Genomic DNA, 144,179 nt, shown 5'->3' on the forward strand with positions numbered 1-144,179 from the left:
ACTTGCTTGGCCTATTTCCTGACATATAGTGAATGCCCAATGTGCTTAGGGACTGAGAACCATCATTATAGGAAAATGTGTGTTCAGAACTTTGCGGGATGTTTCAGGAGGTTGCAACTAACCATCCACAGGAGCCCTTGAAGTCCCCCTTCTAAGTGAATTGAGTAAAAAACTCAATTCCATTGATTGCGAGGGAAAGTCATGCCTAACATAACCTCTAGCTTCTGTTTTCCTAAATAAATGTATTTCTTTCCTAAGACTCGAGAATTAAATGACTTGTCCAAGGTCAACCCAAGTAACAGAATACTGCTACTACAAACTGTCCACCAGGATTGTGCAGATTAATTTCTTATGCAGAGCTCTGCATATTTTGATGGAATTTTTACTAGTCACAGTAAGATTTACTGAGTCTATTGGATTCTAACCCTTAAAAGAGACTACTTCTGAAAGCAAAAACAAAAAGCAGTGCAAACAGAAGAGGGAAAACTATATGCTGGTGATAGAAAGGGTACTGAAGGAGGGTAAGAGCTGTTGATGTGCATAAAAGGGGACAGACAGGTGAATTCTTTTGCCAACATGAACCTTTGGCTAATATAAACTGTCAGCTTTATTGTGGCCGAAACAAATTACCCCACCACAATTCAAGCTCCCACGGGGAGAGGAACTAAAGCAGCTTAGCAACAAAAGCAGTGGTAAGAGGTGGGTTTTTTTTTTAATGTTAACAGTGTCATTCATGACCACTGTTAAAATGTCACTAGCAAAATGATTACAAACCCCGTTACCAAAGGCCCAGTGTGGCTGGGGAATAGTTCAAGCAGAAATAAATGACACGCATGAGTATGACAATTTTTTAGACATTTTGTAAGGTTAATCCTACCTTAGCATAGCTAGACCTTAGGTTTGTGATTGACCCAACTTTTGGAAACAAGTACACGTGAAAAAAATGAACCTTGATAAAGATATTTCGGAACCAAAAAAGTATGTGTGTATACATATATGGCCACCTTTTATAAAAAGATAAAACTGTAATCCCCAAATAATTTTCTAATAACCAGTATTTTAAAATGTCTTAACAGTTGCATAGTATGTTGCTTATTTCATTTCGCCCAAGAGACAAGAATGTTAATGAGAAATTTGATTAGACCTCAGGTCTAGATTGTAAGAGAACAAAGATCTCAGAGCCAAATAACCTTTTGCTTAAAGTGTTTTATAGTTTTTATTACTGAAAAATTTTAAAGATTAAAGACTTACCTATGACTGATATTCAAACTATGATTGATATTCAAAATCATTGACATCTTAATATTTTTTAAATAACTTACACTGAAAAGCATATGTTGATATTGAAAAATAGGGTAAAATGTACAGTCTAGAACTAGTAATTAGTTTACAATATTTAATTTGAATTGGTATATAAAGAGATCATAAGATGAATAACAATTTCCTTCTTATTTCTTTTTGGCCATGCTGCACGGCATGCAGGATCTCAGTTCCCCGACCAGGGATGGAACCCATGCCCCCTACAGTGGAAGCGTGGAGTCTTAACCACTGGACCACCAGGGAAGTCCCTAATTTCCTTCTTAGATGCATATAATTTCGGATCTGAAAAGGACTGTAGAAAAAAATCTAGTATCACACGTACATTTGGTAATTATGGAAATGGAAGCCAAGGAGAATGAGTAAATGAGGGACAGATCCTGTGATTTGAACCAGCCCTTCCGACTCCTGGTTCAGTGACATCTCAAAGCCTGAAACTCAGCTCCAACATTTATTAAAGATTTGCAGAGTATCTGCTGTGTGTGAATACAATATTAAGTATTAGGACTACAAAGAGAAATACATATAGGAAAAGTATCTCAGCAGATGCAAAAAAAAATTGTGTTTACTTCTAGGTAGTTCAACTAGTCTGAGGCATAGCATAAAGAAAAGGATTGTACACCTCTATCATTTGAGCATTTGAAGGCTTTTACGATAAGAATATATTGCTTCTATAATTTTTAAAAACATTGTTTAAATGAAAAATAGCAAGACATTTAAGTTGATGAAAACTAAAAATAGGATGCAAAATTGTATGCATACTACATGTGGTTGGCAGCCTCTAACATGGCCCCAATGATCCCTGCCTCCTGGGATTCACACCCTTTTGTCATCTTCGCTCCTTGCATGTGGGCTGGACTTCCTGATTCACTGCTAGTGAATAGGGATGTCTCTGCTGAGATGAAGTTTTAAACAGTCTGTGGTTTCTGTCTTGGGCTCTCTGATTCTCTCCCTCTCAGATCACTGCCTGCCATGTTGTGAGGATACTTAGGCAGCCTATGGAGAGGCCTCATGTGCTAAGGAAGAGGCCTTCCAGTAACCGTATCAGTGAGCTGAATTCTGGCTGCCAATTGAGTGGAGGTGACTGTAGCCCCAGCCAACAGCCTAATTGCAACCACATACATTTCTGGATTCCTAACACAGAAATTGTGAGCTAATATTTGTTGTTTTTAACCACGAAATTTTGGGTTATTTTGTTATGCAGTAATAGATAATACACTATGATTACAACCAGGCAAAGGCATATACCAGGGGACCCACATCCAATGACTGACTCACGTGGGATTATAAAGGCCTGGCCATCTAGACCCAATGGAGGACGCTTCTCAAAGGCTGTTTAGCTCTCAAGCGTTGTGGGGCTGGCTGAGGCTGTCATTGGACCTGCATTGCAGCTCAACTTTTCCCTCCGCCCACTCCTGCCTTCTTCCCCTCCCTTACAGGTGTTGACCCCCATGGAACTCCTTCATAAATATTTTGCACGTTGAATTCTGCTCAGAGTGTGCTACCTGGAGAATCCAAACCGTGACAGCCATCTAGAATATCTATGGATCCTGTGTAGCTGCTCCAATTATCACTATGTCTCAGCCAACAAGGAAGAGTGAGGGAGAAGAAGTGGAGGACAAACACTGATGTTTTATTGACATGACTTGGAAATTGCATCACTTCCATTCACATACCATAGGCAAGACTTAGAGCCACACTCACCTGCATGAGAGGATGCTGGGAAATGCAGCCTCCAGCTGGACAGCCATCTACTCAACTAAAACAGAAATTCTAAGAGGTGTTCTAGTTTGATCTTTTTTTTTTTTTTTTTTTTTTTGTGGTATGCGGGCCTCTCACTGTTGTGGCCTCTCCCGTTGCGGAGCACAGGCTCCGGATGCGCAGGCTCAGCAGCCATGGCTCACGGGCCCAGCCGCTCCGCGGCATATGGGATCCTCCCAGACCGGGGCACAAACCCGTATCCCCTGCATCGGCAGGCGGACTCTCAACCACTGCGCCACCAGGGAGGCCCTGATCTTTTGCTATGTAACAAACCACCCCAAAACTTAGTGGTGTAAAACAACAGCCATTTTATTGTGCTCATGAGATTCCGTGGATCCAAAATATAGAAAGGGCACAGGGAGGTGGCGTCACAGCTGGATGACTAGAGTATTTGGGGATGACTCAAATAGCTGGGGACTGGAGCAGCTGTGGCTGGAGGACCTTCAATCCCCAGATGGCATTTTCGCTTACCTGTTTGTCTCCTGGGCGGGAATGGTGGAAGGACAGGTTCAGATGGGATTGTCTTACAGAGCATCTACCTGTGGCCTATTCAGCATGACAGTCTCAGGACAGTTGTACTCACAGGGTGGTTCAGGGCTCCAAGAGCAAGAATGTTCCTAGAGACCAAGGAGGAAGCTGCAAGGCTTTTTGTGACAACCTCAGAAGTTACATAGTATCACTTCACTGTACGTTATTGGTCAAGCCAGTCTCAGAGCCCACCCAGATTCAAAGGGAGGAAGCATACATCCCACCTCTTGATGGAAGGGGGTCAAATAATTAAAACCACCACAAAGGGAGAATAGATATTGGGGGACAGTTAGTTCCTGCCATCAGCCCTGTGATACATACTGCAGTAATGAAGAGGGAGATACACAGGAAAAAATGACTATAATAAACTATAAAGTGAAGTTTCTATAATATACCAATTAATCTATAGCTATTTTCTCATTACTTACCACAACTCGACTGCTTTTGTATTCAGTATAGAGTTGGTAAGTCCCCTCTCATATATAGGATAGAGTTAAGGCCCTTCTCTTTGGCTCTAATTCTTTAAGCTTTTAAATATAACTCAAGAACCTTGGCACCTATAACTGAAATGCTTTTGGGGGGATTAAGGCTATTTAGAGGAGGAAATGAGCCTTTGTTAGGTTGCCTACAGATTGTCCGGCCTGGGTTAATACAGATTGGGTAAGTACTAGGCCAAATGGAGTAATGTTCCTCAGGTAATATATTTAGTATCACAGTTTGAGTACAGTAGTGGAACCCAAAGTATACTTTTTCAGTATCTTCTATTCCATTTCCACTTCACAGGATTTACTATATTCTTCAGCAGGGTAAGCAACCCCCCTGCCAGACAATGTACTATATGTTATTAATGTAAATTATTTTCTGAATTAAAAAAAGGTGGCAAGTCATGGGCAAACTAGGACAGGAACTGAGTCTGTTGAGGTCTTTAAACTCTTCCAAGACTTGGGGATTTTCCTTATGTGCCTAGGGTTAGGGTGACCTTGTCCCATTGTTCTAGAACAGAAGCATCTACTTTGCTGCTGGAAAGCCCTGGGATAATGTTGGAAAGCTACAAGGAGCAGTAAAGCATGACTAAATTTCATTAATCTCAATTTCCCCTACCAAGAAAAATAAAGGCCAAAATTTTTTTTGCCTGTTTCTGCTTTTTTTCTTTTAAGACTGAAAGTAACCTGGTCTTTATCTGAGATGTGTTGTTATGTGGATAAAGTTAAATCATAATAGAGCCTTCAGATAGCTTCTCAAACCCCAAACTACAATTCCCATAAAGCATAAAGTGGAAATTTATGGTTTGCTTAGTAGCAGGAACTAAACAGCTGCAGCCCGTCATGGGATGGAGCTTTTGTATCTGCAAACACAGAGGGAATGAGGGGTGAGGGGCAGCAGCATTCCCTTGGGAACCTGGGGTTGTTCCTCAGTAACTTGTGTACGTCTTTACTCTGTGACCGGTGCCCTCCCCTTGTTCACCCTTCACTTTCTAGTCAAATGCATGTGTCCATCTCTCTTAGAACCTTTTGTTCCATAAGAGGTGGGATTTGCTCCTCACTCCTTTCACTCTATATCTCTAGTGGTTTGTCTCTAATGTTCTTACCTAATACTTTTCCTCTCACGTCGTTCCCAGTCATATATGAGGCTCATTTTCTACAGGTTCACATTTGTCATTGTCATCTCCTGTAATCTGTACCTTTCCTTCATTGTGACTCAGCATACAAAATATATTGCCTTTTGGTTAAACCAGAACGATTCTCATCCAAAACTGGAATGTTAGGATAAATATTTTGTAAGGGAGTGGTTTCAGGAAAGTGTGGTACCCTGTATAAATCTATTGGTTGCCAGAAAAGAGATACCTAATCTTTTTAAATAACTTGTTTGATTCTTTGAGAGTCTACATCTTATTCCACTAAGATCTTTTTGATTGGAATTGGTTCTTCCATTTCATGTTTTGTGAGTTAATTCATTAAGTCCCTGTGCAAGAAAAGCAGTTTTCAGAAGGAAAACAAAAACCACCCTAAAAGGGGGCAGAGACATTTCTGCTAGGCAAACTACCAAAGGGATTATTAGGAGCTTCTATGCTCCTAATACACCAACCTGCTATTATCTTTAATAGCTTTACAACTAAGGCTACTAGACAAGGACTGTGCCTGCTCAGTTTTCAAATTTGAACATTGTGATGTTAACTCGAATTATAATGCCTAATCCTCAAGCTTGAGTGGAGCAAGTCAACTGCTCACCCCTGGGAATAAGTTAATTTTTTTCCAGGCACCAAGGTACTGATTAGGGCGCTGGGCAAGGAATTTTCCTAAATCGGCCCTGTAGCCCAGGAAGTCATTCCTTTTCCCTGGCAAGCACCTCCCTCCCAGAGAGCAGGGTTGACTCACTTCTGACTTAGCGTGCTTACCACACAATAAACGGTTGAGAAATTATTGTCTCTGCTAGAGTTCTTATTGCAGTAGAACATATGTATGCATTTAATGGCCAAAAAGACCACCAGATCTGTTTCCTATGGGGCCCATAATTCTTTCCCTGGTCCATTTTCTCCCCTGAACCCACGCACCAAACTAATACATCAAAAGTGTTAGCTGGTCATTTGCAGCAACATGGATGGACCTAGAGATTATCATACTAAGTGAAATGAGACAGAGAAAGACAAATATCATATGATATCACTGATATGTGGAATCTAAAAAACAGTACAAATGAACTTATTTACGAAACAGAAACAGACTCACAGACAAAGAAAACAAACTTATAGTTACCAAAGGGGAGTGGGGAGGGAACGGATAAATTGGGAGTAGGGGATTAACAGATGCACACTACCATATATACAACAGATAAACCGCAAAGACTTACTGGATAGCACAGGGAACTATATTCAATATCTTGTAATAAACTATAATGGAAAAGAATAAAAAAAGAATGTAGATATATACATAACATATATGTATAACCAAATCACTTTGTTGTACACCTGAAACTAACACAATATTGTAAATCAACTATACGTCAAAAAAAAAAAAAAGCTGAAGAAGAATGATAACTAGGGATAATATCCATCCCCAGTTCCTGTATGTTAATTGAGCAACTATTATGGGTTGAGGACTGTGCAGGTGCTGGAGATAGACCCGGTCATCAGTGGCAAAGACAGACAAGTCACTGATGATTGCATCTGTGTGCAAGTGCTGTGACAGGACAAGAACAAGTTGCTCTGGGAACAGCAGAGAAGGCACCTTCATGACAGCCCTGACAGGGAGGGTGTCAAGAGCTATCAGGGAAGGCTTCCAAGAGGAAGTGCTTACTGTGAGGAGTCTTGTGGGTTGAGTAGGAGTAAGCCCAGTGGACAGAAGGAGCACAGCGAGCAAGGACGCCGAGATCTGAGAAAACAGCGGCTCTGACAAAATGGTGCCATAAAGGTTTGTAGATGCCAGACAATGTGGTTTGCTTCATGAAAGAACTTATGCTTTATTTGGAGGCACTGATGGATGTGCCTCCTCACCTAGAGAGGACATTTAAGCATCGGGTTGAGAAAAGTATCTCGAAGTCATGAACTAATACAGGTTTGGAGTTTCACAGATCCTGGTCAAGCCCCACGTGTGACTTAACCAACGCACTTCACCTCTATGATTTTGTGGTCAACCAGCAAGAACACCCACCCCTTAGGGTTACTCTGAGGACTAAATGGAATTATTTACTCGTGACAAATTGGCAGCAAAGTGTGTGTCACCTAACAAACATTTTAATAAACATAAGTTTTCTTTGCTTTAAAAAAAGAAAAGTTGGCTGGTCTTTTCTCTCCTCACCCTCCATGTTGCCCCAAAGCCTCTCACCTTCCTTCCCCCAGCAAACCCTCGAAATTTACTCTTTTCCACCAGAGCCCCCCAAAATTTACTCTCTGTTCTTCAACATATATGCACCAAAGTTAGCCCCTCTCTAGCTACATATTTTTGGGGTCATTGGAGGGAGGGAGACAATGAGTCAGCAACAGACAGCCTTCTGGTTAAGTAGTGCATAAAGCTGTCTTTTCTAAAAAGCTGCCTAGTATTCCATCGTGTGCCTCTACAAAAATGTATCCCAATTCCCTATCAATAATGATAACTAAAATGTATTGAGCATATACTATGGATTAGGCACTGTTCTAAATACTGTCACAACCCAGTGGAGTAAATTTTGTTACTAGCTTCACTTTACAGATGGGTAAAATAACAGCACAGTGAGATAAGTTGTCCACGATCACATAGTAAATTATGGAGATGGGATTTGAATCCAGGTGATTCTTAACCACTATGCTATACTGCTTCCCTATTGATGGGATATTTAGGGCTTTCCTAGATATTTTTTTCTATTACAGATAATGTAGTAATAAATATCCTTATACCTAAACATTTGCATACTTTTCTAAATACATCCATTACGACACATTCCTTGAAATGACATCATGGGATCAAAGAGCAGCACGTTCTTATTTGAAGAGAAAAAGCTTCCCCTCCAAAGTTATCATTTGTTTGGAGGAGGGAGAATTTTACTAGAGCAGTAAGCCATCCTCTTTATACATTTAAAATTTTGCTTGCAAAAGTACTAGAAAGTCATCTTAGTGCTTTACCATCTAGGTGGTTCTTTTCTCATATCATTTCTGTTATTTAACTAGGAGTAGAAACAGGGAAACTAAAGCAAATAGGCCCTGGGTCATAGCAGTTCAGTTACTGATTTAAATGACTGGGTCTTTGATATATATTTTTTCATCTGTAAAATGGGGATATTAGGTACCACCTACTTTATCTACCACCTATGGATTTAGAGGCACAAATATGAATGTATACATTTTTCATATGTATCATTGAAAACACATAATGGAGGGTTACCCATCCAGGGACCAGGGAAAGAACTATGGGCCCAATAGGAAATTGAGATCTGGTATCTTTTTGGTCACTAAAAGCATACATGTGCTTTATTGCACCAGAAACTATCAGAGACAATAATTTCTCAACCCCTTATAGTATGTGACCATCTGTATAGGTCCTAGTACAGTTTCCTTAAGTAGGCTCACTGTAAATATTTTATGAATAAATTAATAAAGTTTTCAAGGCCATGCATAAATTTTCCAAAGCTAAAACTACGGTCCTCTCTTAAAAACACAAAACTTTGTCTTACCCCTAAATAATAAATATCTGTATCTTCTTTAGGAGAACCTGTTCATGATATAGTTTAAGGGAGTTGAAATTTGATCTCAGGCAAACTAATAAATCAAAAGATCCAGAGCAAAAAGTCTGAAATCAGCTAGTTTGTCAAATGTTGAGTAACTGCCTCTCTATAAATTTGGAAAATACAGAGATGTAGAAAAATAATCCATTTATTGACTAGTAGCCCTTTCTTCATGCTGTGTAATTTTTATTGGTCCTTTAGGACACTATCTTCTATTTCTTTAAAGTTATTGATAGACAATAACTAATAATAATAATAATAATAATAACCAGGGTTCGAGCTCTGGTCTGGGAAGATCCCACATGCCGCGGAGCAACTAGGCCCATGAGCCACAACTACTGAGCCTGCGCGTCTGGAGTCTGTGCTCCGCAACAAGAGAGGCCGCGACAGTAAGAGGCCCGCGCACCGCGATGAAGAGTGGCCCCCTCTTGCCGCAACTAGAGAAAGCCCTCGCACAGAAACAAAGACCCAACACAGCCAAAAATTAATTAATTAATTAATTTAAAAAAAAAAACTAGGTTGGGAAATATCTACAAACTTCAACATGAAAATATTTTTGATTCAGGTGTTCTGGAATAGAAAAATTTACACGTTTCTATGAATGAAATATGTAAGTACTCAAATGTATAAAGTAAACATGAAAAGCATTCTTTCTGACTAGATGTAAACAGAATATATTGTTAAGAATCTATACAAGGGCTTCCCTGGTGGCACAGTGGTTAAGAGTCCACCTGCCAATGCAGGGGACACGGGTTCGAGCCCTGGTCTGCGAAGATCCCACATGCCCCAAAGCAACTAAGCCCGTGTGCAAAAAAAAAAAAAAAAAAAAAATCTATCATGAGGCAGCAAAAATTTCTTTGCCCAAGTTTCCGTCCAGGATTTTTCCAAGAACTGGAGAAATAATACTGTTTTAATCTGTTTGGGCTGCTATAACAAAATACAACAGACTGGGTAGCTTATAAACAACAGAAATTTATTTCTCACAGTTCCGGAGGCTGGGGTCAAGTTCTGGTGAAAACCCTCTTCCAGGGTCTGGAACAGATGGTAGCAGACTACCATCTCTCGCTGTGTCCTCAACATGGAAGAGACTAATCCCATTCATGAAAGTTCCATCCTCATGACTTAAGCACCTCCAAAAGGCACCACCTCCTAATACCATCACCTTAGGCATTTAGGATTTCAGCATATGAATTTTAAAGAGACACAAACATTCAAATCATAGCAAATATCTAAATTGATAGCAGTCCAACTTAAATATGGGAAAGTAACTGCCAATGGCAAAATAGATACTAGTGTATAGTTCTACCTTATTCTGAATAACTGTGCTAGGAGCTACATTCTCCCTGAGTAATGCCATCAAATTAAAGAGATGATTTCAACAGTGGTAATGATGAACTTGAGTCTGAAATGTCCTGGACTCTAGTTATTGTATGTGCATTCAATAGGACTTAGACTTACTAAGTCTGTGCAGCATTTAGGCTGTTTCTAAAGTTTCTGTTTACTGTATGTATCACAGTCTATTGAGATTATAGTTTTTCAGCTATATGCCAAAGTTGGGGAAAATGATCCAGTTACGAGCAGGATTTGTAACAATCATTATATCCAAAATTTTTTTTTTTAAGTGGGTGGCAACACTATGTGATACTGTGCACACTGATTTGTGTGTTAGAGGAGAAAGCTCTGGAATTGGTTCCCTAGATTTAAGTCCTGGTTCTACTGCTTAGCAGCCATGTCATCTCTATTACTGTTACCTATTGATATGGGGGTGATGATGATAGTAACACCTGCCTCATAGAGTTGACTAAATAACGTATTATGTGTAAAGCACTGGGCAGGAATAAGTGCTTAATAAGTTGTTGATATTTCATCTTTTAAAAAGAAAGAATGAAAAAGTATACCTAGAAGCCTGTGATTTAGTATGCAACCAATCTACAGTTTAGTACTAGAATAGAAAGCATTAAATGGCTTTCCTTTTTTTCGTTGGTTTTTAAAAAATTAATTAATTAATTTGTTTTTATTTTTGGCTGTGTTGGGTCTTTGTTGCTGCATGGGCTTTCTCTAGTTGCAGCGAGCGGGGACTACTCTTTGTTGCGGTGCATGCGCTTCTCACTGCGGTGGCTTCTCTTGTTGTGGAGCATGGGCTCAAGGCGCACGGGCTTCAGTAGTTGTGGTGCGTGGGCTCAGTAGTTGTGGCACATGGGTTTAGTTGCTCCGCGGCATGTGGGATCTTCCCGGGCCAGGGCTCGAACTCGTGTCCCTTGCATTGGCAGGCGGATTCTTAACCACTGTGCCACCAGGGAAGCCCAGAACATTTAATTTTTAAAATTTATCTCTGGCAATGTAATTTCCAGACAATAATGTGCACACAGGTTATAGAAACCGAGCTCTTTGGACAGCAGAGTAATGTATCACGGTAAATTATAATAATTGCTTTTACAACTGGGTGTGATCCTGTAAAATCTGTGCTGTTGGTGACAAACAGTGAAGGAGGAGGAGAGACATGATGAACAGGAGTTATTCACTGCTTCTGGAGGACAAATCAAAACCAATGTCCTACCAATGGAGGATTAATGATATTACTTTTACAAAGGATTTAGACAAATGTGCAAATATATTGCAATTTTTAAAAAAGGGACCTACTGGGCTAAGAAGAAAAAGTAAAAAGGGACCTGTTATTAAAGGGATATTTTCCTTTTGCCTGATTTATGTGGACTGATGGTCCCATTAGTCCAAATATATTTATGTGGTAGGCCGAATAATGGCCCCCAAATATGTCCATGTTCTAATCCCCTAAGCTGTGAATGTTACCTTACTTGCAAAAGGGATTTTGTAGATGTGACTGAATTAAGGGTCTTGAGATAGGGAGATTATTCTGGATTATCTGGGTGGGCACAATGTAAGCAGAAAGATCCTAATAAGAGCAAGGCAGGACAAGAGTCAGAGGAGGTTGAAAGACACTATGTTGCTGGCTTTAAAGACATAGGAAGGGGAATTCCCTGGTGGTCCACTGGTTAGGGCTCCACACTCTTGCTGCCTAGGACCGGGGTTCAGTCCCTGATCGGGGAGCTAAGATCCCACAAGCCACGAGGTGCAGCCAAAAAATAAATAAATAAAGACATAAGAAGGAATCAGGAGTCAACGAAAGCAGGTAGAAGCTTCTAGAAGCTGGAAAAGGCAAGGAAACAGATTCTCCCCTAGAGCCTCCAGAAGGAACGTAGCCCTGCTGACACCTTGATATTAGCCCAGTAAAACCGTTTCAGATTTCTGACCTGCAGGACTGTAAGATAATAAACCTATGTTGTTTTAAGCCACTAAATTTGTGGTACTTTGTTAGGACAGCAAGTCGAAACGAATACATTCATTAATCTGCACCTAACCTGTGGAGACACCAATTTGTAGCCAGTACAAACTGAAATGTACTTCTAGTTCTCTTGGATTAAAACTGGAGTTATCCGTGGAAAAGTGATTTATTCTGGAGCTGGAGCAGGAAAAAATACAAGGTGAATCTAGAGTGTCTTATGTTGTTAGAAAGTAAAGAAGTGCTGAAAATGGATGAGAGCATGTGGAAAGGGCACAGGAGCTAACCTGAAAGAGCTTCCAATGGCCAAAGCTGGAACAATTAGAACAACAAAATAATGATAGTGTTGGATTCTAATTCCCCAAATAAAAAATATATCCACACATCCACAATGAAATAAATAAATAAATAAATGGAGGAGAATGGACAGTTCCACTGATGAATGTTAAAATTAGTGTAGGAGGGCTTCCCTGGTGGCGCAGTGGTTGAGAGTCCGCCTGCCGATGCAGGGGACACGGGTTCGTGCCCCGGACCAGGAAGATCCCACATGCCGCGGAGTGGCTGGGCCCGTGAGCCATGGCCGCTGAGTCTGTGCGTCTGGAGCCTGTGCTCCGCAACGGGAGGGGCCACAACAGTGAGAGGCCCGCGTACAGAAAAAAAAAAAAAAAAAAAAAAAAATTAGTGTAGGAAGGTTTGAGGCGAAATAAAATGTTCGCATAGTTCAAAGTATCTCCCCCAAGGTATCTTTTAATTAATTACAAATGGCAAAATAGTAACGTTACAGCGGAGAAACCGGAAGGCACCAGCCAAACCAAGTAATCGGGCTAATAGCACTAGCGTGGTAGGCATAATTCTAAGATGTCCACTCCCTCCCTTTCATAACCATCCAGGCTGTGAATACGATGGATTTTAATCCGTGACTAGGTTATATTATGTGACACAGTTGACTTTAAAAAAGGGAGTATGGGGGCTTCCCTGGTGGCGCAGTGGTTGAGAGTCCGCCTGCCAATGCAGGGGACACGGGTTCATGCCCCGGTCCGGGAAGATCCCACATGCCGCGGAGCGGGTGGGTCCGTGAGCCATGGCCGCTGAGCCTGCGCGTCCGGAGCCTGTGCTCCACAACGGGAGAGGCCACAATAGTGAGAGGCCCGCGTACCGCAGTAAAAAAAAAAAAAAAAAAAAAAAGGGGGAGTATGGGTTTGGGCCTGACCTAATCATATGAGCCTTTTAAATCTGGGTCTAGAAGTCAGAGATTCAAAGCGTGAGAGGGACTGTAGGGAAGGGAAATTCTCCTGCTGCCCTTGTAAATGGAGAAGCCACCAGTGAGAATTTGAGAATGGCTTCTAGGAACTGAGAGTGATTCCTGCTGCCAACCCGCAAGAAAACAGTCCATACTGAATTCTGCCAACAACATGAATGAGCTGGAAGAGGACCACAAGCTCCAGCTGAGAACACAGCCCAGCTGACACCTCGATGTTGGCCTTGGGAGACCCTGAGCGGGGAGCCCAGCCACACTCAGCTTGGCCCTCTAAGCTGCAGAAACTGTGAGATAAGAAGCTGGGTGTTGTTCTATGGTGCCAGGTCTGTGGGGACGTGTCACAGCAGCAGCACAAAACTATACAACCAGTCGTAACACAGGTCAACATCATGTGCTCCCTGATAGGATGCTCTGAAAAGGACATATGATGTCTGAGATTTTCTTGCCAAAAATACATTCCCTCATCTAATCATGAGGAAATATCAGAGAAACCCAGACTGAGAGACATTCTACAAAATAACTGACTGCCACACCATTGTAAAGCAGTTATACTCTAATAAAGATGTTTAAAAAATAATAATAACTGACTGGTACTCTTCAAAACGGTAGAGGTCATGAAAGACAAGAACAGACTGGGTATCTGAAGCAGAAAAAGGACGTTAGTGGTAGACCTGCAAAATCAGAATAAAGTCTGTAATTTAGTTAACAACAACAAAAATTACAACAGAACATACCCAAAGTTATTCCTCTGTAGAATCAGGTGACTCTATGTAGTCTTAAGCAATTCACTTCTAGAATGTTTTTCCAGTTATTAGGTAACACGAAAAGCATTTGTAGTGTGCTTTAAGATTCTTAGCTGAAATAGTAACAGTTGTGTTGCTTACTGTTTGTCTTTTCTATTTTCCTTTAAGATGGCTAAATTTTGGAAGAGTTATTGTGTTTTGGAAGACTCAGTATGCTTCAACATTGTAATGGCTTTGATGCAACAGTATAGATGAATAAAAACAAATACTATTAATGGATGCAATCCAAAAATGAAAAATTAGACAACTTAGTATATTGTGGAGGCTTTTGTGGTTGTTGCTTTGATGTTTGCTTTTTACTATTATTTCAAATTAAGGAATTGGCATGTAAAACTATAAATACACAAAATCCTTTCAACAGCTTAAAAAAATGAACATTTCAGAAGTTTCCTGACTTCAAGTCAAGACAGAGGGAGGGAAGCAAAAAACACTGAACAGTTTGATTCAGACAAGATAGAAATGCCCTTCCAGTAGAGAAAAAAAAAGGGCAAATGACCTGCATGGAGTATTTACATCAGTTTTCTAAGAATGGAATCATGTGTCTCCTTTCCCTATAATCTTTTTCTTAGCTTCATTTCAGAGAACTGGACACATGCTATAGAGACTGAGTGATAATTTATCACTGCATCAGTGATTATTGCATGAAGTACTCTGACTTTGCTGCTCATACATTTTAGTTAACGTAATTCTTCCCTCCTTCCTCCATAGAGAGAAACATAGTGCCTACCATCTAGCTCAAGGCTGGCTTAACTGCCTCCTCTGAGGTTAATGTAACATCATTCTGGACGGAGCAACAGGAAGCATCTGTGTATCTTACCACAAACCGAGATGATCCACTCTTTCCCCATTTGAAGTATAAATTCTGTTGGTATTAAATTACTTAACCGCTCTTGCTGTGCACACCTAAAACATTTAGATACATAAAACATCATGGTAATAAGCTCTGAGAAAACTGAAATGATTTATGACTATGTAAATATTTATTTAATTCCTCCCAGTTGGTCAATATTGATTTTTTTTTCCCCCGTCTATAATTTAGAGGAAACTTGTAGTATGAAACCTATTCTGACAAATCTTTGGTTCTCATGTTCTGGAACCATCTATGGTGACAGCAAAACTCAGGGAACAATGTTAGTTAATTAAGAGCTGCCAAGTTACCTGGAGGAGCAGATGGTATAATTGATCACGTCCTACAAAATGGGGGAAGGGAATACTCCAAGACATTTGCTCAAATATGCTTGAGCGTTTCCACACAAAAGGCTTTAATGAAAGCCATAATTTTTCCCTCTTGTATGCTTACCTTTTACTTCGGGTGATTCTCTTATATTGTATTTATTAACCTGTCAAGTGTTCAATATTAAGTGACATCAGTCATTTAAAAGTAGAGTATACAGAAAATAAGTACATAAACAAAAATAGAGCATACATTTTAAGTGTTTTTACCAATGAAGAATGTACAACAATTGGGGAATTCCCTGGCGGTCCAGTGCTTAGGACTCTGAGCTTTCACTGCCAAGACGTGGGTTCGATCCCTGGTCAGGGAACTAAGATCCTGCAAGCCGCACGGTGTGGTCAAAAAAAAAAAAGAGGGCTTCCCTGGTGGCGCAGTGGTTGAGAGTCTGCCTGCCGATGCAGGGGACACGGGTTCGTGCCCCGGTCTGGGAGGATCCCACATGCTGCAGAGCAGCTGGGCCCGTGAGCCATGGCCGCTGAACCTGTGTGTCCGGAGCCTGTGCTCCGCAAGGGAGAGGCCACAGCAGTGAGAGGCCCGCGTACTTCAAAGGAAAAAAAAAAAAAAAGAATGTACAACAGAAATATGCCAAGAATACTTAACACCAATCCCAGATATTTTTAGCTGGACTATAACATGGTCAAATGGAATATAATGCTCAAAGGTTATTGACATAATTTAAATTGTACAGATATTTTACTAATCATCTTGGACCTGTATTGAGATTGACAACAGAAAGTCCATACTTGCTTCCTTAGAACCTTCCTCATTTAACCTATCCAGAAGCCATATCTTAATTATCTAATAATCTCAAAGAGATTGTACTGCTTAAAAATTCAAAATCTCAAATATTCATTAATTCAAATATTTATGGTGCCTAGTTTGTGCTAGGCACTCTTCTAGATGCTAAGTCAACAAAATAGCTCAAGAGGAAAAAAAAAAAAAAAAAAGGACAAAACCCCTAGCCTTGGGACTTCCCTGGCTGTCCAGTGGTTAAGACTCCACGCTCCCAATGCAGGGGGCCTGGGTTCGATCCCTGGTCAAGGAACTAGATACCGCGTGCTGCAACTAAGACCCACACAGCCAAATAACTAAAAAAAAACAAAACAAAAAAACCCCTGCCTTCACAGTTTATTATTTTTTTATTTTTTTTGCGGTACGCGGGCTTCTCACTGTTGTGGCCTCTCCCTTGCGGAGCACAGGCTCCGGACGCGAAGGCTCAGCGGCCATGGCTCATGGGCCCAGCCGCTCCACGGCATGTGGGATCCTCCCAGACCGGGGCACGAACCCGTGTCCCCTGCATCGGCAGGTGGACTCTCAACCACTGCGCCACCAGGGAAGCCCCACAGTTTATATTTTTAAAAGTAGGATCTGTATAAAAATAAAACATCCCCCAAACAATAATTCTTTCCTTTCTTGCCACACGTAAGACACTTGAGGGCAGGGACTGCTGTTTTCCTAATATCCTAACCACAGTGCCTAGCACACTATAAATGATTCACAGGTACTCCTTGAATAATTAAATAGCAGATCTTTTTTAAAAAAACATTTATTTATTTGTTTGTTTGTTTGGCTGTGCTGGGTCTTAGTTGCGGCACGCGGGACCTTTTTTAGTTGCAGCATGCGGGATCTTTAGTTGCGGCACGCGGGATCTTTTTTAGTTGCAGCATGCGGGATCTTTAGTTGCGGCATGCAGGAAATTAGTTGCAGCATGTGGGATCTAGTTCCCTGACCAGGGATCAAACCTGGGCCCCCTGCATTGGGAACATGGAGTCTTAACTACTGGACCACCAGGGAAGTCCAGAAGATCTTGTCTGTTACATCTGTTTGAACTTTTCAGCTTGGCTCTCGAAGTCCTCTTAACTGGGCCCTACCCTACTGCTGTCTTTTCCTTCATTTTTCCGCACACACCTTCTGTTGAGACATGCTCACTCCTGCTTTACCAAATGCCATTTTCTTTGTCCAGGTAAATAAAAATTCTCTCCATTTAAATTCAACAAACACTGATCTAGTATCTCCTATGTGCCAGGACTGTGCTAGAGACGTCCACAGATCTTCTTGAATCTATACACATACTCTCATTGGTTTTAAGAGTGGGAGAGGCTCACAGTTCTGAGAGCAGCCAGGGGTCCCTCGGCTACTGAGTCAGGGCCGGATCTCCCACAAGAACCCAAGGCAGGCTTCTCTGACTCTGCCCCTTTTGTTCCCTACTGAGCCCTTGATTGTTCTCCAAGGGCTTCCCAGATGTCATTTACCTTGCAAGTAGATCGTAAACTCCCTGTGCACAAGTGTGTATTATATTTTCTTTTACTTCCCTGCAGAGCCTAACCGAGTACCATGCCCACTGAGCACTCAATAAATACCCTGCTAACTGAGAAGTTTAACCAACTCGGGAGTTAACCTTTGCAACAAATTCTATCTTTTGAATTAAGTTCTATATGGTCAGAACCTGCTGTGTGAAAAAACACTTCCTTTTAGTCATAAATACTTCATTGGAGATGCAAGTTACCTTTGACTTGTAGGTAAACAATTTAATGTTCAGCTGATCTACTTCCTTCATTGACTTGAATCACAAGCCTGTTCAGTTTATTTTTACCAGCAAAGAAGACCTAGTGTTTCCAGGTTCTCTTTCATTCTTCTGACCATACAGCCACTCCTTCGTGTCTTTGAGGTACAGCAAGCTAAACTGCATGGACAAGCTGTATTTTGATGAGATAACCTATCCAGGGTCAAATGTTCTCATCAGCCAGCAGATTTACCACAGATGCGTCCAGTTTGGCTGGGAGTTGGGAAAAAAAAACCTTAAAAAAAAAAAAATATATATATATATATATTTTTTGCGGTACACAGGCCTCTCACTGTTGTGGCCTCTCCTGTTGCGGAGCACAGGCTCCGGACATGCAGGATCAGTGGCCATGGCTCACGGGCCCAGCCGCTCCGTGGCATGTGGGATCTTCCCGGACCGGGGCACGAACCCGTGTCCCCTGCATCGGCAGGTGGACTCTCAACCACTGCGCCCCAGGGAAGCCCAACTTAAAATATTTTTAAGCGCAGTGGTCTCCAAGTTCCTCTCAGGCCTCACCTTCCTTATAATGTTCAACCAGGGCAATTCAGACCCTTATCCTGTACCTAGACTGTAAAGCCAATGAGGACACAGACCGCCTGTCTTGCTCACTACTTAACCACTGCAGGACGCTACGAACGTCAGCCTCATAAGATATAGCAGTATCTCTTCAACTTTTTGTCCTTAACCCACCATAAAAATATACATATTTGTATCTATAACTGAAATTTTTTGTGAAATAATACTTCGACTGTGATGACTTTGGATATTTTCTATTCTATATCACTCTACTCTTCTTAGTAGGTCATAAGCTGCCAATCTGATTTAAGTTCCCTCTTGTAAAGACTCTATGCCACAGAGTTGAGTTGAGGTCTCTCACCACTGTATCACCCAGTACCCTGAATAAGAAGACCCCATAATCATTTTCTGTTAGAGCCAAGTGCCAGGGAAATGCATAGCTGTCTGGCACATGGCTGAGTGAATAAATGCTTGTGGTTTTGTGTTGGCTGAGCCTGTTCTTACTGGGAAAATATACAGTTTGATCATATTTTTTAAAAATAATTAATCATTTTCTCAAGAGCACTAGTAACTAACCAAAAAGAGAAATCTCACAAATCATGCAAAAAAGTAGTAAATATGTAAATAGGGTTCTAATTAATTTGATATTTGTTCTTCAGTACTTGAGAAATTGCTTCTACAGCATGACCCCTTTTTATAGTTTTCTAATTAAAGTCCTGCCTTAATTCTAGGCACTATCTATGAATTCAGCAACAAAAAATGGAAATGGACAGTTGTGGAGTGGCTGTTATATGTCATATAGTATACTACATATGGTTCTATAAATCATCTTATTCAAGCAATTACGTTGAGAATGAGGGCACTGAGGTTTGAGGGTCTAGGGAAACTGCCTTAGTTTGTACAGTTAGTAAATGAATATTAGCTCTGGAATTCACACATGGTTTTCAGATCTAAACCCCACACTTTGTCTACTACTTAACACTGTGCATTTTAAAACAATAAACTAGTACCTGCTCTATCAAACAGTTCATTAGAAACATTAAATGTGTCAAACACCTACTATTCCCTTTGTGGGATGACTTTTTAAAAATATTTATTTATTTATTTGTGGCTGCATTGAGTCTTGATGCACATGGGCTTTCTCTAGTTGTGGTGAGCAGGGGCTACTCTTTGTTGTGGTGTGGGCTTCTCCTTGCGGTGGCTTTTCTTTGTTGTGGAGCACAGCTCCAGGCGTGTGGGCTTCAGTAGTTGTGGCACACAGGCTTAGTTGCTCTGTGGCATGTGGGATCTGCCCGGACCAGGGCTCGAACCCGTGTCTCCTGCATTGGCAGGCAGATTCTTAATCACTGCGCCACCAGGGAAGTCCTCATTTTATATTCTTTAAGACCTTGATTGAATATGAAGGACACCCAAATCTCAGCTAAACTTAAAAATCTTTGCTACTGTCAACTATCTGGGTATTCAAAAATATCTGGAAAAAAATTGATTGTTTTTGTAGGTATTTGGTATGGCATAATCATAGTCTTCTATCTTTTTCTGTATTGAAGTAATTAAACTTGTGACTAGTGCTGCTAAGTCCACTGTCTTGGTAGTGTTTAAAAACAAAACACAACACAAACAAAGCAGGACTCCCTGACCTTGGGATGTGCTGCCTGTAAGGTGTTTATTGGCAAGCAACCAGAGAGCAGCTGAGCTTTACAGGGCACTAAGACCCGCCTTGTGCCTTACATGCACTATGCCCTGTAATCCTCAAACAATGCAACGAGGTAGGCACTGTTCTTATTCCTTAGAGGTTAAGTACCTTGCCCAGGGTCACACTACCAAGGAAAATGGTGGAGCCAAGTTTCTAAACCAGATGGCCTGGACTGGAGATTAAGCTCTTAAACTATTACAGCTCCTCCTGCACAGAAGGAACGCATGTGGGGAAAAAATCCTAGACAACTCAACTCAAGGTCACTGTACACTCAGGTTGACACCAGAAGGCTTCAGGAACAAGATTTTGAACAAGTCCTCAGAGCAGAGCGGGATTTACCTGGCAGAGCTGAGAACAGAGGCATCACGACAAGAATGGCCGTGGCTTGCTCTGTGGGGCAAAAACAGCATCAGCCTAAGAGGAGGAGGCTAGGTTGGGTAATTTTTAGTAGAATCTTACCTACTTCTGTGCCCTCATTTCTTTCTCTTTCTGGTTTTCCTTAAGAATAAAACAAAATGCAAATACCTACTGTAAGACCATACAGCACTCAGGTATGTATAAAACAGAAACACCAGTGTACACAGTTAAGGTAAACAGTACAATTTTTATTTTTGACTGAGGTCTTTTCCTCTTCCTGGTGTACTACAACTGGCCTCACCATATTATATCTTTGATAATCTTCCTTACCTGAATTTAAATCAAGCTGTTTAAATTGTGTTAAATAGTTATTCCTTACCTTAACTGAATGAGAGGATTTCCCCCTTTTCCCACCCTTACTATTGAATTCTGGCAGCCTGTAACAAATATATGGCAAAGTTATTATAGTACAGGAAGTCCAAACTTATTAATGGGCTGTGTTCCAGAATATCACTGTGAATTAGTTATCTGGAACCTGGGATTTATTTTCCCATGGAAATAATGGTTAAGTTCCCAGCGGGTCTACAAAGCTTGCTTAACCAGGAACGTAGCAGAAATGCACAGTCACCTTTGTGTTGATCTCTGCCTATTATTCTGAGGACTCCATGGATTTCTCTTCTTACTACAATGTTTTAGCTAACCACCACCTCTGGGACACAGTTTTCTCATTATGAATTATAGAAAAAGTTGACTAACACTTATAATTCTGCCCAAATCCAATCTTTAATACTGCTTTGGGGTGTTTTTACTAAACATTACTTAAAAAACGACTTCAGTTGGAGAGGTGTTTTCCTCAGTGTAAGGTAAGGAGTCAATAAAACGGTCCAAGAATGCTATGGCCAAGGTGATGGCACATCCTCTGCCTGCAGCGTGACGAGAAGGCAGGGAAATGGCACCAGGGACATGTCTTGCCCCTGCTGCTGCCAGTGACCATCTGGTTTTTGGAGGATATCTTTTGCCCCTTATGGGGATTTAAAAAAATATATATATACTTTCTTGGTTTCTGGCTTGGCATTAGGTAGTAGTCCCCAGGTCTCAGTGCCGCTGGGTAGGTGTCAGAACTTGGAGATTACCTGATCATGTGTGTTTTGACTATAGTTGCATCTATATTATAGAAATTTCATATTCGAGTAACCTAAAGCTATGATGTGGATGTCTCCCAAATAAAATGCTTGTCTCAGAAACATTTTCTTCAGGGCATAGTAACCACAATAAAACTAAAATCTTTGTTTTAGATAGAAACATTACCAACAAATGTTTCCAAAACAGAAATGCTTAAAGTGAAAAAAATTTACATTTATGGCCATCATAATAGTATGATTTTTGAAAACTTTTAGGCTCTGTACACACACTTCTTTTCACCTCCTTGGAAGTTTTCAAACTACTAGGGACCTCTTGGTATCACTTCAGAGTTTGCCTTTAGAAATGTTAGAAAAAACATTTCTGTGATTAGGGAAGGTTTATAATCACACCCCTACTCTTCCAAAAACCCCCCACTAAATTTGTATAACCATGTCTGCTGTCAGTGTCTTTTTAAACACTTGATTCTGTCAGCAAAACATTCGCCAATAAAAGCATAGCTTTATTGCTTAAAAACATCTAATATATTAAACATGCATAAATCTTTCCCCTTAAATCCACACAATCTGTGAATGAGCTCTTTTAAGAATATAGGTTGTATTTTCTTTTCTTTTGGCCACACCCCGTGGCTTGTGGGATCTCAGTTCCCAGAGCAGGGATTGAACCTGGGCTCTTGACAGTGAGAGTGCTGAGTCCTAACCATTGGACCACCAGGGGATTCCCTAGGTGGTATTTTCTTCACCATACTGTTCACAATAAGGTGATCAATTTTTACAAAATTAAAATCATTAATACCAAAAGGCAGAGCAATTAAAGTTTATAATAGTAAAAATATTAAAGCAAGTGTCTCCTATTTCAACTAAAGGCCAAAACAAGCTACTGGTGAAATTAAGGCATAATAACAGAATAAATAAAAGACACTACTGCTCTAAGTATCACATAGGTAAAACTTTGGCATTCATGGCTCCAGGTCACTTCATCCACAGACTAGGTCCTTTAGAAAATACCATAACTCTACAACATAGGTAACATTTCTAATTATGCTAGTGCATTACATGTACTGTTCCCTTTCAGGATCAGGAAGGAAATCTCTCTTAAACACAGTGCATTTCAATTGACAAATATACATTTGTCTCAAAACAATGGATAGACTTAGGTACTAGACTTCATGAAGGTGAAATAAGCCGCTGGTTGCCACTAGTGAATGAAGGGGCTCCAGCTGCTGGCTACTCAGTTTGTTTTTGGCAAAGAGTAAATGGCAGAAACTTAGCATTTCCAGATATAGCGTATAGAGCTGTGGAAGGCACCTCAGAAACTATAGAGTGAAAGGATTTGGAATCTTACTGAAAGCCTTAGGGCCAAGAACGTCTACATTCCTTGTAATTGAAGACAATTATCCCAACTGTATTTAAAAGAAGAAAGAAGTGGAAAGGAGGAGGAGGAGGGGAGAAGGGAAAGAAAAATAATACTTTTTGGAGCCCTTGGGGGAATTAAACCAGAGCGCATACATAAAAGTGTCCAGCAAGGTTACCAAGATGTATTAGGGGCTCAATGTTAGCCAAATTTGAGTACAGTATTGGGAATTTTATTGGGCAAAATACGCTTATTTAAGGTTAATTATGTCAGTAGTTTTGTCAGCACCTGTAGTTTCTAGGAATTAGAGACAACACCGTAAATGAGTTCAATTATCAACCGAAATAAACACTGACCAATCAAATTCACCAATGTTACAAACGTAGCAGGATTTCTTCTTGGTGGGGCTGTAATTCCCCAAGTCTGGGCTATTTAGCTCAGCTGGTGGATAAACATCATGGATCACAGCCCTGTACAAGTCAAGCTTTATAAAGAGAAAGACATTGAAATGCTAAGATTATGCACCATATCCCTATCCCCAGATGGACATCACGCAAACAAGCTTGGTGGTCACAAGAGGGATTGCATAAAAGGGTGCAGTCAGCTTAAAGCAAACACATCTTAATTTCTTGAAAAATTCAAAGCATATCTACAAAGTCATGTCATGTCACATATAAGAAACAAGTTGCTCAAAAACACGTTTTTCAAGTCCACTAGATTTCTTCATTAAGGGAACGGATTTCCTTGTTGTGACCGAAGTGTTTGATTTCCAAACGTTAAAAAAAAAATAACTAAATAGAACACAACTACATAACTGAGGTTTCTGAGACGATAAGAATCAGTTAATTTTACTTTAATTACTTTAGATTTTTCTAGCAAAGAGTAAGGGAAAAAAACTGCAAAAGAAAACCAAGACTATTCAGGTACTGTATTCAAATATAGATGATAAAGATGGGGGTCAGCATGAAAATAATAAATATCTGTTACATGCATTATCTGAACTCATTTGAACATTATGGGGATTTCTAAATTTGGAAGCTCAAAAAACATTTTAAAGTGAGTCATCAGTTATTTCTAAATGCTTTGTAATAAATTTTAAATGAAAGAAATTAAATATTCTACTGAGTCCATCGACAGATGAATGGATAAAGAAGATGTGGTACATACATACAATGGAATATTACTCAGCTATAAAAAGGAACTAAGTTGGGTCATTTGTAGAGACCTGGATGGACCTAGAGACTGTCATACAGAGTGAAGTAAGTCGAAAGAGAAAAACAAATATCGTATATTAACGCATACATGTGGAATCTAGAAAAATGGTACAGACGAACCTGTTTGCAAGGCAGAAATAGAGACACAGACATAGAGAACAAACGTATGGACACCAAAGGGGTAAGGGGTGGGGGGGGATGAACTGGGAGATTGGGATTGACATCTATACACTAATATGTATAAAATAGATAACTAATGAGAACCTGCTGTATAGCACAGGGAACTCTACTCAGTGCTCTGTGGTGACCTAAATGGGAAGGAAAGCCAAAAAAGAGGGGATATATGTATACACATAGCTGATTCACTTCACTGTACAGCAGAAACACAACATTGTAAAGTAACTATACCCCAATTAAAAATAAATAAATATTCTACTGATGCAAGGCACTACTATTACAAATTCATTCCCACTACGTCAGCCAACCTGCGTCAGAAAAATAACTCTTCGTACAAGATTCAATTCATCATTCCCCGTAAAACATACAAAAAGACCTTTTGTTCATTTTCTAGTATTCTTCCCTTTCTTCATTAAAACAGCAAAATATCTCTGCAATTTGTTCTTCTCCAGTAAGAGTTCTATGGGAATTGTTGCAAGTGGGCAGCACCCTTTTCTCTCTCACCTCTGTGTTAGCTCTGCACTGGGTGACTTTGTTCCCATCTATCTACTAAGCTTTGCTTACTGGAAAAAAGTAGATTCATGACATCCATTGCAATATATTAAAAGCACTTCACACAGTTTGGCAGCACATTAGAAATTCTGAACCTTTCAACTCTAACAATAGACACATTTCTCAATTCTGTGACACAGAAAGTGGACAGCAACATGTGTAATGCACCAAAGATCTAAACCTTAAAGGATCTAAATTAAAATAAAAATTAAATGCCTGTACATAATTCTAAATAAGCAATTGTACTTAGAGAAAATCTAAAGCTGTCTTTAAAATCTGTTTTCAGTTTTACAGTAACATTTCTTCATGGGCAGACCATAACAGCATCAGGATTATTTCTATAAAGGTGGTCAGTTATACTTAAGTTGTATTTATGCCTCCAGTGATCTCCGCCTTAATTTGCACTGTGAAAAATCAACAGCTGTATCTTGCCCTTCTGGACAGTCAATAGGTTTTATTTACATTGCTTTGAGAAAAGGAGACAAAAGACATCCCTTTACAACTGTCTTCCAGCAATCTCAGTTTGGAGGGGAATATATACCACAAATTTTTATACATGAAGAAACATATAAATCTCTCTGTATATCAATACAAAAACGTATAAATAAGTAGACAAATAAAGTGGCTAGGAAGTCTCTTGAAGTCCAAATTTATAAACTGACCACCAGACCCAGAACTTAGAATTGTAACGGAAAAAAAAATCATTATTGGCCTGAAAAAAAATTCAAACACCACTCTCACGAACATGGAAAAAATTAAACAGAAAATAGAAAACAATAATCACCGGAAAACCTGTGTCTTGTAAAGATTTCTTGCCATCAGAAGATGCAGAAACATTTTTCCCCCCGGTGCAAATGCAAACGTGTCTCAAGCACCCCCAGTTTCTTCCCCGCTTTTTCCCCCAGGCGCCGGTGTAGACGGCCGGTGTGGACTTTTTTCCAGAGATGAGAAGTCGAAACTTGTACTTTACCGGGAGCGGGTGCACTTTTCCCCCCGGCCCCCCTTTCCTCTGCCTCCAAGATGGTAGGAAAGTTGTCGTTTCGGAGGGCAGAGGAGCTGCTCTCTGGTGTTATGTCCTCGCAGTGCCTGTAGTGGTGCTGTAGGAGGCTGCTGCCTCTTCTTGTGCAGCTCCGGCAGCCCTGCCTTCTTGGCTGGAGAGTATATTCAGGGATTTCCCCTTAATAATCACCGACCCTGGGAGCACTTTTTAGTTTCCAAAATAAAAATATGATCCTCACCCCTCTTGCTTGACAGGGAAAGGCTCTCGCCGGAGCCCAGGGGGGAGCAGTAGCAGCGGCGGCCGAGCTTCCTAGTCCATTGCCAGCGCCTCTCACTCTGATCTGTCAGACCAGCGGAGGGAAAAGGGGGGAAGGAGAAAAAAAAAAAAGCAGCTGAAAGGTAAGCAGAGGCGGCCCCAGGCCCGGCCCACATCCCCGGGCTCCCGTAGGGCGGCGGGCTGGGCCGCGCAGGCAGGGCGGGCGGCGAGCGCGCTTACGTGAGGCCGGGGATTCGCCGCCCCGCGCCAGGCCCCGGGCAGAGAATGAAAGGGTGAGAGGGGCCGGCGCCGGGGTGGCGGGGGCTGGGGACTCGGGGGCGTGGGGGGCGCCCACGGTTGACGACGGCGGGTCGCCGGGCGGGGGTGCAGCCGGGGCCGGAGCGGGGCGAGCTGCGCGGCCTGCGCTGGCCGGGGTGTGGGGGGGCGCCGGTTAGGCCTCGGGCCGGCGGGCACCGCAGCGGCCGCGCCCTGCCCCCGCACCCCGGGCCTCCCCGCGCCCCTTCGGGTCCCCCGGGGCCTCCGGGCGGGACGGCGGCGCTGCTGGGCCGAATCTTGCGCGGGGCCCAGGAAGCCTCCCCCGCGGGGCGGCAGGCCTGAGCGGCCGGGACCGGGGCGTCAGGGCCTAGGAGCGGGGAATGGGCGCCCAGCCGCCCCCCCTCCCCCGCTGTCTCGCCGACGCCCCCCACCCCCGATTCCGGTAATAGTTGAATTTATTTCTCCCCCTCCTCTGCGCTCCGGGCGGCCAGGCCGGGGCGGGGCGGGCGGCCTGGCGGGCGTGGGGTGGGGTGAAGGGGTGGTGAAGAGTCAGGTGCAGCCGCGGCCCGGAAAGTTTCCTTTTAGGCCCGAATTGGGGGCTGGTCTCCTTTCGGGGAGCCCCGGTCCTAGCGCTCGCGACCCCCGAGGGCGTGGGGGAGAGCACTCGGCTATTTTGAAACTCTTTGCCAGTTCCTGTCCGTGGAAGGTACTCCGCCCCTGCACCCCTCGCCCGCTCCCCGGCGAGCCCTTCCAGGGCTGCAGACTCCAGCCCCTTCCCCGGGAGCCCCCCGGCTGGGGAGAGGGCCCTCTCGGCCCGTTTGCAAAAGTTTTCTAGGGATTTGTCTTAGCTTATTAGTTAGTGACTGGGCTTGTTGCAGTGGGAAGGGAGGAGGTAAATTCAGGTGGTATTTCTACGGGGCAGGCTTTCCTAATCGCTTTTTTAGCCCTCACCCCGGAAACCGGGGCTGTTATGTTCAGATTGAGCACCCACCCTCCTCCCATCCCGGGCTCCTTTGGGTCTCGAGCCCCCTTTTCTGGACAGCCTTGCTGAGGGAAAGAGGTAGGGAGCGGTGAGGAGCCTGTCAGTGAGAGGGGGCTGGATGTCTCGAGCAGCCCCCAGATGGAGGAGTTTCCTGTCCCATTTGGTCAATGTCCGGGAAAACAAGCGCGGGGACGGGACCCAGGAGGGAGACCCAGGTTCTCAGGACGGACCCTGCTGGGAAGCATTAAGAATGACGAGGGAGTGGAGGTGGGCAGGGCAGCTCCTGAAACAAAGTCTGCAGTTTAAGGATCAGTCGTTTATTTATTCTGATAACAGCTATTTGGATTTCTGTGATACTCTTAGGTTCGACCCTAGAAATAGAAAAATGGGCATTTTAAGGAAACTGTTATTGCCACAACTCAGAAGGGTCTGTGGAAGGGTCCTCGGGGAACTGAACATAGCTGACACGGTGTGGTTTGGGTATGGGTTTTTTTTTTTTTTTTTTTCTCTCTATGTTTAAACGGATCCAATTTTAGCTATATTTTGGTGCCGTGAGTTTTGAAAGTTAAAAAAAAAAAATCGAAAACTTAAATTTCCAAATCTAGATTTCCTGGGATGGGATGTTTCCTGTGGCTACACTTAACCTCCTGGTGTTCTTTAGTGTGGAAATCGAAATGTTAATGTGCCCTGCCCCCGACTCCCAGCCCCCAGCGTGGGCATGTTTGGAGAGGTGATTTTTCCTCTTTCATTCTCTCTTTTCTTCCCAGCTTTTTTTTTTTTTTAGCAGACCTAGGACAGGAGGTTGTGTGTAGGTATGTGTGTCCTGCCTGGTAGCAGGCTGGAGTTGGCTGGCAGAGGTGTTCCACATTCTGACCGCTCATCCCTCGCCCCCCCCACCCAGAGCACTGTTACCGCAGGGACAAGGTGGTACTTGCAGAGGGCAAGGGATAACCCAGGACTTGGTCAGTGCTGACTTCTGTTAGGCGTGGAAGTGAGATTCCTTCTGTGATTCTTAGTAAGTGTGTCTTCTTTTCCTTTTGTCTGCCTAAAATAAAACTCCTTCTGTTTCTCCACAATGACAGCCATCCAGCCATTTAGTATTTTACTTAAGAAAGGCTTGATAATTTGAGATTGTATGGATTTCCTTCAAAAATGCAAATTACATTTAATGGTTGCTTAACTTTATTGATTAACTGAAATTGCTTATTGATTTCGATGTTTTCATATACTGTGTACCCAAAATTATTACTTCTGTTATAGCTTGTCCTTATTTTTGGAGCATATTGGATGGAAGAAATCAGTCTGTGAGTCTCTTAGGACATCTTAAGGTGTAAAAAAAATCTCTTTGCCTCATAATTTGATATTTTAAGGTACATTGTTGGCGTCATATTCCCAGACTTTCAAAATCTGTATATGAACAAATCCCAAAAGTTTTGAACTCCCCCGGCCTACACATTTTTCCTAATCTAATCACCCCGTGGGCTACTTTATTTTTGAAGGAATGGTGGGTTTCAAATACATTGTATGTGAAACTAAGAAAAGACTTTCAAGGCAAATATTGAATGAATTTTAAGTTGCTAAGGTAATATACTTTTTCACTATTAAATATTTAGTTTCAAAAACAAATGTTTAATTTTCATTTATAAGTCTGAAGTAATCGTTTTCTTTCCTCCAAAAGATTGTGTAAGGAAATTTGTATACCCTACCCCAACCATTTTTCTCAGTGAGTAATGTTAGTACTATTTTTAGAGAAATGAAATTATAGTTTAGATGGATTTAAAAAATTCCAAGTCAGAGCACCCAAAATTAAACATGTCATTTCAAAAAAAAAATGCTGATCCATTCATTCTTACCTGAAATGTTTCCCCAGGATTAGTAGCTCTCACTATCCAGCTTTGGAACAGTAGTTATTGATAATGAGAGGTATTTGTATGTGAATACAGTTAACAGCAATATTCTGAGACAGGTAGCACTCCGTGTCTCCCCACACACACCTGGTAACTTGTAAACAATGGATGAATTGGTGAGACTGGGGTGGAGGCAGCAAATTGTCCCCAAAGGAGATACTCCACTGCATATACAATGGTGTCCCATCCAAGTCCATTTAACTTATGCTAATGCGACTCTGTGCTTTGCAAAACAAACAGCAGTGGAGTCTCCTCCCCACTTCCTTTAGGTATGAGTTTGTTCCAGAACCCCGACTGTAATGGCTGGTCCTGGCTTTTTGGGGACACTTGCAGAGTTACTTTTGATCAGCTTAAAATGAAAACCTTAGGTCTCCCTTCTTTCCCCTCCTTGCACTTAAGATGCCAGGCTACTTGGTTCTGATTCTTTCCCAGAATGTGACTTGGTTTTAAGACAGCTTTTTGGTTGCATTTTATTTGTAGCATAGTATCCTGCAGTCAGCCGTATTTGGGCTGGGCCTTGTGTTCTGATCCCAGTTCTTCCGCTGGGCAGGTTCCTCAGTCTTTATCTATAGAATGAAAATAACTTTTTTGTTGTTGTAAAGATTAGATGAGATAGCCCATGGGCTTGACTCTTAATTTCCCTAGCCCACTCTACTTTTCTGTTAGCAGAAAAGTATATATACTATTTCTCTTGTTTGTTTGCTTTTTTTCTGACTAAAGGTAATATTTGCTCATATTCATCCCATTCAGGAGATAACCATTGTTTACATTTTGTTGTGTGTGTGTGTGTGTTTTTCCGTATTTTGTGATTGTATGTGCATACCACATAATTTCAGGATCTTCCATTTAACAATGTTGTATAGTTTTGTATGGCTTAAAAGCTTGAGCTGTGGAGACAAATTGGCTTTGAATCCTACCTATGTAACTTGGATAAATTACTTACTCTCATTAAGTCTCAGTTTATTCATCTGTGAAAGGGGGTGATAATAACACCTTTTTCATAGGGTTGCTGTGATGATTAAATGAGGAATTGCACATAAAGCCTTTAGAGTGGTGCCTGGTGCGTGACCTTTATATAATATTTTCCTTTAAAGATTTTTTAATATTCTCGATGTGACGTTTTCAATGTGAATGAGTGCTTGACTCAGCATATATTAATACTAATAAGTATTTGAGTACAGATACAATATAATAATTACTTTCATGGGGCAAATAAATATTTTTGTGCCAGTAAAAAATCAGCAGTATATTCATAGAAAGTTTCAGTAGCTTGATGTTAGCCTCATCTCTGTCGTTGAACTCTGAGTTGGTAAATGTAAAGGGGTGGTAAGTACACCAGTGGGCAAAGAAGGTGGGTTTACTTCTAGCTCCTTTTAAACTCTTGAAGTTATCTGCCTGCAGCTGTGTGTGTTGCATGGCTTTGAAGGGCTGAGTAGTCTGTGGCTTTGGTAGGCTCACCTTGGGAGGGTAGGATGTTTATCTGAGGTGATGGTAGGATTTGCTGAAGCCAGTGCTGTTTCATTCATTTAACAGATTAGCTTCTTTAGTGGTAGCCCTGGGCCTCGTAATAAAAAGACACATTGTCTGCCCTTGAGGAGTTTATAGTCTAGTGGAGAAGAAAAATAAAGCTGACCTTTGAATGGTGAGGGATAGTTTTGCCTGGAGGAAGGAAGCCTACTTATTCTGGCCTAGGGGCAAGCAGTTAGCATTTTCCAGGGGGGGATTTCTGCCCTGAGCGAATGGGAGGAGTTAGAAAGGCATTCCAGGAGGTGGGACCTGCAAGTACTAATAAATGCCTAAGGACAAAGGAGTATTCTGTATTGCAAATTGTAGGAATTGGGGGAGTAGGAATCTATAATGGGAGAGGGAGTGGTCAGCCTGACCAGGTCCTAAGGAGTTTGTACTTAGGCCAAGAGATTTGGATTCATTTTACATTTATGCAGGCCTTTGGCCAAATAAATTATTTGCATTTTAGAAGATTTGAATCGTACAAAAAGTGGAACAAAGGAGGGCAAGTGAGACAGCTGCTGAGAAGAGATTGAAGGCTTGGACTAACGAGGTGGCAGTGGAGATGGAGAGAAGTCAGTGGAGAGGCTGTTATGGAGGTAAAAGTGGCCTTCATAGGTTGACCGGATGTAGATTTGGGAACCATCCTCGTATAGATAACAGCTGAAGTTGTAGAATTAGAAAAATTTGGTTTAGTCAGTGGTTCTTAGTCTTTTTGGGGAATCTGATGAACTTTCTGGCCCCTTCTCCAGTAAAATGCATTTGTGCATATTCACAGTTTTATACTTTTGCTTGAAACCTGGGATAATCTAATCTTGGGGTAGATGTAGAACAGACATTAAAATGAAAGCCTGTAAAAATGTTTTGTCTGACATTCACTCTTTGTATGTGAGTTTATCACTGACACGTGATAGATGAGGAAACAGATTTGTAAAATAACTTGCTCAAGGTCACGCATCTTGTATTTCAACAGTTTAAATGAGCTGCTGACATGGAAACGATTTTGTGGGAAAATTTGGATTTTTGTCTTTGAAAAGTTGGAAGATCTGGAAACTTTGGGTCCACGCGCGCCTGTGTGTTTTAATCGCGACAACTTGTTGGAACTGGTTTGAGTCTGCTGCCTTTAGATAAGCAAAGTTTGCCAAAGTCTGGCCATGGCCCACCCCTGTGGCCCATGTAGGCATTTCATCTTGGATCCCTATAAAACAAGATTAAGAGCATCTTGGGGAACATTGACATTTAAGTCTGGGGTCAAGAGAAGCTATGACTGAGCGGCCAGAAAGAGAGTTTTCAAGAAAGAGAAAGTGCCAGGTGCCACAGAGAGGTCAAGTGAGATAAGGATGGAAAGGTGGACCTGGAATTTAGCAACAAAGAGGCCATTGGTTTCAGATTCTTAGAACAAAAGAACTTTGAGGACTATAACGACAACTTAATTTTTCTTTCTTCTTGTCCTGCAATATAGGGTTTCTGTAACAATTGAGAGTGACTGTGGCATGGATAGAAACTCAGAAAGCATTTGTTGTAAAGGATTGTTAACTGGAGCTAATAAATGCTGTAACCCAATCAAACACTGCTCATTCTGCTAGTATTGTCATCCTAAGAACACCAGAACACCAGGAATATAGATGTTCTGTAGAATAGAAGATATTTTTAATATGGATTATAGAAAACAGTTCTCAGTGGATTCTGTTAGCCTAGGCTCAAGAAGGTGGGAGGGCTTGACTTAACCGAGAATTATGTTGTACCATTCAGAAAACCAGCAGCAGCTGGAGACTGCATTTCAGCCCTGCAGATCTTTGATTAAAATAATACCAATAAACTACTACTTACTGCTTCTAATAGTACTTAACATTAAGTGATTAGTATGTGCTAGTTACCATGCACATGAAATACCTAATTTAATTCTCCTAAGTGACTCAGTGAGGTACATACTATTGTAATCCTTTCTTTGCAGCTGAGAAAACTGAAACCTAAATAACTTGCCCAAGGTCAAACACCCAGTAATTAGTAGAGCCAGATTGAAGCACCATCTCTGATACCCACTAAAGCCAGTAAGTGCCCTCAACTGCTGCATGAGCTATCCTTACCTTTCTAATAAATTAGGTAAAGAACTCGACTAGCATAAAGGCCATTTTAATTAAAATTCACAGTGCAAACTTATTTGTACAATGCTGTTTGAGCACAGTGTTTGGCACATAATAGACATTAAATAAGCAATTTATTTTTAAATATTCTAGTTTGAACTTCATGTTGAATATTGTTTATATTTTGGGTGATAGGCAGTTTTTCTCACTGATCTTTCTCTTTGAATCACATCAGTTGATAGATTTTTATCATTTCTGAGTCTAATTTTACTACTTTTCACATTGATATGTGGGATATTGTTGGTTTTCAAAAAAATCAATAATAATAATCTGTTTAGTATCGCATTTTTATACTCCATGAAGTTGAATTAAAATTCATTTCAAAAAAAGCTTAAAGTAGGGGGACACGCTTTGTAAGACTTTATATGATCTGGGATAAGTAAAAATTCTTTTCGTTTGTATTAAATATATTAGAAAACTAACATTCTGAGAATTTAGGTGCATGTTGGATTAGAAAAAATTGTAAGGTATGTTGTAGGTCCAGGCTCTTAAAAGGGGGTAGAATATAAAATTACAGATGGCAATTAGGGGAAAATGCTGTGGCAGTGAAATGAACGTGCTTCTGAAACTCGAGACTCAAAAGAACAGTAATGACATGCAGAGATTCCACAAGGAGGTGATACAGTGGCAGTCCCAAAGAGAATAATGTTCAAATTTTTGCAAATTGGTTTATGGTTGCTGTTGGAAGACCGAAAGGGCTGTAGGTTGCTTTTGTTAAAAGCTTATCTTTGGAGAAATGTCTATTTAGGTCTTCTGCCCATTTTTGGATTGGGTTTTTTTTGTTGTTGTTATTGAGCTGCATGAGCTGCTTGTAAATTTTGGAGATTAATCCTTTGTCAGTTGCTTCATTTGCAAATATTTTCTCCCATTCTGAGGGTTGTCTTTTGGTCTTGTTTATGGTGTCCTTTGCTGTGCAAAAGCTTTGAAGTTTCATTAGGTCCCATTTGTTTATTTTTGGTTTTATTTCCATTTCTCTAGGAGGTGGGTCAAAAAGGATCTTGCTGTGATTTATGTCATAGTGTGTTCTGCCTATGTTTTCCTCTAAGAGTTTTATAGTGTCTGGCCTTACATTTAGGTCTTTAATCCATTTTGAGTTTATTTTTGTGTATGGTGTTAGGGAGTGTTCTAATTTCATACTTTTACATGTCCCTGTCCAGTTTTCCCAGCACCACTTATTGAAGAGGCTGTCTTTTCTCCACTGTATATTTTTGCCTCTTTTATCAAAGATAAGGTGACCATATGTGTGTGGGTTTATATCTGGGCTTTCTATCCTGTTGCATTGATCTATATTTCTCTTTTTGTGCCAGTACCATACTGTCTTGATTACTGTAGCTTTGTAGTATAGTCTGAAGTCAGGGAGCCTGATTCCTCCAACTCCATTTTTCGTTCTCAAGATTGCTTTGGCTATTCGGGGTCTTTTGCTTCCATACAAATTGTGAAATTTTTTGTTCTAGTTCTGTAAAAAATGCCAGTGGTAGTTTGATAGGGATTGCATTGAATCTGTAGATTGCTTTGGGTAGTAGAGTCATTTTCACAATGTTGATTCTTCCAATCCAAGAACATGGTATATCTCTCCATCTATTTGTATCATCTTTAATTTCTTTCATTAGTGTCTTATAATTTTCTGCATACAGGTCTTTTGTTTCTGTAAGAGGGAAGAGATATGGGAACATATGTATATGTATAACTGATTCACTTTGTTATAAAGCAGAAACTAACACACCATTGTAAAGCAATTATACTCCAATAAAGATGTTAAAAAAAAAAGAAATATAAACAGGGACTTAAGAAAGAAAAAAAAAAAGCTTATCTTTCTTACTTTTCTCCCTGCCAACGTCTTATTCCTCCGTATTTGCAAGACGAAAGAAACTGTGGAAAGGAATTTATTTTTCATTAAACTCAGCATGTAGTATCAAGAAGGATTTTTGTTTGTTTGTTTTTACACCTACCCATATTTCCTTCTCTTGAATTTCAGTATATGTATATGTTTGCTGTGAAAATATTCTTTCTGTGAGTCTATTCTCAGTAATAATTTTTGTTTTTTTGGTAATAATTAATAAGGGTGTATATTCTACTGCTGCTCTTAAGTGCTTAATTATCTTAATTCTCTTCTTTAAGGGAGCATAGATCTGTTTGTATTCTAATTCTAAACAAGTTATTTCCACAGCTGAATATAGTATGTACTATAGCTGTGATAAATTTAGTCTGGTTAGGATTTTGTTTTTTAGTGATATTCATCGTGTATTAAAAGGTAGAGCTTAGGGGCTTCCCTGGTGGCGCAGTGGTTGAGGGTCCGCCTGCCAATGCAGGGGACGCAGGTTCGTGCCCCGGTCCGGGAGGATCCCACGTGCCACGGAGCGGCTGGGCCCGTGAGCCATGGCCGCTGGGCCTGCGCGTCTGGAGCCTGTGCTCCGCAGCGGCGGGGACCACAATGGTGAGAGGCCTGTGTACCGCAAAAAAAAAAAAAAAAAAGGTAGAGCTTAGGTATAGTTCTAAATGGATTAGTCAGTGGGATTGTATTTAAATATTAGGGTCTGTAAGACATTTGATTAAGATCATGTGGACTTTATACATTATATGTTTCATCTCTTATTTTATCTTACCATAAATGTCAATGAGTGAAGGCCATGTGAACTTCACCTTTGGTGGAGTAGGGGTAAAGAACTTCAGTGGTGGGAGGCTAGACGTAAAAACTGAAAAATATATAGTTTTTTTTTTCTTCCCCTGAGATCTACCTTAGCGCTTTTGTGATGATTTCTTCATTAATTTAAAAGGAAAAACCTGTTAATGTAGAGAAGACCAGATGAATAGTTGTTTCCAGTTTATAGACAAAGTGATTTTTTTTTGGCCATGCTGTGCGGCATGCAGGATCTTAGTTCTCCGACCAGGGGTCGAACCAATGCCCCCTGCATTGGGAGTGCAGAGTCTTAACCACTGGACTGCCAGGGAAGTCCCTATAGACAAAGTGGTTTTGATATTAAATAATATTCATTAAGAAGGAAGTTAGATTTCAAAGCAGAGGGCCATCGTCCCCCAACATTCTTTCCTTTTATGGTATATAAAGTGAGTTTGAATACATTAGGGAATTGAAAATATAAGTATAAAGATTAAATTGGGCTTTAAATTTTTTTTTTAATTAATTTAATATATTTTTGGCTGCATTGGGTCTTTGTTGCTATGTGCAAGCTTTCTCTAGTTGCGGCGAGCAGCGATACTCTTTGTTGTGGTGCACAGGCTTCTCACTGCAGTGGCTTCCCTTGTTGCCAAGCAGGGGCTCTAGGCACTCGGGCTCAGTAGTTGCTCTAGGGCGTGTGGGCTTCAGTGGTTGTGGCTCTCGGGCTCTAGAGCGCAGGCTCAGTAGTTGTGGCGCACGGGCTTAGTTGCTCCGCGGCATGTGGGATCTTCCTGGACCAGGGATCAAACCTGTGTCCCCTACATTGGCAGGTGGATTCTTAACTACTGCGCCACCAGGAAAGTCCCTGAATTGGGCTTTTAAAAGAGGGATTTGAAAATGGAGAACAGGTAGGTTATTGTTCAAAAAGGAGATGGAAAATTGGCTTTTAGTAGGACTTTAAAACGTTAAAAATCAAAGAAATATTAATAGGAAAAAATAATCACAGGTAGATGTAAAAAAAACTAAGGTTGAAGAGAAGTTGTTTATAAGATACCGCAATTAAACACCTATTTGTAATGGCATAGAGGTCATTAGCAAGAGCTTTGGCACCTTGTGGCAAATGCTGAAAGAGGGCAGTTGGATAGATTAATGAATTCATAGAGTTAGGAGGAAGTTGAATAGGTAGATTTTAATTCATTCTTGCATTGTTTTAAAAAACATTATTTGCCAGATAGACATTGGGTAGCAAATTATGTGAATCTATTTGATGAAACGTTGGAGTTACCTCAGATGTACTGCAATATTCAAAAAATTTAAAGCTTCTAAATTATACTTTCTCTTGGTATATGGCTATGGCTATTAGAAATTATTGTGTAGACTGTCTGAAGTACCAATTTAGTGATTTTAAAAAATTACTTAATGATTGGTGGGTGAATCTAGTAACCTCTTTTGGGTAGACAACCTAGAATTGAGGTACTACACAGAAGCTATTTATGTAGGCAGCATGTACTTATTGAGCAGCTATTAACTTCTGGGCACTATGCTAAGCTCTGGGATATAATGATGAACAGAAAACTGTTTTTCCCTCTAGGAGCTTATTTCCTAAGAGGGAAGACAACGGAAGAACAGGCAATTAAAGTAGAATGTGATAAGGGTTAAAACAGGGAAATGCACAGAGTACCTCGGAGGAGCATGTAACTAACTCAGCCTTTGGGAATCTGCATGTGGTGACAACTGAGCTGTGTTCAGAGGCTAGGCCTGGCTGGAGGAGGGGGCACAAAGAGGAAGACATCCATTGCTCTGGACAGAGGGCCTGTCCTTGGGCTTAGTGAGACGAGAGGCGCCTGGGTGCTCAGAGCTCTGGGTGAAGTCCTCCAGTTATTCACTTCCTTTCTTTTGAGTGCATCTCATTGCATAGATTATAATCTTTTCAGGGAAAAAATTATGTCTTTTACTATTAATATCTTCTATAGCTTCTCCGAAAATGATGGACTTGCCATCAGTGTTTAATAAATAAATACTTGTCTTTAAAGCTAGAATCACATGGATTTGACATAGTGAAAATGAATCAAGTTTAGTAACTTCTTTAATAACATGTTGATTCTTTAAAATAAATAGAAAATAACATAAGGAATATGTTTGTTGTAAAAATTAGATAATTTGTTTTATGATTTTGATTTTATTTTGATACATTTTACTATACAGAATTTTAAAAGATACTTCTGGTTAATGATGTCAGAATACTGACATCTCTGTTCTCTAAACCAACTAAAAAGAATAAGGAGAATGAGAAACAGAAGAAAAACTCAATCTTTGATAATTAAAAAAAACCTTGTAATCAGAATATATGAATTAGTGCTATTTAAGTGCAGTGGGAATGGAACCAGGGCAAGAGAGGATGCAAGGAGACGATGATTTCCTCTGTAGAACTCAAGCAAAGTTGGGGGAGCAGCTTCCTCCTAAGTAGGTGATACACCATGAGGACAAAACTAGTGATCCTCTTACTAGGAATGTCAAAGTTGGTATATACATTGTGCTCCCTGAGTGGCAGGAGAGGTGGGGTTGAATAACAAACCATAGAGTTGTACTATTTTTGCAAGAAGTTGAGAGTAGAGGAGAAACTGGCAGCATGCAGCCATATAGCTGCTGATCTGGTCAACTGAACAGAAATAAAGCCTAACTTATCATCCCCTAATCTATGCTGTGTGGGCCCCTGCGAGTTGGGGAGACTAATCCAACATTGAGTCAAGCCTTAAGGGAGGAGTGTTGGAGATGATCATTTTCAGAAAGAACAGAGAAAGTGAAAATTATGAATAAATAGTTCCTTATGCTGGGAGGTGGTGTGCAGAGTTGGGGGCGAGACATGGCTCCTCTGAAACAGGAGTTTAAAGATACAAAAGCTCAAGAAATAAATAAGATATAAGAGTGAGCTCATGGAACCAGGGTATGAAATAAAAGAGGAAAATATAGTCATTGTAGAAATGAAGGTCACTTTCAAAGCAGCACATATACACTATAGCTGATGATAATGGAGGTGAGCTTGAGAAATTTGAGCAATCCAAAATGGAAAAAGTAAAAATAAAGACTAGAGACAGAGACAGATATGGAAGACAGTAAATCTAGCATACCAATAATTGGTACCCCTGAAGAATACAATAGAATAAATGAAGTAGGAAAAAAATTTCAAGATACTAAGGAAGAGTTTCCCACAATAAAAGACGAAATTCTAGAATGGCTTCTAGTATTTAAATATGAGACTTTTTTTTTTTAATTTTTAAAATTTTTGGCCACACCACGTGGCTTACGGGATCTTAATTCCCCGACCAGGGATTGAACCCTGGCCCCGGCAGTCAGAGTGCTGAGTCCTAACCACTGGATCACCAGGGAATTCCCATAAAGACTTTTATTGTTAGGTTAAAGTGTGTGTGTGGGGAATCAAACCTCCTATAAAAGAGGCTGGCCTCAGGCTTTTACATTCTAGGAGACATGGAAAAAAATTATATAAAGTCAATAGACAAAAAAAAAAATATATGATCCAAGACTTATGTCCAGGCAAGCTATAGTTTAAGTATAATTTCAGTTGACATATATTTTTAAGCAAAAACCATGGCTTATTTTCCATAAGTCAGTCCTTGGTGGGGAATGTGGAAAAGGGAGGTAACTATTTTATAAACTATTGAATCAAGAGATGAATTGAAAACAAAGTTAAAAGATTAGTGATTAGCATCGAATAATTTTAAATGCAGGACAAACATTAAAACGTCATAAGCTATAGCAATGTAGAAATAATAATCTAAGGAAGAAATACTGAGTTGGAATGGGTAGGTAGTTAACAAAAATGGAAATTTTTCACATTCATAACATGAGATTAATCACAATAATGCTAAATATACTAATTTTCTTAGTTTGGAGTAAAGAAATGTTATTTAAAGGAGACAGACTATAAATCTTCCAAGAAAATAGACTATATAATGACATATGTAATAAAAAGATAGAATTGAAAGCTAAAAACAATACAAAAAATAAGGTAATAAAATTAAGATGAAACATTTGTCATGTAAGTAAATGCAAAATTATTAATTGGATGAACTCATTTATTAAAAGAAAATGACTCAGATTGGAGCAAAAAAGTCAAACCTGTTAAGATGCATCTAAAAAAGGGACCAACAAATAATAATTTAGTAAATATTTTAGGCTTTGTGGTACAACTATTTGTTCTACTGTTACAGCATGGAAGCAGTCATATACAACATGTAAATGAATAAACAGGACAGCCTTCCAATAAAACTTTATTTACAAAAACAGGCAATGGGCCAAATTTGTCTTATAAGCCAGTGTTTGCTGACCTGTGATCTAAAACAGTGCCTCAGGGCTTCCCTGGTGGCACAGTGGTTGAGAGTTCGCCTGCCGATGCAGAGGACACGGGTTCGTGCCCCAGTCTGGGAAGATCCCACATGCCGCAGAGCGGCTGGGCACGTGAGCCATGGCTGCTGAGTCTGCGCGTCCGGAGCCTGTGCTCCGCAACGGGAGAGGCCACAACAGTGAGAGGCCCGTGTACCGCAAAAAAATAAAAATAATAATAAAAAATAAAACAGTGCCTCAGAAAACCTGAGAGTAAAATGATGGGCAAAGACTTAACTAGCAAGTTCACATCCAAAAAAATGGAGTCCAGGTATTAGTGTCAGACAAGGTTGAATTCAAGACAAAAAGCATCAATTGAGTTACATTTCCTAATGATAAAGAGTGACAGTCTAGTGGTCATGAATCTCTGTATCAAATAATACAGCTTTAAAATTTATAAAATAAATACAAGGAGAAACAAATAAGATGATAGTAGGAGATTTTGATTCACCTCTTCCAGCTCTTGGTAGATAGAGAAAGCAAACGAAATAAGTAATAACATAGTGAATGTTAATAGCATGATATATGATACAACTAACAACATACCCTGGAAACAACGAATACTCTTTCCCAGGAATATCTGTTAGTCCCCAAATAAAAACTCAGTCAAATCCCAAATCAGAGATATATGCAGATTATGCTCCTTCTTTTTCTTTTTTCCTTATGAATTTGTTTTTATTAGGATATAGGGGATGGGTTGAGAAATATCTCCGTGGGTTATGCCCCACCAGGGAAGTGTCCATTCTGATCTTCCTGGGATAGCTTTTAGAACTTTTCCTTAGAGCTGCTATTCTTGCTTCCAGCAGACTCCAAAGGTCCACTGCTGAGTGGCTGCTCCTTGGAAGAGAATTTCCTCTTTTTCTTGGGGGCACTCTCGTTTCTGACTTCAGGGTCACTAACTGGTTCCTCTTTGGGGAACGATTTCTTCCTCTTGGGAAGACTTCCACTGCTAGCTGTCTCTTCAAGATCACTGCTCACCAGCTTCTCCTTGATTTCTTTTTCTTGGGTTTGGAGGAAGAGATGGGTCTTCCATTTCATTCTCCTGAGGAGCCTACTGGGGCTTTTGCTTTTCTTCATCTGGGGTCTTACACTCCTGGGAGGCAGCTGAGGACAGAACACACTTGCCCAGGGGATGGGTGTGTGCCGCAGTCAGCTCTCTGGGCTCTCGGCAAGGTCTCAGCACCTTTGCCCTTCCTCACACTCCTCTACACTGCTGCTGTTTTCTCAGGATGTGAGGGCAGTTGCAGCCAGCTCTTTCTCTTTTCCTTCTTCAAGTGTTTCTTCTGTTTCTCCAGCTTCCTTGTAATCTCAGCAGCTGTTCTCTGCCTGAACCATTGCCTCCTTCATGACATCCATTTTTTTGTGGAATCTCTCCAGTCTCATAAGACAGCCGTTCCTCGACTTATTCGTGAAGCTCCTCCCCAAATACACTTGTGGGCACCTCAGAGAAGCAATCAATTCATGAAGCAGTACTGCGTTTGTTTGCTAGGTATCTGGAGATGCAGCCTTTGTTCTTGGCAGCTGCTAGGCCAATGAAGGTGGAGTGGAAAATAAGTCCATATTTTGGGGTGTTACCCCTTGTCTTCAGAGCTCTGGAAACTTGGTTCCTTTGCTGGACCCAGAGAATCACTCATACACCAGTATGCTCCTTATTCTTTTTTTTTTTTTTTTTTTTTTTGTGTGTGGGATCTTAATTCCCTGACCAGGGATTGGACCTGGGCCCCTGGCAGTGGAAGCCCGGAATCCTAACCACTGGACCACCAGGGAATTCCCAATGCTCCTTATTCTTAACTAGCACTAAAACAAAGGGAAGCATAAAACTCTACCATCTGAAAAAATTAAATAACTCTTGGGTCAAAGGAGAAAAAAAAAAAATCCAAATCAACAAGAAAGTATTGATAATCAGAATTCTGTGTATTAGTACCTATGCGGTATGATTAAAACAGTACTCAGGAAAATTCATAGATGTAAACAAATTACTAAGCAAGAAAAGAATGAAAATAAAAGAATTCAGCCCAAGAAGTTAACAAAATAATAAAATAAATGGAAAGAAAGCAGAAAGAATGAACAAATATAAAAGCAGAAATTGGGCTTCCCTGGTGGCGCAGTGGTTGAGAGTCCGCCTGCCGATGCAGGTGACACGGGTTCGTGCCCCGGTCCGGGAGGATCCCACATGCTGCGGAGTGGCTGGGCCCGTGAACCATGGCTGCTGAGCCTGCACGTCCGGAGCTTGTGCTCCGCAACGGGAGAGGCCACAACGGTGAGAGGCCCACATACTGCAAAAAAAAAAAAAAAGCAGAAATTGATGAATTAGAAATACATGGAGGTGCTGATAAATCTAAGAGGTTTTTGTTTTGTTTTGTTTTTTGTTTTTGGGGGGAGGATATTGGTAAAAATATTAAACAGATAAACTCCTGTTGAACCCAATCATGAACAAAAGGAGAAAGCACAAATATCACATATGTGTATGGACATACACAGAATATGAGAATGAGTCACAGATATTTAGAAATTTAAACGTAAGAGGTCACATTGCTAAATTGTATGCAGATAAACTTGAAAACCTGATCTGCACAAAACACTAGGAGGCCCAGGCAACTTTCTAAGTAACATTATAACTACAATGGTTTTTAACTGTTCAGGAACATAGATTTTAGAAATTGTTTTTTAAAATATTAACACCTAATTCTGCCAAAGCACACAAAAAAACTCTAGACATTCTCAAAATACAAAAATCAGAAATCCTCAATATTAGCAAATGTAAATCAGCCATACATTAGAAAAATAGTGCATCGTGACCAAGTTGCTTTCATCCCAGGAGTGTAAGAAGAGTGCAGTATCAGGAAATACTAAATACTAAATATTTTTAGTACATATTTTTAAAAGTACAAAAGAGAAAAATGATCATTTCCCTAGAAGCTGGGAAAGAATTCAGTAAAAATTAACCATCAATTCTGAGTTTTTTATTATTTATTTATTTATTTTATTTTATTTTTATTTTTTTGCGCTACGCGGGCCTCTCACTGTTGTGGCCTCTCCCGTTGCGGAGCACAGGCTCCGGACGCTCAGGCTCAGCGGCCATGGCTCACGGGCCCAGCCGCTCTGCGGCATGTGGGATCTTCCCGGACCAGGGCACGAACCCGTGTCCCCTGCATCGGCAGGCGGACTCTCAACCACTGCTCCACCAGGGAAACCCAATTCTGAGTTTTTTTAAAAAAAGAAACAACTTTTAATAAATTAGGCATTTCTTTATACTTCCTTAACATAACACAGAAGTCAACATTATTGCTGCCATTGACTCAAAGCAGTTCTCATTAAAAGTTAGGAGTACCAGTGGTTGCTATTATTAACATTGTTCCAGTAGTTCTAGCCAATGCAAATAGGAAAAAAAAAGATGCATAAACATTGGAAAGAAAGGGGGAATCATCAATCTTGATAGATATGATGCCACCTAGATAGAATATGTCAGTAAAAAAGTGAATGTTAACCCTTCATATGATTAATAAAATATTCTCATACATATATAGGCTACTTTTTTCATTATGGCAGTTACTTTTTTCAGTCACTTATTTCCAGCCTATTTATTTCCTGAAGTTCATGTAGATTTACTTGGACTAATTCATGAAAGATTTATGTTTGCCAGGTGGATGAGCAGGCCAAAGAGAGGGTGTAAAAATGAAACAGGATGGGTTTGCTTTGAAATAATTTCCTGTCCTGAACATCCAGACCTTCGGGGCAGCTAAATTTAAATTTTTAGTCCAACTTTTCTTCCTTGCCTCCTGATAAAGTGAAAAGGGAAAGCTCTTATTTTTGTTTTACATTGATGTATGATTAGGTTTACTCAGTAATAAATGTGATTTTTATTAACCAGGCTAATGTTTCAGATTTTTTTTTTTCTGCTAAACTAAGTGTAATGCTTCTCAAAGGTAATACAAATTCTCTACCTTTATCATCAGTAGGTAAAATGTAGTAATAATAAGAACACTTAAGAGTAATAACTTCTATTTGTTCAGTGTTTAACTTATACAAGGCATAGTACTTCGCGTGTTGCGTGCTTTGTATCATCGGATCCTTAGAGCAACCTGATAACATAGCTACTAATATTATCCCTATTTTACAGATGAGAAAACTGAGGTTAAATGATTTGCTCAAGGTGAATACTGTAGTTACCTTGGCAGATAATCAGACTTGAGTAGACATATCTTCTGACTCTTCAAGGATTTATGTATCTTGTCATTCACTGGTATAAAGAGTTTCATATTTAGTTTTGGAAATGAGAGAGTGTTTCTTGAGTTTCTCTGTAGCTGGTATCTAAGCTGTTCATCAGCTGTCTGGGTGACTTCTGGAGTGTGGAGAGGGTGGGTTAGACCAGTGGTCCCCAACCTTTTTGGCACCAGGGACCAGTTTCGTGGAAGAGAGTTTTTCTACAGACCAGCGGGGTGGTGGGGGTGATAGTTCAGGTGGTAATGTGGGCGATGGGGAGTGATGGGGAGTGGCAGATGCAGCTTCACTCGCTCCCAGGCTGCCCACCTGCTGGGCCGTGGGTTCCCTCACGGGTCCAAGGCCTGGGGGTTGGGGATCCCTGAGTTAGACCACAGCAGCCCCCTATGTCCTGATGTGACAGATTAGTTGTTCAGTTTCATTGCAGACTATATGGTGTTATGGTACATAAATGTTACTGCTGGACCTTTTGTGTGTAGAGAGATAGTGACTATTGTGTGATTGCTTCCTTCCGTTTTCTTCTTACACCTCCAAAGACTCATAAGCCATGATAGCTATACTATAGCACAGTGTTCTGCAGCGCACTCAACTGAATGGTGGAAATGTGGTGAAGAGTCTTTGGACTCAAGAAATTTACAGTCTGGATGGGATAGGTAGGGGGGAATGTTAGGGAAAATGACTTTTTAAAACAGGAATTTGCTCTTTTTTTGTAGTTTATAGAAACATTTGTTATAAACTGCTAAATATTTTGCCAACATATCAAAAAATGTAGATGTTCTGGGGGAAGTGTTGGGTCTATGAGCTCATTCCATTGTTATTTTAAAGAGATCTGGGTTCTGAAAATAGGCATAGCATGCAACCATCAGTAGTGAAAAAAGTGACTTGCCACCTTATGACATTAGTTTGGTGGAAGAGCCCTGCTGCTTTGAGTTATTTACAAAACTTAACCAAAGCAAAAATTATTTAGTTCAATTTGGAGTGGTAGGGCAACTTAATATTTTATAATGTGTCTTATTATTTGAATTCAATATTGGGATGTTGGATTACAGTGAAGAATCCATCCTGTTAGGAAGGGTGATATCCTAGTATTTTACTTCCCAGATGAGCAAGCTTTGCTTATTTCTCTTTGTTAACTAGGCCTTTTGATATTTTTGTAGACAATCTGCTTCATCTTGATTCTGCAGCATTCCCAACTGTGGTATCCTTGGGGTTCTCTTAACATTGCTATGGTGCAGAAGATTTAAAATCAGGTATGGCTGTGGGGCAGAAGTCCCTCAGTGAAATTCTCAACTTAAATCTGCATTATACTCTCTGATTTATCATTTGGGTTTCTTTTTTTGTGGTGGTCTTTTAGCTGATGTTCACAAGGAATAGAGTCACGTGATGTATGAAGGGAAACATATACACTTCTCTGAGGTTGACAATAAGCCCTTGTGCTCATATAGCCCCAAACTGTGCAAGCAGCGGCGACTCAACGGCTACGCTTTCTGTATCAGACACGTTCTGGAGGACAAGACTGCCCCCTTCAAGCAATGTGAATATGTGGCCAAGTATAATAGCCAGCGCTGCACCAACCCCATCCCTAAATCAGAGGACCGCAGGTAAGTGCTGACAGTGGGAAGCAATCTTTGATTATTAATTAGTAGGCTTGGAAGTTGGGCTTTTTTGTTTGTTTGTGTTTTGATATGATGAACTTAAATGTTGAGTTCTGGGGGTAATCTAAGTAAACTTTAGAATGGTTCTAAAGATGAGTGATAGCAGTTTTTAAGAAATGGAGTAGTAACTGGGGAATTATTTGAAAAGTATGTCTGTTTTCTTCTTTTTTACTTAATAGACTTTCTAGGATTATTTTTAAAAAATTTTTTTTGCTTGAAGTCTTGGCACTGATGTGTTTGGTTTGCAGCCTTAGAAAGCATTTCCTGATTTCTCTACTTAGAATTTCATCAGCCTAGGAACTACTTAGGTGTTATAATTAATGATAATAATTTTAGAGTTTTTAAATCTTTGTTTGAAAGGTAGCACATGGTATGTACTTATTGAAAAAGAATTATTCAGAAGAATGATTACTTGAATCATTCAGATTTACTTCCTCTCAGACTTCTTTTGGTGAAAAAGGGTTGCATATAGACTATATTTACTATAATTTAGAAACTGTATTTTCATAGTAAAGTAGGCTTTTTGACTAGGATTATGAATTTATATTTTTCTGAGTTAAAGAAATAAAATGTGGAGGTGTTTTTAAAGGAGTCTTATGCTGATTATTCATCTTTCATATTCTTAGGAAAATTTATATGATTTCACATGTAATCTCTTTTTTTCATGTTTTTTTTTCTCAGTTCTCCAGAAACCATGCTGATCATTTTAGGATATTACAGAGAGATGCATGCTTATTTTCCTAAAAGTTTCAAATACTTGTTATCTTTAGGTAGAAATTTGAACTTTTTACTTCTGTCTTTAAAAAATACATATACAACCTTTGTCTTTGTTCCTATATATAAGCAAATGTCACCTACATAAATTGGTTGAAAAGGAATCATGTATTTTATATGTCATGGTGAGCAACTTTTAAACTTTTAGGGTGAAATAAATAATTTGTGTTGATAAATATCCCACCAAAATGAGTACAGTATAATGTGGTGATTTGGGAATACTCTCGTAGAATTTCTAATGAGCACTGCAGGCTTCAGATTACAATACCTGAAAGTTAGAAACAGCTGTTTAGTGAGGAAAGGAATAAAATTTTAATCTCAGGTGAGAAAGGTACCAAGGTATTAGGCTAAGCATGTCTGTCCAGTTGGTTTTAGCTGACTGAAAATAATTTCTTACTGCTGCCCTTTTCTAACTTGAAGAATGGATGGACTTGGATTAACTTTTTTACTTCAAGATCCATTATAATCACATTTCTATAATTTTGTCTTAAATTCAGTTTATCACACACAGTTGCAATTTTTGTCAACCTCGGATTTTTTTTATTTCAGTCGAAGCAAGTGTTATCTTAATAGCTAACAGCAAGAAGTAAAGTGAGAGTCACTCTGAATTTCTCCAAAATATTAATTCTCTGAAGCATACATCTTCACCTTTATATTTGAAGTAATTTTCTTTTTTTAGAACAAGAAGGGAAAGGACTTTTGTGTTGCTGTGTCAAGAGAAGCTAGGCTTAATAAATGCTGTTATACATTTTTTCAGAATTGGTCCAAAATCACATGAACACAAATGCTATGAATACTTTTCTTGTTGTAGGGTTGATTGAAAACAGATTAAAGTAGACATTAGTAGGAAGTAATATTTTACCTCAAGAAACCCAGGTTGAATTCATGTAATAATATGTTTAAACCTATGTATAAATATAATAGTTATAACTGTACTATATGATACAATGTAGAAAAGATTAATATTCTTTTGAAAATAAGCTTTTATCATTGTTAAGGCAGTTACTCCTTGGACACTTAGGGATTTGACATGGTTTTATGTATAGTTTTAGAAAACAAATTCCCAAGGACTTTTAATTGACAGAATTATCTGGTTGGTAGTCAGCTAGAGGAAGCTCCTTAATAATATCTGGTGTGTAACTTACCTGGTGTGTATTATAAGTGCTAACTTATGGGATTCCGTCTTTTGGATAGAATAGTGTTATGTTCGGTAGAAGTACTGGTATAATTGAAAAGTCCATTTTCTAATATACAGTGGGAAGCTAAGGCCCATTACTGTAGCCTTGATAGCTTAGAGATAAATGGGTATATTAAGTTGATTATTTTATATAGTATTTTAAATTTAAGTTTGGTATAATTTTATATATATATTTATTTAATGGTATGTATTTACCAAGAAATTTTCTTGTTTCCTATATTTATTCTTTTCTAAAACAACTTAAGATATAATTCACATACCATACAAGTCGCCCATTTGAAGTGTACAATTCAGTATTTGTTAGTGTATTTACAGGAGTGTGCAACTATCAACACAGTCTAATGTTACATTTTCATCCGCCCAAAAGAACCCATTTGCCGTCAGTCCCCTGTATTCTTTTAGACTGGAAATTCATATTTGCATTATTTTCAATGCTGTTCCTAACTAAGTAAGCTGTCCTAATTCTAGTTATGAAGAATTTTCCCTTTTAGAAGAGGCAGAGTTTTTAAGAGTTCAGGCTAAATGTTGTGATAGTGTGACAGTGGCTGGAGTGGGAGTTGAGGGTGGGGTTGAAGGGGGACTGTACACGCGGATTTGCCTCTGCTGGATGAGGTCATGTAGCACATAGTAGCCTCATGTACCAGTCCAGGCTGCCCATGTAAATGAGCAGAAGAGTTTGATTTCTAAATTTAAAAAACCCACTTCAGGGCTTCCCTGGTGGCGCAGTGGTTGGGAGTCCACCTGCCGATGCAGGGGACACGGGTTCGTGCCCCGGCCCGGGAAGATCCCACATGCCGCGGAGTGGCTGGGCCCGTGAGCCACGGCCTCTGGGCCTGCGCGTCCAGAGCCTGTGCTCCGCAACGGGAGAGGCCACAACAGTGAGAGGCCCGCGTACCGCAAAAAAAACAAAAAACAAACCACTTTACTTCTCCCCACTAATAGTACTAATCCTTTTGTTAATTTGAAAATGAGTAGAAAACAACAAAAACCATTAACTCTTTGTTGGGAAGCTTAGTACAGTTATCCCTGAAACCCTTTTCCTTGTTGGCTGCAGCTTTATGAACCTGTTCTGTTTAAGGTGTGTAAGAGACCTAGCTCAAACCTGCTAGGCACATGCGCGTGCGTGTGCACACACACGCACACACAAACACAGTGTAACGTCTCTTTACTGTCCAGAAAGCTGTTTCTTAATAGTTCTATTTAAAATTAAAGAGTGCCTCTGATAGATTTATTTTTAAGACAAACCAACAAAACCATGTGTCCTGATTTTTGGTGAATCTGTGTTTTTAACAGTCATTAAAACAGTTTTTTGTTGCAGCCCATTGAGTTTGGGGATTGACATTATTTACTTTTTTGCCTTTTTCCCCAAACTGTGTTCTATGGAGATATCATAAATATGCTGCAATAAAATAGGTGCCATTTTAAATACGTTTGGGAAGCAATGCTATATGGGTAGATTTCTACCCTTGGTGTATAATGCACATTATCATACAAAATGCTTTGAGAGGTTTTTTTAAAGCAGAAACAAATGATGAAATCGTTATCTAATTCTGTTTAAGCCAGCATTTTCCAAATTTATTTAAGCATGGAATACTGTTTTTATGACATACTTGTTAACATACCTTGGAACTGCATGAGGTATACCAGTTTAGGAAATACTACTTTTCTACTGGTTAGAAGCCTTCACAGGATTTCAGTGAAATTTATTGGAATAACATGCATTTTGCTTTCTCATTATGTAGAAGGATTCTGTCTTTTCATAGTATTTTAAAAATAGCACTAATATTACAGAAGTAACCTGCTTATTGTTGAAGACTTATTGAGTCTTCGTGAGCTTTGACTCTTTTCTATTTTTTTAATTGAAGTATAGTTGATTTACAATGTTGTGTTAATTTCTGCTGTATAGCACAGTGATTCAGTTATACATATATATACATTCTTCTTCATATTCTTTTCCATTATAGTTTATCACAGGATATTGAATATTGTTTCCTGTGCTATATGAGCTTTGATTTTTAGTTTGTCTCAGCTCTGTCACTTTCCAGATAGGTGGTTTTGGACAAGTTATTTAATTTGTATAAAATTTAGTTTCCTCATCTGTATAAAGGGCATTATTTTAGTACCTACTGCAGGTAGAAACTAGCTAGAGGAGATAATCCATGTACTTAACACGTGGCTGGCTATTGAGAAACTCATTGAATCAATTATCGCACTAACTAGTTTTATTAGTTTATTTTCTCCTCTCTCTTTCTCTTTGTGTGTGTGTGTGTAGAACACACACAGTAAACATTTGACATTCTTTTTTTTTTTTAAACTTTTTATTTTATATTGGAGCATAGCCAATTAACAATATTGTGATAGTTTTAGGTGCACAGCAAAGCGACTCAGCCATACATATACATGTATCCATTCTCCCCCAGACTCCCCTCCCATCCAGGCTGCCGCATAACACTGAGCAGAGTGCCCTGTGCTATACAGTAGGTCCTTGTTGGTTATCCTTTTTAAATATAGCAGTGTGTACATGGGGATCCCACACTCCCTGACTATCCCGTCCCTCCATCCTTCCCCCCTCCCCCCCATAACCATAAGTTCATTCTCTAAGTCTGTGAGTCGGTTTCTGTTTTGTAAATATGTTCATTTGTATCATTTCTTTGACATTTAACATTCTGAAGTGTTATGTCATAAGATCTTTGTGAACCTCCAATACTTGAATGGCATTGGGACGTATATTTTTTTCTCCATAAGAGAATTTTAAGTGATCCTTTAGACTCCTGATGAGCTACTTTGTATGCTGTGAATAGAGAATAACAAAGCGGTGTGAGAAGCAATAGCTGGGTGGTTGGTTATCCAGGGCCACTCACTGTTTGAATGACTTGCTTCTGTCTGGCAGCCTCTTCACATGTGCAATTCATATATTTGCTTTAGCAAAATTGCACAGACTTTGAGGATTGCTTGAGGGTAGTGGAAGTTGTATAAATCACATCCACGAATGCCAAAGAGTTATTATAGTCATGCATTTTGAACATATTAGGATTCACATTTTATGATACATAGTTTTATATTCTCCTTTTCTTAGTACGTATCATGAACATTTTCCTGTATATGTGTGTATTTTTAAAGGTACTGCAACAGCCACTTGCAGGTACTTGGCTTTATCCCGAAAAAAGAGAGGAAGAAAAAGAATGATCCTATAGATGAGGTAAAGGTCAGGCACCAGATGGATACCATGGCCTTTAGCCTGACGGTGCCCACGTTGGCCTTGAAGATGCCCAATGGACTGGATGGAATGTCCCTCTCTCCACCGGGGGCAAGGGTCCCTCTCCACTACCTGGAAACTGAGTTGGAAGACCCATTTGCTTTCAACGAGGAAGATGATGACCTAAAGAAAGGGGCAACCGTGAGAAAGAAGTTGCAGAGCAAGTTGGCCCAGAATCGGCAGCGCCAGAGAGAGACAGAGATTTTAAAAGTTCGACAAGAGCACTTTAGTCCCCCTCCTGCACCTTCTCAGCAGCAGCCTCCGCAGCAGCACTCCCACCTGTCACCTTTATCCACTTTAAAACCTCCAGCGCCACCGCAGGGTCTAGTCTGCAAGTCACCTCAACCTCAGAACACCAGCCTACCAATGCAGGGAGTGGCCCCCACTCCACACACTATAGCACAAGCCAGGCAGTTGTCTCACAAGAGGCCTCTGCCCCTCCTGCCATCTAGTAGGGCTCCCGTCGTGGACCCGCCCAGGACTGACCGGGTCCTTATGAAAGCCACAGCCTTCTCTCCACACTTCTCTTGTATAAGTCGACTGCAGAGACTGGTGAAACTGTGCACCCAAAAACATCAGCTGGACACTGATCTGTTTCCCCATTTAGGTGAGTTACCGTCTATTTTACCATATCATATGCGTGTAATGTAACAAAATGGGCCTATTGCACAAGGTTTTATTTTCATAACCTTCTCATATGTAATAGGAGTAAAAGAATACTTGGACAGAGTGGTCAATTAAAGATTCATATTTAGGTAGACCGCTTTAAAGTAAATATGCTACTGGAGAGGACAGTGACTGGTGAACAGAACACAGAAGAAATAGGAGCTGGGAATTTAGAATTCCAGTTATAGCTTCTAGCAGTAGTAGTAGCAATATTAAAAGCAGTTGTGTTTGGGTTTGTGCCTCTGAGCTCAGTCCCTGTGTGTCTAATGAAGTTCTCCACATGTCTTATCACAGGACTTTGGAATAAGATTGCATTGTAAATATCTGCTGACAGTTTTCTGAAAAAAAAAAAATTCTTAAAGTAATACCTGTTCACGATTGAAAAGCAAAAAATTACAGATAAAACTTTAATGTAGTCAAATGTCTGTCTTTCCTTTGTTGCTTCTGAGTTTTCTGTCTTACTCAAGAAAATCTCTCTGATAGCAAGTTTATACAGCTATTCTGTATTTTCTATTAATAGTTTGTTTTGTTTTATTTTTGATCATTTAAGCCTTTGATTCACTTGGAATTTATTCTTGAATGTGTTGTGAGTTGTGATTCTAACTTTAGGAAAAATTATTTGCATGACATATGACAGCAATAGAAAAATGGGAAAAGGATGGGAATAGAGGAAGAAGAAATATAAATGGTCAATAAACAAATGAAAACCTCAATCCTCGTAACAGACGAGGAAACGCAAATTAAAGTAACAATGAGTTACCATCATATTGGCAAAAAGTATATCTGTTGTTGATGAGGATATGGGATCTCATACTCTGCTGGTGAGTAATGCAACAATATATACTAATTAAAAGTATATGTATAGCCAACAAGCTCACTTTTGGGACTCTATCTATGGATAAAAAAAATATCAGAATGTAAGGATATGTGTTCCAGGATGTTTACTACAGCATTGCTTACAGTATTGCTTATAGTATTAAAAATCTGAAAACAACCTTTATAACCTATAGGAAATTCAGAATTGAGTAAATTCTGGTACATATACATTTTATGAAGTATTATGCAGCTATTAAAAAGAATGAATGGGGGCTTCCCTGGTGGCGCAGTGGTCGAGAGTCTGCCTGCCGATGCAGGGGATGCGGGTTCGTGCCCCGGTCCGGGAAGATCCCACATGCTGCGGAACGGCTGGGCCCGTGAGCCATGGCCGCTGAACCTGCGCGTCCGGAGCCTGTGCTCCACCACAGGAGAGGCCACAACAGTGAGAGGCCCGTGTACCGCAAAAAAAAAAAAAAAAAAAAAAAAAGAATGAATGAAATCTCCATCTTTTACCTGGATATGCTCATGATACATTAACAAGTAGAAGAATACCAAGAGGTATTGTACTGTCCCATTTTTGTAAAAATAAGCAAAGTGAACAAACAAGGGACACCAATATATCTATTGATCAATCATATGGATAGATGTATGCCTCTCTGGTATGAGCATAGTTAAAGTGTGAATGGATGTACACTATCAGTCTGTTAACATTGGCTACCATGGCGGGGGATGGAATTGGACAGGATGTGTTTTTGGGAGATGGGAGTGATATTTCTTCTTCTATAGCTTCATATTATTTCATTTGTTATTAAACCATGTATGACTTTTGGTAATTAAAAAAACTAATATAACTTAAAAAATATAGATAAGCAAAAGTAATAAATTAAAACACCCCAAGCTTTATTAATACCTATTTGTTAATATCTTGGCATATTCTTTTAGATATATACAAGTAAGTTCCTGCTGTATGTACAGTATTGTAACCTATTTAAAAATGTTTTGTAATGTATTATGACGTTAGTAATTTTTCATACACAGTTTGTCACAGCTGACTTCTTTCTTGAATTTAAATCATTTCCAATTTATTAAAGTGTAAAGTGTTGTAGCTATATAGCCCTCTTAGTAAAATAATTGCCGTCACATCTTTAATTTTTCCTTCAAATAGATTCCTGGAAGCGGAATTGCTGATCCCAAGCTTTTGCACTTTTTAAAAAGGTTTTTGATATGTATTGCCAAATTTTCCTTCAGAATTATTTTGTCAGTTTACTTTTCTTTCAGCAGTGTATGAGAATGACAGTTTCTCTACATCTTTATAGCCCTGGATATTAGATATTATTATTATTTTGCCTTTGCAAATTTAATAGAAAGTTTGCTTTAATTTGCATACCTTAGATCAGTGTTTCTCAAGTGTTTGGCCTTAGAATCACTTTATTTGCACTCTCAAAAATTATCGAGGGCTTCCCTGGTGGCTCAGTGGTTGAGAGTCTGCCTGCCGATGCAGGGGACGCAGGTTCGTGCCCCGGTCTGGGAAGATCCCACATGCTGCGGAGCGGCTGGGCCCATGAGCCATGGCCGCTGAGCCTGTGTGTCCGGAGCCTGTGCTCCGCAACGGGAGAGGCCACAGCAGTGAGAGGCCCGCGAACCGCAAAAAAAAAAAAAAAAAATTATCGAGGACATGGTGAGATTTTGTATATGTGAGTTATATTTACTGATATTTACTGAATTAGAAGTTAAAACTGAGAAGTTAAAAAAATACTAATCCATTTTAAAATAACAATAAATTTACTGCATGTTAACATGTTCTTTTTATGAAAAATAACTTTTCCAAAACAAAAACAAATATAATGGGAAGAGCAGCATTGTTTGACGTTGTTTAGCAAATCTTAATGTCTGATGTGCTAGATATGTGCTTCTACATTCAATGTGTCCTGATATGTGGGTTTTTTTTTTTTTCTGGTTAGGAGATAAAAATATGGCCTTACACATTTGTAGCTGGAAAAGGGAGGGATATTTTAATAGTTTTTTCCAAATAATTGTAGATGTTTGTAATTGGTTCTACACCAAAACTTGACAAGTGGTAGTTTCTTAAAAATTAGTTTCAATGTGGAATATGAAACCATATCTAGGAACTTTGCATACTGTTACATTAAAATCCATTGATTTTTTTTTTTTTTTTTTTTTGCGGTACGCGGGCCTCTCACTTGTTGTGGCCTCTCCCGTTGCGGAGCACAGGCTCTGGACGCGCAGGCTCAGTGGCCATGGCTCACGGCCCAGCCACTCCGCGGCATGTGGGATCTTCCCAGACCGGGGCACGAACCCGTGTCCCCTGCATCGGCAGGTGGACTCTCAACCACTGCACCACCAGGGAAGCCCTCCATTGATTTTTGAATGAATATTTTACCCATGCGTGATGTTGTAACATCGTGTGTTGGTCATTTGGAAGATACTGCTCTACTGAGTTACACAGATATCCCAAATGTTGACACATTTCATTATACAAAAATTTTAGATTGCTTTCATTAATATTAACACCAGTCTTATCGGAGAAGTCCAACTCTTAGGTATTTGTCATACTGTCAGTGATAAATTCAAGTTTTCCCCCCAAACTGAGCTTTCAAGTGAACATTTGAATGTTACCATTGGCAACAAATACTGTTCATTGTTTTCCTTGGGGTGATGGTTTCACTGTGTTCATTTTAGAAAAAATGACTGCCAGATAGCCAATAGTTAGTCTGTCAGTCACTCTTTCAAATAAAATTGGTGTTGAATGAGGGAAAAGCAGCTAGTTCAGGTCACAACTAAGAGTCCTACAAAGTGCTTTTCCTAAAGACAGCTGCTGTACTTTCTTCAGATGCAGTAGAGGTGCTTTATATATACCTCACATTTTATCACAAAAAGCATCATAAAAACATATACACAAGAATCAAGATTTAATCAAATAAACAGTCTTTAATAAATGAGTGCTTTATCAAGGATGGTCTTAAATTGTTTTTTGTATACTTGTTTTCATTTAATTGCAAGTCATGGTATGGAATATATATTGACAACTAGTACAGTTTTGTGCCCCTGCCTTGATTCACGCTAAGGCATCAGCAGTTTCACCCACCATGGGTTTTTTGTTGTTGTTTTTACCATCAGTGCAAATGTCAACACGGTAGAAAAGGCAAATAACATTTTAGTATTGTTTTGAAGATTGTGTTGACCTAAACATCTCCCTAAAAAGGGTTTCAGGGACCCCTGGGGATCTGTGAGCCATACTTTGAGTAAGGACTGATCTTTTAGATTAGTAATGTAGTTTTGAATATTGGTTCATACTGCTTTTTTGGACATATGTATTTCCTATTTTATCTTGTCAGTTTTTTCATCCATTCTTTCTTATTGATAGGTGTAAGAGCTTTTTATACATATTTAATGTTTGTTGCAAAACCTCTCCTCACTCCCATTTGTTACTTGCTTTTAGTATCTATTATAAAGGTTTTGGAATGTAGAGTTTACATTTTTTTATGTATTCTCTCTCTCTTTTTAAAGATTTCTTCCTTTTGAATCAGGTTTTCTTTCTCCTCTTGTTTAGGCTCTCTTCATTCCAAGAGTATATAAATATGTTCACTTATATTTTCTTTTAGCCCTTTTATTATTTTAGTCATCTGTTTGGAACTCATTAGGCATTAGTTTTGAGGCAGAGATCTAACTTTTCTTTCCAAATGTTTGCCTTTTTTCTACCTTTTACCCATATCATCTGCTAAATTTTTATTTATATTTCTGTTTATTTCTAGATGCTGATAATATTTTAGCTTTTGAAACTATGAAATTTTATGTTTTGTTGAGGGCTGACTTTCAATCATTTTGAACAGAACTAAAACTCATAGAAAAGTATTGTCTTTTTATTTTTTAAAAATTCAAGCATGTGAGGGACCCAAATTTTTAAAACAGTTTATTTTGGAGAAACCAGAAATTACAGTGCACTATTATAACCAAGTGTACTCTGCATTCATGTCAGCAAAGAATACTTAAAAACGCGGTATTTAATTGGCTTCTACAGTCCTGTTTGGGCTGGTTATCTCAATTAGTTACGTTGAAACTAGTGATAATGAAGCCAAGATCAAAGGTTTGCTTTATTGGACAGTTAATTTTACAACAGGAGAAACACTTCCATCTTACTTCTTATGACTTAGATCTTGACTTTTTCAGAGAAAGCATGGGTATCTTAGTAGACATTATTATGACTTCTACAGAAAATATAAAAGATAACAACTCATGTTCTAATTTTTTTTTTTGCGGTACATGGGCCTCTCACTGTTGTGGCCTCTCCCGTTGCGGAGCACAGGCTCCGGACGTGCAGGCTCAGTGGCCATGGCTCACGGGCCCAGCCACTCCGCGGCATGTGGGATCCTCCCGGACCGGGGCACGAACCCATGTCCCCTGCATCGGCAGGTGGACTCTCAACCACTGCGCCACCAGGGAAGCCCTCATGTTCTAATTTTTAAAGGTGCCTTGAGTGTCACTTTCTGTTTGAAAGATCTCACCTTTCAACATCCTGAAGGTGATGATGTGGTCACTTACTTGTTTTTTATTTTTTTGATTTACTCTTTAACAAACTACTAATTATTTTAGTTAAAGAAAGTAACTTACTTTTTAAGATGACCTGACATTTTGAATAGTCATCTTGGAACTAGATTTGGCGTTACTTTATGCCAATGGCAATATTTAATTTTAAGCATTTATAATTTGCATTTCAATTAACCTTTTCTTAATTTCCCAATTTGGCACATGTAAACTCATTTAAATTATGGAAGAAATCTGTGAGGTCCTTTTTAACTAACTGTGCCTAATGAAGATGGTCTTTTGATTTTTTGAGGGTCTCAAGAAGGAAGACATAGAATACTAGTCATCAAGGTATCTAATTAAAGTTTCATAGTGGTATGAGTTTATTAAGGTTATGTAGTCCACACACTGTTGTATTTTAGGCTGTGCAACATCAGTATTTAAGACTTCTTCAAGATACAAAATTAAAAAGGCAAAACCTTTGGGACTTCCCTAGTGGTCAGGTGGTTAAGATGCTGTGCTTCCACTGCAGGGAGCACAGGTTCGATCCCTAGTCGGGGAACTAGGATCGCGCATACTCTGCTGTGTGGCCAAAAAAAAAAAAAAAAAGAAAAAAAAAAAGGCAAAACCTGTATGTTGGAAGCTAACAATTATCCAGTCATTAAAAATAATAAGATTTAACAAAATAAATAAGCATTATTTTACTGTATTTCTCTACTTTTCCCTCTAACCTTGTTTTCCAAATGGAACTCAAAATGTGACAACTCTTGTTTAAAAGAACTGAAAGAAACCCCAAGTGATACTAGAAATAGAACATTGTCATCCTGCCCTTCCCTCTTCTGGTAGGGGGCAAGAGCCTGGGAATGGCCCTGCCTAGTGGATGGTGTCCCTTCCTCCAGAGATGTTGTTGGGAAAAGGGGATGGAGTGTGCCTGCCTTTCACAATATATTCTAGGCCCCTTCTTTGTTGATGTATAGCATGAGTCCACTGGCACCTTTTGACTTTTTCTTGCCTGAACATGCATTAGGCTTCTTTTCCTGTCGTCTTGAATATGTTTTATGTTTTTCAACATTATTTTAGTGTATAACATTTTGATACTGAAGAAATTCTACCCCCTTTTTTGACTTGAACTCTCTCTTTGCTTTGTGTTGTTTCTACTCCATTTGTGAAGCATCTGACGAAAGAAGTTCATCCGTGGAATATAGCCTTTTTGTTGTAATGTCATTATTTTAAATGCGAGTGCATGTCATACATTCATTATTAATACCTTTGCCAGAACAGGGCTGAAACTCATCAGGAGGAATTTATTCACACTATGATAGTACTTGCTATAGGTGTCGGGTTATGTATTTCAGGTAGCTTTTTATCTAAATTTTAAATAAATGTTAATTTTTTCTAACTTGCAACATCCTCTCCTCTGTCCTAGGGTTGGACTGGTCTGAAGAGAGTGGAGAAGAACTGGAGGACTCAGAGCAGGCCTCGCCATACCAGGTTGCCTGGTCCATCCGAGAGACCCTCAGATATGAAAGACACATGTGAGTCTTCCCTTTTCTTTTTATTCTTAAATTTCCACTGTAGTAGATTGATTTTTCCTATATATGCTAATTTCATTTTATTTTTTAAAGATAAATTTATTTATTTATGGCTGCGTTGGGTCTTCTTTGCTGTGTGTGGACTTCCTCTAGTTGCGGCGATTGAGGGCTACTCTTCTTTGCGGTGCATGGGCTTCTCATTGCGGTGGCTCTTGTTGCAGAGCACAGGCTTCAGTAGTTGTGGCTCTAGGGCTTCAGTAGTTGTGGCTCGTGGGCTCTAGAGCACAGGCTCAGTATTTCTGGCACACGGGCTTAGTTCCTCCACGGCATGTGGGATCTTCCTGGACCAGGGCTCGAACCTGTGTCCCCTGCATTGGCAGGCGGACTCTTAACCACTGTGCCACCAGGGAAATCCCTATCCATTCTCTGATATTTCTAATGCGCTGAATATTTCTGTGTTAAAATATTTTTTTGAAATAATCTCGTTAGAGGTTCTCGATATCTACCTTATCAGAAAGCTGTAGGTTAATGCCCAGCCCCTTCAGTGGTAAGAAGAAGACTAGTTCTCTTTCAGGGGATTGCCTCAACATCATAGGTATACTTGGTGCGGTGTGACAGGACTGAGGTAGATCCTTCTCTATGGGGCTGAAAGATGACTCACAGACTCAGCTAACTATTATTTTCATTTAAGTACTGTGGTTTGAATAGGTGTTAGCAAGACAGAGGGGAGACTATCTGCACCCAGGCCGACTCCTAGAATTTCACAGTATCATAGTATGCATATACATTCTAAGGTCCGGTTGCTGAATTTGTAGGCTTAAAAATGTGATTTGTTAGTACACCCAGAAATGATTAGGCTTAGGGAGCTGATTCACTAGAGGCTAATGTATAAGCCAAAATGACAGTTTTTAGTAGGAAGTATCATCATTAAGTGGTACAGATGTTCACTAAGCAAAACTATATGGGAAGCAAATTATAGTCAGAAGCTTATTTGGACATGGAATTAGAGCAAGGAGAGTTAGCTGGATTTATTAATGGTCAGTGTCATTAAACTATAACAGCCTGATGCCTCCATTTCCACTCTTGGGCTTTATATCCCGTATAGTTGTCCCTGTCTCCCCTGTCTCCTAGTTAGTATTGGAAAATGGTATATATATTTTTTCTCTCTCTGAGATTCCATTTTATATGTCATTTAAGACTGTTTCCTCACCATTAGCATTTCTTGTTTTCAGATAGAAGTACAATTGAGCTTAAGCTTTCTAAGTTATAGATAATATCAACCGTGCTTCCTAAGGTTGATATTCAAATCAGCTTATCTTGACTTGGGATATTTTGGGTTAATTTTCCAAATGCTATAAATAGGTAACATAAGTAAATGCTCGGCACAATACCTGGTTCATGGGAAATGATAAATGATAGGTAAGAATCCTATTTTAATTCTGAAAATTACCTGAACATTGGTATTGGGAGTATTTGCCCTTGATTAGGAGCAATGTATATTCCATTTCTGCCTTCTAGTGCAGTTCTCAGAATATTTCTTTTGCTGTTATAGACTTGTGACCATCATCTTTGTCTTCATCTCTGTAGCATTTTACTTTCTTGACCAGTTTGGCTAACTTGCTTCTTCTTTGACTTACCATGATACTCTGCTTTCCTGGCTCTTCTTTTCCTTCAGTATATATTTCTCCTTTTTACAAGCAATTTTCCTTACTTCCTGCCCAGCTGTCCCTTTAATCTTTTCCTCTTCACTCATTTGTTTATTCACTTGCTCAGCATATTCTTGTTGAACTAGTATTATGCTTCAGGCATGGGGCACTACATTCTTCTCCTTGGGTGAAACTGGGATTGCGTTGGTTTACCATCCCTTCTATGCCTGCAACTGCACATCTGCATCTGCCAGGAACCTCTGTCCTTTTTTTTTAGACTACCTATAGAACTACTTTATTCCAGCTTCTTGTTGTGCTTCAGTATAATAGAAAATGGAGAGCTGTAGAAAATTGGCCCTACCTAGCCAGTCCATTATATCTTCAAGAAGTTTTTGCCATGTGAAATTTCTCAAGGTTTTGCCATTTGAAATTGCTCAGTGAGTTCATTGTTTTTGGGGAAAAAAAGGCAGTGGCGTGATCGCTACATTCCCCCCGAAGAACCTTTTCATGAGCTTTCTTCCTAAACCAAAATTGTACTTAAATAAATTTGGGGGGCTTCCCTGGTGGCGCAGTGGTTGAGATTCCGCCTGCCGATGCAGGGGACACGGGTTCGTGCCCCCGTCCGCGAGGATCCCACATGCCGCGGAGCGGCTAGGCCCGTGAGCCATGGCCGCTGGGATAAAATTTGGCCTTGTTTTGGCAGAGGTTCCTTGGTTACTTAGTTTAGTTGTAGATGCATATGCCAAAGTGGAGCTCTCAGGATTTTACTTAGGTCTCTCAGTAGCAAAAATAAGTTGGTATCTTAAATGTAGTATTAAGGAACAGTAAGTACTGCCAGTAACTGCTTCCCTTTTCACATTCCTAATGATGTCTTTGATAGAATAAAGTTCTTAATTTCAATGGGTACAGTTTATTAGTTTTTTCCTTTATGGTTAATTTGTGACCTGTTTAAGAAATCACTGCTTACCCCAGGGTCATGAAGCTATTTTCTCATATTATCTTCTAGAAGCTTTATTGTTTCACTGACAATCTTTCTGGAATTTATTTTTGTATATTTTATATATGATGTGAGTTAGGGCCAAGGATTTTTTTTTTTTTTTCCATATGGCTTCTCTATTTAAGCAACACTATTTATTGAACACTTATTTTTCATTGCATTGGAAGCCTTGACATATATGTGTCTGTCTGCATTTTCTAATCTCTTCCATTGGCCTGTTTGTCCTTGTGCAAATAACTTCAAAGTTTTAATTAAAATAGCTTCAAATAGGGATTTCCCTGGTGGCGCAGTAGTTAAGAATCTGCCTGCCAATGCAGGGGACATGGGTTCAAACCCTGGTCTGTGAATATCCCACATGCCACGGAGCAACTAAGCCCGTGCACCATAACTACTGAGCCTGTGCTCTAGAGCCCGCTGAGCCACAACTACTGAAGCCAAGTGCCTAGAGCCTGTGCTCCGCAACAAGAGAAGCCACAGCAATGAGAAGCCCGCGCACCGCAATGAAGAGTAGCCCCCACTCGCCACAGCTAGAGAAAACCCACGCACAGCAACAAAGACCCAACACAGCCAAAAAAGAAATTAATAAATATAAAAAAATAGCTTCAAATAAATTTTAATCTTTTTGAAGAAAGCTTTTGGTTTCGTTGATTTTTTTTTAATTTCTTGTTTTTTATTTCATTGCTTTCTGCTCTTTGTTTTCTTTTGTTTGGCTTTAATTTTTTTGATGTCTTTAAGGTAATAGCTTAAATCAGTTAAATCTGAGATATTTCTTGTTTTCTTTTTTTTAATTTTAATTTTATTTTTGGCTGCGTTGGGTCTTGGTTGCTGTGTGAGGGTTTTCTCTAGTTGTGGTGAGTGGGGGCTACTCTTAGTTGTGGTGCTTGGACTTCTCATTATAGTAGCTTCTCTTGTTGCGGAGCACGGGCTCTGGGTGCATGGGCTTCAGTAGTTGCAGTGCGTGGGCTTCAGTAGTTGCGGCACATAGGCTCAGTTGTGGCTCTTGGGCTTAGTTACTCCACAGCATGTGGGATCTTCCTAGACCGGGGATCGAACCCATGTCCCCTGCATTGGCAGGCAGATTCTTAACCACCGCATCACCAGGGAAGTCCCTCTTGTCTTCTAACATAGATGCTTGGTGCTATACATTTCCCTCTAAACACTGGTTTTAGCTGCATCCCACAAATTTTGATACGACATGTTTTCATTTTTATTCAATTCATAATATTTTCTAATTACCACCCCCCCACCGCCTTTTTCTGTTTTGGCCACGCTGTGTGGCTTGTGGGATCTTAGTTCCCTGAATAGGGATTGAACCCAGGCCCTTGGCAGTGAGAGAGTAGAGTCCTAACCACTGGACCACCGGAGAATTCCCTCTAATACCCCTTTTGATGTCTTCTTTGATCTATGGGTTATTTAGAAGTGATATTTAGTTTCCACATATTTGGGGATTTATCAGGAATTGGTTTCTAATTTAATTGTACTGTGTTCAGAGACCACATTTAGATTACAGTGTTCTGTAAATATCAATGAAATCAAATTGGTTGATAGTGATGTTCAGGTCTTCTTTAATTTTCTTTCTTTTCATCTTTGGTGATTTTCTTTCATTTTGTTCTGTCAGTTACTGGAAAGGGATGTTGAATCTCTATTTGTGGATTTGATGATTTCTCCTTTTAGTTCTCTCACTTTTTTTTTTGGAAAATTACATTCTTTATTTTTAAACTATCCCTTAATGTTATCACATTTGCTTTGTAGCCAATAAAAACAACATATGTATGCTTGGGTGTGGAAGATGGGGTGAGGCAATGTTGGTGGAGAGCAGGACGACCATCAGCCCCTGAATAAGACTCTTGGTATCATTGTTCACAAAGTTTCTTTTGCTGTCTTATTTCTACCATGAGAGACTAAGCAGGATCTTTTTTATTATTCAGTTTATTGAAACTGGGCTTCCCTGGTGGTGCAGTGGTTAAGAATCTGCCTGCCAATGCAGGGGACATGGGTTCAAGCCCTGGTCTGGGAAGATCCCATATGCCACAGAGCAACTAAGGCTGTGTGCCACAACTACTGAGCCTGCGCTCTAGAGCCCGTGAGCCACAACTACTGAGCCTGCGTGCCACAACCACTGAAGCCCGTGCACCTAGAGCCTGTGCTCCGTAACAAGAGAAGCCACCTCAATGAGAAGCCTGTGCACTGCAACGATGAGTAGCCTCTGTTCTCCACAACTAGAGGAAGCCCGTGCACAGCAATGAAGACCCAATGCAGCCAAAAATAAATAAGTTAAAATAAATAAATTTAAAAAAATTTATTGAAACTAAAAAACAAATAAAACAAAATCCCCCAAAACACAGTTCACCTATTATTCTTACTCATTACCCCTGTCTCTGGCAACCACCAATTAAGTCTCTGTATCTATGAGCTTGATGGGGGTTTTTGTTCGTTTTGTTTTGTTTGTTTATTTTGGCTGCACTGGGTCTTAGTTTTGGCATGCAGCATCTTAGTTACAGCATGCGGGCTTCTTAGTTGCACCATGAATGCGGGATCTAATTCCCCGACCAGGGATCGAACCTGGGCCCCCCGCATTGGGAGCGCAGAGTCTTACCCACTGGACCACCAGGGAAGTCCCTGTTTTGTTTTGTTTTGTTTTGTTAAAGATTCCACATATAAGAAAGAACATACGACATTTGTTTCTATTTCTGACTTATTTCATTTAGCATAATGCCCTGATGTCCATCCATGATGTCATGAATGGCAACATTTCATTTTTTTTAATGGCTGAATAATATTCCATTGTATACATATCATACAATTTCTTTATCCATTCATCTGTGTGTGGGCACTTATGCTGCTTCCACATCTTAGCTATTGTGAATAATGATGCAGTGAACCTGGGGGTGCTGATATCTCTTTGAGACAGTGATTTCATTTCCTTTGGTTATGTTTACCCAGAAGTGAGATTGCTGGATCATATGGTAATTCTGTTCTATTTTTAATTTTTTGAGGACCCTCTGTACTGTTTCCCATTGTGACTGCTCCAATTTACATTCCCACCAACAGTGTACAAGGATTCCCTTTTCTCCACATCCTCACCAACACTTATTTCTTTTTGGTAGTAGCCATTCCAACAGGTGTGAGGTGATATCTTATTGTGGTTTTGATTTGCATTTTAATGATGATTAACTATGGTGAGCATCTTTTTATATACCTATTAGCCATCTGTATATCTTCTTCGGCAAAATTGGATTTTTTGCCTTTTTGCTATTGATTTGTATGAGCTCTTTCACTTTTTCCTTCACACATTTTGTAGTTCTGTTATTTGATACATAAACATTCAAGCTTGTTCTGTTCTCTTGATGAAGTGATCCTTTTATTTTTATAAAATGATGCTCTTTATCCCAGTCATAGTGTTTGCTCTGAGATCTTACCTTATGTGATGTTAGTATAGCCACTCCAGCTTTCTTTTGGTTACTGCTAACTTGGTATCTTTTTCAGTCCTTTTACTTTTAACCTATTTTAGTCTTTATATTTGAAGTGGGTTTCTTGTTGGCCGCATATAGTTAGGTCTTGCTTTTTTATGTACTCTGACAATCTCTGCTTTTTATTTGGGGTATTTAGACCATTTAAATTTAATGTGATTTTTTTTTTTTTTCGGTACGCGGGCCTCTCACTGCTGTGGCCTCTCCCGTTGCGGAGCACAGGCTCCGGACGCGCAGGCTCAGCGGCCATGGCTTATGGGCCCAGCCGCTCCGCGGCATGTGGGATCTTCCCGGACTGGGGCACGAGCCCGTGTCCCCTGCATCGGCAGGCGGACTCTCAACCACTGCGCCACCAGGGAAGCCCTAATGTGGTTATTGATATTATTGGATTTAAGTCTAACATCTTTTGTTTGTTTTCTCTTTGTCCTATTTGTTCTTGTCCTTTTTCCCCTGTTTTTCTTTTTTGATTATTTTTTATGATTTCATTTTATCTCCTTTCTTGGCTTATTAGCTGCATTCCTCTGTTTTATTTTTATAGTGGTTGTTTTAGGGTTTACAGTATACATACTTAATTGCCTTAGTGTATCTTTAAGTGTTATACCACTTCATGTATAAGAACCATATGACAGTGTACTTCTATTTCTCCTTTCCCATCCTTTGTGCTATAGTTGTCATACATTTTACTTCTACCCATGTTATAATCCTCCACGTTTTTACAATTTCTAGAGAGCTCTTTATTCTTTGAGTAGTTCCAGATTGCCATCTGATGTCATTTTCTTCTGTATCAGAGGTTTCCTTTAATATATCTTGTAGTGCAGGTGTTCCAGTGATAAATTCTTTCAGCTTTTGAAAGTCTGAAAAAGTTTTTATTTTGCTGTCACTTAAAAAATTTATTTTTATTGAGGTGTAACTGTCTATGCCTTATTTTTTTTCCTCAGCTCTGACTATGCCTTCTTTTCTTAATATTTATTTATTTATATGAGTGGCATGCGGGATCTTAGCTCCCCGACCAGGGATTGAATCCATGCCCCCTGCATTGGAAGCTCAGAGTCTTAACCACTGGACCACCAGGGAAGTCCCCTAATTCTTTAAACATTTTGTATAAGTCACCAGTGAAGCCATCTGGTCATGAATCTTTTCTTCGTGGGAAGTTTTCGCTCTTTTGTTGTTTTAATAAAGTAAAATAAAGTGACTTTTATTTGGAAAATTTCATGTCATGCCTTGAGATTACAGACAAGCCTGAAGTTTTACGAAGTCAGGTTTGGAATTTACTGCTCTGTATTTATTTGGAGCTATTAGTAGCATCTTAATAATAATACCTGTACTTATATTGTGATTTCACATGTGTCATTTCTTTCTCTTGACCATGGGAGTTAGGTGAGCCAGCTATGTCTCCATTTCACCCAGATGAGAAAAGTTAAAGAAAGAAGGAAACTTAACACATATTGAGAAATGCTGTAGGTACCAGCCCTTGTCACTGCTGGTATATTATGGGAGCTGGCCTTTCTCTTCCTAATTTGCTACTCTTCCTCAGCAACCAGATTTGAAATATTTATGTCTAGCATCTTAGAAGTGGGAGGCATCTTGAAGATTTTCTAGTTTAGGACAGTGCCAAGGATGGTCTGTGGATCTGTGCTAGTCTGCAAACTGCTTGTTACTGGACCACAGCAAGATAATTTTGGAAGTTATGAATAAGCTTTGAAAACTTTTATCATGATGTAACGTGCAACATCCAGGTGCATCTTTCCATGGTTAACTTGAGAAACACTCATCTGCATTTTCTCTGCAGTAATAAGAGTCTTTTTAAATAACAATGTTGGCAGTTGACTTTTCCACCCTAGCTTTATTTTCACTTTAAGACTTACTGTTTCTTTTCTTTCATCTTTCTGTTATGGCACTTCCATTCTCTTAGTTATACAGATTCAAAGTCACTATTGACTTTCTTATCCTTCATACCCAGTTACCAAATTCTTTTGTGATAATGGCCCTTATGTGTTGTGTTCTTTCTATTATCTCTGTGGCCTTTTACTTTTAGTCACTCCCAGTTGTTAGCCGTTGACTCCGAAATCTGTATCTCTTCTCTAAATGTGCCCAAGTTTATAATTTCCAACTGTTTTTCCACCACTCCCTATGTTGCCTCATCTGTACTTTTAAAAAAAAATAAATGTATTTATTTATTTATGGCTGCGTTGGGTCTTTGTTGCTCTGCCCAGGCTTTCTCTAGTTGCAGCAAGTGGGAGCTACTCTTCGTTGCAGTGCACGGGTTTCTCATTGCAGTGGCTTCTCTTGTTGCAGAGCACGGGCTCTAGGCGTGCGAGCTAAGTAGTTGTGGCACGCGGGCTCAGTAGTTGTGGCTTGTGGGCTCTAGAGCGCAGGCTCAGTAGTTGTGGTGCACGGGCTTAGCTGCTCCGCGGCATGTGGGATCTTCCCAGACCAGGGCTTGAACCCATGTCCCCTGCATTGGCAGGCGGATTCTTAACCTCTGCGCCACCAGGGAAGCCCCTCATCTGTACTTTAAATGACCTAGGTCTAAAATGGAATTTATTTCCTACCCCAAATCTTCTCTTGCTCCTGTTTCCTGCTCTTTGCCAATGGAAACAGCTGGGTGATTATTGTCCCTTCCATCTTCCTTGCCCAGTTGACAAAGTCTGTCTCTCTCTTTTTTCTTTTTTTAATTATTTGGTTACTTCGGGTCTTCATTGTGGCACACAGGATCTTCGTTGTGGCACATGGGATCTTTTGTTGTAGCACATGGGCTTCTCTAGTTGCACTGTGCGGGGTCCGGAACATGCGGGGTCCAGAATACGCTGGCTCAGTAGTTGTGGTGCATGCGCTTAGTTGCCCCACAGCATCTGAGATTTAGTTCCCCGACCAGGGATCGAACCCGCGTCCCCTGCATTGGAAGGCAGATTCTTAACCACCAGACCACCAGGGAAGTCCCCAGAGTCTCTTATACATGCAGATTACCTCTCATATTCTCCAGTCCTGCTGCTGCCCCCCTGGTGTAGGGTCCTTGTTATTTCTTACCTGGAGTTTTATCATAATTTCCTCACTGTTCTCTTCTGTCTCTTCCTCCATTTCTATCTGCTGACAGTGTAATCTTTCTCATGCATAGCTCTGTTATTGTTAGCTATTTTCTTAATAATCTACAAGGTTCTTCATTGCCTATGGAACAAAGGTTGAACTCTTTAGTCTGGCCTTTAGCTTTAGAAAGTCTACCTAACCCACCAGCACTCCCCTGCATTCCCCACGCCTTAGCCAAATCAAGCTACTCAGTCCTTGCTGTTCCCCATCCTGTCCATCTCTGTATCTTGGCTTATATTGCTTTATCCTTGTGAGGTACCTTTCTTTGCTCATCTTCAAATTCTACCCTTTTTTCAAGGTTCAGTTCTGTTGTCATCTCCTCTACAAAAAGCCTTTCATCCAGCAGTCTTTCTAGGGAACTTTAAAAGCATTTTATCTGTACCTCTCCTATGTTTCTTGTTCTCTACCTCACATTAAAGATACTAACAGCATGTACTGGCTCTACTACAATTCCCAAATGGAGACCTGCTGTGGGACTTTGGGGAACAATTAAAATAGAGATTCCTGCGTCCCATCCCATGGAAATTCTGGTTCAGTAGATCTAGGGTAGGTCTTGGGAAACTGAAATTTTAAAAAGCTCCTAGCTTTTTCACAAAGCATGATAGACATAGAGTAAATGTTGAATGTCTAATAGGTGAAAAGGTTGAAGTGAGATCCTTCAATTGGTATATCTGTAGTAGAAACTATACTGAAGAGCACATGACTCTTAAGACATATACTAAACAGAAGTTTACAGAGTAGCCTGTGATGGGCTATTCTGAAGAAAAAACGGGTAATACCACTCAAGAAGAGAAACCAAGAAAGGATTTACAGAATATTAGTAAGATAATAAATATATCGTCTGTAGTGTCATATGTGTGCTGTTTGTTTATGTTATGATATAAGAGAAGGAAGGTAAAATAACACAGGTCAGTTTTCAAGTCTTGTGTGCATTATTCCTAACAGTAAAAAATAATGAGATCACATTTATTCTATAGAAAGGTGACCTTTTTAACCTCCCTGGTGGTAGACATTGCTAACTAACCACAGCTCTCTTTCTTGTTGAGCCTAAATGTGCCCTCAGCATCCTTTTCAGTGTAGTGCTCCAGCAGGGGCCACCAGTCAATCAACATTAGCATAATGATAGAAAAGCCTCTATGTAATTCCCTGTTATATGAAATGTTGTTTAGCATATCTCCTGTAGTTTAAAAAAATACTGTAGAATGATTGTGATCCCTATAATCAAAATTCTTTTAAGTGCTTAGCAAAAAAAGGGTAGTTAATAACCAGTACATCTGAAAGAGCAGCTCTTAGATAGTATTCATTGCTCTACTGGAATTCACTGCTCTATCTCTGGTATGACCTATTGTTTATGAAATTATGCTGAGTGTTTCCTCATAACCGTCGTGTCATTTACTCAGACTTTTTAGTAAGTAGAGGTAAAGAAATTATTTTCCTCCCCAAAATCCCTAGTTACTTAAAATTTGGAAGACACTGATGCGTTGAGTGTCTCATTATGACAAGCTAAGAAGGTTAAGCTTCTTAGAGCACTGGATTGTCTCTACTGCTCACTTATTGTTAAAACACTGTACTTATTTTCAGCTGCTCTACTGAAATTCTCTTCCTCTAATTTTGTTAAACGTGTGCTCACATGCCGCAAGTTTCAGCCCTGTGCATCCAGCTCCCCCCTTCCTCATCAGCTTTTCCCCTTTTTCAAATGAGCCTAACGTGTAATCAAGTTTTCTGCTTCTCTCCCTGCACTCTCTAGGTCGGATGATGATGATACAGAGAGTAGGAGCTCCAGGGTGACCCAACTTTGCACTTACTTTCAGCAGAAATATAAGCACCTCTGCCGCCTGGAGCGGGCAGAATCCCGTCAAAAGAAATGCCGGCACACGTTTAGGAGAGCTTTGCTGCAGGCGGCCAGTAGAGAGCCAGAAAGTACTGGCCAGTTGATCCAGGAGCTACAGAGAGCTGCATGCAGTCGGACCAGGTCAGAGCCTCACACTACCACCTCTTTCTAAGAACTCACCTCAGTCTGTTTTCTCTCATTTTTGAGAGGATAGTCGAGACACAATGAGTGGTGAGCATATTATCTTGAAATATTTAAGCATTGTATTTTGGTTTTGTTGCTCAAAGTTCTATGATGGCAAATAATCCTGCTATGAGGTGACAGTAAAATTAAAGTATTACTATAATTTTGCTGGAGTTTGATTAGAATTTATTCAGTAGAGGATTTGAGAATGTTACCTGTCTTTAAAAAAATACAATGCTTAGAAATTTTGTGTTATTTAAAAGTAATATTTAGTTTTTTTAAACCTCAAAAGTGGTATTGTATGTTTTTTACTTATATTATTTTAAAATTTTCTTTCCATTGTATTTTCTGTTAATATCTACATAATCCCATATATCATGTATTCAAAATGTTTTATTACACTGGATTTCTTTGGGGGAGGGGAATCCCTTCTGTTTATAATGAAGATACTTGCTTATTGTGAAAATTTGCAAAATATAGAAAAAGGCAGAAAATCACCATAATATCACCATTCACAAAACAGACCAAGCACTGTGAACATTTTGATTCTATCTCCTTCTAGTCTTTTTCTGTGTGTGTGTGCGTGTGCGCACACGCACAAATAAACATTATATAGATAAAACATTTTGGGGTTTATATACCTAAATGTTACCAGTGGTTATCTCTAGTGGTGGGATTATGATAAAGTTAAAAAAAAATTGTAGTCTGTGTATTTTAATTTTTCTGTAGTGATCATGCATGAGTCATTTGAGGAAAAAAGAGTTTAAAACAAGCAGAAAACTAAAAATTAACCTTTGCTTTGTAGCTATTGATCATATTCCTTACATAGCTATATAATTTTTGAAATTTCATTTTGTGTAATTTGGTTTTCATTATATTTGCTGTAAAAAAAAAAACCCGGTTTTTCAGTTGAGTGTCTCAAAAAATACTATGCCCTTAAGATTTTTCTGCTTCTTGGCATATTTAAGTTGTTTGAAACTGTGTATGTATATCTAATATACCTCCATAGTGGTTGCAGCCTGCAGTATTTCCCCTCACTCTTTTTTTTTTTTTTTGAAAAGCACTTGTTATCATTTAATGAATCTCCCACCATGTGGCTTCAAGCTACCAGGACACAAGCCCCACCGACACCCTTAATCTTCTCCTTAGCTCTTCTGCTGAAGAATTTGGCCTTCACGATGGCAGGCTGCTTTGGGAGCTTTCCCTTCCCCAGAACTTTGTAGTAACCCGATCGCACCACGTCAATGATAGGAGCAGCTCCAGTCTTGTTCTTGGCAGCATTTACCCGTGTCTGCTCACTGACCAAGGTCCACAATTTATCAAGGTTGACAGTTGGGCAGAAGCTCTGGTTCCTCTTTAAGTGGTAATGCCTCATACCAACTTTCCCAAAGTATCCTGGGTGATGTTTGTCAAAGTTGATCCTGTGGTGATGCATGCCACCAGCATTACCGCGGCCTCCCGGGTGCTTCCGGTGTTTGCCGATGAGGCCATGGCTGTGGCTCACGTGGCCCCTAAGTTTCCGGGTCTTCCTTAGTCTGGATGGCATGTTGGCGGCCGAGACGAAAAAAGCTCCCCTCACTCTTTTTTTTTTTTTTTTTTTTTTTTGCGGTACGCGGGCCTCTCACTGTTGTGGCCTCTCCCTTTGTGGAGCACAGGCTCCGGACGCCCAGGCTCAGCGGCCATGACTCACAGGCCCAGCCGCTCCGCGGCATGTGGGATCTTCCCGGACCGGGGCACGAACCCGTGTCCCCTGCATTGGCAGGCGGACTCTCAACCACTGCACCACCAGGGAAGCCCTCCCCTCACTCTTAAGAGCTCCCAGTCCCCTGTAATGGAGGTAGTGTCTGTCATAGAACATCTTTAGTTCTTAGTTTACTTCTTACTTACTCAGAGACTTGCCTTTCTCAGAGAAACATTCCCAGATTCCACTGACTGTGTTGGGTCCCCCTGATATATATGCTGCTGTGCTCTGTACTCTGCTTCATTGTAGAATTTATACTTACATTAATGTCTCTCCGTCATGCTAGACAGTGGTTTCTATGAGGGCAGGAACAAGGTATATTTTGTTTTTAATCTCCAGGGTTGATGAATGAATGAATAGAATTGAACAAGTGAAGGTCTATTCTCTGTTTATTGAAAGAACTCACTCAGTCTGACATAGGTTTTAAAATAATGGTATCTAACATTTATATTATGTAATGCTTTCAAGAGTATAATTTCAGTAGAAATTTGAGCTTTGTCCAGCATGAAACAATCTAGATGTAGACCATTGTATATATCGGGTCTCGTATATTATTATGACCCTGTCAAAGATGAAAGAGACTATACTGTGAGCTTGGGACAATTTGCTATTTGTGTGGAAACTGTATTTACCTATGATTTTTAACTGGCAGAACTGACAAAAGGACTGCTTCCTTTTCAGAACATCTCCCAAACCACCCTTAGTGATGTTTTTAAGAAAATTTCATGATAACTAAGTATTACAAAACAAACACCAAGATGAACTTGATTATAGTTCTCAGATTTATGTGATGTCATTTGGTTATGTCTCCCATGATTAGTAAAAAGTTTATTGCTCAGTGCATCACTGATAATCATATGACAGTGTGCCATAATCATTCCTTGGTGATTAGTAGCTAGCTGCTTTACATTACATATATTTTAGGTTTGCAGAAATCAGCTGTCAGTTGAATAATTTCACATATATTTTAGGTTTGCAGAAATCAGCTGTCAGTTGAATAATGTCCACTGTGTTTAATATTTTTTGTTCTCAAAGACCTAGTTCCACAAAAGACATTTAAAAGGTTGCTATTAAATATTTTATTTTTATTTTATTTAATTTATTTTGTTTTTAAATTTTTAAAATTTTATTTCTTTAAATTTTTTTTTTTTTTTTTTGCCATATGCGGGCCTCTCACTGTTGTGGCCTCTCCCGTTGCGGAGCACAGGCTCTGGACGCACAGGCTCAGTGGCCACGGCTCACGGGCCCAGCCGCTCGGAGGCATGTGGGGTCTTCCCGGACCGGGGCACGAACCTGTGTCCCCTGCATCGGCAGGCGGACTCTCAACCACTGCGCCACCAGGGAAGCCCGGCAGGCAGATTCTTAACCACTGCACCACCAGGGAAGTCACTAAATATTTTAGAAATTAAAAGTGTAGTGACTACCTTCTAATAGGTATTCTTTAAATATAGTTTAGATATAAACTGAACAACATTAAAGTGTTCTTTATATAATAACTTCGTCATATTTATTGGTGAATATGTGGAACAAGTCATTGAAATAGCTTAAAATATGTAAACCCAAATCTCAGTATCTTGTAACCCACAATCCTGAAGAGAGGTAGTGCTGGTTGTGTGAAAACTTCCTTTTCAGTGGGGTATCCAGTAGAGCATACAAATGGGAAGCCCGTTGTAGATATTTTCATATTAACATCAAAACCTTTGTTTTGTTGGGATTATTTGGATAATAAAATATATCTAACATCACAGCAGGCATGCATTTTTACCTTAATTATCCATGGGGATGTTGAAATTCTGGCTTTGGCTTTATTTTAAGAGAAAGATTGGTGAGTTGGAACATAATGGTGATTTTAAAAAATGAAACCAATGGTTTGCTTTGAAGTTTAGGGTAAAGAAAGTGAGGGTCGTGTTGTAACACTAGGCCTGGTAGCTGGCTGAGCAAATTATTAAACTGTTCAATGAAAATTATCCATTCAAAATAGAGAGGTACCTTCTTTTTAAATCTAGACCAAGAGAAATTAGGCTTAGCTGCCAAAATAGTAAAGCTTCCTCTTTTTTGAAAATGTGTATTCTTTTTACAGGGCTTAATGACCTAGCTTCTCACTCTTGTGATCTGACAAATCTTGCAGAACTCTTAATTAACGAAACTTCTATGGCAGCACCTGGCAGCATCTGTTTGCATTTACTGTTTATATGAAAGTTACAATTATAATGAAAATATTCTTTTATTTAGATTTTATGTAATAAGTTCATGTGTAACTTATTCTATATGACCTTCTCTAATTAGTGTAAATGATTCCACTTAAATCCTTAGAAAGATATTAGAAACAAACAATTCAAAGTATTTCTCTATTTTTGATGCCTGACTTGTGACTCAGTGCATTAAGTAGATTCTTTTTCCTTACTCAGGCCTGTGTAAAGGCTTAACAGTTTGTGATGCTTTATAGAATTACATAGATAGCATAGTTTTTATATTGATACTTTCAAGAATTTAAATATTGTTTATTTTTAAATTATTTTTATGTTTGTATAAAACTATGGAAGGATCACAAACTAATAAAATGAATACTTATTATAGAGCGAGTGGGAACTAGCAAATCAAGACGAGGGTGGAAAGGAGATTCTTCACTGTGTAGCTTTCTGTTCTGTATCCCATTCCTCATGTATTAGGTCAAGTTTTCTGCAGATGTATTGTTTAGCAGCTTGACGAGGCAGGACAGGAATAAAGACACAGACGTAAAGAATGGACTTGAGGACACAGGAGGGGGAAGGGTAAACTGGGACGAAGTGAGAGAGTAGCATGGACATATATACACTACCAAATGTAAAATAGATAGCTAGTGGGAAGCAGCTGCATAGCACAGGGAGATCAGCTCAGTGCTTTGTGACCACCTAGAGGGGTGGGATAGGGAGGGTGGGAGGGAGGGAGACGCAAGAGGGAAGAGATATGGGGATATATGTATATGTATAAGTGATTCACTTTGTTATAAAGCAGAAGCTAACACACCATTGTAAAGCAATTATACTCCAATAAAGACGGTAAAAAAATAAATTGAAAAAAATGATGATGATGATGATGATGATGGTGGTGACTAACAACCATGGACTCTTTACTCTCTGTGTACCATACTATATACTGTATGTGGTAAGTGTTTTAGGTGTGTTATGTCTTTTGGTGCTTGCCTGTCGACTAGAAGTACTCTTATCTCCACTTTACAGGTGAGGAAGTCGAGGCTTAAGCAAGGCTAAGTAACTTGCCCAAGGTCACAGAGCTAATAAGAGGTAGAGCAGAGATTCAGAACCAGGTCTGTCTGATCTAGTCTCATGGTCTTCATCACTATTCTCTACTGCCTCTTTGTAAAGTAAAAGGAACCAAAATATCACTTAAAAAAGCAAAAAAACAAAAACAGATAGACATAGCTGAGACCAATTATAATGTAATATTTGTTTTGTCAGTAGGTTGGAGAAGTATTGGAACTGGTCGTTGTAATTCATATTTGCCTTTTTTTTTTTTTTTTTTTTTTTTTGCGGTACACGGGCCTCTCACTGTTGTGGCCTCTCCCGTTGCGGAGCACAGGCTCCGGACGCGCAGGCTCAGTGGCCATGGCTCACGGGCCCAGCCTCTCCGCGGCATGTGGGATATTCCCAGACCGGGGCGCGAACCCGTATCCCCTGCATCGGCAGGCGGACTCTCAACCACTGCGCCACCAGGGGAGCCCATATTTGCATTTTTAAAAATAAATTTATTTATTTATTTATGGCTGTGTTGGGTCTTCGTTGCTGCGTGTGGGCTTTCTCTAGTTGTGTCAAGTGGGGGCTACTCTTTGTTGCGGTGCGCGGGCTTCTCACTGCGGTGGCTTCTCTTGTTGTGGAGCACGGGCTCTAGGCACACGGGCTTCAGTAGTTGTGGCACGGGGGCTCAGTAGTGTGGCTCGCAGGCTCAGTTGTTGTGGCCTACAGGCTTAGTTGCTCTGCGGCACGTGGGATCTTCCCAGACCAGGGCTCTAACCCGTGTCCCCTGCATTGGCAGGCGGATTCTTATCCACTGCGCCACCAGGGAAGCCCCCATATTTGCATTTAAATAATGAATGTAGGTAGTTAAAAATGTGAGTGTTACAGAGTAGTAACATTATTTAAATAATTGCCCTGGATTCTTAAACCATTTTTAAAAATCAGTTTTGTGGTTTTTGTTCCTTAGCATAAGCCGGACCAAGTTGAAGGAGGTGGAGCCAGCAGCATGCAGTGGGACCGTGAAGGGTGAACAGTGCACCAACAAAGCCCTTCCATTCACCAGACATTGTTTCCAACGTATCCTCTTAACTAAATCAAGTGTGCATTGAAAAGTACTAATTCATTGGGTGATATATTTCATTCTCAGGCCAAGTGATGAATGGCTTTTGAAATCATAACTGTAATAATTGAAAATAATTTTTATATTACTTCTGATTTTCTTGGTGTCCTCTGAATAGTTTTTTCCTGCTTATATCATTGTGACTCTGTATTCAAGAATCATATCAAAATGAGCAAAGTTGACAGCAAGTAGTAGGTTTTTCCAGTGGCTGTCACTTAAATAAATTTTGTTAATAGGATTCTGGTCCTTCCAGTGGTTCTAGGTAGTTTGTATGAGGCAACCATGACACTCATTGATGGGAAAGTCAAATCCCATTATTCAAAAACTGTTTTTAGTCTTCCAAGAAAGTTATGCAGTTTTACAGTACACTTTTTGCTATGGGATTAATTTGCTATTTTTATAGAACATGGTGCTGATTTGAGATGAAAGATAACAAACATCACTGACTAGGAAAGAATATATCTTAAGACAGGATATACTCGAGGAAAACCTATGTTAAGGAGCTTCAGACTGGTTATGAAACCTTATTACTTTCACTTTTATTAAACATTTGAAGTTGAGTAGCATTTTAAAAATTTATATAATTGCAATTACTTTTCTTTGCTATCTGTCTGATTTTTGCCTTCCTTTCTGTTCTTGGTGTTGCATTTTCACAGCTTTTTCAGCAGTAGTTTCTACGCAGTAAAGGCTTTATAAATAGCCTTAACTGTAAAAGCATAAAGGAAAAATGAAAGGTATTTCCTTAATAGATAAAAAGTAAATCTATGGAAATGTAGTTAGTGGCTGGCTAAAAGTATAGATGCTTAAAAATGATGATGATAAAAAGCTGATGTTCCAATTTTAACAGTACAGTTTTGATTTAAAAGTAATTTTTCATGAGTTATAAGTTTGAGTTTGGTGTGGGAAGTGTGAAATGAAAAATTCAAATTTGGATAGTCAAGTTTTTTGTAATTATATCTTTAAATATTTATTCTTGATGAGTATCTTAGGCAGAAATTTTCCTTAAAATAAAGTTTTTTGTTTGTTTGTTTTTAATCATCATAGTGGAACTTTTAGGAGTCAATGTGTTAGGAAGGAAATGACCCTGCTTCTCCAAATAACAGAAATCACAATGGCCATAAATCACAATGGGAGACTCATGTTAGAAGCTCATTAGCAAAATAAACTCCTTCAGAAGTATATTCTGAGAAATAAAGATGAGAAGTTCAACTATTATCATTTTTCTATTATTAGTAGTTGGGTTGGTTCTTTAGCTTTTATAGATAATAAAATTTATACTTACTAAGCACAAGTTAGGGAAGAAAAATTTTATGTAGAACTCGAAAAATTAAATGGTTTCAGTGTATCTTATTCCTAACTTAAAAAAAACCCCAGATATCCTCTTGAACCGCTCTCAGCAACTCTTCTCAAGTTGCACAGCCAAGTTTGCAGATGGACAGCAGTGCTCTGTGCCCGTTTTTGACATTACACACCAGACACCTCTGTGTGAAGAACATGCCAAAAAAATGGTAAGTTCAAATTTTGTTTTCTGCAACAGAGGCTTTCAAAGTTTATATATATATATATTTTAAATTGTATTGAAGTATAGTTGATTTGCAATGTTGTGTTAATTTCTTCTGTACAACAAAGTGACTCAGTTATACATACATGTATATGCATACTCTTTTTCATTATAGTTTTCACAGGATATTGAATGCAGTTCCCTGTGCTGTACAGTAGGAACTTGTTTATCCATCCTATATATAATAGCTTGAGGCTTTCAAAGTTTTGATAGCTGTCCAGAGTAGGAAATATTTTATGACTTAGTACAAACTATATGTATGTAAATCACTGATACAAGTTTTGTGAAACAATACTCTTTTAGTACCTCATATTTTGTAGTCTCTTCTATTTCACTAAAAAAAAAAATGCTGGTCATACCTATTGAATTAATTTTATACCCTCACTGAAAAAAAAACACTGTTCTAGAAAGTAGTAGTTAGTTAGATGTGGTCATTTTGTTTATTATCTATAGCTAGTCTATACTTCTGTTCTCCTCAAGATACATTTTCTTATACATAGGCAGATTTCCCAAGATCTTTCTTTGCTCCATTTCTCTAGAATTTTGCTTTTCTTATATATAATTCTGCGAATGTCTTGGATATTTGATGAAATTTCAGCCAAAAGCCAACCCTTATTATAATTCCATTGGACTTAATTATTGCTTTAGTTAATTGCTGGTTGCATAAGCCCTAATTAATTCAGAATAATGTGGAGAGAAAAGTCTGAATTAGTGAACTACCTGAATTATATAATCACTTAAAATAAATGCATTTCCCCCATCAGACAATTACTGAGTTCTGCTATTTGCAAGGTATTGTGCTAGGTACCTATGTATTAAAAAGTTGAATAAGACAGCTCTTACCTGCTATGAGCATATTTTAGTTTGCAGGGATGCGTCAGGGTAACCAAGTGGCCATTGGACAGGACTTAGTAGTGTAGCACTGTGGTCCTGGCTTTGCCACTAGCTGTATGTATAAAATGGACTAATGAGTCATCCTTTCTAGACCTCAGTTGCCGTGTATGAAGTTAACCGGCTTCTTCTCTAAGAACCTGTTTTGTTTTCTAGATTTTCTTTATGGACCATATATTTTGAAAAATTGTATACTAAACTACGTATACAAATATTGAATAATTACTTTCCCATTTTAATTTTAAAACATTTAAAATATAGACATTTTTGTTAGCTTATTGAGGTTTTATCACGGTTAAAGAATGACTTCCATATGTTTCTTGAACCACTTTTGTGGACCTTCATTGATGATTTCACAGACCCTTGGTAATACGGGCACTGTAGCTTTCAAACCACTGAAGTAAATGATCCTGGTTGTAAATGTTGGTTTTAAAGTTATACCATTCCATCGTACTTCCAATAAGACTAGGAAATTTTTGTTAAATAAGGAGGCTGTACTTTAGGATCTGCTTTATTGATTTAGTGAGTTGATGATTAGTACAACAGTTTTTATGTGAATGCTTCTAAAGAAATTGAAAGCAGTTTATACTTTTCAGCTGGTTAAACATTCCTACTTAGGTAGATTCAGCCAGGCAAACAGAAGGTTGAATTAGTATAATAAAATTAGTCATCAAATAATATATATTTTATATAATAATGTAAAATAAAAATACAGTATAAAATAATATTAATCAGGATTTTAAAAGTTATTTTCAATGCAAAGTTTCTACAGTATGATACAGATGGCTTTCTCTCTGAAGGCAGTTGTAGAATCTGACACTAGTTTGAGTTTCTTTGTTTTTTTTTTGCTTTGCGGTACGAGGGCCTCTCACCGTTGTGGCCTCTCCCGTTGTGGAGCACAGGCTCCAGACGCACAGGCCCAGCGGCCATGGCTTACGGGCCCAGCCTCTCCGTGGCATGTGGGATCCTCCCGGACCGGGGTACGAACCCGTGTCCCCTGCATCGGCAGGCGGACTCCCAACCACTGCACCACCAGGGAAGCCCTAGTTTGAGCTATTTTTAAGTTAAAAATTACATAAGAGTAGAGCAAACACTTGTATTCCATCAGTCCCCCAGTGAGAGACTAACACTGGGTGATAAAAACTGTGCAAATCTCATGGCTCTACTTTCAGACTATATCTTGAATTCACACACATTTTACCAACTTTGCTGCTACCATTTTAGCCTTGGCTACCATCATCTTTGCCTACATTATTGTAATAGTCTCCTAAGTAGTCTCCCTTCTTCCTGCCATGCCGCCTGTGCCCGGATGTGTTGCTCACATATCAGCCAGGGTAGACTATGCATGTGGGTCCCACTGTCTTTGAATTTACATATAGTAAAGTTCACTCTTTTTCGTGTACAGTACTATGAATTTTGACATGCATACAGATACATAATCAAGACACAGAATCATTCCATCACCCCCCAAAAGGCTCTAGTGCTGCCCTTTGTAGTCAGCCCTTTTCTATCCCCACTGATCTGTTTCTGTCCGTATGATTTTACATTTTCCAGAATGTCTTCTAAATGGAATCATTCAGTATGTAGCCTTTAGAGCAGGCCTTTTAGAATATACATCTGATCATTTTAGTTCCCTGATCAAAACTTTCCAGTGGCTTCCCATCGCATCTAGAATCCAACCCGAAATTCTTACCATGCCTGTGAGGCACCTCCTGATCTGGCCCTGGCAACCTCTCCAGCTTCGTCTTATACCCTCTCCTCACTTCCACAGCTCCAGCAACATTGGCCTTCTTGCTCTTTCTTAAATACTCAAGTATGCTCCCACCTCAGGGACTTTCTGCTTGTTTTTCTCTTTTCCTGGAGTGTTCTTTCCCCAGATTCTCCATGTCCCACTCCTTCATTTCATTCAGGTTTCTGATCAAGTGTCAGTTCATTTCTGCCTCCCCTCTACCCTGCTGCTTTTTATCCTCGTACTCTACCTTATTTTTCTTCCTAACATTTATATTTGCCTAACATTAGTTATTAATTAGTTTGTTTATTGTCTGAATCCCCCTACTAGAATGTAAACTTCACAAAGCCAGGAACATTTTTTGTTCAATGCTACTATATCCCCAGTGCTTGGAACAGAGACGCTCCATAAGTAATGGTTGAATAAATTATCGGTCAGGCCCATGGCTTGTGGGGGAGAGGGGTGAGATTCTGAACTAGACTCAGCCACTTGATAGGACAGCCATTGGTAGAAGAGGCTAGAGCTGCCCGAGGTCCAGGCTGGCAGACAGAACATGGTATTCAACAGGTATGAGACCATACAACAGATGGTAAGTTACTAAATGCATTGTCCTGCATAGAAGTAGAATGGGACAGTGAGAATGCTGGGAGTGAACAGTGTTTGTAGGCAGTGTAGGTAAATGAACAGTTGGCTTTAGGAAAGCCTCTAGGACACAGGTGTTCTCTGGAGGAGCTAAGTAAGGGAATACCAAGAGCCAGGCAGGGTCTCAGTCATGGGCACTTCTGTGTGGAGGAGCTGGCACATTACCAAACATGTTGCCTGGCTACACAGCATAAGCCTAAGAGAGTAAGACAGAAGCCTAGAAGCAGAACCAGTAGGATTTGTATATTCTTGGCTAGAGCTCTCTTCCTCCCTCCTGCTCAAGATTCACACTGGTCCTAGAGGGAAATCCTGGAATGGATGCCAGCACCTGGTGGGTCCTGGTAGCTGCTTATTCACTATTTATTCAGTTACATAGTGGGCATAAAAAAAAGTAGACATCAAGTGTTGAACCAAAAGGAATTACAGAGGCTGGGAAGCAGCCTCTTTTTTGTTGCTTTCTAACTTTGTGAATTTTGAGTCTGTAATGGTGTTTGGATTCAAGTATTTGTCTGGGATTAAACACCTTTTAGATTTCCTGAATTTATGCTTAATTTTATTCTTTCTTGCTTTGAGTTTGTTTGACGCTAGTGATAATTATTAGTCTTCAGATCTTTTTACGTATTTGATTATAAGAGTTATTACTGAGTTCATCAACTCAAAGGTGACATCAATCGTAAAAACCACAATTGTTTTATATACCACCAAGAAGGAAAAAATGTTGCACAGTGCATTTCTTATCACTTAAAATTTTTATTTTATACTTACCAAAATAGCTTTTTTAGTCTTAGATAGTCATAGATATTTTTATCTTCTATAGCACTCCTGGTTTCAGCTAATCCTTGGTGTGTGAAAGGCAGTATTTTCTACATACATCTACTATAACACAGCTTTGTCCACTTTGTGGATTATTTTCCTTTTTCCTTTGGTTGTTGCTTTGCAATAAAAAGGTGGGTGGGGGGGATTGTGGTCAGTTCTTCAATAATGAATATTTGCTTCACCAGTAACAGGTTTACCCAGTGCCGCTTTTTGTGCCTTTCTGCATACACAGCAGTTTTTCCTCGGCATGTAAAACCAACAGTGCACATACCTTCATTCAAACAATGACAGTACAAAGAGCTACGACCAACTTTGAACATGTAGGCAGCACCAACTGTAATGACCATCACCTGGCTGACGGCAGGAATAATATGCCGTCATTGTAAAATGCTTTCCGATTGTAGAGAGAGTGCAATGTGCATCTGGGTCTTCAGATTTAAGGGTACTAGCTGAAGAAAGCTAGTTGTAGTGCAGGTTTCTTATTCCTTCCTGGTTCTTCTTCCTTTGCCTGCTCACTTAATTGCAACAGTTTTATAAAGCTGTGTGCCCATTGTCTTCTCTCTTTACCATGTCTCCCTGGTCCCTATAAATTATTTGAAGGACTTTTACTGTGTCACGATTTCCAGGTCTCCATCTCCATCCCTGTCTTCCTTCCTGTGCACCAGATACGGTTTTCTCCTGCCTCCCTGGACGTCTTCACATCTCAAACTCTATCTGAGCCCAGCTGAATTCCTTAACTTTTTTCCTGATGCTGTTTATTCTGCTGTGTTCTGTATCCCAACTAATGGCATTACCCCCTAACAATCACCTCAACTAGAAATCCTGGACACGTTTGAGAATTTTATATTCCCCTCATCCTCACCACATCCAAGGATCGGTCACATCTTGAGAATTCTCTCTCAACAGGCCCTCGCTTTTCCATTCCTGCTCACTTTGCCCTCAGCTATTGATCAGTCTCGTAATACTTGTTGAAATAGCCCTCTGATTGGAACTATTTCCTCCACTCACTTGCCTCTTCTCTTTATCCCTTTACGTTGCTACCAGGATAGTTAATCCTTTTAAAACATGTACTCCTGTCATCAAAAATCATTCCCCGTTGCCTATAAAATAAAGTTTAAAACCCTTAACAGAGTATTCAGAGTCATACAGGATCTGGTTCCAGACTTCTTTACACGTTACTTTTATACTTTGTCCTCCATTATACCCCGAGCGATAGTCATACCCAAGTATTTGCTGTCCTTTTTGTCCGTTTGTGCCATTTCCTTTAGCCTAGAATGATCTTTTCCCTTATCCCAACAACTTAAAATCCTGTTTATCCTTTAATCTCACATAACTACAAATAAAGGATTTTCCTTTTGTGTACCCTTAGAAGGTGTTTATATCATTATTGCCCAATTTTTTCTACTGTATTTATGTATCCTTGTAGTCATGTTTTTCCCATGGGAGACTAAGTTCTTTGAGAGCACAAATCAAATTTTATTCAATTTTTTATACTACAGCACCTATGACAATGCCACCTATGACAATTTACAAAATGTGGGATGAGCTCTATGTATATATTGAATTGATTTGAATTACATTTTAAGATGAATTTCTTATTTAATTATAGTTATACATAGTTTCAGGCACTATATAGAATTTTAAGAGATAATAAGTATTTTTTTCAGATAGCTGTTTGGTTTTTCCCAAATAATCTCAGTTTAAAAATACCCATTTGTTCATTCCAAAGGATAATTTCTTGAGAGGAGATAGCTCCCGTAAAGTTCAGCACCAGCAGCAGAGGAAACCCAGGAAAAAAACCAAGCCTCCTGCACTTACCAAAAAACACAAGAAGAAGAGAAGGCGTGGACCTCGTCGACCCCAAAAACCCATTCCCCCTGCAGTTCCTCAGGGGAACCTCAGCATGCCCACCAGCGTCTCACTGCCAGTGGAGGCCTCTCACATCCGGTCAGTGATGGCGCCAGAGTTTACATCTGCTTTACGTGTGCTGATTGTTCTCAGAACATCTGGCTTCATTTACTTTTCTAGTGTTGGAAGTAGGCTAAAGGAACCATTTGGTATATAAGCCTAGACTTTGTAGTTTTCAATATGATTTTTTACAAAATATCTGATGGGGTTAGATCTGAAGTAAAGCTTTTGATAACCAAGAGAGCAAATGCTGATATTGGGAATTTACTTGACTACTCTCAGATTTTTCGATTTCAACAGAAATTCCATATATGCTCCAACAGAAATCTGATGCATTATTAATTTTGTCAGGGGTAATAAGCATTTTGACCAGATGAATGAGGCTTCTGTTTCAGCTAAACATCCCAGTTTTATCTGTTTCATTTTTAAAAATTTATTTATTTATTTATTTATTTATTCATTCATTCATTCATTCATTCATTTATTTATTTATTTTGGCTGCGTTGGGTCTTCGTTGCTGCATGCGGGCTTTCTCTAGTTGCGGCGAGCGGGGGCTACTCTTTGTCGCGGTGCACGGGCTTCTTATTGCGGTGGCTTCTCTTGTTGCGGAGCACAGGCTCCAGAGCGCAGGCCCAGTAGCTGTGGCGCCTGGGTTTAGTTGCCCCGCGGCATGTGGCATCTTCCCGGACCAGGGCTCGAGCGCGTCCCCTGCATTGGCACAGGCGGGTTTTTAACCAGCGTGCCACCAGGGAAGCCCTGTTTCTTTTTTTTTTTTTTAATTATTATTTTGACCAGATTTTAAATTCTACTATAAAGTACTAAGACACACTTGATATACCTAATTGTAATTCATTTTACTAGTGCACCAAATTGTCATTCATTCTAATTTGCAGTAAAAATAGTATATCCAAATGGTTGTCTTCTCTTAATACATGGGTAAGCGTTGCAGAAGTGTGTAACTGCATACGGCGAGGTCTGTCGTTTTGGTTTCCGATTTACTTCTCTTAAAGTAGGAAGGGAGACATTTTGAGTTAGGATTTTCCGTTTTTGCATCGACAGACTTGTCTTGGGGACACTGATGTGGAGGTCAAGTGGGGGGGGCGGGGCCAATCGTGTCGTCTTCCCCAGGAGCCCGTCCACGCCAGAGCTGAGTGCTGATGAGCTGCCGGATGACATTGCCAATGAGATCACTGACATTCCACATGACTTGGAATTGAACCAGGAGGACTTTTCAGACGTCCTGCCACGGCTACCTGATGACTTACAAGATTTTGATTTTTTTGAAGGTATGGTCAATGTTTTGATTGGAGAAAACTGGTTTTTAAAATGAGTTTTTTAAAGGGGGAGGTAACTTTTTTGAGATATGTTTGGAGTGTCCCTCCTCACGTGTAACGTCTTTCACCAGAGACAGGAAAGGTAAAGCACTAAAGCTGTTTTACTCTTTTTAGAAGGTGAGGCATGTACAGTTCTTAAACTGATACCCTAGCCTTAGTGGATCAGTAGGTTTGAGAGCTAGGTTTATAACTTTGTTCCTTTACTTATTTATTATCTTTGGCCTCACCGCGCAGCACGCAGGGATCTTAGTTCCCCGACCAGGGATTGAACGTGGGCCCGCGGCAGTGAAAGCCCTAAGCCCTAACCACTGGACCGCCAGGGAAGGCACCTACCTTCGTTTATTTTTGAACAAAGACATTTTATATTTGAGTTTATTGAAACCTTTCAGAACGTGTCCTCATTTTAATACCCCACCATGTACTTCAATTGAAGTGCACTTTCCCAGAACAAAGTTGACTTAATACCGCCAATTCTCTAGTGCTTTCAGGGGAAATCTTTTATACTCTTAGAAGGTTTCTTTCACCCTTAAAAACTGGATATTTTGGGGGTGATTAGTCAAGTTCCTAACAATGGATTTTTTATATTGGAAATGAAATCAGTGAGGCCTGTGACTTCCATTTTGTGAAAATCACTTAGAAATGGGAGAAGGATGAGAGGGGAAGGGTAGAGAGTAACGCAGAAGCATTTCAAAAGGTGACCTGTGAAGTGAGCTGAGTGCTTGGTGTTGCGCTGAGACATGCACGTGAGTTCTGTGTTCTAGGCTTCACAGCCGCCCTTCCAGCTGGAAGAGCCCAAGAGTCGAGGAACAAAGGCGGCTCCTCCCGCCCAGCCTTTTGTCTCAGATCTGAAGTGATCGATATGTTTTCCGTTTTAATGACATTGATATAACTTCGGGTAAAAACATACGTGAAAGCAGATAGTCACCACGGGTTTTAAATTGGTAACGCTTAGACTCCTAAGCACCGAACACTTCGCTCAGATGGTTATTGATAGTGCTGTAAATGAACTGAAGATGTGATTCGGGTTCCGGGACAGCTCGACCCCTCACACCTGTCCTGCAGCTGAATATTTCACTTCTTCCTTTCCGTCCGATCCTTAATAGAATATTGTTACAAATAGTTCCGCTGTGTGATTTTTGTGGTCTGGGGCGGTGAAAGCTCTGCTGACTGTTAATGGCTCTCGTTTACTCAGGCAAGAACGGGGACCTCCTCCCCACCACCGAAGAGGCCGAGGAGCTTGAGCGGGCCTTGCAGGCCGTGACTTCTCTTGAGTGCCTGAGTACCATTGGGGTGCTCACCCAGTCAGATGGTGTGCCCGTCCAGGAGTTGTCAGACAGAGGAATAGGGGTGTTCTCCACAGGGACTGGAGCTTCAGGAATTCAGTCCTTGGGCCGAGAGGTAAACACGGACCTGGGGGAGCTGCTGAATGGGCGTATAGTACACGACAATTTTTCTAGTCTCGAGCTGGATGAGAACCTGCTCCGTTCTGCTACCTTGTCTAACCCACCTACACCCCTGGCAGGGCAGATCCAGGGGCAGTTCTCTGCCCCAGCCAGCGTTGGCCTTACTTCTGCCACTCTGATCAGCCAGAGTGCACTTGGGGAGAGAGCCTTCCCAGGACAGTTTCATGGACTTCATGACGGCAGCCATGCCTCCCAGAGGCCACATCCTGCCCAGCTGCTGAGCAAGGCAGATGACCTAATCACCTCACGACAGCAATACAGCAGTGATCATTCACACTCCTCCCCCCACGGAAGCCATTATGATAGTGAGCACGTGCCGTCTCCCTACAGCGACCATATCACCTCTCCCCACACGACATCCTACTCTGGTGATAATATGGCAGCTACCTTTTCAGCAGAGATGCCCATCATGGCGCAGCACTTGCTCCCAGCCCAGCTCGAGGTGCCACTTGGAGGAGTCGTCAACCCCAGAACTCACTGGGGCAATCTCCCCGTCAGCCTCGGAGATCCCTCTCCATTTAGCAACCTTCTCGGCGCAGATGGACATCTTCTTTCCACTTCCCTCTCCACGCCACCCACCACTTCGAACTCAGAGACCACACAGCCTGCCTTCGCCACCGTGACCCCCAGCAGCTCCAGCGTGCTTCCGGGGTTACCGCAGACCAGCTTCAGTGGCATGGGGCCTTCTGCTGAGCTGCTGGCCTCCACCTCTCCCAAGCAGCAACTCCCTCAGTTCAGCGCAGCCTTCGGCCACCAGCTGAGTTCTCACAGTGGCATCCCCAAGGACCTGCAGCCCAGCCACAGCTCAATAGCGCCTCCCACAGGCTTCACAGTGACAGGTGCCACAGCTACAAGTACCAATAATGCATCTTCCCCCTTTACCTCCCCTAACTGAGCGTATCTGTGTGCTTGCAGGCAGGTGGGGAACCTGGTGTTTTCTATCTTGTTTTCCTCTTTATCACCCCTCTCCCCTTTTCCTAAAGAAGATTTTAAAAATAACAGATGGGGACTAGAGGAGAACTCCCTTTTCCAGTTAAGCAAGTTACCCCACGGTGGACCTCGCTTCAGTGTTCACATGTGCTCCTTCGCACTGGTGCTCATTCCCTCCTGGCAGGTCCACTCTCCCCCGATGGTTTCCTTAGTGGCTCAGCACAGTGACTGGATAGAATCGACTTTTAGCAGCAAGTCCTAGAAGTGAAAGATACCTCAGATTACCAGTGCCCTTTACTATTTCCTAGTATTCAGATCAATGCTTTCCATTCTAATACCAGGTCTTTACATAGGCGGTTCTAAATGGAATGAGCCTATTCATTGAGTTCCTGTGTAAGAGACGGCAAGTGGTGTGTAGAGGCAGATCAAGGCTCTGACTTAGCACCAACTGCTAAACATCACATGAGGCCAGGATTCCATTCCTAATTGTGATCATGTTTAATTAAAAAGAAAAAAATTAGTCTTTTAATTGCCTGTGTGTATGTGTGCACCCACGCGTGTGTTTTTGTGCAGGGCAGGAAGCAGCTGTCCCATTGTTATTTTCTTTTTTTCTTTCCTAATGAGTAGAAGGCTCTTCTCCTTTCCCACATCTCACAACCCTGATAAGGTTGGTCATTCTTTCCCACTGAGTTAACTGACTTTCCTGAATGGAGAAGGGTGGTGGTCTGGTGGCGTGAATAGCACAACCCTTTTCTGCTAAGTTAGCCCAGAACACAAAAAGCTGAATTCATGTCAGTGCCCTGCAGATGTCGTGTAAAGCTTGCCTGGAGGGACTGCAGGGTTGCTGCGATTCTGAGGTCTGGTGGTTGGTTATATTGCCTTTTTAGACATGCATTTGTTTCTAAATCCCTCTTCCATGGAATATATTCGCAAGATGTAATTAAAATATTTTGATGTGAAAAGCAGGATAGGTCAGATAGGTTTGGAAAGATGGGATCTGTGAACTCCTTGATCCATCTTTTGCTTTTGAATTTTTCATGTTTACAGTAGTGATTCTTTGGTAAGATTTGTAAAATGTTGAAGACACTTGTAGAATCAATGTACCAGTTGTGAAGTGATGTGTAATATCTGAAGGATACACATTTTAAAGTTTCTTTCAAAGCAGAATATGGAAATCAGACATAAATTTTACCCACCCTTTGGTACTTTTAAAATAATTTAAGTATTTAGGTTTAAGTTTGGGGAAATTTTTTTTTTTAAGTACCAGAACTTTAGGGTTAAAAATCATATTGGATAGTTTAGTAAGTTGGTGACTATGAAATGAATATGTGAGGTTTCTTTTTACCTGCCTTCTCCCCGACCCCCGATCTCCTCGCCCAAGGGTGGAACTAGATTTTAAAGGCATCTGTACTCTGCTTTTGCTGAGAAGTTTCACTGTCCCTTGAGATACCATTGGCTATTTATACCTGAGTCTAGTCTAATTTACATATATATATTTTAAGATGAGTAGAGAGAACATATCTATTAATGATGTGATATAATAATTCATTTGTCAGGGAATATTTGATCTTAATTCCTTTTCAATAGGTAAAGATTTGGATGTATTTTCCTACTTCCTATATGTATTCTCTTTATGCCATGCTAATTCTAACCAGTCCCTTCTTTTGAAAGCTTTTCTTTCTCTGCTTTTTAAAGGAATGATGGTAATCAGCAGGCATTATGCAGATAAAACGTGCCTGAGATTATGGAGGGGAAATGTCACATGACTGTATGAAATCATTATATGCCCTATTTTGTATTTATTGAAGTTTCTTTTTGTGGGCCAAAAATATGTTTGTAATATATTTAGTTTTTTTTTTTTTAATCATGATAATTGATTGGAAGATTTATTTTTTAATAGCTTTGCCTTTTTTGCAGATTGAGAAATTTCTAAATTATAAAATTATGTCACAAAGCAAAATTATATTTGGTAGCACCGTAAATTTCTATTCTGAAGGGTGAGAAGAGATAATTGAATATTTTTCACCTGTGAACCTATGTTAGTAAGCTTTTTAATTTTAATGTACTGTAATGAAATGATTATGAGTAGTTACCTCTGCTCAAAAGTGTCATTTAGTTTGCTAAACTCTTCACATCCCATTATAATCATCGCGAGATAACTGTCCATTCCCAGTGATTCGATTCCGTCTCCATTGTGTACTAATTAAAGGTTGTAGCAGAGCAGCCCATTGACTTTCTTTTTTATTGAGGTAAAAGTGGTACATACGCATTGACTTTCTCATCAGCCTTTCTTTGACAGTGAAGGGCAAGTCATGGGACGTTGATCTGAATTTTTCTGGCTATTTGTCCCTTGTGGTAGCTGCTTAAAATTCTTCAGTTATCAAAACTGAGTTTGCAGTAAGTTGCACATTTTATTGTTTGCAATTTTCTGTTTTCTGTGCATTTTTAAGCCCTTTTCTGCTTTCTGCTAAGGAGGCATGAAATGATCAGGAATGTTGCCAGTTACAGCTTCACACCAAAAACTTTGAGTAAATTCATTTTTGTGTAGATGCCCACGATGATAGCTGAAGAAAGGGCACCCGTAGAAAGTACCAGTGTAGGTTTGAGGAGTTAGCAAAAAAACAAATTTTTCTTCTCGTTTCGTCTACTTCAAAACAAATATCCGAGCTTGCGATTTGTTTGCTCTAGCTGTTTCTTGTGAGTCCCTTTTTGGAAGAGAGAAGAACATCTGTGAACCCAGAGATATCTGTTATGTTGTTCTTTTAGCTAATGGAGCAATTCTAGTCTATTAGTAGTAGGTTCGCTATTCATATGTAAAGAAAGGAATGAAGTGTCTTTTACTCCAGAAATATGAAAATCAGTGTCTTTTAAAATAGCACTTATTCTATAATAAGGCAATACTGGAATCAAAAACAAATTTTATATAAGGTTCTATCTAATTAGGTGGACACTAGCTTTCATTCTAGTGTTAAACTCATGAGGAATAGTGGCAAAGAAGGTTCACTCTGTTTCTGCAGTACTTTGGGACCATTTATACAGGCCAGTTAGATTGTGTTAATGTGATTTAATTTACAGAGTTGCTGCAGTTAATGGATACATTCTGTGCTCTGAGAATCTGAATTCCATTCTAATGTATACTGTTCACTGGCTGTGATCTGTAGCATCCGAAGGAAAGATGTGTTTTTCTCCTTTACACCCTCTGCGTAATTGTTAGTATTATTTTAATTAAAGTACTTAAGACATTGTTTTTCTTCTGTACAAATGGCTTAGCAATTTGCACATCTGGGTAGGTTATGTAGTTAACAATTCGCAATAGTAAATAGCAATTACATTTAACCCACCAAGTGACAGACTATGCAATGGAAAAATTTTCTAATTATCGTCGCATAGCTTATATGGCAAAGGATTATTTTCTCTAGTAACCTACCATGTGAGATAGAACTGCTTCATAAATGACTTCCTGAGCAATTTCATGTTGGCGGGCAGTATGGCATGTCTAGTGTCCTTCCATGAAAAGAGTATAATTTAATGAGAAGCAAATAGTAGGTATGGAGATAAAGTTGGAAAAAATTTTTTTTCTTTTCCTTAAAATTGTAGTTATTGTCTTGAGCGGTTTAAGGCTAACGAAAGCTAATACTTTATCTTTGCCAAATAGTTATTTATAAGATTTATTTCTTAAATAAGCCCAACCTCTCAACCGCAAGTTAAGAATCATGACTTTCTGTGACTAACACTAAAGCTTTTCCTTATCAGAGCTCGTTCTCAGTCAGTGACCATAATCCACAGAGGCAAAGACAGCTCTTTGATTTGGAAGGAAACAGTGTCCGTGATACATGCAGATGCCCTAGCTGTACAATTTGCTTCTTACATGAAGAAATTTATATTTCTATTGACCTTTACCATTGGGCTTTTATCATTGGGCACTAGAATTTGAGCCTATGTAGGTCACGCCCATCCTGTGAATTCACTGATACCTGCCTGCAGTCCTTCCTGTGCGCCTGCATGGTGGGAGTGGTGGTTACGGGTGGTAGCTTCATCGGCAGTGCTTGTGTGGGGCATGTTGCCTTTTCTTCCCGTTAGTTCAAAAGATTGCTGTGGATGGTATTTCAAGAAGACGAGGATGTTAACACCACCAAGCGAACCAGTTCAAGTTTTATAGGGTTAGAAATTCCTTTAAATTTTGTTTAGGTTTCTCATTTCCAGTTTCTTCATCCTTTTTCTTTTTAGCCTTCTTTTAACATTCTATTAAATTCTGTTTTTAATCTGGTATATATAGAATAATACAGTGGTCTTTTAAATGGTCAACAGAACTCTGCAGTTTAATGAGGCAATTTAAAGGATTCCCTGGAAGAAAATGTAGTCATACCAGATCTTTCATCACAGACACCTACATCGCTCCAAGGATTTTTTCCTGACAAGAAATATATTTCTTGAGGATGGGGTGTGGGGGTGTGGGAATATATATGTGATAGAACATAGATTTTTTTTTTCCTCTCAATACATTGAAAACAACTGACTTTTCATGGGCATTCTATAGAAAAGTAAAACAATGTAATGACTTCTTAATATTCTGAACTTTATAAAGCTTTCCAATATCATATTCTGGAGTGACCCAAAATCCATGTTCAGTAGATTAAAGCAGGATTTTTTAAATGCCACCTTTCAAAAGATGTGTAATAAGGTATCAGTGAAGGGCATAGTTGGATCTCCGTTCAGCATTTTCTTCTTTCCTAACCAGTGAGTTAGGAAAGAAAACATAAAACGTAAATGAATAATTATGTCTCTCCTAATGACCGGTGTCATTAATGTGAAAATTATGGGTCAAACTTAACCTTATTTCTAAATAGGAAAAATTCTCTTTTCACTCCAGCTCTGATTTTTTGTTAGCTTTCCTCTCTGCACTGTGATACAGAGCAAATAAAAAGAAACATGGCATTTCAGAGAGAAAAAGAGAGAGCAAACTTGGAATGACTTTTTTACCCCAGGTTCCCAAATCTTGGGGATGTTTGGCTACTTTTGAGTGGCAGGGTTTTGGTGATCTGAAATTCAGTCCAAAAAGTCTTATTAGAGAAAACCTGTCTAACTCTTAGCAATGGAGGGCAGCACAGCTTTCCTTCTGTTTCCCCTTCTGCCTGATTGCTCAGCCCACCCCTGGCACTGAAGTATACACAGACACACAGACACACAGACACACACACACACACACACACACACACACACACACACACACACACACACACACACACACACACACACACACACACACACACACACACACACACACACACACACACACACACACACACGATCTGTACTGCTCCTGGCCTAAGAGTAATAGAATCCTCTTCTTTCACTTGGTTTTTGTTTTTGTTTGTTTTTTTAAGCTGGGGACCACTGAAGTAAGCTCTATATGCACCCAAAGTTACCCTTGGAAAAATTTTCAACATGCCGTGCAGAAGCCTCTAATGCAGCTAAATGCCACCCTTGCTTTTACTTGGGGAATAGACTGATTTGCCCTGAAATGACTCCACCCTGCGTTGTTGAGGTACAGTTGGCTCCAGCCGAGGAGTGTGGAAGGGATGGGAGGTTTGGTGCTTGTGACGGTGTCTTCATCTGCTCTGAAGGGTTGAATCAGTTCCTCTCAACAGTGATAGTTCTTTTCACTGTATAGTGTTGAGTATGTCTCAGGGATTCCTTGTGGAAATTAGGGCAGTTTTTAAAATAAGAAAATAGTTTTAAAAGAAGCTAAAGGTGACTCATCATTGAAGAGAGCGCAAGAAAGAGAAAACATTTGGTTCGTAGCCCACGGTGTCTTGCATGGGACGCTTTTCCTTCTCCTTCAGGCTCTCATCTCAGCCTCAGCATACAGAATCCTTTCCCACCACGCACAGCTTTAAAACTTTTATTTAAAAATTTCCTTCCCCAATGAGCTTTCAGAATACTTATTGTAGATTTTAAGAGAAAAGGTATATTAATTTATACTATTAACATCACCTCATAAATTATAAGTTTTATACTAAAGCTGTATTGAGTGTAATGAATTATGTTGCCTATGTGTTTAATAGCTAAAAAATTATATATGAGCTTTTTTTTTTTTTTTTTTTTACAAAACAAACTAGTGAAGCACCTTTTTACACTGGATCTCTGCCGTGTCAAGGTGTATAGCTATCCTTTGCTACCTTGCAGATATATAAAATAAAAGGATATCCTGGGGCCTCAAAACATAGAACACCTTTAGACCATTTATTTCTGCTCATAGAACTGTTGAGAATGATGTCTCTTTAGTAAATGATCTGTGGTTTACACTTACGATGGCTAGAAGCTTAGTTACAGGGTAAATAGAAATACATAGATCAAGTAAAGCTCCCAACTACTGTAGCTGGAATTTGTAAACTAAGTTTTTAAAACCTCTTTTATTTCCTATGGATTTATTCTTTAATTACAGTTAAGTTGGGAAGTAAAATAGAGAAAATAATAAATCTAGATGTTCTCAGTGTCTTATTCAGGAACTTTTTATCCCTCCTCACTAAGGAATTCCCACTGTGACTTAAAAATAGAATTAAAGTACTTGTGTGCATGTACATGTCTGTGCTTTTACACACATGCAGAAATATACATTGGGGGCACGTGTGTGAGAGAGATGAATGTGTGCTTAGGTAAAAAGAGAAAAAGGTAACAATGTATGGTAGAAATATGGTTTATTTAGTTGAGGGTATTGGAGTTACTTTCTCATCGTCTCTGTTGTATAAATACACCAAATTCTTGATTATGTTATGTTAAAAGGCTAGCTCTGATATCATGTGCATTTTATTTTAACCTTTTGATTAACTTATGCTATGTTTTTAAAATGACTCAAGAAACAGCAGGTTCTAAAGACCAGCCTCTCACTTTTGAGAGTAAAAATAAGAGAGAAACAGACCTGGACATGAGCTGTGTTAATCTATTGGGGTGATGGGACCAGAGATCAGCTGAACCTTTTTTATGTTAATAATAGATTTCTTCATCTTCTGAGTTATAAGATATTATTGATCACCTTTTCTTGGTGAAATTAAGAAAAGTATAGGCCTTTTATAAAGAATGCCTTTTTTTTTTTTTTTTTTTTTTGCGGTACGCGGGCCTCTCACTGCTGCGGCCTCTCCTGTTGCAGAGCACAGGCTCCGGACACGCAGGCTCAGTAGTTGTGGCTCACGGGCCCAGCCGCTCCGCGGCATGTGGGATCTTCCCGGACCGGGGCATGAACCCGTGTCCCCTGCATCGGCAGGCGGACTCTCAACCACTGCGCCACCAGGGAAGCCCAAGAATGCCATTTTTTAAGGGGCTGCTTTGTTTAAAGAGTTGGTGGGATCATTTCACCATGCACATTTCAAAAAGCTGGGTTGATTTCAGTTATTTCCAAAATAAAAAAAAAAAAAGTTACTCAGTTGTGTTGTTATTTATGAAGTTAGCATGCCCCCCAACCCCCATATTTTAGCTATATGAAAAGTTATGCTACCCTTGACTTTTTACCTGATTTATCTGGAATTTTAAAAAAAATACATTCCTATATTTTGAGTTTTGTCTTTTTGCTATACATTCATTACTGAAGTATCTGGTGGTCTAAAATAGTCAAAGCTAGAGTTGTTATTAAATGCTCCAATCACATTTATTTTTAATATTAAAAATCATATACTTTGAAACATGTCAAAACAACTTCTAATAATCCATCTGAATTTGTAGTTACCTTTGAAGCCTCATTCATCTTAGATAACTCAAGACCTGGGAAAGCTTTGTATGTTGTTCTTTTTACAGTTGTATTTTTTGCAGCATCTCCCAGTTTCATTCACTCTTGCTTTATAGGTTTTTAAAATCTGCATATTTCTTGTACATATGCATGCAAATGAAAGAAGGGAGGTTGTATTGGTGCCATTTCTCCCTTCAGTTACTATGGGATTTGCTAGAATAAATTCCCCCTGATTGAAGGGTGAAAATAGACCCTTTTGTGTATATCTGTACAGAGATGTGTATATGGGATGTGGTGGCACTTTGCTGAATGTGAACTTGCCTTGTCAGTGGAAAGATTGAGAAGTATTATGTTTATTTATACATTTGTATAAATCTATATATACACGTATGTATATGTGTGTGTATAGATAAATATATATATACATATATTTCCCTAAAAAAAAGTGTGTGTATAATAGGTAAACAGCCTTTGTTAAGCAAGATTATACGTCTATGGAAAATTCTGGATTATTCTATAAGCAAGGAGAGGTGACAGTCTAGGGTAATCGTCAGAGCATACAAAGATGGAAGTCCTTAGGATTATAGTCTTGTTTATGAGTTTCTCTTAGAACAGTACTTACTTGCCAGCCTCACTATTCTTCATCTTCATTACCTTCTAAGTCAATCTCTCACCATTTAAAAATCACACTTCGTTGTGTGTTTTTCCCTTTATTAATGTCCTTTCTAGCCAGAATCATTTGGCTTAGCCATATTTCATTAATATTTCACTCGTTTCTTTTAAATATCTTTGTCTCTGAAATTTCCCAGAAGATACAAATTTTGTATATAATAACTTTTTATAGTAATTTTGAGAATTGGGCATCATCTTTATCTCAAAACAAACAACCAATAAACCCAAAAACCAACATTCAAACAAGACTACTTTGAAAGTTTTACGTAGATAATTTTGGGACGTTTTACTTAAATTGGAAAAGAACATAATTATGATTTTATGATTGACATTAGTGTTAGGTTTATTTTGTCATTTATTGTCATTAATTTGTCCTTTCAAAAGTTTGGTTTACTTTGTGTTTTAATCATAAATTTACCACTTTCATTTTAATGGAAAGCCTCTTGAATTCTATAACCTAAGCCTCTTAAATTCTATAATTCATTTTATTCATGGTGAAACTGCTTTAATGAATTCTTGTGTAATGAGCTCTGCTATATTTCCTTTTGACTTTTCTCACATTGATGACATTCTGTTTTAACTTTGCTGCAGCTCTCTAGAAAACTTGCATCCCTATATATTGTGCCTTTAAAGCTTTTATGCACACACAGACAAAAGTGTATATATACATGTTGGAGCATGTGTACATATACTTTCATATATACTCACACAGTATGTCTCTAGTATATATTGTGGGAGTGGATATATAGATGTTCAAAGGCAATGAAATGTTGCTCTCTAGATATATATGTATATAAATAGTGTTGATATACTGTATATACATATGTATATGTATGAGTTTTAAATGGCAATCTTTTACATTTAGCAAAATGCTGCCCCTACTGGAATATTGTCACTGCAATGGCAGTTGTATGTAATGATTTAAAATACATTATCAAAAGTTATTTAAAGAACATTTAAAAGTCTCATCTAAAGACGTCCACACATTATTTATTTATCTTCCTTTTCCTTTTATTGTTATTTTTATTTTTTTTAACTGAAAGGGAGACTGTCATTTTAAAAATGCCATCTGTCCCGTGAGAGGAAGAGAGCTGGAGATTCACCTGGGGAACCTTATGCATTTTCCTCTCTCTGAAATGGAGATGTACCACAAACTAGCCTGTTTATTTCAGTTATAAAGCAATCCTAACATTTCCATTACTGTATGTCATCCACCATCTCCTAGATCAACTTAATTCACCAATTTGCCTCTTCCTTTCATTAATAAATAATGATCATTAAGATCATTTTGCCTGGGGGAAGTTAACTACTCTCTAGCTGCAGGGAAATATATCACCTAATAGTTATTCAGCCTTGTTCAAAATTCAGCTTTGAGAGAAGGCAGCTCTCTCATGCAGTTGTCTTAAGTAGGTTTTGCATTTATTTAGTTAGAGGTCTTCCCAGACTTTTTTTTTTTTTTTTTTTTAAAGAACTCCAAGTCTGCATGCACTTGACCTAGATTTAATTCCTACTCCCCACAGCTTCAGGTATTTTTCATTAGTATATCAATTTGATACACTGAACGAAAGAATATTAAGAGAAAACTGTTACATATTTTATTTTATGATGAGTTGGCAGCAGACTCCATTTCAAGACCTTACAGAGAGAGGAGTTTGTAGATGTACAATCCTAAATCTTAAGATGTTAACAAAAAACAGGTGGAGTAAGAGTACCCCTGAAGACTCAAGTAGAGGTTGGGGTTTGAGGGATTTCACAGAGTAGCTTAGCTGAAACTTGATATCAGAAGCAGCCTTTAACAAGCCTCTTGGCAATTGTATGGTACTAACCAGAGTACTGAAGTACAGATTGAAACCAAGTTGCAGTGGGAAATCAAAGGTGAGGTAGCTTATTGGAAACCAGTAAAATGACAGGTTGCACAGTTTTGAAATCTCTTCTAACAAAGTAACTGCACGGTAGCAAGGACTAGCCGTTCTCAAAGCCCTTCTTTTTCAGTGTTCTCCTTCACCTTGGCACACAAGTATGTTTTAAGGCCATACATTAAAAATATATACAAAAAAAAAAAAAGCTGCTTAAAGGGAACTTACAAACTGAGAATCTTCTCTGTATTTGTGTAAATAGTGGCTGGAAGCTTAGTTATATGCACAAAAGCTAGGAGCCACATGTTTCTGCACAGATTGTAGGAGCTAGATGAGGAGACTGGCAGATTTTGGGAAGAGGCCCCAGTTCTGAGCAAAGGCATATCTACAGCATTGGGTGTGCTGTTGCTGGGGGAGACCACATTTTGGGAGATGATGGGCTTTCGGTTTGTAATTTCCCTTTAAACAAGAAGAGATGGCTCACGTTTTCCATATATATCTCAATGAATGTACTGTATTACCGTTTTAAAAATTTGATGAAATAATAATGGATTGGTCTCCTTTTGTTATCTGGTCCTTGTTTAATTTGTTTAAGGGTTTTTGTATACAAAAGTTTACATTTTTATGTATATTTTTCTTGTGTAAAAACTGATGTAATATGTGTATAAAACACTGTATGTATTATCTGTATATAGTGTGACAAAATGATTTTTCTTTCTTTCTTTTGGATGTATTAATAAATCTTGCTGTGAAGTAGCCTTGCTTTTGGTTTAGTTTCTTTTGCTTGGATATTGATGGAAGCTGCTAATCCAGGGTAGGTATTTTTCCCCTTTGTTATTTAAATAGAGTCTATATATATATATGTATATATATATATATATATATATATATATATTATATACCTTATATTTTGTCAAGAACCCCAGGGGGCTATATTCATGGTACTTTATGGTTAGACTAACAATGGTTAGACTAACAATGATTAATATTTGTGTAATAACCATGGATCAATTAAATGCTACTCAAGATGACTTTAATGTGGTATCCAACCTTGAAATCCAACTAGAAGTTGCATTGGAAATTGTTATATGCTATAATGGAGGTCTTACAAGCCAATTTCTATTTCATTTAATTAGGAGCCCTTTCTCTATTCATTTTCATGAATTTTGTTTGTTCATAGAACAAACAAAAAACTGGAAGAAACACTCTTCCTTTAAGGCAAGGGTCCCCAACCCCTGGGCCACAGACGGGTACAGGTCCCTGGTGCCAAAAAGGTTGGGGACCGCTGCTTAAGGCATTGCCAAGTGCCTTGTATTTCCTTGGAATTGAATTTTTTTTTTTTAATATGTGGATTGGAACTTTTCCTGTGCTGAGGGATTTTGTGGTACAAATAGAGGCTAGGAAAAAATTCACAAAGAAAAATTAGTAATCTTCTAATCACACATTCCTCGTGTAGAGATTTATGATTTTTAATTTTTGTGGGACATTTGGACTTTTTCCTTGATTTCTGTCTAATCCAGGCATGTTTAAGATACATTCCAAAATTGTACTTTGCTTCTCTAAAAGAAATTAACGTTCTGCAGCTAGAAGCAGATGACCACAGTGCTAGTGAAATGGCCAGCATTGACAGAGCTTCATTCATCCGTTTCTCTGCCTTTGAAATTGACAGGGTATGAAGAATAATGCTTGAAATTGATCTGTCCATTTCTTCAGTTATATAGTAGTTGATTTAAAACTCCTTTTCTTTAAGGATGCTTTTCTAAATATCTGTGTAAATGCAGAAACTTTTGAGATTGTGCTGAGTTCTTGATTTGATTTTTTTTAAAATAGCCTTAAGGAGATAAGCTTATTAGTGAAATGTTTGAGTTAGGCAGTGTTTAAAGGGGTGGTGCTGAGAGCCTGTGGACTGCCAGGTACAAGCAAAAATTCAAGTTTAGAAGAGAATATGTTTTCTTAACTCCTTCATTAGTGTATCTCTAGCTCCTTGCTCTTTCATCTCCCTTATTAACTACAATGAGGTATCACCTCACACCAGTCAGAATGGCCATCATCAAAAAATCTGCAAACAATCAATGCGGGAGAGAGTGTGGAGAAAAGGGAACCCTCTTGGACTGTTGGTGGGAATGTAAATTGATACAGCCACTATGGAGAGCAGTATGGAGGTTCCTTAAAAAACTAAAAATAGAACCACCATAAGCAATCCCACTGCTGGGCATATACCTGGAGAAAACCATAATTCAAAAAGATACATGCACCCCAGTGTTCATTGCAGCACTATTTACAATAGCCAGGACATGGAAGCAACCTGAATGTCCATCAACAGAGGAATGGGTAAAGAAGATGTACATATATACAATGGAATATTACTTAGCCATAAAAAGGAACGAAATTGTGCCATCTGCAGAGATGTGGATGGACCTAGAGACTCATACAGAGTGAAGTACATCAGAAAGAGAAAAACAAATATCGTATAATATTGCTTATATGTGGAATCTAGAAAAACGATACAGATGAACTTATTTGCAAAGCAGAAATAGAGACACAGACGTAGAGAACAAACATAAGGATACCAAGGGGGGAAGGAGGGGTGGGATGAATTGAGAGATTGGGATTGACATATATACACTAATATGTATAAAATAGATAACTAATGGGAACCTACTGTACAGCACGGGGAACTCAGTGCTCTTTGGTGACGTAATGGGAAGGAAATCCAAAAAAGAGGGGATATATGTATATGTATAACCGATTCACTTTGCTCTACAGCAGAAACTAACACAACATTGTAAAGCAACTATACGCCAATAAAAATTAATTTAAAAAAACCCCCCAAAACAATTCTTAAAAAAAAAAACAATGCTGTATTGTTTAAAAGCCTACTTATTTGCATTAATTTCTAGCTTTCAGCAATGTGTGCATCTGAACATTAAGGTGGTACTACTTTGTTTCACATAATTGGCTTCTTGGAAAATTCTTCTCTAACGTGACTATAGTCAGTTATTTTTCCTACTTTAAATCCCTGTGATGGAAAGATGCCTACTGCTTAGAATTCTGAAATGACATTCTAGCCCATGGTAGTATGCTGTATTACTGCCTCTATTCTTCCATCTTTCCAATCTTCTATCATTCCATCTTTTGTCTTTTTTGCCCTTCCATTCATTTTTTAAAATTCACTTGTTTATATTTTTTAGCACTTTGTGTTAAGGACAGTATATATTCGTATAAGAATGAATCACAACGGGATTCTGCACTCCAAGACTGCCACATAGAAGAGAGAAGATGCACAACTACACAAACAAGGTATAAATCGTCAAGTGCTTAGAAGTGCGATAGAATGCTGTGTAAGTTCATGTCAGAAAGAGATTATTTCCAACCAAAGGGGAGAGAAAATTTTACATCTGATCAGAGCATTCAAGGATGAGCAGTATTTGGACATCCAAAAATAAAGTATTCCAGATGGAGGAAGCTGCATACACAGTCAGGATGCCTCATGGTTTGTTTGAAAATAGAGAGCGGTTTAACTTGACATGTATAAGATGTATGAAGGAGAGGGGTGAGGAGAAGTTAATGGGGGTGACAGCATAATGAGCATGGAAGGATAGACTAGGAAGTGGGACAGGGAGAGATGGTCAGCTGTGATTCAGGAAGACTAATCTGGCCTCATTTAAGAGACAGGGGTTCATGGCAGAGAGGTGAGTTAGGATGCTGCTACTGCAATGGTTAGGCTTGCTAATGAAGTTGAAACTGGTGTGGCAGTAAAAAAAAAAATGGAAAGGAAGGAGGAATTAAAAAAAACTTGGAAACATACTGACTAGATGTCAGGACCAAGGGAGGAGGAGGAAGAATAAAAAGAGGCTTCTTCCCTGGATTTCTGGAAGAATGGTGGTGCTGGTGGCAGGTGTGGACAGCACCACTCTCAACACACAACGGTTTCAGAGAGTCAGTGGGTTGGTTTGGTTTGGTTCTCAATGGGTTTTAAATACTTAAGGTTTGAGTTGGAAGCAGAGGCATCCCATTGGCATGGACAACTGATTGTAGTTAGGGCTCAGAAGAGAGGCCCAAGCTGAAGTTGCAGATGCAGAAGCTATGGACATACAGTTGATTGTTGAAGCCAACTATAAGTGATGGAGAAGAAAGATAAGGACAGATTTTGGAGAACACTACGTAATCTGTTATATTTTACTTACAGACCTGAAAAGAGCTTCAATAATTTTTCCAGTCTCTTATCTAGTAAAGGCTAGGCTGACTTGCCTAGGGGTGATGGCGTTGAGGAAAGTCAGCCTCTCCCCTGCCGCTGGCCCGTGAGGGCCTGTGAACGTGCATTCACCCCTCACACTCCATTCTAATGACTTTTTGTTCACCTCACCTGGACAGGGCGCTCCAGTGTCCATGCTCTTAGCGCCTGAACCCCCAGCCCCTGGCACGATGTGGGTTGCCCATAATCACAGGAAAATATTACTGAATGAAGTTAGTACTCTGAAGAAGTTCATGACTGGAAGGAATGCAGATTTGAAGAGACAGGATCTGGTGAGAAACAATGTAGCAATTGGTTAAGGCTATGGACTTTGGAGTAAGACTTCCTTTGTTTTCTAATCTTGGCTTCGTTATTTTTACAAACTATGTGATCTTGGGTAAGTCATTTAACCTCTCCCTGCTTCAGTTTCATCATCCGTAAAATGCATTAGGAGGATTACATAATACAGCCCATGGAGAGCATGTACAGTAGTCCCTGGCACATACTAATAAGTAAGCACTTTGTTATTTTAGTTATGCTCATTTTATGACTAGAGGAAAAGACTGAAGATACAAACAACATAGGTGTCTAGGGGAAAGTGGAAAGAAAATGAGCAAAAGAACAAAAGTTAGCTGTGGAGAAGTAGGATGAGGGTAGGCACGAAGCTTGGGTAAGAAGTGTCTGAAGATAAAGGGTCTGATAAAGGAGTGCTGATTTTTGTAATACAAGAGGACATGGTTAACCAACAAATAGAGTTACTTTTACTCAAGTTCCAAAATATTCTAGGATGTATGCAGTTACTGAAACCCTGTAAACTAAAATATATTTGTCTTTTGCTTTATAACTTTTATAAATTCTACATTTAACCTTATATAGTACAAAGCGTCATGTAATGGAACAAAATAGATCATTGTATCCTTACTTGTAGAATATACATTGGGTTAAAAAGTATTTAAGAAAATAAAATACAAGTATAAAGAATTAGTAGAGGGTCCTTTATCAAAAGATGTGTATGTCAACTGCCAAACTAAAAAGTAGAAATCAAATTTAAAGAGCCAAACCATATATCACCTCCGCAGTCCATAGAGGTCAAGCGTGGTGCCCTGCAGTACTTACGCTCTGTACCACAGGTATTTCTTTAAGACTAAGATCTTTCCCTTACTTTCTTTTCCCTTCAATGGCTGTCATTTCTTTCTACTGCTAAGCATCACACTTGCTTTTGCCACCTTTACTCCTTAATCCATTGCAATTTAGCTTTCACCTTGTTATTTTCCTGAAGCTATTCTTTCCAAGGCTATGGATGACTTTGCTGTCCTTCTCCTTAACATCTCTGATCCAGTCAGCATTGACGACGTTTCATTGTCCTGTTTCTCCATTTAATTCTCAGATTATGTCTTTTCTGGATTCTTTGTTACTTCCAACTCCTCTTTCTTCTCCCTAAGTTTGAACATTTCTCAACCTCATTCTTCAGCCTTCTCTGTTGTTCTTCTCTGTACATGAGCTCCCAGTGTAGGATCCTTCTACTGCCATGGCTTAAACGTTGACCTCCCTGGAGATTAATTCCAAACCTATGTCTACAGCTGATTGCTCTGATTAGTCTCACATCTTCTGCTGCTTCCTGAGGACCTCCACCTCCGTATTCAGTCATCACCATAAATTTGGTTTGTCTAAATCCAAACTTGGCATCTATCCCTTTTAAACCAGATTTCACTCTGAATTTCTGCCCTTGCTCCCTTGTTCAATCATTCATTCAGCAAGTATAAAGACTCCTAGTCACCCACACTAGAATCTTCAGTCATCTTGATTTCTCCCAGCCTCCCAGCTTTTCATCACTTGGTGACTGAACCAGCACATTAGTTTTCTGACTGGTATCCCTGCTTCTAATCTCTCCTTCCTCAAACCCATCCTTTACATACGCTCCTGCCAGACTGACCTTCCCACGACACTCCCAAATTGGCCAAGAGCAATTTATGATTTCCAGTGGGAACGTCCTTCGTTCAATCTCCTTCCATTCCCCTGTTGGAAGGTCCCAACATAGTTTGGTTTTCAAGGCTCCACCTCTTGTCTCTTCTAACCTGTATGAACCACATTTCATTGCGTGATCATCAACAACAAATGTGCTTCCCTTCACAGCTCCTCTCTTCCAGCCAAACTTATCTATACACACTTGAGTGCATATACCCATAGTCCTGTCTAGACCTGTGGTAGTGCATACTGTGAAGACCTGCCCTTTGCTTATCTAAGAGCTACCTTCCTTCAAGCCATCCTACCCTCAAGAAGACTCCCCCCTCCAGAGAAATCCTTAGTTACTTTTCCTTGGAAACACTCATTACCTGTAGTAATAATTTGATGCAAAATATGTTTCCTTGACTTATTTATCTTTCTATGTCCTATGTCTGCTCAAGAAGAACAAGCTACATTAGGACAGATGTCTTTTAAAAATCCTTATTGTTTTGGGATGGTGGCCCAGTGCATACAGCAGAACCTCAATAAACTGTTGCTCATTGTGATGCTTAGCAGAAGCCAAATAATACATCTGGTTTCTTTGGATAGGGAGAAGACAAGGAATCTTCAAATATATCTTGATATTCAAAGTTGCTGATCTTGTCTATGACACTCATTTGTCACAGCATATGCTAGACTGTCAGCATTCATTGATTCATGTCTTGTCTCGCTCAAAATATGTGTGGAATATTAATCATTAAGAATGTGTGCCAGGGGCTTCCCTGGTGGTGCAGTGGTTAAGAATCCACCTGCCAATGCAGGGGACACTGGTTCGAGCCCTGGTCCGGGAAGATCCCACATGCCGTGGAGCAACTAAGCCCATGCGCCACAATCAAGGATATCTGAGCCTGTGTGCCACAACTACTGAAGCCTGTGTGCCTAGAGCCCGTGCTCCACAATGAAGAGTAGCCCCCACTCGCCGTAATTTGAGAAAGCCCGTGCGCAGCAACGAAGACCCAATGCAGCCAAAAATAAATAAATAAGATAAATAAATAAATTTTAAAAAGAATGTGTTCCAGCGTCTTTTTTATTTATTTAATTTTCATATACTGATGGAGCAGCTATGCCAAAATTATTTTTGAATTTTGGTATTGAAAGTATAACATGTTTTCCTGTTCATGGCTATAACCTACAACATTTCTCTCTGAAAATAACAAGAAACTTGGGGCTATAATTTATTTGTATTATTATCATTTATTTATCTTATCATAGTCCTATTTAATTAATATGCTACTTAACAAAATAAATTTATTCATGAAAAGTTGGCAGTAAATCTGATTTATATTAATTCATCATATTTTCTTGTTGACATAAATTACCAGATTGGAGATGCTCTCCTTTGGAAAGTGTTTTGGGTCTAAGACTAAATTAAAGTATTGGTAGATAATGCAATGAAACATTAAAGTCACATATTCTTAAATTTCTGATAAAATAATGCTTAAATTACTAAAAATGGAAGCTATTCTTGATGCCATGGAACTAGTCCAGTAGGGGAACAAAAGTGATTTTTTTTTCAAGGTAATTTTATTTTTTTAATTTATTTATTTAATTTATTTATTTTTGGCTGCACTGGGTCTTTGTTGCCGTGCGCAGGCTTTCTCTAGTTGCGGCGGGCGGGGGCTACTCTTCGTTGCGGTGCGCAGACTTCTCATTGCGGTGTCTTCTCTTGCTGTGGAGAATGGGCTCTAGGCGCACGGGTTTCAGTAGTTATGGCACGTGGGCTCAGTAGTTGTGGCTCGCGGACTCTAGAGCACAGGCTCAGTAGTAGTGGTGCACGGGCTTAGTTGCTCCGTGGCATGTGGGATCTTCCCGGACCAGGGCTCGAACCCGTGTCCCCTGCATTGGCAGGCGGATTCTTAACCACTGCACCACCAGGGAAGCCCTCTCTCTCTTTTTAAATTATACTTTTCCCTGCTTATTCCACCAGGTTGTAGCTGTGTAGGGTCTGAAGGATTAGGAAGATCCAGATTCTAGCAAAATCTGTTGAGCACAATAATTAGGGAGCGTCATCTATGACAGAAACTCTTCAAATGCATATTCATATAACATAACATAATATGTTTCTCAGAACAGTTCGTTAGCCTTTAAAAATTCTTTGTTCTGAATAGCTTTTGATTTTGTTGATGTGAAGTAGTGTTTTCAGATCCATGTGCTGGGGATGCCCTGGACTCTCCCGTTATGTTGTGTCCAATGGGCTGTTTGTCAGCTCCTTGCCCCTAGTGGCTCCCCACTCAATGAGCCAATGCTGCCTGTAGGTCCTCTTTCTCTTGCCGACTAGTCAGTGACTCAGCTTCCTAATCAGAGCTCTTTTGACTATTTTTACTGATTTCTGTATGTCATTCCTCCCTTTCTTTCACCATCCTTCGCAAGAGACTCTAAGCCCACCATGGTATAGGGGACGGCTCTGCCCTGGCACCGTGGCGATCTGTGCATGTCTCCACGCAGGCCCTGTGATTGTCTCAGAGAAGATGCTATCAGGCATTTCCCACTTGCCTCCCAGTCTCCCTGGGAAGCCAACATGAGACAGTGCCTCACTGCTTCCCAGCCTCTGATGAGGTTTGAGGCCTTGTCCTTACTGTGAGCGCACAACTGCAGGCTTTAAACTCTTTAGCTGAGCTTGGTGATGGCTCCTCTGCAATAGAGCTTCCTATCGCCCATGTTGTAGTCACCTGGCCCCCTCTGTGGGACAGAGGACACAGGAGCTGGCACCTTTGCTCCTTGCTCTTTTGCTATGTAAATAATAAACTGAATCTAACAGGGCTCTAGCCGAATCTGCCAGCCCCGCATGACACACGGCAATTATCAGTGGACATGTTATAACTGTCTTTATCATTCCCCCAATTCTTTTCCAATATGCTGTGGAAATTTTTAAAAACTACAAACATGCTAGGGAACAAACTAGATTGAAGGAAACTTCCCCAGATTTTGTTTAAAGGCAATTTCTCTCCTGTGGCAATTCGTGTTTATTAGAATAGCAACATAATCATCATTTCTGTACACTTCCTCTGGAGCAAACTTGTGGTCCATTCATTGCTTGGCACTGGGAAATCTTTGGATTAGTTTTAGCACCATTAGGAATGTTTGTCAGAATAATAGCCTTGGAGCCTAAGTGCATCAATTATTCAAGGACTAATTACCTGTCCTGTTAATATTCAAGCATCTTAGGTCTCCTACCTCTTCCTCTGGCTACTTGTTTTACAGACAGTTCCTGCTGGATAAGCACAGGTACTGTAGCACAGGCAGGGGAAATCAGGAACTTCAGTCAGTTCTGCCATTTCAAAAGTTGTAATTGAAGACGTTAGGGGAGGAGGCTTGTTAAGTGAGCTGCGGGCCTTAGTTACCCTAGTAGTCCTAACGCTGCCCCTGGTATGCTTCTTCTCATGCACAGTACCCTTGAACACTTCATCTGAAGGGTAGAACATTGGAATTGGGAGGGTAATTTAGACTAACTCTGTAATGCATGAACCATCCTTCACAACATTTAAAAGATGTCTTTTAACCTTCACGCCCTCTCAGGTAGCCCGTGCCATTATTGTACATCTCTAGCAAGAAAGTGTTATATACGTTTCAGCTATTAATGTGTAGTCTGTATTTGGGGGACACACCACGCAATTATTTATTCTCTTCCCCTCCATAAGGATCTGAGTTCTGCCACTAACTTGTTTAAGGACCTCGTTTAGTAAACATCTTAACTTCCCTGGTCTCCTATGTTTTTCTCTATGAAAGAAAGAAGTTGAATGACAGTATTTAAAGTAGCCTCCCATTCAAAAAGTCTAGGGCTCTGTGATTTTAGTAGTGAAGTCAATATTTCCATTGACTGATTCCTAGTTATTCTTTAAAAAGGAAATACAGGGGCTTCCCTGGTGGCGCAGTGGTTGGGAGTCTGCCTGCCGATGCAGGGGACACGGGTTCGTGCCCCGGTCCTGGAAGATCCCACATGCCGCGGAGTGGCTGGGCCCGTGAGCCATGGCCGCTGAGCCTGCGCGTCCGGAGCCTGTGCTCCACAATGGGAGGGGCCACGGCAGTGGGAGGCCCGCGTACCGCAAAAAAAAAAAAAAGGAGTTATAAATCGGAGGCCTCAAACATGATGTTACGGTCACTGAACTCAAGTGTGCCTACCTTTAATGCTGCTTAGCAAACAAGTACCGTAATCCCTTTACTCTTCTCCCTCTCCTAGATGATAGGTTCACACTTTCTCCTCTTTCCTCCAACCTCACCTCACACCTCATCCTCACCTTGAGCAGATATCCTTTGCCTCCTGTTTCACTAAGAAAATTAAATCAATCAGAGACCAGACCTACACGCTCCTACAATATTATCTACTTATTGGTAGATGCATCTGTTCCCATTTCCTCCTTTTGTCTTGGTACCGTGGAGGATGAGCCTGTGCCTCTAGCAAGGGCTTCGCTTTCCACTGGTGCTCGGATCCCATACCTATTCATCTACCCAAAACCCGGCACGGGTAATTTTCCCTTCTCTTCCGTATTGTTTCTCCTGGATCATTTCCACTTACAGACAAACATGCTGTTATGTTTCACGTCTCAGAAAAAACAAAACCCTCTCTGGATTCCTCATCTCTAGTTATGATTCTATTTTTCTTCACTTTAGATCAAAGCTCCCAGAAAGCTGTCTCCAGTTTCTCTCCTCCCAGCCTCTCTTGATCCTACTCCTATGAGATTTTCACCACTGCTTCCTGCCCTGACTGCCCCACCAGAACTGCTCTGGCCAAGGTCACTTACACCTCTGTGTCGCTAAATCCCAAGGTCACCCTCGTTCCTCCCTTCACTTATCCTAGCAGCAGCCCTTGACACAGTTGACCACTGCCTCCATCTTAAATCTCTTTTTTCAGTTAGCTTTTCGGATGCTAGAGTTTCTCCGTCTTTTTTCCTTCTCCACTCAGCTGCTTCTCAGTCTCTCTCTGGATCTTCCTCTTCTCCCTGACCTTACAACGTCGGGTGCACCAGGGCTCAGACCTTGCAGCTCTTCTCCCTACACCGACAGTCTTGTCATCTCCTGCAGTCTCATACCTTTAAGTCCCATCTGTTGACAGCTCCTGATTTACGTCTATTAAGAACAGACCCCAAAGGGAGTTGCTTATGCGAAGCCCCATGTCACCAAAACCGAGATTTAGCTTAATTACGGTTTTGATTTTCCCAGAAATGGAACCTTGAACCAGTCAATCGGGAATCCCCTGATCAACACCAGTTAGATAATCTACCTGATAGGCCCCTGCCAATAGGTAAAGTAACCTTGTGATAATCGATCCGATTTTTGCCTATTATAACTTTCTTGTTCTTGCACCCTTCTGCCTATAAAAGTTTTTCATTTTGTACAGCTCCTTGGGGTTCCTCTCTATCTGCTAGACTAGATGCTGCCTGATTCATGAATCAGTGCCTAAAGCCAGTAAGATCTTTAAAATGTCCTCAGTTGAATTTTTTTTTCTCAGTTGAATTTTGTTTTGTTAACATATCTCTATCTAGCGTCTTTCCTTTTGTCTCCAGAAAATTTATCTTCTTGATACCTCCACTTGGTTGTCCAAGAGGTTTTCAGATTGAATGTTCAAAGCTGAGCTCCTGACTTCTAACCCTGTCTGCCCCTCCCCCTTCCCCAGTCTTCCCCATCTCGAATACAATCACTGCAATCGCTCCTCCTCAAAACCTCCGCGCTCCTTTCTGTCTTTTATACCCCACGTCTAGCCCATCAGCAAATCCTGAGGCTTCTACTCTCAGAATATACTCTGGTCACTAACAATTGGTTAATCTGAGTAACCACCCGGTTACCATGGTGGTCCAAGCCACTGTCATCTCTTGCTTGGATGATTCCAGTGGCCACCTGGTCACCCTGCTTTTGGTCTTGCCCACTTCAGTCTATTCTCAACAGCAGCAGCCAGAGTGATTCTGTTAAAACGTAAGTCAGATCACGTGAGCCCTGTGCTCAGAAACCTCCGTGGGCTGCCCATCTTAGAGTGATGTGAAGCCCTGCTGATCTGGCCTTTGTTTCCTCTCTGACCTTGTCTTCTTCTCCCCAGCTCCCTCCACTCCAGCCCTGCTGGGCTCTTTGATAGTTTCTGAATGTGGGCCATGCTCCTGCCTCAGGGTCTTTGTACTTAATCTCCCTTGACTCTCTTTCCACACACACCTAAACCTGGCACATCCTTGTACCTACTTCTGGTCTTCACTCAATTAACACCTTCTCTGTGAGGCTTTCCCTGACAATCTTACCTAAAATTTCAACCTCCTGTACACTTGCTATGCTTTGCCCGCTTTATTTTTTCTCCAGACCACTTGTCACTACTAATATGCTATATATTTTTCTTATTTCTTTTTTGATATCTGTCTTCTTCATTAGAATGTAGGTTCCAGAAGTGCAGGGATTTCTGACTGTCTTGTTCACTGTTGTCTCCCAGCACTTAGAACAGTGTCTGACATATAGTAGACATTCATTCATTGAATGAATAAATGAATGATGAATGATTTGTCGTTGATCCTTATCTGCTATGAAGACTGGTTACAATTTATTTACAGAAAACATTATTTAACTGTACTATACACGTACCACATGTTCCTGTAAAAGAATGAGAAAATGCTGTTAAGCAAAAAGATGAAAATATCTATAACGCCTTCACCCATAAATAATCTCTGTGATATTTTAGTGTGTATTCTCCTAGACTTTTCTCTCTGTTTATCTATACTTATATATGTATTTTTAAAATGGGATCCTACTATACATATGGTTTTCTAGCCTGCCTTTTAATCATTTAACATATGGTAAAAATCTTTCAATGTCAATAAATCTACATCTCCATCATCACTTTTAAATGGCTGCATAATAATCCATTGTATGGAAGGACTACAATTTACTTAACTAATCCTCTTTCTGGACAATTATAATATATATATTGGTCTCAGATTGATATAAAAGTGTTGGCAGACTTGAACAGGAAGAGATCTAGGACAAGCATGCCAGAACATCTGTCTTCAATTATTTAAAGGATAAGGATGACATACATTTTGCTTAGTTCCAGAAAATAGGACTTGGATGAGTGGATGAACCTTAAATGGAGGTAAATTTCCACTTGCTAGAAACAATTTTGTAACATTTCTTAAAAATGGAAAAGGATGTCTTATGGAGGTAGTGAACTCTTTCTGGAAGTTCTCATGGAAGGGCTGGCTGGCTGTCCTTGTTTCTGAAAGACTGCCTGCCTTGAAGGGAGTTTGAAGTCAATGGTCCTCCAGTTCTATGACTTCCAGAAGCCAATTCTGTAGAAGAGTCACGAGGGATATTCTCACGCTGCTTTTGTAAAAGCTAAATGCTGTAGCTTCAAGCCTCCTCCTGTTTCTAGGCTAAGGCAGGAAAAAAAGTCTCCAAAATTTACCTTTTTGTGGGTAGTCTGGGAACTAAGAGTGAGGAAGTGAGAAAGTAAATAGAGGTTACGTGTTTAGAGGAGTTTTTCTTTTCCTTGGGATTCTTTTATCTCCCACTTGTCTCACTTCCCTTTTTCTCTTTATTTTATACTTCTTTAATTTCTTTCTGCCCTCTTCGATTTTGGCACTAAATTCAAGTCATAGGGTTGGTGAGTTTGGCCGTGACCTCAGAGTCTGGGGCAGGGACCCAAGCAGCACCAGGTCAGTGATGGGTGGGGAAGAGTCAGGGACCGGCGAGCAGCTCAGGAGCTCTGGGGCCTCTTCCTTGTCTCTCACCCACCACACCTGGCCACCCTGAACTTCCTATCATCCTTGCTAGGCTCCCAAATGCAAATGCCTTCCTTCCTCTCTTGGAATCACGCCCCTCCCTAAAAGACAAGACATTTCTTGTCTCCTTTTCTGATTCGCCAGGAACTCTTAGCAGACCTCTCACCAGGAAAGAATAGAGTAGAATGGGAATAATTCCCCTTAGCATTTGCTGCTTGTGGGGTGCCTGGCCAGGCATTACAGGGCCACGTGAGGAGGTCCCTAGAGCTGTCCTGTAACAGTGGCCACTGGTCATATGGGGCTACTGAGCCCTTAAAACAGCTTGTTGGAATTGAGATGTGCTGTAAGTGTAAAATACATACCAGATTTCAAGTACTTAATATGAAAAAAAGAATGTAAAACACCTCAAAAATAAATTCTTATATTAGTTATGATGACATTCTGAACTATTGGGTTAAATAAAAAGGTAGTATTAAAAATTTTTTTAACTTTTTATTTTATATTGGAATACAGTTGATTAACAATGTTGTGTTAGTTTCAGGTGTACAGCAAAGTGATTCAGTTATACATATTCATGTACCTATTCTTTTTCAAATTCTTTTCCCATTTAGGTTGTTTCCCATTTAGGTCATTTCATTGAGCAGAGATCCCTGTGCTATGCAGTAGGTCCTTGTTGGTTATCCATTTAATTTTTAAAATTTTTTTTATTAGTTTCTGCTTTATGGTTATCCATTTTAAATAGAGCAGTGTGTACATGTCGATCCCACACTCCCTAACTATCCCCCCAACCCTTCCCCCGGTAACCATAAGTTCGTTCTCTAAGTCTGTGAGTCTGTTTCTCTTTTGTAAATAAGTTCATTTGTATTAAATGTATTAAAAATGTAGTATTGGGCTTCCCTGGTGGCGCAGTGGTTGAGAGTCCGCCTGCCGATGCAGGGGACGTGGGTTCGTGCCCCAGTCCGGGAGGATCCCACATGCCGCGGAGTGGCTAGGCCCATGGGCCATGGCCGCTGAGCCTGCGCGTCCAGAGCCTGTGCTCTGCAACGGGAGAGGCCACAGCAGTGAGAGGCCCGTGTACCGCAAAAAAAAAAAAAAAAAAGAAAGAAAAGAAAAAGAAAAAAATGTAGTATTAAAATTAATTTCATCTGCTTCTTTTTACTTTTTTTTTTCTTTTGGTTGCACTGCGCTGGCATGTGAGATCTTAGTTCCCCAACCAGGGATCGAACCCGGGCCCCCTGCAGTGGAAGCATGGAGTCTTAACCATTGGACTGCCAGGGAAGTCCCTCTTTTTATTTTTTTAATGTAGCTACCAGAAAATTTAAAATTATGTGTGGGGCTCACGTTTTTGCCTTGCCTTACGTTTCTTTTGAACAGTGCTGTTCAAAAACTCACTGCTTAGTGTGGTACCTGCTCAAGCAGCATCAGCATTTCCCGAGATCTTGTGAGAAATACACTCTCAGAGCTCAGCCCAGACCTAAAGAATCAGAATCTGCATTTTAGATCCGCTGGGGATTCAAGTTTGAGAAGCACCTCTCAGAGGGCTTCCTATAGGTTTAGTGGATCCATCTGCTACCAGGAAAGCATGCTAGCATGGTGGCATGCTGAACAGCACCCAAGAGACTTTCAGAGTGTTACTGCCAATTCTGTTTCTTTTCCTATCTCCCAGCATGGACCCTTTGGGTTGAGGTGAACTTCCACAGGGAGGCTGTTGTCTGATAAAACTTTCCAGGGTGGGCTAGGAGGTGGGGTGGGGAGAAGCAGGTGTGTCACAGTAGAAGAGGGAAGCCTCAGAGAAAAAGACGAAGTCCTTGTTTGGTCTCAAGTTAATGGTTAACTTACCATGGAGAAAGAAGCAGTTGAGACCGTGGACTTTAGTTTCTGGCTCTTTTTCTACAAACTTCTGTGGCCTTGGCTTAATTATCCTCCTGTCCTGGAGAACTGCAAATGCTGGCAATAGATTGGGCCCTTTTACACTCAAGTCTTGTGAGGTAGGGGACTGAGCCAAGAGGAGTAAGGTCTGGGCTTTTCATTGCAGCTTGTTTTTCTCCCCTTCTCTGGATAAGTTAGATAACTCATAGAGCTTCGTGGACCCTCGGTAGATCTCCTACCTATAAATAATGGGTTAGTGCTTTGCAAATAGTTATGAATAAATAACTCAATAGTATTTGTAACAGCTTTATTGCATGTCTTAGTCCGTTTGGGCTGCTATATAACAAAGTACCATAAACTGGATGTCCTGTAAACCATAGAGATTTATTTCTCCCAGGTTGAAAGTCCGAGATCAGGGTGCCAGCATGGTTGAATTCTTCTGGGTTGTGATAGCTACCTTCTTGTATTTTCACATGGCAGGGAGCAGAGAGGGAAGCAAGCTCTCTCCCCACTCTTATTAGGGCACTAATCCCACTCATGAAGACTTCATCCTCATGGCCTCGTCTAATCCTCATTATCTCCCAAAGGCCACACAGAAGCATAGGGTTTCGACATGAATTTGGGGGGGTACACGAACATTTAATTTACAACATTGAGATGTAATTTATATGCCATAAGATTCACCCATTTTAAATGTACAATTCCAGCAGAACTTTTATTGTATTTAAGTAAAAAAATAATGACACTTTTCTCAGTCCTCTTGTATTCGAATCAGTCATTGAAATTGTGGATATTTAATTGTTTTTGACCTACAATGTGATTCACTCTTACATCTAAAATACTGTTTGTTAAAATTCTTTAGAAGCAGGAAAGTATTTTTCCAGAGAGATTTTCTGTTAGAATGATGTCATCCATATCTCATCTCTCTCTTCAGAGTAAACTGCAGTATAATATATGTTATGCCAATCTAGATTCAATACTTCTATTTTTTCCAAAAAGCTCCTTTCCTACTAATTCATTTTACACTTGGAGAATGGATTTTTTTCACCCAGGAAACAAGTCTAATCAACTTTTTTCTGAAAAGGAGATTTTTCAATATTCAGAAAAAAGAATGAGGAGAACTGAGGGAGAACTAAACGTGGATATTCTGCTGTACATAGAAATGATGATTTTCATAAAGAAAATAAATATACGTGCAATAAAACCCAGAGATAAAAATGGAGAAACGAATAACAAGCCCAATCTAAGTAATAGACTGAGGCCTGCTCAGGCCCAATGAGCTCCTCGGGCTGAAAATGAGAAGTGAATATTAACGCTCTGTTTTATCTCCTACTCTCAATTTCTTCACAAAATAATTGAGAAATATATGTTTGAGGGATACAACTACCCATTTCATACACACACACACACACACACAATCTATGTGTATTCTCCTCTTGGCTAGAAAACGTTTTGTTTCACCCCTCAGTTAACCTGTCTGTGCCCCCTGTAGTGGAAGCACGGAGTCCTAACCACTGGACCACTAGGGAAGTCCCTCGGTTGTTTCTTGACAGGACTTTGAGTGGGTCTCTCTCTCTCTCTCTCTCTCTCTCTCACACACACACACACACACACACACACACACACACACACACACACATGCCATTAGCCAGGAAGAAAAGAGAAAATGCAAGTTAGTTACATGGAGCTCCCGTGACTCCAGCTGGATCAGCTTTTGATGCTGAAATGCTTGAGGTAGCAGCTGGCCTCGGACACTCCCACCTCTCTCTGCCTGGGAGTCAGTGCTTTTCCCTCCCTGGCCCCGGCCCTCGCTTGGCCCTTTCTTACTCTGTACTATTGCAAAGTAAGTTTGGGCAGGTTCGAAGCCCTGCCCTCAGCGCCTGTGTCAGCTGCTCAGACAGGAGCACCACAGAGGCATTTTGAAAGTGGACTGAGTGAACTTTTATTTTTTTAAGATTTTTTTTTTTTGATGTGGACCATTTTTAAAGTCTTCATTGAATTTGTTACAATATTGCTTCTGTTTTATGTTTTGGATTTTTGGCCCCGAGCCATGTGGGATCTTAGCTCCCTGACCAGGGATTGAACCTGCACCCCCTGCATTGGAAGGTGAAATCTCAACCACTGGACCGCCAGGGAAGTCCCTGAGTGAACTTTTTGACCTAAGCATGTACACTATAGGGGGGAAAAAGCTTTAAAAATAGACGTCAAGTAGAAAAAAAATTTTTTTTCCTGAGAGCAAAAGGAGATCTTAGGGGAGAACTTGACACTGTGACCCTGGCTTTGGTGGGGAGAGCTGGGGGGAGCAGTGACCGCCCTCCCACCCTGCCCCCTCTCTGGCTTTTGTGTGTCCTCTGGGCCACATGTTCCCATTCTTCTCACCCTTCTGACCTTGCTCCTCCAAGGAACTACTTTGTATGAAGGGCTGTTGTTTTTCTATTTCTTCCGGCTCGGCCTTCCCAGCGCATCATTCATGGAAAAGGAGGAAACCAGACTGTTGCCTGTGGAGCCTTTGCAGATTTTTAGGCCTTGCCTGTCACAAATACCAAAATTAAGTTATTTTTCCTTTTATTCCCGTGAAGCAAGCCAAGGGAACCCCTTGCTACCTGATGTTTTCAGTCTGTGTCAAAGAGTTCTGCTTTGTGGCTTTTGTGGATCTTCCCCAAGAGCCCCTCAGAGCTTCATTTCTGTTGAAATCTCGAAGGGCGTGTATAATTAATTACAGCAGAGGCTTGACAGGACAAGGCTGTCATTGGCACATTCATACCCAATAAGGCCTATCCTGCTGTGCCTCTGGCCTGAATGGCTTGATACCATGCATCTAAATATGTAGCTTTCCCTATTTTCTTGAAAAGAATCCACATTTTCAATCAAAAAATTCTCTTAAGATGTTAACCCAAGAACAGCTGCATCATTCATTAGCTGGATGGCTACTGCAGGAAGAAATGTCATTGAAAGGTTACATTTAGATTAAATATCTCTCCATTTTCCTCTCTCTCCACACTTTTTTTTCTCTCCTCCCCACCTTGCTTCACTATCAGCATCATCAACCCAACAGATCATAGATATCTGTGTTCACGTGTACACACACACACACACATCCACCACACACACACATGCAGTGGGAGTGTACATGTGTGTGTCATTTCACCATCTGCTAAAATTCTGCCAATACTTGCGAGGCCCCAGGGTTGTCTCTGGAGAACAGGGGAGGCTGTTGGAAATGCTCTTTACTCTGACATATGCAAATATTCACCTGTGTCGCCCTGCAGGGCAGAGCTCACTTCTGTGGTCTTTAATATGCCTGGAAGATGCTATTACAATTATTGATCAAACGAGATTGAGGCTTGAAGGAAGGGCTGGGGATGGAGGGTGCAGGATTCCGTTTCTCTTTTTGGGTTGATTTTGGACAGGTTGGTGTTTTCCTTTAATTGGTAATACGTTTTCACTGTAGTGTTTGAAGCCACTGTTGAGTACTAACTCGTTAGAATCTAATATGAGCAGTTGTGATGACTCCCAGTATTTTCTCCTTTTGCTGGTCCTTGGTCTCTCTCTTTTGCTACCAAAGCTTTTTCAGTCTGGCCAGTTCCTCTCACTACTCTTCACGTGTGAGTGCATGTGTGTTTTGATTTTCCTAATCATCTAAAACATACTTCTTCTGCTAAATAGAGACACAGACGTAGAGAACAAACGTATGGATACCAAGGGGGAAAGGGTGTGTGTGAGATGAATTGGGAGATTGGGATTGACCTATATATACCATTGATACTATGTATAAAATAGATAACTAATGAGTACCTACTGTATAACACAGGGAACTCTATCAAAGCTCTGCGCTGACCTAAATGAGAAGGAAATCCATAAAAGAGAGCGTATATGTATACGTATAGCGGATTCACTTTGCTGTACAGTATAAACTAACACAGTATTGTAAAGCAACTATACTCCAATAAAGAAAACGACAAAAAATAATAATAAAGTAGTAAAGATAACCTTCCTCTGAAAATAAAATAAAAAAAAATAAAAAATACTTCTTCTGCTAGATTGTCGCATTCCTAGATCACCAACCCTGTTCCCGGTGTGTGCCTTCACAGCCTCCTTTGTTCTTCCTTCCAGAACATTCAGCTCCATAATGGGAGTGATTGCCTGGTCCTCGCCCAGGGCTCCCGCAAGCTCAGCTTTGGGGTCCAACAGCCCAAGATTTGAACCCCAGTCGCTGCACCTACTAGTCTTGGTCCCTGTAAGTTTCTTATCCTCTCAGAACTTCTGTTTCCTCTCTACTTATAGCAAGGTGGACCGTGGGTCCGAATTTGGCCCACAGATGCACATGTGTTTTATTTGCCCTGCATTTGTTAAGGATATTTAACATTAAGGGGAAAAATATAAATATGTAGAATATATGTACATATGTGTGTGTATATGTATACATACATGTATATATGTGTGAGTGTATACACACATTTTATACGTATACCTTATATTTTTCATAGAGATGTGTGTCTCTATATATATATGTCTAGCTGCCCTGAAACGTCCCCAAATCTGACTGCTCTAACTTTCCTCCTCCTGGGCCCAGCTGAGCAGTGGCTGTCTCCTTTAGATGACAAGCTCTCTGTCACCACCCTGCTGCATGTCAGTATTTCGGTTTCCAGTACTGACTTACCTGATTTGCTCTGATGGCTCTTGGAGCCCAGCTGTTTCCTGACTCCCCTTCTGAACTGCATTTGTGAATCCCCAGGAACGAGAGGAAAGGGCGGCAGATGGGAGTCACATGACCGAGGAGTGCTGCGTGTGTTAAGTGCCTTTCTCACCAGCGTCACGTTTTCATGCCAGGACTTTCACTCATGCTTTACCTTCAGCCTGGGCTGTCGTCTCCCAGTTCTTTACCAGAGAAGGCGTCTCCTCCTTCAAGGCCCAGCGTGAAGGACACACATGGCTTCATTGGGGCCTTCTCCTGCTCTCCCTCAGCATTCAGAGTTGGTCCTCCTTTGCTTGGTGCCTGTGCCTCAGTTGAGCCCTGATCTGTCCTTTCCGGGTCTGCCTTCCCCGCCTTATTTCCGTTTCTTTAAGGCGGGGTCCCACCTAACTCACCCTAGATCCCATCCCCTTTCCTTGCTCTCTAACCTTCTGGCCCTGAATACACTATCTGGCGCTAAGTTAAGTGCTGGGTAGATGTTTGTTGAATTGAGTTGAATTTTTTTTTTTTTGCAGTACGCGGGCCTCTCACTGTTGTGGCCTCTCTCTTTGCAGAGCACAGGCTCCAGATGCGCAGGCTCAGCGGCCATGGCTCACGGGCCCAGCCGCTCCGCGGCATGTGGGATCTTCCCGGACCGGGGCACGAACCCGTGTCCCCTGCATCGGCAGGCGGACTCCCAACCACTGCGCCACCAGGGAAGCCCGAGTTGTTGAATTCTTTAGGGAAACTCAATTTTCAGATGTCGGACTGAGGAACTAACACATGAAGAAAAGTACTGTTGAAGGTCGAAGAGCGCCACGAGAGGAGGTGCTGGTTCAATCTCACTTTCTAACTCACTGTTTTCACAACACCTGGCACATCATCGGAGTCCAACAAACAGTGAATAAAGGAGAGAGTGAATGAGGTATTTATAGCAAAGGCTGGACCCCAAGTCTCTTCATCATCCCCTCTCTAAACAATCATGATATACATGAAGGCACATTGGATTCGGTGTTGGATGTAAGTTGGCATTCTCAAGAATGCCCTTGCTGTTCTTTCTCCAATTAGTTAGGATGCTGAATTCTGTCCCCAAAGAAAAGTTGCTCTGACCATCCCTGGTCACAGGAACTCCTTGTGAGATTCAGACACTGTGTTTTCCTACCTTTGGCACACCCCACCCTGCATGGTGGAAGGAAGTGGGAAAATGTCAGATAATGAAATCACTAGATTGCTGTCTTTCCCAGGCAGTTTGATACAGAACATCAGTTCTCTTTGCTTTACTTCTTAGACCTTTGTTCCGAAAGATCTTCACATCCATCTTCTCTGATTCAACCTTGCTCTCCTCAAATGAGCACAGCTTTTATTCAGATGCTGTTCAAAGAGGAGAGGTTCACACAGTGGTTAGTGGCAGGTACCAAAGACCATTTTCACCTGACTTGCTGCATTCATACTTTATAATTGGATGGTAGATAGACCTGAAAGAGAAGCATTAAGGTTGAAGACAAGTGTTAGGAAAAAAAGAATTCTCATTATAAAATTCCCTTAATGGACTCCTCTTTTTTTCCTACTTGGTTCTACATCGTAGGTGATGATTTCTAAAGTCTTGGATAAAAGTGGGGCTTCTTATTTAGTGTATACATATGGTGAGTTGGCCCTGCCCAGGGAAGTAGTTTTGTTTTGGCCATGCTCTGTGGCTTGTGGGATCTTAGTTCCCCGACCAGGGATTGAACCCAGGCCCTCGGCAGTGAAAGCACAGAGTCCTAACCACTGGACTGCCAGGGAATTCCCAAAGTATTTTTGATATCTTTAGGATCTAGGCATTTGGAGTTCATACCAGGAAGATTTTTGCTTCCTGTTATGGGTTGAATTATGTCCCCCTCAAATTCAATGTTGAAGTCCTAACCCTTAGCACCTCAGAGTATGGCCTTATTTGGAATTTAGGTCATTGCAGGTGTAATTAGTTACGTGGTGAGGTCCCTAATCCTGTATGAATGTGTCCTTACAAAAACGGGAAATTTGGAGACAGACACACACATCGTGAGAACATGAAGGCAAAGATGGGGTGATATGTCCATCCACCGAGGAATGCCAAAGATGGCTGGCAAACCACCAGAAACTAAGCAAGAGGCGTGGACCAGATTCTCCCTTGCAGCCAGCAGAAGAATTGAAACCTGCCGGCACCTTTCTCTTGGACTGTCAGCCTCCAGAACTGGGAAACAGTACGTTTCTGTTGTTTAAGGCACTCAGTTTGTGGTACTTTGGCTGGGCATCCCTACCAAATGAATACACTTCCCTTTTCACCTCCTTCTCTCCCAAAAGAGACTAGCTTGCAAAGTTGAGGTGCCTTCCTGAAGGCCTAGCAGGAGGATTCAGGAGGGAAAGAAGATTCTAGCATCTCTGTTTCCAGTGTCATTTCTGTTTCCTCTGCCAACAGCAGGGCACAGTGGTTAAGGATGTGGGTCCACTTGACCTGGACCTGAATCTTGGCACCGGCCACCCGCTTATCACCCTTGTTCTTGGGTTTCCCTTTCCAAGTAAACAGGGGATACGGGGATACAAATAGCACCACCGTTGTAGGCTTGTCCTGTGGTTTAAATGAGATAAATCATAGAGCACTTAGAGTGTCCTCCTCACATGCTAAGGGCACAATAAATCCATGTTAGCTGCTGTTATTATTCCACTACTTGTGTTTTTCAGTGGAATCTCTCCCTCTGTTTCTCCCTAGCCAGCTTGTGTGGCTCTGGACCTTTCCTTGTAGACTTGTGTGTGTTTCTTCTCATGACCCGTCTGCTCAGATGACCTGAGAAAACAGGTGAGATAGTTTATCCAGGGCGCTGGTTCATAATATCTGGCTGTGGGATGGACAGCATCTGCATCAGTGTCGTCTGGGGATCGTTAGGCTCCACCCCGGACTTAACGAAGGCATGAGCCTTTCTGTTCCAGGTGATTCTGATGCTCACTCAAGTTTGAGACCAGGATGCAGGATGGCTTTCCTGCTTCTGGGTACAGCAGCATCTCCGTGTGTGCCTTCTCCCTTCCCCTTCTTAAGTACCTTTTCTCCAGGCTGTCAGATAATATCTGCTCACAAAATAGGAGGCAGTGACACGGTTTATGCCACCGCCCCCAACCCTCTTGTCTGAAGTGACGCTGCTCCAGAGTCTAAAAGGAGGGTGCCTTTCTCTGCCAGGGACCACAGGAGGCGCATCTTCTGCCTTCTTTCCAACTCTGGGTGTAACTAGCTCCCCACTCCGTTTTGGGACCAAGTGTCAATCTCTCCACGTGATGCAGGGCCTGTGTCAGGTAGAACTTCAGTAATGTTTACTGACCCAGGGAAGTCAAGGTAATCTATCAATCACCAACCTATTTCTTAGAGCACATCCTTCTACTGAGGCTGGTGAGGGCTGGCCTGGTACTTCTGTCATTGGTGTTCACTTTGTACAGAACCGAATCACAGTCAGAACCTGATATGGGGAGAGATTCAAGCTCATTGTACTTGTCCTGTGGTTTAAATGAGATAAATCATAGAGCACTTGGAGTGTCTGCCTCACAGGCTAAGGGCACAATAAATCCATGTTAGCTGCTGTTATTATTCCACTACTTGTGTTTTTCAGTGGAATCTCTCCCTCTGTTTCTCCCTAGCCAGCTTGTGTGGCGCTGGACCTTTCCTTGTAGACTTGTGTGTGTTTCTTCTCATGACCCATCTGCTCAGATGACCTGAGAAAACAGGTGAGAACCACAATCAGAGCCTGATATGGGGAGAGATTCAAGCTCATTGTACTTGTCCTGGTGCTGCTGCCTTAAGGTCCCGTCCCTGGTCCTCAGCATACTCTCCTACCTGGCTGAGGCCAGCTGAGCCCTGCCCTGCCTCTTGGCCTGTGATGCTGTGCCTGCTGATTTCTTTCACATCCTGTTCTGCTCCATTTTCACCCAAGCCTACTTGAGGTCTTTTCCAGTCTGTACCCTAGTCCCATCCTGATGTGGGTGGCCACACTGTCAACTCAGGGAGAATGAAGAGAGTCTTCTCAGCGTGGGGTGTGTGGACTTGTCTCTGCCACTCTCTGCCTTCACCTCCATGCCTCCCTGTGAAGCCCGGGATGTTCCCAGGCTCCACCTCCTTCGCTCTCTGTCCCAGATTGAGACACCCTCCGTCCTTTTACCTGCTGTCACCTGCTGAGCCTCAGCTCACAGCAGTTTTTGCAATACCTACACGAACACATTTGAATGCAGGTGGCCAGCAGCTTCTTTTGCAAGACTGCATTCCACTTTGGGGAGTGATGGCTATTTTACAACTCTCCCAGGATTATTTGCATGTTAATAGGAGGCTCTCGACTATCAAAACCCTTCAAGTCTCAAAGTTATAAATAGCTACGTGTGGAATACAATTACCCGCACCAGGCAGTCGGGAAGGGATTTGGGGGCAGGCCCTTCCCCTGGGCTGACAGCCAGCCCTGAGCCCTGCCTTCTTGCTCAGTCACTATAAATTCATCACTGTGTCTTAGGAGGAAACTTGCACAGTCTGTTTATTTATTTATTTTAATAACAACTTTATTTGGCTATAATTAATATACCATAAATTTCACCCTTTTAAAGTGTACGGTTTAATTTTTTTAGTATATTCATAGACATACAACCGTTACTGCTATATAACTTAAGAACTTTTTCGTCACCCCCAAAAGAAACTTTGTACCTATTAGCAATCATTTCTCTTTCCCCCTTCCCCTCAGGCACTGGCAACCACTAATCTACGTTCTGTCTCTATAATCTTTCTCTACAACGGCTGTTCTGGACATTTCATATACATAGAGTCATACAATATGTGACCCTTTGTGTCTGGCTTCTTTGACGAAGCATGACATTTTCAAGGTTCATCTGTGATGTAGCATGTATCAGTACTTCATTCTTTTTTATTGGTGAATAATATTCCACTGTATGAATATGCCACATTTTATTTATACATTCATCAGTTGATGTGCGTTTGGGTGTATGTCTGGTTTTGTTCACCCATTATATGACCCAGCCATTTGAATTAAACCTGATGTACAGAGGAGAGAGAAACCTCTCCCTCATACTTCATTCACCTTTCTTGGACATATATCTCCTTCCCATGGACCCATGCACACTTAACAAGTATAAGCTTACTGTTTTGCATACTTCGTTATTCATTCTGACATTCCCTTTGTGTATTAACCATGTCTTTTATTTTCTGTATTCTGATGCTTTGTTATTTGGGGCCTTGATGACCCTGAAGGGACTGCCCCCTCCCAGGGTTAGCCAGTTCCTAGAGATAGTAAACACCTTGCCCTCCAGTGTGCTCGTCAGAAGGAAAGAACCTGATCCAGAGCCCACACCCCAATCACCTCCTTCACTGGGGCTGTCACACTCTGGACCACTATCCACCTGCCCTATTCACCTGGGGCCAGGTACCAGACAGCTAGAGATACCCTTTGTGCCCAGCCTGATGAAATTATTCAAACTAGACTACTTACCCTGTTTCACCCATTGCTTCCCATGAAAACTGCAATACTCTTGCTGATGCTTCCCTCTTCTGCCTCCTAACTGACCCTGGTGCTTCCTCATGTGGCCCTGTGTGGCACGCCATTCCCTCTCCTCTTGAGAACTATGAGTAACAAACATCCTTTTCAGTGGCAATCAGTTGTCTCCTAATCTGTTGGCCTCACCACATCTACATGATAATAAAACATAACAGAACACCTTACCCTAGCACATTGCCAGATCCTTTATTTCTGGTATGATGTCGCAATTGTACCATCCATTCCGACAAATGTCGGATGCTTTATAGCATCTTATATTCTTGAACTTGCTTTATAGCATCTTATATTCTCCTCAATACTAGTAAACTAACACCTCTTATTTTATTTTTAGCATTGGACATCACTCGTCAAATTGTTTTTCTCACTAGCTTTGTATACAGATTTTATTTTTTACCATCTCCAGCTTCTGTTGTGAAATAAGACTTTTAAAAAAGCATATCATGCAAAGCATCTTTTATGAGATTACAGCTGTGCCTGCTAAGGAGAGGTGGCAATAGTGTGTGTTTGGATCCTATTTGGGAATAGTTGACTGATGCACCTGTCTGTAAATGGTTCTAATTTCTGCACATAGAGCACATTTTATCAAGCCAAGTATTAATAGATAATAGAACTTTATTGTGGTAAAAGAAGAGGACAGCTTATCTGTTAACCTCATTTGAATAATTGTATCACAGTTTCTAGCACATGGTTTGTCAATCTAGGCTCTGTTTACATTTTGGGTGAGATAATACTTTATTGGAGAGTGTGGAGGGAGCTGTCCTGTGCATTGCAGAATTTTTAACAGCAGTCCTGGCTTCCACCCAGTAGAAGCCAGTGGCACCCCACCCCCAGTCCCCAGTTCTAACAAAGAAAAATGTCTCTAAACATTGTTAAGTGTCCCTGGGGGTGGGTGGCGGTGGGGGTTTGGGGGGTGGTACGGGGGAAGGCAAAATTACTGTAGGTAACTACCATTCTTGGGTTATGAGGGACCTTGAAATCCAGCCATTTCCTGGCTGTGGGAAGCTCTCTATGTCATCCCCTGATGAGGGTTTGGGGGTGGTAGAGCAGAATGAGTAATGCTTGAACACTTCCAGTGGAGGCTGGGACTCCCATTGCCTGAGGGAACTTGCTTCACTATGCTAATTTTTTTTTTCAGTTGAATTTACTGCTGCTGCTCTCAAACAAATTGTAATTTCCAGGAAAGCTCCAAGTGTGTCTCTTGCCCCTGTGGTTACGGAGTGGTCCTAGAGGTTGGGAGTGGAAGGAAGAACTGGATCTCGTATGGACTCTGAGGTACAGGGACCAAACTGGGAGAGCGCCCCCATGTGGAATGGGGTCCCGGAGCAGTGTTTCTTAAGTAACCGGGGAGAGTGTTGCAAATGCAAATTTCTGTACCCCAGCTGGCAGCTGCCGAGAGCACTAGCAAAGCAGAGGCATTTGCAGGAACACACATAGATTAGAAAATCGTCCAGTCTAGAAAAACACTATTTAAACTTCCTATCCATTCTATATGTATTATGGATTGGGTAATTTAGGAAATTAAAGAAAAGTTTCCTGGCTTGGTACTGCTTTATATTTTGAACTATATGTGGCACTTCTGGTCTATTTAGGGCATCCATAATGGTCCAGAATCTCAGAGGGTAAAGCCTGGACTTCTGCATTTTAAGTAACTCCCCAAGTAATGTCTATGCATATCAACATTTTGGGACTATGACTTTGGCATAAATTTTGTAAGTATGTTTTTTAAAAAGTGTTTGTTGGAATGTTTCAATTATAAACACATTACACTTTTATTGCAGAAAATTTGGAAATATCAGAAAGGAGAAGGAAGGCAAAACCGGGCCCCAGATCTCACTATCTGCCATACCTTCCCATGCATCTCCTTCATTCTAGTCTGTTTCCTTTTCTTTTATTTAATCAAAGACATATGGACACATAGCTGAAAAGTCAGTGGGTATCGAAAGGCTTATAAAGAGAAACATTCATTTACTGCTCCATTTCTCTCCACTCTCCACAGACCCCCATTGTATTTACTCCATATTGATTAATAATATGTGTAGTACTTATCCATTTTGGACACATCTCTTGGCTTCCTGGTAGTTGAGGAGTTAGCTCCTTACACACTCTTCCCTCCACTCTGCCTTTCTTTCCCCCATTCTTCCAAAATGGTGATATCAGCATTGGGGGATAAATTAACAGTCCTGTCTCTTTACTGCTAGGTTACATGTGTGAAATAAAATTCATAGTTTATGGCAAAACAGGAAAAATTTAAACATAAAAAATTTTTTCTCTGCCCTTCGACCTCCCATCTCTCCCCCCACTGTGCATTGTGTTTCTGCATTATGTGTCGACCAAACCTCCTACACTGGCAGAAATACATCCTCAACCAAAAAGAGCAACATTCTTCCAGCATCAACAAGACAACTCCTTAAAAGATAACATTCCTTCTTGACCTTGTAAGGGGCCACAGTGATGCTTAGACCTGGATTGTGTAAACTGTCAATAATACACCATTTGATGCACAGCTCTCTGTCTCAAAAAACTTATATACCCGTGCCTTGACTTCTAACGGGTGGAACAATTCTCAGAGTATTCTGAGATGCTCTTCCTGGGTTATAATTTGGCTCAGATAAAATTTCCCATTTCTTGACAAACCTCTTAGATAGTCTCATCCTCCAGAGGGCAGACAGCAGAAGCAAGAAGAACTACAATCCTGCAGCCTGTGGAACAAAAACCACATTCAGAGAAAGATAGACAAGATGAAAAGGCAGAGAGCTATGTACCAGATGAAGGAACAAGAAAAAAACCCAGAAAAACAACTAAATGAAGTGGAGATAGGCAACCTTACAGAAAAAGAATTCAGATTAATGATAATGAAGATGATCCAGGAGCTCGGAAAAAGAATGGAGTCAAAGATCGAGACGATGCAAGAAATGTTTACCAAAGACCTAGAAGAATTAAAGAACAAACACCGAGAAGAATTAAAGAACAAATAGAGATGAACAGTACATTAACTGAAATGAAAAATACACTAGAAGGAATCAATAGCAGAATAACTGAGGCAGAAGAATGGATAAGTCACCTGGAAGACAGAATGGTGGAATCCACTGCTGCGGAACAGAATAAAGAAAAAAGAATGAAAAGAAATGAAGGCAGCCTAAGAGACCTCTGGAACAACATTGAATGCAACAATATTCTCATTACAGGTGTCCCAGAAGGAGAAGAGAGAGAAAGGACCCGAGAAAATATTTGAAGAGATTATAGTCGAAAACTTCCCTAACATGGGAAAGGAAATAGCCACCCAAGTCCAGGAAGTGCAGAGAGTCCCAGGCAGGATAAACCCAGGGAGAAACATGCCAAGACACATAGTAATCAAATTGACAAAAATTAAAGAAAAAGAAAAATTATTGAAAGCAACAAGGGAAAAATGACAAATAACATACAAGGGAACTCCCATAAGGCTAACACTGATTTCTCAGCAGAAACTCTACAAGCCAGAAGGGAGTAGCATGACATATTTAAAGTGATGAAAGGGAAGAACCTAACACCAAGATTACTCTATCTGGCAAGGATCTCATTCAGAATTGACAAAGAAATCAAAAGCTTTACAGACAAGCAAACGCTAAGAGAACAACGAAACCAGCTCTACAACAAATGTTAAAGGAACTTCTCTAAGTGGGAAACAAAGAGAAGAAAAGGACCTACAAAAACAAACCCATAACAATAAAGAAAATATGTAATAGGAACATACATATCAATAATTACCTTAAATGTGAATGGATTAAATGCTCCAACCAAAAGACACAGGCTTGCTGAATGTATACAAAAACAAGACCCATATATATGCTGTCTACAAGAGACCCACTTCAGACCTAGGGACACATACAGACTGAAAGTGAGGGGACAGAAAAAGATATTCCACACAAATGGAAATCAAAAGAAATCCAGAGTAGCAATACTCATATCAGATAAGATAGACTTTAAAATAAAGAATGTTACAAGAGACAAGGAAGGACACTACATAATGATCAAGGGACCAATCCAAGAAGAAGATATAACAATTATAAATATATATGCACCAACATAGGAGCACCTCAATACATAAAGCAACTGCTAACAGCTCTAAAAGAGGAAACCGACAATAACACAATAATAGTGAGGGACTTTAACACCTCAATTACACCAATGGACAGATCATCCAAACAGAAAATTAATAAGGAAAAACAAGCATTAAATGACACAATAGACCAGATAGATTTAATTGATATTGATAGGACATTCATTCCAAAAACAGCAGATTACACTTTCTTCTCAAGTGCACACAGAAAATTCTCCAGGATAGATCACACCTCAGGTCACAAATCAAGCCTCAGTAAATTTAAGAAAATTGAAATCATATCAAGCATCTTTTCTGACCACAACGCCATGAGATTTGAAATCAATTACAGGGAAAAAACCATAAAAAACACAAACACATGGAGGCTAAACAATACGTTACTAAATAACCAAGAGATCACTGGAGAAATCAAAGAGGAAATAAAAAAATACCTAGAGACAAATGACAACGAAAACATGACGATCCAAAACCTATGGGATGCAGCAAAAGCAGTTCTAAGAGGGAAGTTTATAGCAATACAAGCCGACCTCAAGAAACAATAAAGATATCAAGTAAACAACCCAACCTTATACCTAAAGGAACTAGAGAAAGAAGAACAAACAAAACCCAAAGTTAGCAGGAGGAAAGAAATCATAAAGATCAGAGCAGAAATAAATGAAAGAGAACAAAGAAAACAATAACAAACATCAATAAAACTAAAACCTGGTTCTTTGAGAAGGTAAACAAAATTGATAAACCATTAACCAGACTCATAAAGAAAAAGAGGGAGAGGACTCAATTCAATAAAATTAGAAATGAAAAAGAAGTTACAACAGACACTGCAGAAATACAAAGCATCCTAAGAGACTACTACAAGCAACTCTATGCCAATAAAATGGACAACATGGAAGAAATGGACAAAATCTTAGCAAGGTATAACCTTCCAAGACTGAACCAGGAAGAAATAGAAAATATGAACAGAACAATCACAAGTAATGAATTTGAAACTGTGATTAAAAATCTTCCAAAAAACAAAAGTCCAGGACCAGATGGCTTCACAGGTGAATGTTATCAAACATTTAGAGAAGAGCTAACATCCATCTTTCTCAAACTCTTCCAAAAAATTGCAGAGGATGGAACACTCCCAAACTCATACTACGAGGCCACCATCACCCTGCTACCGAAACCAGACAAAGATACTACAAAAAAAGAAAATTACAGACCAATAGCACTGATGAATATAGATGCAAAAATCCTCAACAAAATACTAGCAAACAGAATCCAACAACATATTAAAAGGATCAGACACCATGATCAAGTGAGATTTAACCCAGGGATGCAAGGATTCTTCAATAGATGCAAATCAATGAATGTGATAAACCATATTAACAAACTGAAGAAGAAAAACCATATGATCATCTCAATAGATGAAGAAAAGCCTTTGACAAAATCCAACACCTATTTATGAAAAAAACTCTCCAGAAAATGGGCATAGAGGGAAACTACCTCAACATAATAAAGGCCATATACAACAAACCCACAGCAAACATCATTCTCAATGGTGAAAAACTGAAAGCATTTCCTTTAACATCAGGAACAAGACAAGGATGTCTGCTCTCACCACTATTATTCAACAAAGTTTTGGAAGTCTTAGCCACGGCAATCAGAGAAGAAAAAGAAATAAAAGGAATCCAAATTGGAAAAGAAGAAGTAAAGCTGTCACTGTTTGCACATGATATGACACTATACATAGAGAATCCTAAAGATGCCACCAGAAAACTACTACAGCTAATCAACGAATTTGGTAAAGTTGCAGGATACAAAATTAATGCACAGGAATCTCTTGCATTCCTATACACTAATGATGAAAAATCTGAAAGAGAAATTAAGGAAACACTCCTATTTACCACTCAATAAAAGAAATAAAATATCTAGGAATAAACCTACCTAGGGAGATAAAAGACCTGCATGCAGAAAACTATAAGATACTGATGAAAGAAATTAAAGATGATACAAACAAATGGAGAGATAGACCATATTCTTGGATTGGAAGAATCAATATTGTGAAAATGACTATACTACTCAAAGCAATCTCTAGATTCAATGCAATCCTTATCAAATTACCAATGACATTTTTTACAGAACTAGAAAAAAAAATCTTAAAATTTGCATGGGGACAAAAAGACCCCGAATAGCCAAAGCAGTCTTTTTTTTTTTGTTAATTAATTAATTAATTTATTTTTGGCTGCATTGAGTCTTCATTGCTGTGCGTGGGCTTTCTCTAGTTGTGGTGAGTGGGAGCTACTCTTCACTGCGGTGCGCGGGTTTCTCATTGCGGTGGCTTCTCTTGTTGTGGAGCACAGGCTCTAGGCGTGTGGGCTTCAGTAGTTGCAGCACGAGGGCTCAATAGTTGTGGCTCGCAGGCTGTAGAGCGCAGGCTCAGTAGTTGTGGTGCGCGGGCTTAGTTGCTCCGTTGCATGTGGGATCTTCCCAGACCAGGGCTCGAACGCATGTCCCCTGCATTGGCAGGTGGATTCTTAACCACTGCGCCACCAGGGAAGCCCCCAAAGCAGTCTTGAGGGACAAAAACGGAGCTGGAGGAATCAGATTCTCTGACTTCAGACTGTACTACAAAGCTACAGTAATCAAGACAGTATGGTACTGGCACAAAAACAGAAATATAGATCAATGGAACAGGATAGAAAGCCCAGAGATAAACCCACGCACCTATGGTCAACTCATCTATGACAAAGGAGGCAAGGATATACAATGGAGAAAAGACAGTCTCTTCAATAAGTGGTGCTGGGAAAACTGGACAGCTACATGTAAAAGAATGAAATTAAAACACTCCCTAACACCATACACAAAAATAAACTCAAAATAGATTAGAGACCTAAATGTAAGACTGGACACTATAAAACTCTTAGAGGAAAACATAGGAAGAACACTCTTTGACATAAATCACAGCAAGATTTTTTTGATCCACCTCCTAGAGTAATGGAAATAAAAACAAAAATAAATAAATGGGACCTAATGAAACTTAAAAGCTTTTGCGAAGCAAAGGAAACTATAAACAAGATGAAAAGACAACCCTCAGAATGGGAGAAGATATTTGCAAACAAATCAATGGACAAAGGATTAATCTACAAAATATATAAACAGCTCATGTAGCTCAATATTAAAAAAGCAAACAACACAATCCAAAAATGGACAGAAGACCTAAATAGACATTTCTCCAAAGAAGACATACAGATGGCCAAGAAACACGTGAAAAGCTGCTCAAAATCACTAATTATTAGAGAAATGCAAATCAAAGCTACAATGAGGTATATCACCTCACACCAGTTAGAATGGGCGTCACCAGAAAATGTACAAACAACAAATGCTGGGGAGGGTGTGGAGAAAAGGGAACCTTCTTGGGCTGTTGATAGGAATGTAAATTGATGCAGCCACTATGGAGTACAGTATGGAGGTTCCTTAAAAAACTAAAAATAGAACTATCATACGACCCAGCAATCTCACTACTGGGCATATACCATGAGAAAACCATAATTCAAAAAGAGGCATGTACCAAAATGTTCATTGCAGCTCTATTTACAATAGCCAGGACATGGAAGCAACCTAAGTGTCCATCAACAGATGAATGGATAAAGAATATGTGGCACATATATACAATGGAATATTACTCAGCCATAAAAATAAATGAAATTGAGTTATTTGTAGTGAGGTGGATGGGTAGAGTCTGTCATACAGAGTGAAGTAAGTCAGAAAGAGAAAAACAAATACCATATGCTAACACATATATATGGAATCTAAGGGGGAAAAAAAGGTCATGAAGAAGCTAGGGGCAAGACGGGAATAAAGACACAGACCTAGTAGAGAATGGACTTGAGGATATGGGGAGGGGGAAGGGTAAGCGGTGACAAAGTGAGAGAGTGACATGGACATACATACACTACCAAATGTAAAATAGATAGCTAGTGGGAAGCAGCCGTGTAGCACAGGGAGATCAGCTCAGTGCTTTGTGACCACCTAGAGGGGTGGGATAGGGAGGGTGGGAGGGAGGGAGATGCAAGAGGGAAGAGATATGGGAACATATGTATATGTATAACAGATTCACTTTGCTATAAAGCAGAAACTAACACACCATTGTAAAGCAATTATACTCCAATAAAGATGTTAAAAAAAAAAAGAGACGAATGGATAGAGAAGATGTGGTCCATATATACAATGGAATATTACTCAGCCATAAAAAGGAACAAAATTGAGTCATTTTTAGAGACGTGGATGGATCTAGAGACTGTCATACAGAGTGAAGTAAGTCAGAAAGAGCAAAACAAATATCGTATATTAATGCATATATGTGGAACCTAGAAAAATGATACAGATGAACCAGTTTGCAGGGCAGGATTGAGACACAAATGTAGAGAACAAATGTATGGACACCAAGGGGGGAAAGTGGCAGAGCGGGGGTGGTGGTGGTGTGATGAATTGGAAGATTGGGAATGACATATATACATTAATATGTATAAAATGGATAACTAATAAGAACATGCTGTACAAAAAAATAAAACAAAATTCAAAAAAACGTTTTCCATTTCTTTCTTGCATCGACTGATTAATTTTTTGTTGACACATTGTATAATGTTTTGCTTTTCCTGGAGTCAACCATTATCTTAATTTTTCAGTTTTGCAGTTTTCTGTGGATCTACCACTACATAAACTTTTTCCCTAAATACTTCAACAGACCTTTCCAACAAAGTACTTTATAATGCTTTCTCCAAATGCTCAGACAAATCACACAATCCATCAGTCCTGTGTTTCCTAGAGTCCCCGCCCTCTGTGGTCTGCTCCAGTTGGTTGGGGTTCTCTGGCTTGGTGCACACGTGACTTCCTGTGAGTTCCCTTTACTGCTCAGCTGTGTTCCATTTTCTCTGTTCTTATTTTCTGGAACTTGTATTAGATGTGAGATTGCCTTGATCTATCCCCTAATTTCCTCCCTGCCCACTTCTTTCCCCCCCTCCCCTCTGCCATTTTCCATCTTATTTTCTTTTGGTTTAGCTTTTTAGAAGGTTTTGTCAGCTTAATCTAATAAGCCTTCTATTGAATTTTTTAAATTTCAGCTACCACATATTTACTTTGTAAAGTTCTTTCTTACTCCCTGGTTATTTTTGTCAGCCCCACTATCCTAATAGCTTCCAACTCTTGTTGGGTGGACACTATACTCCTCTCTGAAAATATTAATTAATACCTCTTTGAAGTTTTATTTTGTTCCTTACATTGATTTCATCCCCCTTCCTTTTTAAATAATTTATTCATTTACTTATTCATCAGATATTTATTGATTACTTTCTTTTTTTTTTTTTTTTGCTGTGTTGGGTCTTTGTTTCTGCACACGGGCTTTCTCTGTTTGCGGCGAGCGGGGGGCTACTCTTTGCTGCAGTGCACGGGCTTCTCATTGCGGTGGCTTCTCTTGTTGCAGAGCATTGGCTCTAGGCACGCGGGCTTCAGTAGCTGTGGCACGCGGGCTCAGTAGTTGTGGTGCACGGGCTTAGTTGCTCTGCAGCATGTGGGATCTTCCCGGACCAGGGCTCGAACCTGTGTCCCCTGCATTGGCAGGTGGATTCTTAACCACTGCACCATCAGGGAAGCCCTCTGACCAGTTTTGTAAGTTATCTCCGGAACCGGTGTTTCATAGACCAGACAATGGAAATGCTCATGCAGACCAGAACTCTGTAAATATATACACGAGTGGCTCTCAGAATGTACCAGGTCCCCATCTTGTAACTGTATTGTCAGAATGAGCTGCTTGTTTCCTCCACTTGGCTACCAATAGACATGTGCATGGCACAATGTTTGGTCATTGTAGACATCTGAGCAAAGAGGTTTGCAGACTTAAATTACTGCAGTTTTTCTGTACATGTGTGGTAACCAGTCAGGCTCATCCAAGCAAGCAACGTAAGAGCTTGTGCGGCTTAGAGAAGATTCTTCAATACTGGGTTTGTTTTTTCATAATGCCATTTCTCTGCTCATTGGTAGAGGACTTGAGAAAACTGTGTTGTTCATGATTTGTATGAATTTACATGACTATCTGCAGTCTTTTGGTTGAGTATTGAGGGTCATTTCACTTTTGGCCACCAGATGGCAGAGCACTGTCGTGCTATGATGCTTGGATTTTCTTGGGAAGGTCTGTGCTTCTGGCTGGGAGAAGAGTAGCTGTATGTGTGCCTTTGAGGAAGAGTTTATTTCTAGAACATTTTGAACATTAGATTCTATGTTGTTTTAGTGATGCTTGAATTTATGTCTATGTGGATACTTGGGACAGGATAACTGAGCCATAAATAGGACTCACAAAAAGGGCTTCATTTTTTCTTAATGATTTGTCACCTGCACTATTTACTTGTGGGCATTTGTTGCTTCAAGATGAGTTTTCTGATAACGTAACAACTATATTTTTTTAACTGGAAAAATTAAGAAATTCATCAGGTTTTAAAATTCCTTCAATTCAGGTTGCTCCTTTTAGACACGGCAAAGAAGGCCTGAAGGGCTTGAAAATACCACTACGTCTTTTATTTGCATCACAAGAACAAGGGTGTGATTAAAGATCTTCATGGATACAGGAGAGTTTCTGCTTTTCTAGTCAAAGATGATCTTTTTCAAGGGAGATGAGAATTGAAACACATAAGATTCAGGAGAAATGGGGCCGCTGAGGAAAGGAAGAGATCCCGGGACAGAAAACAAGAGAACTCTGAGTGGTTTGGCTGGAATACTTATGATTATGGAACCCATGAAGGGGGAGGGAGTTCTCAAGAGGCCTTGAATCCTATGACATGAGGAAAAATTAAATATAGGGATATTTACAACCAATTTGCCAGACATTCACCTCAAACTGGTTCTTGAAGATGGGAAATGGGAGGACAAGGGTAACTGAAAGCGAAGTTTTATTTCCTCCCCTCACTTGTCCTGCATCCTTTCTGCCTGGCACCAAGATTTGGGAACTGCAGTCCTCTATCTGTCTCCACCCCCATCTGGAAATACAAGCACACTGCCATTCACTAAGCGCCCTGTCATGGCGGCTGGGAGTTGAGAGGTGAGGTGAGTGGCTATTTATCAGCTCATGCCAAGGTCCCTCTTAGCCTCTGATTAACAGCAAATGAAGAGGAATCCACACATAAGAAGTCCTGGCCTGGGCTCCAAGAGGCGAGTCATTTAGAATGTGCATCCATGGTGTGGTAGGTCTGTGTTAACATCGTTTGTGGCATAGCCAAGTTCCCCAGCATCTGCTCCTTCCTGGTGGTGGCCAGAGCAGCCATTTCTTGCCAGGATGGTGCTCTTGGCCAGCCCTGGGCACCAGCTTCTCTTCAGCTTCCCCATCTCACTGGGAGGGCTCTGGAGCTATTGAATTCTCTGCCCTTGAGTCTGGAAGCTTCGATTTCCCACTGGGGCAAGGAGGAGGCATGTCCATAACTCATGGGCTGCACCGGTGTTCTCACCAGGAACACAGCCGCCCGACTGCAGTCAGAGGCCAAGTGCCAATGAGAGCGTCTCGTTTAGTCTGAGCTCTGGGTGAGAAGCTGGAAGGATGAATGAGGTGCCCTTTCCCAAGGTCTCTTCCTGCCCTATAATTCTAAGTTTCTGCTGTGTTTTGAGACCCTTGAATTGTTGAGGTCAAGAGAGTGAAAAGCATTACGATTATTTATTGTCACAATTACCATCTGTCTGATTCTCTGCTGACACCCAGGGCTCACATCAATCTCTATGAACATCAGATTACCACTGCTTAAGGGGAAAAAAGTGCTTTTATGAAAGATTCATAGAAAGATGCAGTTTGTGGGGACCACCTCCTTGGCACCTAAAACCATCCAGAGGACCGGCATAAAGCAAGTTGTCTCAAAGCACACGGGGATGAGGAGGGTGGAGCTTGAGCTTGGGTTCCGGTGAAAGGTGAGGTTTTTATTGTGGGCGGGGATTGTCTTTGTGTACACACACCAGCTTTGTTTCTTCTGTCTCTTTCTGCAAGATACACTGGTTACACTTCTCCCAACATAGAGGATTTTTAAAAGCCTAGCTGAAGAGAATCATAATAAAAATATATAAGCCCCAGCTTTGACGTATTTCACTTGTATTGAATTCCTTTTAGTATAAAAGTAGCCTATTTTGTAGCATCCAGTCCCACGTCTGTCTGCAGATAGACTGAGTGAGATCTGAGAGGAGGAAGGCAGATAAGGGAGAGGATGCAGCCCTGGGGGAGACAGAGACATCGCTACCTTCTGGGCCAGGGCCGCTCCTGCATCTCTCCTTTTCCATTTTGTTTCCTTTCTGTGTTTGTATTTTTCTATAGGGTTGGGTGATTTTCTGACATGTCTTAAGGGTGCCTTCTAAGTTTCACTTAAAAAATTGTTTTGAGGGCTTCCCTGGTGGCGCAGTGGTTGAGAGTCCGCCTGCCAATGCAGGGGACGCGTGTTCGTGCCCCGGTCCGGGAAGATACCACATGCCGCGGAGCGGCTAGGCCCGCTGAGCCTACGCGTCCGGAGCCTGTGCTCGGCAACGGGAGAGGCCACAACAGTGAGAGACCCGCATACCGCAAAAAAAAAAACAACAAAAAAACTGTTTTGAATCACCTCTGTTTATTAATCAAATAAATGACCAAAAAAAGAGAAAAAAAAGCACAGAAGGGACATACCATCAAAGCAGTTTGTTTGGTTCCTTTTGGATAAAACATTCATTTCCTCATAGTTTTACTCAGAAATCCAGGTGTGGAATCAAATTGTGAATACGCATCAGCTGATCAAGTTTTTCACGTCCTAGCTCAGCGGAAAGAGATTTTCCAGCAGTTGCTTTACCTCCTCGCCCCAGACTTTCCAGAGTCTCTCACTGCCCTCTTTTTAAGCACTTTACTCTGTTGGCATAGCCACGGTCACCACAAGCTCCGGGAGGCGTTTCACCAGATCACTGAGTGCTGGTGGCGAGTGTGACAGCTTCTGCTCATGGGCGTCTCTGAGTCACTCTGTGGGTTGAGCGTGGAGTTCCACATCCACACACGTCAATGGCAGGGCCGTGCGCCTTGTCCTGACAGAGGAGGGTTGGGAGGGGATGGGGCAACCAGGACTCAGCAGGACACCAGTTCCTCCCACAAAGCACCCAACACTGTGTCTGCTGATCACATTTCATCTTCTTTGCTGTGGCTCAGCTTCTGCCCTGTGAGTCCTGCAGGGCTGGTTTGTCTGCACTTAGGGAGCTGGTGCTCACAGAACGTGACGTGTGATCCTGACAGCTGGTGGGTGTGGAGGGGCTAGCATGGCGCCCGACACGGGGGGTGGTGCTGGGGGACATGTCCAGGCAGTGATGTCTGGTCCAAACAGCCTGTCCTCAGCCGGCCTGAGTTGAATGGCTCTGTCCCGCAGACCGAGAAGTGAGGTGCTAGGGTCTAGCAGGGTCACCTCAGGGGACTCAGGCAGGAGCAGGGAAGTACATCTTCCCCAGAGACAACGCTCCACACCCTTGGCTGCTCTTGGGCAAGAGTTTGCCTGCTTTATGCCCCCGCAGCCCCTTCTGGGCTGACTCTGCCCCCCTGCAGAAAGGGAGGGCTGGTGACACAGCTGGAATCTGCTGCAGGCTTCCACTTCCCTGGGGAGGTGGGCACTGCAGCCACGTGAAGGCAGGAGCGCGCTTGGCTTTGTCGGGTGGGTGTGCCTTCATCACCCCCAGAACACGTGTCTCACGCTGTCCCTCTGGAGCTTCCTAAATTTGATATTTCGCTACAGCCTGTTTCCAGTGCTGAAAAAACATGTTTCTTCTACATTAGTTCGTTATCACTTAGGAGGTTGCCTGTCCTCAATTATGCTGACAGCTCATAAGCTCTTAGTCCTAGATTTTCTGCTTAAATCTCTATCTAGGTTTTCTTTTTCTTTCTTGTTTTTAAAAGATTCATCAGGGGGCTTCCCTGGTGGCGCAGTGGTTGAGAGTCCGCCTGCCGATGCAGGGGACACGGGTTCGTGCCCCGGTCTGGGAGGATCCCACATGCCGCGGAGCACCTGGGCCCGTGAGCCATGGCCGCTGAGCCTGCGCGTCCGGAGCCTGTGCTCCGCAGCAGGAGAGGCCACAACGGTGAGAAGCCTGCGTACCGCAAAAAAAAAGAAAAAAAAAATTCGTCAGGATGTCTGTATAATAGCTTTTTTGTCTTTTTCTTTCCCCTGCACCTTGTAACTTTTCAGGATGGGGTGTTATCTTTCTCACATAAATTGGAATTTGTTACAAATAGGCCCCACTGGATACTTCACTTTACCTAAACCAAACCCAATTCCCTTCAGAGAAAAAGACTAGCAGGGGACGGCAGAGCAGAGGGACAGAATCCGAGCAGTCTCACTTTCTGGCTAAATCTTTCAAGAGGTCTTGGTGTAATTGAACACTATAAACTTAAAATCACCCCTGCCCCCCAATATGTCAAAATACTGCTTAAAATACCATTTAACTGGGGTTAATATACTCCTTAACTATTTCATCAGTAGGATGAAGTTATACATGCAATATTATATTAAGACAATTGTCACAGAATCATAATGCTGGAAAGGGTCTTACATACATTTTCTTTTCTTTTTTTTTTTTTTTTTTTTTTTTTTTTTGCGGTACATGGGCCTCTCACTGCTGTGGCCTCTCCTGTTGTGGAGCACAGGCTCCGGACGTGCAGGCTCAGCAGCCACGGCTCACGGGCCCAGCTGCTCCGCGGCATGTGGGATCGTCCCAGATTGGGGCACAAACCCGTGTCCCCTTCATTGGCAGGTGGACTCTCAACCACTGTGCCACCAAGGAAGCCCTACATACATTTTCTGATGCCCCTCAGAAGAAGAAAGGGAAATGTCTGCAGAGAGGTAAGATAGCTGTGCAACTATTGCGTGGGGATTAAAGGCTGGCCCCAGGGCTTCCCCTTCTGCGCCCCACTGAGGATGTAACTTTATGGTGGCCTCCAAGCTGCCTTGGCTCAGACATGTGAACTGGCTTTGGTCAATGGGATGGTAACAAATGTGACACAACCAGACGATGGAAAAGGCTTGCTGTCTCACTCACCCCTCTGCCAACCCCACGAGCACGCGGCCGGGCCAGCCTGCTGGAGGAGAGAAGTGTGGGCCACAGAGCTGCCCCAGGGGATCCAGTCCAGGTCAGCTGACCCCCAGTCGGATCCCAAATGCATAAAGAGTCCAGATGAAATCAATGAACGGCATAGATTTTGAGAAATAAGCTGTTATTGAAGGGCATGAGGCTCTGTGGCTTGTTGTTTTATGGTGTGTCGTTGTATAATGGACTGGACTGAATGTTTGTGTCCTCCACCATGATTCACGTGTCGAAGCCATAACCCCCCAATGTGATGGTATTTATTTAATTACATGTATTAAACAGCTAAATATAGCACATATTAACGGCATTTGGGAGGTGCTTAGGGTTAGATGAGTGTGACACCTTCAGAGTGGTGCACTGGTCTGGTGGGATTCGTGCCCTTATAGAAGAGATACCAGAGAGCCTCCCTCCCACCCCCTCACACACCGAGGAGAGGCCATGCGAGGACACAGGGAGAAGGCGGCCGTCCACAAGCCAGGAAGACAGTTCTCACCGGCAGCTGGCCGGGCTGGCGCTCCGATCCTGGACTTCCAGGCTTCAGAACTGGGAAGAAATAAATGTCTGTTGTTTAAGCTACCCAGCCTGGGGTGTTTTGTTACGGCAGCCAGAGCGGACTGAGGCAGGTAGGAACAGAGCGCTCATGCAGTGTCAGTGAGGCCTGGGTCCTCGTTAACTTACGTGAATCTGTAGCTTTTCCTGCCCACCCTCTAATCCTTTTTTTTTTTAAATTGAAATATAGTTGATTTACAATATTGTGTTAGTTTCTGGTGTACAGCAGTGATTCAGTTTTTTATATATATATTTATATATATATTCTTTTCCATTATGGTTTATTACAGGATATTGAATATAGTTCCCTGTACTATACAGTAGGACCTTGTTGTTCATCTATTTTAGACACAGTAGTCTGTGTCTGCTAATCCCAAACTCCTAATTTATCCCTCCCCCACCCCTTTCCCCTTTGGTAACCGTAAGTTTGTTTTCTACGTTTGTGAGTCTGTTTCTGTTTTGTAAATAAGTTCACTTGTATCCTATTTAAGGCTCCTTTTTATGAGCGGGTGCATGTGTGAGAGTTTGGAAGTTCTCTCTTCCCTTCTCCTTCCAAGTTCTGTGTTTAGTGCCCGCTCCTTGTTCGTGGGCTCTGGGATGAGGTCAGGGCCCGTGCACACCAGCCGGGCATCTGTACACGGGCCAGACCTCCCTGCTCTGCCGAGGAGGGGCTTCCTGCCTCCTGATCATCACTCTCATTGTCAGGTGTAACCAGCCCTCCCTCCCAAGCTACCGCACACCTTACTTTCAACTCAGACCATCCCTTTTTTTTTTCCTTTGCCCATTTCAAATGACAACTTGATAGAAAAAGAGCTTGAAATATAATCGTAGTGTTTTCTGATTTCTTTCTCTAGCAGGTAGATACAGTTTTGGGGCGAAGCTCCTCTTTAAACATACCTAGATGGACCTCGAGATTGTCATACTGAACGAGGTAAGTCAGAAAGAGAAAGACAAATATCATACGGTATCACTTATATGTAGAAACTAAAAAAGAATGGTGCAAATGAACTTATTTACAAAACAGAAATAGAGTCACAGATGTAGAAAACAAACTTACAGTTACCAGAGGGGAAAGGTGGGGGAGGGATAAATTGAGAGATTGGGATTGACACATATACACTACTATGTATAAAATAGGTAACTAATAAGGACCTACTGTATAACACAGGGAACTCTACTCAATACTCTGTAAAGACCTATGTGGGAAAAGAATCTAAAAAAGAGTGGATATATGTATATGTACAACTGATTCACTTTGCTTTACACTGGAAACTAACACAACATTGTAAATCAACTATACGCCAATAAAAAGTTTAAAAAAACTGAATCCTTAAAAAAAAAAAAACAACACACAACAACCCATAACTAAAACTGATGTTGGAGATGGAAATAATTTGTTAGCAACTGATAAAAATGATCAGAGCAAAGAACTCCCTGAGGGGCTAACTTTAAACTTTAGGCATCGCATTATTTTCAGTGTTCACTAGGCAAAGCATTCATAAAAAGAAGGAGAGGAAATGGCCCCTGTCTGAGTTCAGATAAAGAGGCCCACTATAGAGCTAAAAAATATATTAACCCTGTTTATAACCCACTTGAACAAAAATGAAATTCTGCACTGTACTATTCATATTATGCATATGAACATAATATGTACTATTATGCAACTGTATGATGATTATATTTGTTTCATAATTCAATATATTTTAAATAATTATTTCTAAGCAAGAATATATCTATATACACATAAACCATATTAAAAGGTAGTAAGTGGAGTTGAGAGTAAAGAACTAAACATTATACCCATAGCCTTGGGGCTATTTTAGATTATGCTACTGAGGTTGCAGTTGGAAGACAAGGATGATCAATGTGAGAGTTCAAGGAAAGAAAAGGAGAAGGTCACTATTTTGTTATTATGCTTTATGGACTGTGTTTATGCCACCCTTTCCCCAAAAGGATTTCAGATGGTTAATTTAGTTTTCTCTCTGGAGTTTGCATAAGAAATGGGGAACCAGAAGAAGCAAATAGTTGAAAATAAAGGTGAAGCTTGGAAGCTGTGAGGTGGGGAGAGCCTATTTAATTCAGCTGGGTGACCCGAACCATCCTATGCTATTCAGACTCTCGGATGAAAAAGCTTTCATCTATCCCATGGCTTTAATCGTCTCCACCTCCCATCATGAAGAGGCCAGGCGGAATCTTCTCTGGGACCCGATGGGGAGGGGTCTCCTGAAAGCATTGGAATAATGTCAACAGAAAACTCTTTCATGCATTCAGCCCACTTGAGTAAGAACCGCTGGGCTCCATCACTGATGAACCTGACCTTAGACACAGGGGCAAGGCAACAGCTGTTAAAGCAGGGGTATCGAAGCTGGGAGTGGGCCTGTCCGTGAAATTTGTGTATCTCCTCAAACATGAGAAATAATACAATGATTTAGTCACACAGGGAATCCATTAGACGTGGCAATTTAATTTCTTCTTCCTTAAGATCTTTTCTTGAGGGCTTGGGGCAGTAGTGTCTTTATAGTTAGCCTAATAGGTCTGATTAGATTCCCTGGGGATTCCTGACTTGTTCTTTGGGACGACTTTAAGAATGTGATTTAAAAAAAAAATAATGTCAGTCTTGTCTGAAAAGAAAATAGGTTCTGAGCCTTCATAACTTATTGTTTCAGATTAACGTTGAAATGCTGGAAGTTGGAGATCTGTCCAATGGGGTAGCAGAAAATATGGTTATCTCCAAACAAGGGAAGTGCGGATTAACAAATTTCATATCCAATAATATTTACTGAGTGTTTGCTTTACTAAACTGAAAATTCTCCATTTTGAGTCAGTGAGTGTTCAAAGCGTCACAGGATAAATCTGTATTAAATGAAAAATAAATCAATTGTCACGCTCATATAGCCCAGAAAATTTACAGCTGAAGTAAGACAGAGCAAAGTGACCCACCTACCTCTTGCCTATGGCTTCCCCATCACTTTCCACCTCTGGGTTCTCCTGGGCACACAACAGTGGGTCAGCTCAGGATTACATAGGCACATAGGAAAAGGATCATATGGGCTCATGCTTCACTTTGTTTGTTTTCTCAGGAGTCATCTGACGCTGAGGGATGGAGTTGGAAGCTCCGTGGCTTTATCCAGCCATCTCCTGGCCTCCTTCTCCCAGCAATGCTGTCTTTCTCTTGAAAACCTCAGCAATGTATTTTGTTTTATTTTATTTTTAAAGTTTATTTATTTATTTATTTATGGCTGTGCTTGGTCTTCGTTGCTGCACGCGGACTTTCTCTAGTTGCGGCAAACAGGGGCTAGTCTTTGTTGCGGTGCGCAGGCTTCTCATTGCGGTGGCTTCTCTTGTTGCGGAGCACGGGCCCTAGGCATGCAGGCTCAGTGGTTGTGGCTCTCGGGCTCTAGAGCGCAGGCTCAGTAGTTGTGGCTCACCGGCTTAGTTGCTCCGCAGCATGTGGGATCTTCCCGGCCCAGGGCTCAAACCCGTGTCCCCTGCATTGGCAGGCGGATTTTTAACCACCGCGCCACCAGGGAAGTCCCAGCAATGTATTTTAGAAACAAGAAAATAAACAGTAGTCTTTTCCCCCGAGTGCTTTAATGAGTTCCATTTAAAGCTTAAAAGAAGAGGTCTTACGGAATTTTAGCCAGCACCGTTCTCAGCCACATTTCAAGGAGGATGGGGGAAAGATGATTTCCTATTCTAGAGTTTGAAGTGGGTAGCATTTTATTTTAATGACTAAAAAAATGGTCTCACAGGGTAGCTTCTCTGAAGAATATAGGGATTTTGCTACCAAGGACTCCAAGGTGTGGGGAGCAAAACACTGGCTTACGAATCTAGACACTCTGCCCTTGACCTGGAGTGGTCCCATGGGCCAGCCCACTTTCTCCAGTCTTCCCAGCTGGAGCTTTATGAGGTTGGCTTTCTGAGGTCTCCCCTGCTCTAATATTATATAAGTGGCACTCTTGCTGTAAACGGTAGCTGAACTAGCACTCATTCTAGGAGGAAGCTGGAGCCGGCCCCAGTGTCTGATGGGGAGCTAGCCTATAGAAGCTTGAGGGTCCCAGAGGCTTTTTTCTGTGGGCACATGTGCCCTCCTGGGGTAAATTTGGAAGAATGTTCTAACCTCTCAGGTTCAGAAGGCTTTCCTTGTGAAATTCAACTCTTTCCTTTTGTATCTTGTGGGTCCCACAAGACTTCACTTGTTTGAGGTCGTGGTATGATCCTTGGACTAGAAGAACTGGTTCTAAAAATCTCAGTGCTCCTTCTGCCACTATGGTTGAGTCTTTTCAAGCCAAGTCAGTAGGGGAATAAGCACCATTCAAGTCCTTTGGGAGAAATTTTTGGGAAAAAACTAGTTTCTTCTTTTTTCTAATTGTCAAAGGTAGTGCCAGTGAGACAGCCTCGCTGCTTGTGACATATACTCATCTAAAAAGAGGCGTTTTAAGCTCCAAATCTCACCTCCGACAAAGACTGAGCTTGTCGAATTCCTGTTTGGCATGTACAGCAAAAGCACTCATTATTTTGTAAGTAACAATGACTGGTAGTTGGCTAGTTAATCAAAAAAACTGGTTCAAGCGGGGGAATCATAAAAAATGTTACATACATGCCATAAACATTTGTTCTAACTTAAAACGTATACCATATTTCATGGATGCACTTTTTTTTTCTTACATTAACGTCTCTGAAATGGGGATTGTTTTCTAATCACTGTCTGCCAGGCAAAATTCAGGATGTAGCTGTCATTGCTAGCATGAGCATATTAGTTTGCTGCTCCTGATGGCACAACTAGACAACTGCAGATCCTCCATGTTTTAAGCCACAGAGCATCTAAGGGACTCCTTGAGGAGGGAACATGAGAACTGGCTGTTGTAGGCAAGCATTCCCATGACACCTTTTAG

General features: G+C 40.5%; 2 protein-coding genes across 3 annotated transcripts; one reads left to right on the top strand and one right to left on the bottom strand.

The window, feature by feature from the left end:
- Window positions 1-26,422: 26,422 nt before the first annotated feature.
- On the top strand, window positions 26,423-87,243 carry INO80D (INO80 complex subunit D; the record flags this gene model as incomplete). 2 transcript variants are annotated; one of them, XM_079710578.1, is made up of 10 exons in its annotated part: window positions 26,423-26,505; window positions 45,709-45,864; window positions 51,011-51,753; window positions 58,597-58,705; window positions 69,647-69,871; window positions 75,852-75,961; window positions 77,379-77,512; window positions 83,373-83,590; window positions 84,680-84,837; window positions 86,078-87,243. In XM_079710578.1, exons 1-10 carry the CDS (start codon window positions 26,498-26,500, stop codon window positions 87,241-87,243), a joined length of 3,027 nt encoding a protein of 1,008 aa, XP_079566704.1. In that variant the 5' UTR covers window positions 26,423-26,497. The 2 variants fall into 2 exon arrangements, with proteins under 2 accessions (XP_079566704.1, XP_079566705.1); XM_079710579.1 differs by lacking the exon at window positions 26,423-26,505 and having other exon boundaries at window positions 45,632-45,864.
- LOC307056767 (large ribosomal subunit protein uL15-like) lies at window positions 70,954-71,475 on the bottom strand. Its single transcript, XM_079709646.1, has one exon. The coding sequence runs from the start codon at window positions 71,457-71,459 to the stop codon at window positions 71,013-71,015; it is 447 nt and encodes a 148-aa protein (XP_079565772.1). The 5' UTR covers window positions 71,460-71,475; the 3' UTR covers window positions 70,954-71,012.
- Window positions 87,244-144,179: the final 56,936 nt, after the last annotated feature.

This window comes from Hyperoodon ampullatus (assembly GCF_949752795.1).
Source record: "Hyperoodon ampullatus genome assembly, chromosome: 8".
In the NCBI taxonomy this organism is placed as follows: domain Eukaryota; kingdom Metazoa; phylum Chordata; class Mammalia; order Artiodactyla; family Ziphiidae; genus Hyperoodon; species Hyperoodon ampullatus.

Bases quoted from the DNA above. Each gene is read 5' to 3' on its own strand.
- LOC307056767 (XM_079709646.1), bottom strand. From the start codon at position 71,459: ATGCCATCCAGACTAAGGAAGACCCGGAAACTTAGGGGCCACGTGAGC.